The 144,179-nt window shown below is 34.6% G+C and overlaps 2 protein-coding genes and 1 long non-coding RNA gene across 10 annotated transcripts in view; 1 reads left to right on the forward strand and 2 right to left on the reverse strand.

Annotated features, from left to right (window-relative positions):
• Positions 1-21,202, reverse strand: part of GRIA2 (glutamate ionotropic receptor AMPA type subunit 2) — a 121,944-nt gene extending 100,742 nt beyond the window's left edge. For 6 of the 7 annotated variants that reach the window (XR_012498169.2, XM_019733150.3, XM_019733151.3 and 3 more), the window contains exons 1-2: positions 20,562-21,199; positions 19,885-20,025 (exon numbers count right to left, since the gene is read on the reverse strand). Coding sequence is in view for 6 of the 7 variants with exons in the window: in XM_019733150.3 (XP_019588709.1) it covers positions 19,885-20,025; positions 20,562-20,649 (229 nt within the window). In the remaining variant the exon portion in view is untranslated. Of the gene's footprint in view, positions 1-19,884; positions 20,026-20,561 lie in introns of all 7 variants that reach the window. The other variant, XM_019733153.3, reaches the window with a different exon arrangement.
• A 22,092-nt stretch (positions 21,203-43,294) lies between these two features.
• Positions 43,295-99,436, reverse strand: GLRB (glycine receptor beta). 2 transcript variants are annotated; one of them, XM_074338396.2, is made up of 10 exons: positions 99,177-99,436; positions 97,125-97,275; positions 78,945-79,051; positions 77,263-77,330; positions 61,101-61,330; positions 60,911-60,993; positions 59,151-59,291; positions 53,714-53,866; positions 51,560-51,852; positions 43,295-45,733 (listed from the first exon to the last, which is right to left on the reverse strand). In XM_074338396.2, exons 2-10 carry the CDS (start codon positions 97,244-97,246, stop codon positions 45,437-45,439), a joined length of 1,494 nt encoding a protein of 497 aa, XP_074194497.2. In that variant the 5' UTR covers positions 97,247-97,275; positions 99,177-99,436; the 3' UTR covers positions 43,295-45,436. The 2 variants fall into 2 exon arrangements, with proteins under 2 accessions (XP_074194497.2, XP_074194498.2); XM_074338397.2 differs by lacking the exon at positions 99,177-99,436 and adding an exon at positions 98,699-98,827 and having other exon boundaries at positions 45,330-45,733.
• A 44,349-nt stretch (positions 99,437-143,785) lies between these two features.
• Positions 143,786-144,179, forward strand: part of LOC148755284 (uncharacterized) — a 5,647-nt gene continuing 5,253 nt past the window's right edge. The window contains exon 1 of the long non-coding RNA XR_016019064.1: positions 143,786-143,933. This is a non-coding gene — a long non-coding RNA (uncharacterized LOC148755284). The remainder of the gene's footprint in view (positions 143,934-144,179) is intronic.

The raw sequence follows: 144,179 nt of genomic DNA on the forward strand, positions 1-144,179 counted from the left end.
ACATAGAAAATAAATAAATGGCTTATTTACTACCTTCAAATATATGAAGTCCCACCATGCTGAAGAAGCAGAGATCTTTGTGTCTTTTTCTTAGAGGGTTGATTCAGTTAGACATAATGCAGAACTTCATGACATGAAAAGTTATTTTGTCATTAAATATACTATCAACAGAGGTCTTAAAATCTTTCTCCCTAAAAAAGCATCCCCAAAGACATACAGCTTATTGCTTTTACTATTAGCATGACAACCATCTTGGAGTTCTGAGGTCCTGATAGTTCATTGTTGAATTTCTTTTCACTTACCATGTTTCTAAGTAATATATCAAAAGCTCCTAATCTTTCTATTTTACAAAGTGATTGGGTCTTTACAGTTTCCCCAAGGAAATCTCTGTTCTTAAGCCATTCAGAAAGCATAATAGCCTAAGGAGACATATAGAAGATTCAAGAGGCCTGTTCTTAGGTTGGACTCTTTCTTTGAATAATATGTAACTCTAAGTCTACTGTAAGTCAGATAAAGAGAAAGGGAGAACAGAATGTTCTTGTTTTTTTCCGGAAAGCAGAGTTCATGCCATAGATGTAGATTGAATCTAGCAGCATAAACAAACACTGAAGTATATAATACCACCTTAATTATTACTGGAAAATACAAATAATAGGTGACTTTGGGGATTACTTTGGGAATCACAGCTTCCATAAAGGGCCTGATGTACTCAAAGCAATAACATTACTCTGTTTGCCTGCTACCATTTAGTGTATGAAAATACTTCATTCACTGTATAGATGCCTGTTTTTGTCCATTAGACAAATGAATTGGGAAAACGTAAACTTTTAGAAAATGACAGTCCTAGTATTATGTGTTTTTAAGAAGCTATTTAAAAAAAATTACAGCCTTCTTATTCTTTTTTTTTCTTTTCTACTTTATTCCTTTTTTATTAAATTTATTGGGGTGACAATAGTTAGTAAAATTATATAGGTTTCAAGTGTACATTTCTATAATACATCACCTATATATCACATTGTGTGCTAACCACCCCAGAGTCCATGGTAGAAGAGCGGGTCAAATATATGGTAATGGAAGAAGCTATTTTTAACCAAAGTACATCATATTTTGGCCAAGGCAGTGAGGACAGATCAGAGAATGAGTAAATTAAAGTTCACATTTCTCTCCACACTGGCTTTCAGAGCAGAGACTATTCATATAGTCAGTGACACAACTTCAGGGAGGACCTGATTCATCCTCACAACCAGCAACTAACTGTACCTCAGTGGAGCTACAAAGGGAAATGGGGACCCTCAGGCCAGAGCATCCCAGTCCATGATCTCCTGTTTCTCAAAATGAATACGTTTGGAGGTCAAAGCTGACAGATGTATTATTCAGAAAACAGTTTCAGTACCAAGGAAAGGACAAATGTTGAAGATGCTGAAACATAATAGCTATAAAGTCGGTGACCTAGTATATATAGGGCAATTCACAATGCAACAAACTTAAGTCCCTGTAAGCTATTTGTTGCCTAAGATATTTCTAGGGAGCTATTGAACAGATGCCTCCCTTACAAAAAACAACAACAACAACAACAAAAAAAACGCAAATGTAAATCCAACCAAAGATAATTTTGTCATCCTAAAATGGTTCTGTGCATGTGGAAACAGTACTTGCTTCTTCCCAGTGGATATTTTTGCTGACATTTGCTCTGATGAAGCTAAGTACTTATAGGGTTAAGATATTTTATTGCTTTATTTTTTACCTTTCAGTCTGAGATATGTGTGAATTTTGAATATGTGTAAGTTAAAACACATGCTGCTTACAGTGGCTTTCAACAAATTATGTGTTTTGACTCCTGCTGTCCTCTCTGGCTTCTTTTGCTTACTCTCCTCTGTTCTGCTGCAACTACTCTGGCTTTCTTTCTGATGGTAATTACACCAAGATTTTTTTTCATTCAGGCCCTTTGTACTTCCTGTTTCCTCCACCAGGGAGGCCACTTTCCCAAATCTTCATCTGTCAGGCTGATCCTCATCGTGTAGTCTCTGCTCAGATCTGACCTCTTCCAGGAATATACCTAACATAGTGTCTTCGTCTAAGTTGTTCATCATATGTCCCTAGTGATTTCTTTTAAAGCACATATCCCAATTGTCTCTTTTGTTAATTTATCACACACCCCATTTTAATGTCAGCTCCGTGAGGACGTACACCTTTCCAGCCTTCCTCACTACTATCCCCAGTGCTTTAGAACAGGGGTGTCCAAACTTTTTTCAACGTTTTTCACCAAGGGCGATATGCGGTAAAATTTACAAACAGCCGGGCCACTCACTCGAGGTGAAGTACGTATTGCCTCACCTGGTTTATTTAACTAAACTAAATATATTTTTGGAATTTGCTGCGGGCCAATAAAAAATGGGTTGCGGACCGCAGTTGGCCTGCAGGCCGCAGTTTGGACACCCTGGGCTTAGAACAATCCTTCACAACAGACAGACTAATACCCAAATTCTGTTAAGCCCAGGTAAAGCCTATATCTATCCCAACACATAACCAAATGATACGTACATTATGCACAAATACACACAACAGCCATCCATACTTCTCTTTATTTTCTTGAACACTTTGGCCTTCCTAGTGAGCAGAATGGCAAAACACAAGTGGAACAACCTAGGACAACATTATTATTGACAAACACAAAAATTATTGTTTCCACACCTCAAAGGAGTATAATGCCCTTTGGTGCTTTAGACCCTTCTCATTTCAGGGACTTCCATTAAAGAAAAAAAAAAAAGAAAGAAATGCTTTTGTCTTTCAGCTATGCCATCATGAACTTGAATTTGTGGGAATAAGCATTATCTTTTCCCTTTATTCTTTCTGCAGAGTTTAAAGTAATGTCAGTTTTTTCCTTTCAAATCTAAGGTATTTTATCAGCATAGATAATTATAAACTTTTCAAAGCAAGGTAAAATCTTTTCGATTCTATCAGACTACTAAAATAAATGGAAAGCTATTTGAATTGCCAAAATTGGCTCAAATCAAACAAATGCAATCAATTCTCATTATTTGCAGATTTTTGTATTTACACATTTGTCTACTCACTAAAATTTATTTGTAACCCCTAAGTCAACACAGGGAACACTTTTGCATGCACTTATTTGCTAACATGCAGAGCAGTTACTCGACACACACATTGCCCAGCTGAAGTTGAACAAGGCAACACTGCTTTTTTTGTTTCACCCTCATCCGATAAACAAGTGTATTTTTTTTTCAGTTTATTTAGTACTATTTTTCTTTGCATTTTTGTTCTCTTTGCTGATTAGTTTGCTGTTTAAAAATAGCCCCAAGTATAGTGCTAAAATTCTGTTTATTGTCTTCCTACATTCAAGAGGGCTATAATGTGCTTTATAGAGAAAATACGTGTGTTAGATAGACATTGTTTAGGCATGAGTTACGGTGCTGGTGCTGTTGGCCATGAGTTCAATGTTAATGAATCAACAATGTATCTTAAATAAAGTGTCTGAAACAGAAACACACATTAAAATAAGGTTATGTATTGATCATTTGATGAAAATGTTGTGACCTGAGGCTTGCAGGAACCTAACTATATTCCCCCAAGAGTAATGCTTCAGTACTCACTAGTTCAGTGTTGACAGCGATTTTATAGGACATGACTACTGTGAATAATGAGAATCAACCACCTACACTTCTTAGGGAAGAAGTACGTAACTCTTCTGAAAAGTTGTTAGGAGACTAGCAATCTCTCCAGTACTTTTATCATCAGAAAGCATACAAATCAATCTTCCAGAATTTCATCAGGAAAAAAAAATTAGTGAGCTGCACTTTCTCCTAGCCAGCAATATATGATTTGTGTGGTCACCTCATCAGTGTGCTTTCATTTTCTGAGGCTAGAAATCATCTCCATTATCAACAGCAACAACAACAAAAGGGTAAGGAGAAGCTGATAATAAAACAATTAAAAGCCCTAAACCTCCAGCACTGTCTCTTCTAGCAAATATGCTTGATATTCTTTTCTACTGAGTACTCCTATTTGATCATTAGTAGTGTACTCTGTTAAAACAAATGGGAAGCCTTAACCTGGCTGATTTTTAGAGATAAGAACCTACAAATGAAGCTTATCGTGACTGTCCAATTTAAAATGTAGAAGCCATATACCTAAGATAAAATATCAAAAACATATAAAACATTCAATTATGTGGCCAACATAAAGACTCTCCCACAAGAATGGGATGGCAAAAAATGAAAGATGTGAATGTATACATTTTACAGAACTTTTGCAAAGACGAAAAAAATAACATAGTTAAATACAAAACAAAACAAAAAAAACGAAAAAAATTAACCAAGAATCAGGAAAGTACAATGTTCTAACTAAATATCTCTTGTTATATCATAGCTCATATTTTCCTACTCACTGGTTCCCTCATTCTAATATTCAATCTTTGCTTTTTGTATTGCTTTTATCATCACTTAGAAATATGTTTTTCTTATCCCAATGATCCTCTATGGTTTCCTAAAGTTCACAAAAGCCGTATTTTCATGTTGCCACTTACTGAGTAGGAAAGGGAAAAGCAAATATTTGGTTAAGCATTAAGTATAAGTTTTCAAGACAATCTCAGAATTAGTGTTCTGTAGAGTCAAATAAATGCTATGCAATTTTTTAGTTTCATTATATTAATTAAAATAATGTTTAAAAGTGTAGTATCATGAAGAAATTTGATAGATGCCTACTTTCAAATGTTAATGTTACATTAAATAAATTCTAAATGAGAAGGGCAAAAGTCAACTAAACAGCTATAAAAATAATAAAGAAAATAGAAGAGGAAATTCTAAGTAATAATGGCTAAGAATTTTTCAGATCTTAAAAGGAAATCTGTTTTCAAATTGAATGCTGAGTTGGATGGGGAAAAAATGCCCATGTAGGCACATTATTGTGAAACTTTAGGAGACTAAAGATAAAAAAGATCCTGAAAGATTCTAAAAAGGAACCAATAAATATATAAAGGGACACGATTTAGACTTTTAAGCAACATTTGATAATAGAAGACGAGTCTCTAATTCCTTCCAAGTTCTTAGGAAATGTGATTTTCATCCTAGAAATCAATATCCAGCAAGGCCTTATATATCTATGTCTATCTATCTGTCTGTCTGTCTGTCTGTCTATCTATCTATCTATCTGGCATCTGTCTGTCTATGTATCTGTCTATTGAGAGATGCAAGAAAAGAGCAAAAATGAATGGTTTTATTATTTTAAGAAAGTAAATTTTAAATAAGTTATTATAAGTGATAAAGAGAAGGGCATTTACAGCATATGAAGAAATGCTCCAAGAATTAGAAAGGAATGTGATTAACCAGAACAGTGTGCTCCTAGGATGTCGGTTGTACAGGAGGCTCAAGAGCAGTCAGTCTAGATTGCATAAGGAGGGTGGAAGGAAGTTTTTGGAAAGACTAGAATTCATGAACTAGTAAGAGCCTACAAATATATTAAAGCCACATAATGCAAGAAGAAATTTGGGAATTTCATACATCTAGGAAAGAAAAAAAAATTGTAAAAGGGGAAAGTAATCATAGCATGGTATTTGACTCTGCAATAAAAGTAGTCAAAAAGCTATATATAATTATTTAAATAATACTTCTTGATTTCCAGCTTTTACAACAAACCTATAGATAATGTAGGTAAGACTAATTATAAATACAGAGGAGACTATAAATGTTTTCTGTCTTGACTCAAAAATGTTATCAACCCATAATGTAGGCAGTTGAAAGATAACATCTATAACTATTGAAAAAAGAAATACGGTTTCAAGTATATTAATACAGATTATAATGAAAAACAGAGCAATGCAAAATAAATTATGTAATTATGTTATTAATATAGAGTTAACCACTAGAAGAATTATAGAAATGGTTAAGAAAGGTCATCTCCAGGGACAGAAACTAAAGATAGGTAAGGCTAGGCAGAGGCAAGATGTTTTCCATTATCTTTCTGTGTTAATAGAAGCATTAAATGTGTGCAGGTACATTGGAGGGGGAAAATTCTAGAAACGAGCATATTTGTAACTTTTAAAAAGTCCTATACAAAATTGAAAGAAAAAAATAAACCAAGGCAAAAATTAAATAGATTTTGATTGGCAAAGGGGTCATATCTGTTGAAGACATTACTAGGATGCAACAATATAAAGTTCTTCTATTCTGGACACAAGGATGAATATTCTCCACTCCCTTGACTTTGGACATGGCCATATGAATAGTTCTAGTCAATGAAATGAAAGCTGAGGTGGCCTGGTTTTGGTCCTGGCCAGAGCATTTAATTGTTGGATGTGCAACTCTGTAGGCCCACCTTCCCCAGCCACAGTCATCTTGGATAAATAACTCATACAATTCAACAGGGAAAACAACCAAGATGGCAATGAGAATTAGAAGATTGTAATCAAGACCTTGTGGAAGAGGAAACATAAGTATGTAATAAATATGGAAAACTTTTATATAACAAAAAATATTTTAGCTGTCAAAGATATACTGACTTTTAAAAATAATGACAGTGATGTTAAGGATCTGTTTGATTAGGCTTTTCATAGACCATTGACAGGATTATGAATTAGTATGAATTTCCTTAGTGTATATTAGAAATAATTAACTAAATGCTTTGTGGCTTTTGATCTGGTAATTACGCTTCAGTCATCAGAAATGAGGAAAAAATATATATGCAGAAGGATTGTCATTTACAGCAATATTTTATGATGGATAAAAGAAGGATTCAAACACAAAATCTGCAAAACACAAAATTTATGATTAATTAAATTACGGGGATGAATATCCTGAAGCTATGAAAATTAATTTGCGAATGGCTTTATTGTCATCCATAAATGTTTCAGGTATGACATTAAGTACAAAAGTGCTAGGAAAGAACACACATAAATATTAACAAGCGATTATTTCTCGAGTAAAATTAGTGATTTTTATTTTGTTTTGTGTTGTCCAAATTTTCTACCTTAATGTGTTACTTTTATAATTAGAAAAAAAATCTAATCAGAGCTTCAGTTTATGTTAAAACTAAATAAAGCAAAGTTTTTATATATTTTTGAAGGAATACTTAAATAAACATGTCCTGAATTAGATTCACCTAAGAAGCATTATGACATAAAAGAGTCTTAAAAACAAATTTACAAACAAAAATGAACAGAAACTGAGGTAAATATAATGAAGTAGTGCTTTGAAATCTAAACTTGCCAAAGAATATGAAAAGTAAATGGAAGTCTAATGTAAACTTTGAGGTGTGAAATCAGAACAAAAAATTCTTACCAGTATAGTAATAGCCATTTTGACACTAGTGAACGTAGAACAAAGGAAAGCAGAAGTAATCCTTTGAAAGAGAACAGGGTTTGTGTTCCATGAGTCTTTTTGAAAAATCTGCTTCCTTAGTCTACTTTTATCCTGCTCCATTATGATACCACAACTGCGTTATACACACCCTGTAATAGTACTTCAGATATCTTTAGTAGAGTGGGATCAAGTGGCTTTTTCTTACTTCCCTCCGCCTTTATGAGTGGGGGGAAGAAATGAGACTAAGCCAGTATTTGCAAAATATTTAATGTTTTTAAAAGTGTTAGCATAAAAAGTTATTAGCACTGCCGTTCCACTGACATTTTTTAAAATTTATTTTACACAGATAAAATGTTTTCTATTCACCAAAAGACATGTTAAAACATAAACAGATGACTAGAGTCTTTCCAAAATTTAATGAAACATTTTATAAAATTGTTGTCTTGAAAGTTAAAATCTTGAAATGTTCATGGAAAATGTATTAGAAAACACCCTTCAAGGCCATATAAAGTTCAGAGTTGCACAAAATGTCGTGGTTAAAGATTTATACATTTCCCTGAGGTTTGGCCAAAAATACACAGTACATATTATATACAGTAAGAGAAACTGAAAGTAGTTATTGATGCAAGTACCATTTTAATATTTTATTTAGTATTCCAGTTTAAAGTGAATTTATGCCCTAAATAGCCTGATATTTGGCTTAAGAGAGCACATAACTGCTTTTTAAGACAAATTGTGGATGAAACTATACATTAGATAATAAAAGCATGAGTATCTGAATTCCTTTACCTTTCTTTATTGCATGTGGATTGAAGTCTTTCATTTTAATATTCTATTTGTGAACACATATGGATTGTTACACTGAATTAACTTCAAAGTGATATTCAAAACCCAAGTCATAATCATAACCCATTACTTCAACCTTGATATAGATTAAGAAATATGCAAAACTAGTGGTACACTTAAGAGATGTTAGTGCTGTGATACAGCCAAGAAACATAAAACCCTTTATTTATCCCTCTGGGCTCAGTTAATGTTCAAATCTGACATCCTCTTTTATTGATCTGAGACCCCAGTGACACAAAAGCACAATTTATAAGAACAGCACTGCTCAGGAAACAAGTATCTTGCATAACTTTACATGCTCTTGCCTGTAATAGAGTTTTAATCCTGTTTATTTAATTTTCTGGGTAAATTCCCTGTTTGTTTTTAACTCCCCGAGGAACTATTTACTCAAGAAGAAAATCCGATGGCATTTCAAATCAATGAGAAGAGGTGGAGAGTTTTATATATGTTGTGACAATTGCCTAACCTTATGAAAGAAAAAAATAAAGCCGTATTCCTACTTTAGTATTTATACTACATAAATCCAGAGGAACTCAAAGATTCTTTTTGAATCATGAAATGAAAGTAGGATGGATAGTAAATAAAAGTATGGGCAGGTTATTATTATTTTTTTCCTTTAAATAACCTGGAAGGGGAAAAAAGTCTTTCTGAACAAGGCACACAATTCCTGGAGCAATAAATTAAACAATCCCTAAATTTAAGAATACACACATTTTTAAAAATTATGCTTTGGAATCATGATTTTAAAAAATATAAACAGGTTAAAAGAAAAACAAACATCTGGATAAAATAGCTGCAAAACATGACAAAGTATGTTACTGTAATGTAAGTTTTAGTAAGTCATAAATAGATCTACAACACAATAGAATACAGGGCAAAGCTATGAACAGGTGTTCACACACATACACACACACACACACACACACACAGAAGAAAGACCTGTGATTAATTTTTGATACATACAAACAACATACACATAAGTATTTTGAAGATACATATTTGACTTTTACCCAATGTATTCCACCTCAGGCCCAAATCCAAAGTAATCCACATAACTTTTTCTGGTAAATATGTGGATTTGCTTTAAAAGAATAATTTTGACCCAATTTTATTATCCTACATTAAAGAGTTCGCATGTTGCCATTAACTACAATATGAGGTAGCATCAGAATAATGAAAGTCAACACAAAATAAGGTGTGAATATTTAATACATGAAGAAAAACATTAGCTCATTCATGGGATTTCCTTATTTTAGTCATTATTAGTGATTACATCCCCTCAAAATGTGTCTCCATTCCTTAAAGAAAGTAATCTCCAGACAGGTAATTATTTCAAAATTTTTCAAACCTTTGAGACCTTTCCAACACAATAATAGAAACAGGCAAAGAGAGCCTCCCTATCCACGCTGAGGTAGGAGCTTGTGAAAATGGCAAAGGCCCAACAAACCAGCAGCAAGATGCAGACTGATTTAAAGGGGAAAAGTCACAATGTACCCTTCCCATGTTTAATGTCACCCTATCCATGGAAAATATCTACCATCGTTTTCATTTGTGCAAATGTATTATTGGTGGAAGTGGTAACTGAACAGTATCAGATAGTTACACTTAATGCTAACTGAAATCTACATTTCTTTAACTTATGCATGGCTTTCATGAACAGTTCTTACTGTTTATCTGTTGAATTTTGTGGAGGGGATTTGTGGATAAAGAATGCACTGAAATATTGTGAAATGTGTATATGTACCAGTTTCCCAAAAATGATAATAAAACGAAATCCTAGTCTCTAGTATTAGCTTGTGTGGTTGTATTGAAGAAGCTTATCCATTGGAAAATTTCACAGAGCTAAGACAGCTCTCCAGAGCTACCTTGTCTTCCAAGCATCTAAAAGCCTAGGACTCAGTATTTGTGACTAATGTGCACTTGGGGGAATTGGACTCATTGAAATTAGCAACATCAATCACTATATTATACTGGGCAACTATTGTCATTTATGTAGGACAATTACATTGTGAGGCCGGAATTATAATGACCCCCATTTTACACAGGAAGAAAAGGGATTAAAAAGTTTAACTGACATATACAAAGTCACTCAACTAGTAAATGTTGGAGCCATAATTCCAATCCATGTCTGCTCATTTTAATATACTACTAGCTGCATTGACACATGAGACTTGGAAAAGGCGGTAGTCTCGGAAGCAGTAGACTTGGCTTCCAGGTGAGAGCTCCTCCACACATTTACAGCAGCTTAGAAACAACTCACTTAAATTTCTGTTTTCTCATCTGGAAATGGGTATAGTAATAATTCCATTTCTCCCATAAACTTTAGAGAGCTGTAGTGAAGATTAAGCAGATTTGAAAGTGTTTTGAAAAGATAAAAACAATACATAAATTCAAAGCTGTATCAAATATATAAGCTCTCTGAAGGCAAGAATTTCCATTCGATGCTCCTCCGGTGCTCTGAGCTTGCTGTTTAGTTCCCAGTAAATGGCTGTGATACAGGGAAGAAGGGACTGTTTGGCTCATTTATAACAAATTAATCGAGGTATTTATTTTCTCATTTAAACTCTCAATTATGTTATCAAGCATGATGAGGAAATAGCTTCATTCTACAAAGAGGGGCAAAAAAGTTTTGTATCATAAAACTACTAATCATATTCATAAAACTATTATTTGTCTGATTCCAAATCTCATGTTCTCTTGACTTTTCATTTATAATTTAATTAATTAAGTGAAATAAAACATTAGGAATCTGTAAATGTACACAGTTAGACAAAGTGTTGAGATATCTTAATTATGTGTTTGAAAGATCTACCGGGGATAAAAGAGTTCCAAATTGTTCAACATCCTAAATGTAACTGATATGCAACAGAGGGGAAGATGCAGTACTACTCGAGTTTCAGTACCTCAGCTTTTAAAAATTATTCCCATGCTTTAGTTCACTAAACATAATATTAAGTGGCTTAGGTGGTTTATTTTGTTAGTCTCTTCTTTGTCACCAAACAGTGTATGTCCTGCCTTGGTATACAAACAATAGAAAAAGATTCCAACCGGAATATAGAAATGCATTTTTCATTGTCCTCTGCTTTTCATATCAAGTGCCCTTCAAAACCGTCCAAAGTTCCTAACACTTTGGATAGTAATAATAAAAGTTCACAAATATTTGTGTACTGAGATGGGCCACGCACAGTACTCAGTGTTCCATATCTATTGTGTGGCTTCAGAATATTCCTATAACGTATGATTCCCTTTTACGAAGGCAGAAACTGAAGACTTGGATTAAGTTCTTTGTCCAATGTCACACATTTAATAAATAGTAAGACTAGAATTCAGTTTCAAGTTCAGACTCTTCACCAGTGCTGTTCTATCTCCTGGGACATCAGGGCTATAAACAACCAAGAGTCAAGTTTTTGTTGTTGTTGATGTTATTTTCATAGACAAAACACTTGTGATGATAATCCTTGATTTGTCTGTGCTCTGAGATTAAAGGTGAGGATTCATGGTCCTTCCCTTTAAAAGAACAAAAACTATAAAGCTCCTCAACATACCTTCTAATTATTGCCTCTGTTTCTAAGATTCCCTCTCCAATTGTAAATTAGCAATAACACTGAAAACTAGTCAAAACTTTAAAAAACGATAAAACAAATAAAATTATAAATTATGAAAGTGCCTGGAAATTATAGAGCTCAGTATCTCTATTTCATACATAAACTAAAAACAAAATTGAAAATTTTCTATTCCTCACAAACAAAATATAGAACATGAATAAAGAAAAAATAATGACGAGTGGAAATGTATTTTTCAAGAAAAACTAGCAAAGCACACACTGTTTCTACCATCCCTACCACCCCAAAGAAAGTCACTTCCAGAATTTTCTTAGCCAAAGACTTGTAATGAGGAGAGATTTTTTTCTTTTTTTCTTTTTCTTTCTATTTTTTTTTAAAGAGGAGCCCTCCTCCCATTCTAGAATTTAGGAGCTATTTCTGTGGTAGCTGGACCACTAAAAACAGATAGTCTCTTTAAATATCTGTAATTCACAATAAATAGCTTATATGAAACTCTTGAGGAATATGTGAAAAATGTTCCAAATCAGACCCACTAAAATGTATATAACAGTATTTTCAAATATATTGACCAAACTGATCACCCTAAACCTCATAATCCTTATTCTTCAGATTGAAACTGAAGTTATTGTGTGCTGCATGTCAGTCTCAAGGTATCCTTCAATAATGAATGACAATCTAAATAATATAACTAGGAGGCTATATATGCCATTTATTTGAGAAATGTGAAGAGATATGAAAATTAAAACAATCTAAGAAACTATCTACTCATCAATTCCCTTCCAGTAATGCCCTCCATATCCCCCAATCCTGTTTGTTTTATTCAGTTGAAGACAATTATAATGGTCAAGATTTAATTTTAGAACTTGAGGTACAAATTAGTAGTCAGCATTTTGGATGATCTTTTTCAATAATGTTAATTAATATATGAAAATTAAACTCAATAATAGCAAGGGTTTTTTGGTTTGTTTGCTGAAGCAAGTAATCAATAGAATGAAAATAAGACAAAGCTAAGTTATTGGAAAACTAATACATAAGATGGACTACTGGCACAATAAAGAAAAAAAGAAAGGCATGCATATTAAAAAAAATCACACACATGCTAGTGCAGATATGAAAGCAATTGTTCTATGACAAGAAACTGTATCTCTAAACTTCTCATTAACAGATATCCTCTGAAAGAAAAATATATATATTTTTTTGTATTTTGATACCGTTTTTTGAAAATTTGCACTGAAATAATTAACATGGAAATATGTGGTACATAATATTCTGGGGGTGGAAGGGAGACAGAGACAATTTTGTGACTGTTCAAGAGTATATATAGTCACATTCTATGGAAAATCCAAAATTAAAATGGAAACTGAGCACAGCTATAAATGTTTGGGCCCTTATAAGGGAGTCTTGTATTCTAACCATATGGCTTTTGCATCATTCTACCAGCATTTATAAATCCTGTTATTATAAATGTATATTGTACATATTTTCAGCATATCCTTTTCACATATAGCAGTGTAGCTTTAGGGGTACAGATAATAATTTTGAATATATCTGGCTTGTAGATGAAAATGAAAAAATATATGACACCTGTCTCTGAATAGAATTTGAGGCAGACACCAAATAAATTGTTTCTTTTGAAATTCAATGTAGAACAAAAGCAAATTTGGACTTTCAAAAGTATAATTCTGTAATAAAATATATTTAATAATCTATAATATTTAATGTGTTTGATAGATAAATAATCATGGAGGGCCTCAATGTAGTAGGAACTGCGCTGTGGTTTGTGAAAGATACATAGACAGCCATGGCATGATCCTGCCTTCAAGCAGGTCACATTTTCATCCTCCAAATTAATTTTAAAATGTTTTCATTCTATAAATTAAAATGATCAAAAATGAAAAAATACTTTAAATGGAATAATACTGAAAATAGTAGATGTTAGACTCCTAACCAACACCACGGTGAGACCCACATTCATTTTTTACCCAAATTAGTAAAATCAGCTTTGAAAAACATTTTGATGTTTGAAAATTTTTAAATCGTGGGTAATTTTCAAATTTTCACTTTGAATTCAACAACTGATTTTCCTATTGTATTGAAGAGACATAGTCATATAACAGATGTGGCAATTAATTATTCCGATCATTAGAGAAAACCTAGAAATTTTGAATGATAATTGCCATAACAAAAAAAGCTATAATTTTAATCATATCTGGAGACTCTTTAGTAGGATCCGGTTAAAAAAGAAGTAAATATATTTAACCAGTTGCCATATATTAATAGTATATAGCCCAATAAAATGTTTAAATCTAAGAGTGTAGCTCTGTCTAATGTATCCACTGCTCACTTATAAAAAAGTAGTTTAGCATGTCAATTTAGATTTCATTTCCTATAATAGCATTTGCTGTGCAGATGAAGTACTTATGTCAACTTTTTTTTTTTTTTTTTTTTTAATGGGAGAAGGAAAAGGAGGAAGAAGTGGAGGGAAAAACACACACTCTTTAAAAATTCAATTATACAGCAAAACATGCTGGAATAACTAGAAAGCAACTGCTTTTTTTAAGCCTTTTAAAAAACTTTGGGCGGCTCTAGGAAATTTTAAAATTTGTGAAGTGTTATTGGAAGAGATTACGAGATCTGAGATCTAGGCATGAATCAGCATTGTATTGTCAAAATGCACAGTGCAAAGAGCTCGTCACTTTAAAGGCTTGATATGAAATGGAAATGCTCCATCCCTAGACTCAGCAGGTTGAAGCCTATAAGACCTCAATAAGGAGTAGCATAGGAATAAATTAGTATTAATATTAACCTTCTATAGTTTCATTTAGTAATTTTTATTTAGCTTCTCTTTTCCTAAAATATAAAATTTCAACCAACACCCTTTGATTCCTGTTTAGTATAATGTCTCATTTTCTTGAAAGTCTTGTGATAAGTGAAGTATGAAAGTTTACAAAATATCCGATGACAAATTAATTATTCTTACATACAAAGAGCTATTTCTTCCTTTGTAACAGCCACCTGAATATAACTGAATAGTTACACCACTGGGCTGGGTTCTACTGTGTGCTGTTCCATGTGTTCATGGCTTTCTTCACACCAGCATTGCTTAGTAGCATCCAAGTTGATTCTGGTTTTATGAAATTTTTGCATATCTTTAAGTCGATCATTCCAGGTTTCAGTAATTACCTCAACAAAAATAGCAAAACATGATAACCCAGCAAATCCATAACTACTTACAATCTATAATTTAACTGTACATACATATGTATACATATCACATACATACTTATATGTATACATATACATGAAGTTACATTTATGCAAAGTGTAATAAAGGTTTAGCAAACATTAATTAATTTGATGAACACAGATATGCAATCTCAATAATTCATGACTAAAATCCAATGAAGAGAGATACACCTTAAAATTTATATATGCAGAATCAAGGCTATAAAGCTGGGAAAAATATATAGTTTTAGAATTCTTTTTTCCAAGAGCATTTACAATCAGTGCTATTTCAGAACACCTTTATAAATCAAGTTTACAAAAATACTTAAGATAACCTATTTAAAAATTAAAATCGAAGGCACTCCATTTTTAAAAGAAATCGAGAGTTATCTTTCAAACAGCATTTTAAGTGAATTTTTTCAAAGTAAATGTCATTTATATTTTTTTCAATTTTTCTAAATACATTTACTTACAATGTTTCAAAAGGTATTCAGTGTGCGCAACAGTTTTATGAAAGAACAATATACTCTCCAATACCTCCATCTGCTGGCTTAGAGAAAAAGTAGATTTTTTTATCTGCTGTTTCTTTAAATTTAATATTTTTATAATTTATTTTTTATGCAATTGAAATATAAAATTAATTTATATTTTAAGTGGGTTAATATCTATTTGTGAAAGTCATTCACAAAAAGAAAGATTTGAACAGGAAATTTAATATTTAATATTGTTTATTCCAAAACCCTATGTGATCAAGTATTCAGGTTTTAAGTCCAATTAGTTTTATTTAAACAAGTTTTAGTAATAAGTACGGCATTAAAGTTTATTAAATTTCTTTAGAATGTAAAAGTATTTAGTATTTTCCTAAAATACTGATTTTGTTCAACTGTATGCAGTAGATTGTGTATGCCCATATACAATATTAAATTTATCATTTTCACAAAAATGTTGAATTTTTGCAATAAATTGCTTTTGTATAAGAACTACTAGATGAACTTCACATCCTCATACTGAAGTTCTTAGACAAGACCCCAGTGGCCAGTGAATGTTGAAGGCGTAAAGGCCAGTAAGGTTTTGACAACTATTTGAAAGTGCAAAGAGGGGAATGGTTGAAAAAAGGAATTAATATGAGAAAAGCATTCATACAGTCTCTAACAACTAGAAGGCACTCTATAAACTTGGAAGGGAGGGAGAGGGGAGAAAGAAATTCTTGAGACCCATCACTGGTTTCAACTGTTGAACAATCAGATGCTCAGATACTGGTCTTTTATTCTAGTTTTAAGGTTTGTATTTTCTTATAATGAAGGTTTATGTTTGAAAAGCTTTTCATGGGGTGGAGGGGGAACCTTAGTATTATCTGTAGCTAAAAAGGAAGGGAAAGAGGAACAGAAAGGAGGAGGGAGAGGGAAGAAAAGAGGGAGGGAGAAAGAAAGTGGAAATCTGTATTTCCTTCAGGTACCCATGGAAACAAGTGGGAACAAATAGGTACTTGCATTATCCCACTGTGACTGTGAAAGAGAAGGGTGTGGGAGTTCAGTGCCATGAACAATCATTTTACCCAGTTCAGAATATAATGACTTCATTTTATTTGCATAACCTTAACCCATTCAGTAGATCTTGCTGGATCCTTAAATCAGTGTCAACCTTGGCATTTCCAAATAAGTTCCTCCATCTTAGAAATTAAATTAAATTAAATTAGTAAACAAATATATTTGCTATTTTGAAATTATATTATCCATTCTCTCAACATATAAAATTAACCCTGTGGGATTTTTATGATTGAACTTTTAAGAGGGAAGACAAGATCCTTTATGAACATTGATTGATGACACATTTTAATAATGGAGTTAAAGAGCAGAATTCCTTAGATTTCTGGAAATAAGAGGAAGTCATTTTGGTTTTAGCTATCAACATATTTGATGCTGCTGCTTCCACTTCATACAGGAAAGAATCAGGGACTCACTCCCCTGACTGCAAAGGCAAGAAAACAAAGGCTAAGCATTGGAGAAAATCCCTGAGTAGGATTTAAATGATCAAGACTCAGCTTGACAAGTTTGATATTAGAGATTTCCATTCATTTCTCTTTCTGAAAAATTTTGTAACTATTTTTACATTTCCTACTGCCCTATGCAAAAAGAAAAAAAAAAGGAAAGAATAAAGATACAAACACTCTATTTCATTTTACAATCTCTAGATTGTGAAATTCCTAAAGGAATGAAGAAACTAAGCCTCACAGATGTTACATGATTTGCCCAGTCAATGAGTCCAGAAAATTCTATCCAGTGAGTCTCTCTTCTGTAACAGTGTCTCACTAGTTCTCTTTAGCAATCAATAAGATTACTTATAATATGGGAGTTGCAAATGCTGTGATTCTGAATTTCCATGTGGGAAACTTGAAAATGCATTTAGTTTCTCCCCACCATTTGTTTTAGTGTCCTAGAATAATAATCCATGGAGGAGTAATTTTGGGATCTGAAGACACATACATTTTTATTTCAGCTTCATTTTCTGAGGAAAAAAAATCTGTGCAAAGTGAAGATGTGATTTTCATTTCAGTTTCTCAGAACTGTGGGCAAACAAATTGTGTGTGTGTTTTAATGAATTTCATTTAAAGAAATGACATAGATGTACTCATTATGTGGAAATTCAGAGTTATATATATGTTTAATATCTGTACATTTTTGTTTGCATATCTATTTTCCATAAAATTTACATTAAAAATAAATCTATTTAAAAATATTGAGACTGAGGGCCCAGTCACGTAACCTGCACTAACCATAATCTTTAATCTTTACAAAGCCCCAACACAGTCATTTAGCATTTGTTGGACCCAAGGCATATTCATTTTGTTCAGTGGACATACCTATGATTTTCTCAGGACCTCTCATTATTTTCACCAATGAGTGAACTTCTCAGTCATTGACAATTTTGAAAAAGTACAGCTGTCAAGTACTTTCACCTCATTTTCAACATCTATATAGTTCCAATAATCAGTCTTGCCTTAGGTCCATTAATTTTCAAAGCATTTTCATACTAGTGTACAATTACATACGGTTAGATACTTAGCATGGTAAGCCACTCATAATTCAAGAAAATACCGAAAACTGATAGCAAATCAAATGAATAATCGAATCTAGAGGTAAATAGGTCAAGCATAAAAGCCTTCAAAAAGTAAACTATAGCAGTTTCTTTATATATGTGTGTATGTAATATATAATATATAATAACTATATAATATATAACTATATAGTAAAATTTTCCAAGATATTCTTATAGAGATTTTTTAAAGCTGCAAATCGATTTTAAGTCTCTTTCTCTTTCTCTCCCCCTCCCCCTTCCTTCCCTTCTCCACCCCACCCTACCCATTTCTTTCCTCACTTTATATCAGCATTTGAAGAAAACATACAGCACTGAAACTTCCTTAAATAGGTTCTTTATAAACAATTTAATGCTAGGCATCTAATCTAGTATGACCATCCTAATGACCCTGTTCTAGCAAAGAAAATTGTTTCATTTCTTCTTTCATCCCGGTGACAGTGGTTTCAAAATGAGTTGATGATGTTGCTGATATGATAACCTAGCTAACCCATCGAATATCTATATGATTAACGCTTAATATGGGGAAGTGGGATGGCAACCAGTTGTTTGTCTAATGTGGGAAGACAGCAGCTGGACTTTGTCTGTGGTAATTTTCCTCTAGCTCCTTTACACTGTAGCCAAAGTGGGAGGTGAGCCATCTGCAAAGCCCCCTCCAAATTGTTAACTATGAAATACAAACTGAGAACATCAAAGCAGGAAAGAATCGCCCCAACCCAGTAGGCAGGAAATGATGGCAGCTGCTGGGAAGAGGGCAGGAAGGTGCAGTGGCAGCGGCTGCACGGCCTACGCCGGCGCGGGGGTGGGAGCGCCGGAACAAAGACCGCCGAGCCTTTCCATTGAACCCTTTAGAGACTGGATTGCTTGGATTCTCATACTTTGTAGCCTTGACAGAGCTTCATCGCGTGTCCCGGAACACTGAGCGGACCGACAGGGCTAACATGGATAACTGCAAAGACTAAAATGGCTGATCAGCTACTTCTTCAGATTTTCAAACTCGGCCGGATCTAACTGCTGTCAGGTGCTCTTCCTCCCGCTGCTGTTGCGGGAGCCCCGCTCCCTGAGAACAAAGCGCACCCGGCCCGCGAGCTGACCCGACCCTCCGGGCAGAGTTGCCCCCTGCAACTGAAGGCTGAAGCTCAGCTGAGCGGCGAGAAATTGACGCGCGGCCCCTCCACCAGCACCCGGCGCGGCCAGCCTCCTGCCTGCGTCAGCCTCACTCCTCCAGGCGCCGTGCCCCTCCGGTGGGCGTTACGTAACAGCCCCGAGCCCAACTACGGAACCATTTTAACTACTTGTCCCGTCCGAGCGAAGGATATAAAGCTCGCGGAGTCTGTAGAGCGAACCCGAGTTGGCTTGCAGATCTAAACCCGGGGGGGAAGGCGAGGGCTACAGCTCCCTGGGCAGGCGGCGGGGCTCAGGCACTTCCCGGTGGGATCTATCCAACAACCCGACAGCGCGCCCTGGGGAGCAGCGTGTTCTCTTTGAGCAAGGTGCCACCAGGCGCGCCAGGTGGGGGTGAGGAGGCAGTGAGGGCTTCTCTTGAAGCACTCACCAGATGCCAGAACCCCCTGAACCTAAGGAAGACCCCCTCCTCCAACCCCCACCCCTCCTTTCTAGTGCGCACACTCTTCAGTGCTTTTGGCTCTCTCCTCACCTCCCCCACAGCCAGCGGGGGTCCCCGAGATTGCAGCCACTTTCTCCCTACGCTATTACACGCACGCGCGTGTGCAGTCACTCACACCCACACACTGACACACAAAAACACGCACACACCACCCCGCACTTATACTCGCTGGCTTTCCGCGTGCGGCACCAACAATGCATGAATATTCATTACTTACAAGCATTGGTGACTGCGAAGCTGTTTGCTACCTCCAAATTGTCGATGTGGGGTGTCAGTCTGAACTCCGAAGTGGAAAACTGAACCATCCCTACCCGAAATGCACTGTATTCCTGATCGGCGCCCCTGGGAAATAGCCCCCCTGCAAAGAACAAACACCAAGCAGAACAGTGTCAGTGCCCGGGGGAAAAGAGAGGAGCCCGCTAGCGCCCAAGAGCCCTAGAGTCTCTTATTAACGCTAATAGGCCGAATAAACACATCCAGGGACACGGGAAGCGGGGGGGGGGGGGGGGGGACGTCCAAATGGTAGCCAAAGGGTCAAGACACAGATGGGAGTCTGAGGGCAAGGTAGGTGGCCAGAAACGTTCGCCTTCCCTCGTCAGCACAAGCTTTGCATTCAGACCCCTAGAGAATCTCAGCAAAGGGGAAAATGTTAAAGAAGAATTAATAAAATCTGGGGGTCAAAAATGAGAAGACCTTTTACTCTATTGTATCAAAGCCATCGTCTTTTCCCTTTGCTTCATCCCAAGAAAAACATGTATATTCTAGGCTGTTTAAATCTGGAATGCAGTCAAGGTATGACATAAGTCTACATGACATGAATTAATTTGTCCACTGTGAACAAAGATTACCACCAAATTCTGCACAATTCAAAAACAGAGCACAAAGGGTACCTACCTATCTGTATGCTGTTAGAAGAGACACCAAAAATCAGTCCCCATAAAACAGGAGAAAGGAGGACAGATATATGCATAATCTTTTGCATTTCCAAGAAAAGTAGAGCATCCACAAAATATCCTTTTTCCCCCTTTTCCTCCTCTTCCTTCGTTGGCCGTTTTCCTCAGCAAATTAGATCCTCCGCATTTTGAAACAGCAATTTAGCACCAAGCTGCTAAAAACCTGAAGTGGAGGCAGAATTCCTATTTCCCAGGTCCTGTTGGTGGCTGCTGATGCCCTGCACCCTGTCCCTGCTCCCGAAGTCCGGAGGACTGGTTGGATGCAGTTTTCAGCGGAGCTGCCGCTATGGTCCCAGTGTCTTGGAATATTCAGCACCCTCCCATGCACTCACACACACTCACCCTCTCTCGAGCTCTCTTCTCCCTCTCTCCCCTCTCTCTCACACACGGGCGCGCGCGCACACACACACACACACCCACACCCACACATACACACATACACGCAAGTCACAGAGAGGGGAAGGCAGTCCCGGACGCGCGTGCGCGACTCGCGGCAGGCGGCTAGCGCGCGCGCCCACCTCTCCCCTGCCTGGCACCCCGCACCCCGCACTGCCCTAGCAGCGTCGCGTGCCCAGCGCTGGGAAAGCGCGCCGGGGCTCGGCAGCGGCTATCCCTCGGCGAGACCTCTGGTCTCGCGAGCTGTCGTGGCCCCCGCGCGCTTCTGCCTTTCAGCACCCGGGACAGCGCCCCGCTTCCAGCTTGGCGCTACCTTTGTGCCGCCGCTGCAGCGGCGGTGGAGATGTTCCAGCCTGGACCAAATGCAGCAAAGCTGATTTCTGGCTCCTGTGCAGGAGAAGCCGAATTGCTAATTGTTGGCCTTGAAGCGTTCTGTCACCAGGCCCTTTTGTTTCACGTTAAAAGTAATTTTAATTTGTATCTTCAATGGCCTGTGAAAACCCACCTAGCGATATAAAACGCTGCTATCCACCTCACCTGACTCAGCCAAAAAGCAAACAAGCAAAATACCCATCGAAGAAGTGTTCCTAAATTGTGAACTTCAGCTAAAGGTGCCGTAGCCATGGTCCAAGGAAAACCCCCGATTCTGTCTTTAGAGGCTAAAGTCGCATAGAAGATCAAGATTGAAACGTTGAACTACTTTGCATAGAAATCCCATTTTTTAGAGGGTGTTGCTCTGGGCTGTGATGCCAACTTGCCGAGCCAGCTCGGTGGGGACTCTCTGGCCGCCTTCACTGCACTCTCTCTCGTAGTGGAGACATGTAGACTTGGTTCCTTAGTAGAACCTTCTTTATACGAATCGAAAGCAGAAGACTCCGTTTTAACAGGGAAAGGCTTGTAGGAGAAAGGCTTTAGAAGATGAGAAGATGAAGCGTGTCTAGAAAGGTCGCTGAGCTGCAGACTCTTTTCCAAAGACTTAGTTGGAAACTGGATATCCCATCGCGGTTTGACCGTGAGTTTTGAAAAATCATTGCCCAAGGAAAGTAAGCTAGCGTCTCATCATTTTGAACCCGCGACCTCGAGCCCACTGAGAAAGAAAGATGAGGTTTGGGATTAAAAGTGTGTGGGATGGGAGTTAGTGTGGAGTACCGAAGACTGGACTCCCCCCGCCTATGGAATTTGTGCACTTCACGTGAAACTGGTTGCCATGCCAATGCCTGGGAACCTGCTTTGGCAATTCCCTCTGCTGCCTCAGAAATTTCTCACTAAATTTAATAGCTTTTGTGGTTTAAACAAATAAATAGAGGAAAATTGAATACAAGGGACCATTTCCAGGAGGCAGGAGATTGGAGTCCACAATACTAACGGAATAACCTGCTAATATCTCAGAATGCCAAGTGAGTTAGTCTATCATGCTGCCTTCCTGTGCAATTGTCACAGTAATGTCACCCCTGCAGCGTCCTGTTGACTGTATTATCTCTTACTTGCCCCTATATCACTCTAGGCCTCAATTTCCCTATTGTAAAAATGAGGAAGATAAACAAAGTGGCTTCTATGGCTCTCAAATCTTATAATTATATAATTCCAGGTTATGGTCTTCCCTGTTTTTGTTTTTTTAATACATATCCCTAAACCAGGAAGTTTGAAAATATCCACAATCTATTATTAAGGCTATGTACTGCAAGTAAAAATAGCTCCCAATTTTATCACTAAGAATTTATTTTAGTCTGTTAATAAACAATTCACTATATAAAAATAGATTCTGTGAATTAAAATGCAGTTAGCCTTTTAAAAATTAAATAAGAATAAAAACAGTAAGAGCATAAATAAATATATATCCAAATTTGCGATATAAAGAATAATTAAATAAATTTTACCCATTCAATCACTAATTGTAATGTAAGTCACAAAAATGATTTCAAGTAAGTGTTTGAAAATTTAAAATTATGTATAAAAGAGTGCATAACAAACAGCTCAGAGCAAAAAAAAAATAACTTTTCTCAGCCATTTTCTTTTTTTTCTCCATTCAATCTTTTTACAAGAAAAACTTCAGTTTTATACAAAGTAACTTGGAATGAAGTAAGAGTGAGAGCAAAATAGAGAAGCGTATGTGGAGAAATGGTGATGTTTAAAGTGTGCGTCAATGTAAATTATTTTTTTTAAATGTTGTTTCATCTTAATTTATTTCAAAGTCAAGGGCAAAGGTGCACTCAAAATTGACTGAATTACATTCTATGAAAACAAACGACATAAAATAAAATAAAGAATTTGCTGAATCATAGAGCATTTTCCCTAGTAAATCATATGCAAGAACTCAGGGCAAATATTACTGTTTACTGACCATTTATAATTCATATGTAAAATAGAAATAAAAATTTTAGTAGGTTTAACTTGTAATTCAGCTGCTCTTCTATTGTATCCTTCAGGAGGTAGTTATGTACGTATGTTTCACAATATAGCTGGATATATTTCCTGTAATATTATTATAATTATATTAATATTATCACTCATGGAACTTTTTCAAATTCACTACAATATTTATATAGCTTCTATTTTCAAATAAAATATTGTCAATATAAATGTAATACATTTAAATTGACTGAAGAGGTGGTCATTAAAATAAGTGAAAAATACTCGAATTTATTTTTAATGTTTGGAAACTTTTTATTTCAAGAATATATCTCAAATTGATCAGTAATAAAATCAGTTTTGAAAATTTTAAAACTACTGGTACAGTTGAACAGAATAGTGTGCTCAAGGAAAAAGTTTGCTATTTTCTGCCCTCTGCTGTTCAATTTTGGAAATTATCTAAAATACAAGTTGTTCCTGAAGCAAAGGATCAGTTATAGTTTAAAAAAAAAAAAAAAGGAAGAAATTAAAATATTATCCACCCTATCATTTGTTTGCTTGGCTTGATGCCACTGTTGTTGTTTTGTGTGTGTGTTTAAATATAAGTTTTAGCAATAAGACTAGAAATAAGTAAAATTTCAATTTCTGTTTTACCCAATCTTTGTTTCATTATAGGAAACAATAATTTCCTTTTAAAATCTACTTTAAAATATTTAAAGTTTTTATACACACTTACATATTCTACACAGTTTTAATTTGTGTTCCATAGTGAAAAAGCTCTGCATAAATGAAAATCCTTGTGTGTGAGGGGGCTGATAATTTTGAAATGACTGGTAGAACAATTTTTAGGTGACTTCATTATCAAAATTGGATTATAAATGTCAGTGCCACAGTTTGTAGTGATGGAGTCTCACCAAAGTGGAGAGCATTGTCTCCCTTCCTGTTGATCTTCTGGAAGTGTGAAAATGTAGGCCATCTGAAAGGCTTAGATGCAGCTCAGCATTAGAAAATAAAGAGAGTCCCTGCTAATTTCAGCAGAAAATAGCGAAGTTAGCAGTTCTTGCTGAAGGAACCAGGTTCCCAACATGAAATCCTATTGGCTGAGACAGAAAATTTTTAAAAAGTAGAAGAGAAAACATAATAATTTTAACCATACAGGGCTATAAATAAAAAGAAATACTCATTTTGGGGAGTTTCAATTCTTTAAATAAGATAAAGAATAATATCAATATAAATAGTTATTCACGTTGAGATAATATTATTTTTTTGTGCAGAAACATTTTAAATCACTGATTTAATAAGCTCAATTACACGACCCAAAACATATATCTGAAGTTAGGCTTTTGTACATTTTTTAATGAATTCAGAATGAAATTCTAAAATTGAAAGAGTAAGTAAAGTTTTTACTTCAGATTGTTCAGGGGCTTTGATTATATGTACTGGGGGTGTCAAAAAATGTATACACATTTTAAGAGATGTTATCTATGCTCAAGCATTAGTTCACCGTAATCAGAAGTGTTTGGACGCTGATGGTAACCACTTTGAACACCTCTTGTAATTGCAGAAGTCAAATGTGACTTACATTCATCCTTGTTATTGGTGCATATTGAATATTACAATTAATACAGTTTTATTCCTTTCTTAAAATGTGTATATGGTTTTTTTTGCACCCTCTGTGTTTTAATTAATTTTATCTGAATAGCAATCTTGTACGAGAAATAGCTATGAGAAAGTAATGTTTCAATTCATTAATTAATTCAACAAATTATAAGGGAGCACTGTATTCCAAATAATGGGCATGATAACAGTGGATAAGAAGATAAACATAACAGAAACCTCCCTTACGAAGATCCCAGACTGTATTCAAGTAGCAAATGGTTAAGACCACATGAGGAGGACAATAAGAAATGAAACGAACAGACTTATAATTAAAAAAATATGAGCAAAGAGAACCTATTATGCACATTATAACCTGGCGCTCAGGCAGGAGGGGAGTCACTAAAGACTGACACCTGAACTTAGTCAACTACAGGATATCTATGTGAAGGTTTGGATGTAGCTATGGAGCACACTTCTTTTTTTTTTTTAAATTTTAGTTTTCAGCTTTATTGAAGTATAATTTACAAATAAAGCAGTAAGATATTTAAAGTGTACAACATCATGATTTAATATATGAATACATGTGAACTGAACTAATGCATCCGTCACCTCACATATTTACCCTTGTTTTTTGTTTGTGAGAATATTTAATTTCTACTCTCTTAGCAAATTTTAATTATACAGTAGTGTTATCAAGTGTTATACATTAGTCACCATGTTATACATTAGACCCTCAGAGTTTTATCTTAGAAATGAAAGTTTGTACCTCTATATCAACCTCTCCCTATTTTCCCCACCGCTCCACCCCCAGCCTCAGACAACCAGTTTTCTACTCTGTTTCTGTGAGTTTGACTTATTTATTTATTTATTTATTTTAGATTCCACATGTAAGTGATGCTATGCAGTGTCTTTCTCTGTCTGATTTATTTCACTGAATGCCCTAGTTTCATCCATATTGAGGCTCAATACAATATTTCATTGTATGTACAAGTACATATACCACATTTTCCTGTTCCGTTCGTGCATTGACACTTAGGTTGTTTCTATACAACCTGATATACAGCACAGCAGGTTGGCTATTGTGAATAATACTGCAATGAACACAGGAGTACAGATAATCTCTTTAAGATAACGGTTTCATTTCCTTTGGATACACACCCAGAGACAGGATTGATGGATCATGTGGTAGTTCTATTTTTAACTTCTTGAGAAACCTCTATAGTATTTTCTATAGTGGCTGTACCAGTTTACATTCCCATTGACAGTGTATAATGGTTCTTTTTTTTTCTACATCCTTACCAGCTTCTATATCTTGTCTTTTTAATAAAAGCCACCCAAAAGGTGAGAGGGGTTATCTCAGTGTGGCTTTGATTGGCGTTTCCCTGATGATTCCTGGTATTGAGCACCTTTTCATGTAGCAGTTGGCCATTCGTATGTCTTCTTTGGAAAAATGTCTATTTAGGTCCTTTGCCCATTCATTAGGTTATTGTTAAAAATTTTATTGTTATTTTTACTATTGTTATTTTTACTATTGTGATGAATGAGTTTCTTTTATATTTTCGATGTTAGCCCCTTATCAAATATACAATTTGCAAACATTTTCTCCCATACATAGGTTGGGTTTTTGATTTCTTGATGGTTTCCTTTGTGTGCAGAAGCTTTTTATTAGGTTGGTGCAAAAGTATTTGCGGTTTAAAAGGTTAAAAATATTTGCAAACACCGTAATTACTTTTGCACCAACCTAATAGTTTGATGTAGGCCTAAATGTTTATTTTTGCTTTTGGTGTCAAATACAAAAATAATCATTGACAAAACTGATGTGAAGAAGTTTGCCCCCTACGTTTTCTTCCATGAGTTTTAAGGTTTCATATCTTATGTTCAAGTTTTTAATCAATTTGAGTTGATTTTTGTATATGGTGTAAGATTGAGATCCACTGTCATTTTTTTTGCATGTGGCAATCCAATTTTCCCAAAACAATTTATTGAGGAAACTATCCTTTGTGCAATTATATGTTGTTGGCCCATTTGTCAAAAATTAATCATATACACATTGGTTTATGTATGGGCTCTCTATTCTGTCCCATGGATCTATGTGTCAATTTTTAATGCCAGTACCATACTATTTTCATTACTATAGCTTTGCAATATAGTTTGGCCTCCTATGTTGCCATCTTGGTTGATCCTAAGAACAATTCATTTAAATGCAGTGACATCAGGAAAGGCATGTGTGTGGCTCGGGAATTGCAAGCAGTGCAGTGTTTCTAGAATGGAAAGGGTGAGTCAGGAGTAAAAGGAATAAACCAGACTATGGTAGGAAATATTTGGTTTATCCTGTAGGAAAAGGGAAATATTGTGAGAGTTTTAAGTAGAGAGGTTTTAAGGTTTCCATTTTAGATAGAACGTACTGGAAGCTATCTGGATAATGTATATATATGGGGACATATATTGAATATAAGGAGACCAGGTAGAAGGCTGTATTCCCAGTAGGGGTGATGCAAACTTGGATTAAAGGAGTAATAGTATAGATAGGATGAAAAAGTTGGTTTCAGAAAACATTTAGGATGGAAACTTAGCAGAACTTGTTAGTGAACCTGTATGCGATGGAGGTAAAGGATGTGGAGAAACAAAGCCAACTCCCAGGGTACAAGGCTGAATGCCCAGGAAAATGTTGTTTAATGTCAGAATGAGATGTACAGAACACCAGAAAGCAGATATGTATGCAAGGTTGGTTTTATGTTCACTTTCCAACATGTGGAGTTTGCAGGGTCTGTGGGCCACATCCACTCAAGCTATAGTGTTAGCGCTCGTCACTGATTCTGCTACGCAAGGAAGAGGCCTCATCGGGACATTAATTTTGAGAATCATCGGCCTATCGTGTTTCATGATAGTTATTATTTCTTGAAAAAGTCAGTTAAAGCAAAAAATTGAGAAAAGAGAAGATGCAGGCATCTCTTAAAAATCCTGTGTTCACTTAATCCTGAAAAATGTATAATACAATCATCATCCACTCATTCGAAGTAGGATCAGGCCATTGCACTATACATGAATCTCCTGAATATTTTCCCACTTCAATCCCTTTAAAGTAAAACAAGAACTTCTGAATGTTTGTAAAAAATCCAAACACTAAATCATTTTTCAATATTTAGGAATTTTCTAATATTTTATAATTGTGTTGATCACTCTTAAACAGAATACATTTTTTGCCTACTTGCATCTGATCCTTTCCAGCACATTCAAAATACTTTTCAACAATTCTCTTTTCACATGTTATCAATTTACAAAGTATTTTAACTAAATTATATAATAATTATATCAAACTCAACTGTCATGAAATGTTTTCTTTCTTGCTTTTTTTTTTTTTTTTTTTTTTTTTTTAAATACACTGGACTCCCATTCAATGAGTAACAACAGAAATTAGAAGGGCAAGCTGCTATTCAAAGATATTCAGCAGGCCTCCGCTGTTGTTTGTCATATAACATAAGAAGGGACAAAAGGGAGAAGAAAAGAAACAAATAGCATAAAACATAGCTACACAATGTTCAAATCTGTAGATAGTTACGAGACTAAAATAGGTCATCACAACCACTTTCTTCAAATATCCCTTCTGCATCCATATTGCTTTTGTCAGCACTTCAGCTGGACAGAATTCTTACCTTGGTGTGTGACCTTCAAACTTTCATTCCTGCAGGAGGTGAGTCCTTGATGTTCTTGTCATTTGGGTTTTTGTAGTTTTCTTTTGACTTATTACTGGACAGGAAAAACTAAGAGGCACTCACTGTATTGAATAGTGAACCTCCTCATCTCCTCCATGGCTTCTGCACATTTCCCCTCCCCCTATCCAGTATATACCATTTCTAGTTTATAATGAATGTGGCTGTGCATGTACAACTTTTTGATTTAATGGATAAGATAATGGCATTTCTTCAGGCTGGGAAGATCAGGATGTTGAATCATGCGGTATCCTCTGGACAGGAACTTAGTATATATTAGGTCCCAGCGACAAGTCAGAGCGAATTTTGGAATGGAAGAGTTGCCAGGAGAGGGGAGCATGATCTTATTTCAAACCCTAGACATCTGTGTTGTAATTCCCTTAATGGAGCTTGCCAGAGTCTCCATATTAGCATCTCTGTCTACCCCAGGCACTTCAAACAGCCTTGGGTCTACTGGGTCTTTAGACTCAAGTGTCAGCTCTTCTACTTTATTTCCTTGGGCCCAACTAACTGCCTTACAGGTTAATACTAGTAAATGTGTGAGAACAGCATGTCCAAAAGTGGTACATTGCCTGAAAAATCCAAACAGATCTTCCAAGCGTCACTTCTTTGTTATTACATCATAGCAAAACAGACAAAATTTTGTTTTTGTTATTCAGTTGTTTTTTTGTTTGCTTGATTCCTCTGACCCCAACATTAAAACAGCAGCGTCCAACTGGTCCATACTACCAATGACAGATTTTTGCAGCTCTAAATCAGGTATGGATGAATGCATTAAAGGTGCAACCAAAAATGTTTTTCAGATGGTGACATTAAAGCAAAAATTCTATTTAAGTTACATTGTATTACAGCACATTCACCTAAGGATCAAAGTTACTTACTGAAATAAGAAAAAGAAACCTCAAATAAATCTCACCAACCACCTGAAGTTTTGAAAGCTAATTATATATTTGCACAATCTTACAATTAATCATTAATTTTAGAAAAATACTTCTGTCAGATTATACACAAAAGTCTAATTCAGATGTGCCACTAGCATTCCTTTCCTTTGAAGTACATTATAGAGCGTATCTTAATGTCAAGCTGTCCTGGTACCATTAGTGGCAAGAGAATTTATAGAGATAAATAATTTATGTTTTGTTCTCCCTGTTATAGAAGAATCTTAAAGAATGAGAACTATTTTCTTTCTTGTGCTAACCCCTTTTGAAATGTTTTGCTGGGCTCTGAGTCCTAGAGACAGAAGGATGTCCTTACCCCACGGTCAGATATAATGGGTTTTGGATTAAATTGTCATAAATTGAAGGGTGTGGTTCTGAAGTTAGTAGAAAATTAAAGCTGAAAGGGCTGAAACCTCTAGACAATTTCTCTAAGGTAAAGGATAGAGATGGGTGTTTTGTTTACTTTAGTTTTGAATATTTTTCATTAGAGTTGTGGAGTATGGAGTTCTTCACGCAACATGCAAAAATATGAAAGGATTTAAGAGCTGATGGAAGCCAAAACAGGATTGCATGTACAGACAGAGAGATGGAGAGCCCTAAGAACCACAGCCTTGGTGTTTGGACAAAGGATTCTGTGCTCTTGCTTGCGTGGAAGAATAGAGTTGCTCTCCTTACATATGAGGATCACATGGTTCAGAAAATGACTTGTTGCACTGGAGACTATATGTAGTTCTTTCTCGCATATTCTAAGCATTACTGAGTTCTCCAGTTTGTCTGAAGAAAGGGAAGTGTCCCTCGACATATGACAAAACTAAATTTGTCACCACCCTGCTGAAGGGAGGACACAGAGTCAGGCCTAATTTAATTTAGCAATATAAGGGCACTGTGGACCTTCCTGGCACCTTCCCTACAATCCTGAGTGGAAATCATAGCCTCTATTTGTTAGTATACCTTTAGTTTGTACTACATGTCATCAGAATTCTCTTTCGGTTTCCAGAGTTCTAAATATGAAAATAATTTCCATCTTAGAATTCTAAATAGGAGACAGAAAAATAATTATTTAATGAAAATGCTTCTGTAAGCATTAAAAGACCCCCTCTCATGTGGAAACAAAATGAGGTGAAAACAGAATTTATTATATTAGGATAAAACAATCACAGACTCAGGAAAGGGCTACCTTTAGCACACTGGGCTTTCAAGCAGCTTTTAGAGTTAATGAGAGTGCAAATAAGTAGGAACAAAGTAACCATAGCACAGAAATATCTGACCTTATCAAATAACTTACACAGAAATCAGTGACACTATGTACTTGCTTTCCAGTTATGATAAAGACGAGGTACTGGGAGAGGGCTAGGTTTATCTAGAATTAAATTCAGACAGCTCGAGTTTCTCCACAGAATAGCAAGAAAATTTGGATCTAAAGGAGCCACACGTATCTACGAAATTCTTTAAATGGTCTTTTGTATTTACAATGTGGTATATTTGGTGTATAAATTTCAAAGCAGCTTTTATGTTCCTAAAATTGTTTATCTGAACAATAAAATCTTTGGTTCTAAAATGAGATGTAAAAGACTGGAGATGATCCAGCCCATCATTCCACTAGACAGGTTCAAGACTAATAATCAAGATTTGTTGTTCATATACCTTTGGCAACTTACAAAATAAATTTAAAACATTGCTGGATTTTAAATGCTGCTGTGTATAATTGTATTATATATAGGAGTAATACTAATTTACTCCAGTTATCCTCCTAATATATAAAAAGGAAAACATTGTAGGCAGAAAGTTCTGAAATAGCTGTCTTTATTGAATACTTACTATGTGCCAGGTACTAGATGTTTAAATATTTTACCTCATTTTATCTTCACTGTAACCCTATTAGGCATAATGTTGTTTTAAAGAGGAACAAAATGGGCCCTGAAATTTAAGTAACCCTCAACTAGTGATAGATCAAGGATGTAAACAATATTGTGCCAGACACCTAAAACCATATATGATCCACTGTTCTGTAATGTAAATAAAATCGTAGTAGGGAGGAATAGGATGTGATTCTCAATTTTAGAATTACGGCTGCAAACTACCACACAGACCAGCCCTCACACATGCCTCTTCCTCCTGTTTAATTCATCACTAACTTGTTCACTAATTACTTGTTGAATTTTTCCTCTGTGCCAGGTAGTGGACTTTTGGAAATACAATGGTAAACAAGTCGGATGTGGTCCCTGTTCTTACAAAATTTTTATTTCATATTTTCCAACAATAACAAGGTGAAACATGAGCTTACAAAATAGTTACAATTTGTGATATGTAACAAGAAGTACTAAACTGAGACACTATGATAAAGAAAGGAAAACTGTCTTTTAAAGAACAATCAATAGAGAAGCCAGTTTGAAACACATCTTTGAACACACTTATTTACAAATTCTGTTTAAGTGGTAATGTAATTTAAAAGAGTGAGAGGCCCATTCCTAGTAAATGGATGATTGTTCCAAGATATTCTAATGATCAGCCATGCAACACAATTACCTGCTCTTTCACTCTGACCACATGGCTGCAGAATCCCTTTTAACAGTGTACACTTACTTGTAAGTAGAATAGGCAACAAAGGGTAGAGCATAGATTTTAATCTGATTTATACGTAAGATCCTCTAGATAGTGGGGGTGGGAGATTGAGTGTTTAAAAGGACAGGTTTGCTGTTATTTATCATCGCTGTTTTATAATGAGGTTAAAATGTTAAAATATTGGAGGATTATCTGTGGTTTCTGAATCACGCTGCAGAGAGTTCTGAGGCCACATCTGAGTTCAGCAAGAAAGGTGCTGTGAAATGCATAATGGAAGTAATCAGTAACAGCAGCGGAAGTCAGAGGAGAGCCTGGTGGCAAAATACAGCGCATTTGCCATACCTCCTCTAAGACATAAAGGTTACCCAGAAGGACGACAAGAATTGGATATTATTAGTTACGTATCTTAAGTCAGATTTACTAGAAACAAAACTTGAACCAAAGATTCAAAAGCAAGTGATTTATGAAGTGTCTCCAGGAGAAATTAGTAAGGGCATGAAGGAAGCCAGAGAGGGAAAGGGAACAACACCAACCAGGTGCAACTTCAGGTAAAGTCCCAGGTTCAGTCTGATCTCTTTATCCAATTGTCTGTTGATGGGTATTTTGGTTGAATAAGATCAGATTTGTTCCCTTTCCCTCTCTGGCTTCCTTCATGCCCTTACTAATTTCTTCTGGAGACACTTCATAAATCACTTGCTTTTGAATCTTTGGTTCAAGTTCTGTTTCTAGTAAATCTGACTTAAGATATGTAACTAATAATACCCAATGCTTGTCATCCTTCTGGGTAACGTTTATGTCTTAGAGGAGATTACTCAGCCATAAAAAAAAAATGAAATTTTATCATTTGCAACAACATGGATGGACCTTGAGAATATTATGCTAAGTGAAATAAGTCAGACTGAGAAAGATAAATACCATACGATCTCACTTATATGGGGAATCTAAAGAACAGAATAAATGAGCAAACTAAGCAGAAATAGGCACAGAGATATAGGAAAAAATAAAACCTGTTGGTTGCTAGATGGAGGGGAGGGGATGGGGAGAAGGTGAAGGGATTAGAAAGAGCAAATTAGTAAACACAATCTAGTCATAGGGATTTGAAAAACAGAATGGGGAATATAATCATCAGTGTTGTAAAGATTATGTAGGGTGTCAGATGGGCACTGGACTTATCAGGGGACCATGTCATAGACTGTGTAGATGCCTGACCAATGCACTGTACACCTGAAGCTGAAATAGAATAATATTGAATGTCAACTATAAGGCAATATATATATATATATATATATATATATATATATATATATATATATATATATATTCATGTGATGTGGAGTACAGAATAAGGAAAATAGTGGAATTGTAACAGTTATACAAGATGTCAGAGGGGTAGTAGCTTGGGGGAGGGGAGTTATTTTGCAAGGGATATAAATGTCTAACTACACCTGAAACCAATTAAAAGAAACAAACAAACAACAACAAAAACCATGTCTAAAACCAGACCAAAAAAAATGTGATCTCTTGGGAAGCTCAAGAAAATAAATTCTACCTGAATGAGGGATCTGGACTTCTCTTCACCCTTCTTAATCATTTTTATGTATATCAGTGATGTTAAATACATTCATAACACTGTGCAACTATCATCATCATCCATCTCCATAACTCTTTTCATCTTGTAAAACCGAAACTTTATCCCCACTAAACAGTAACCTCCTGCTTCTCCCTCCTCCCAGACCCTGGTTACCGCTATTCCACTGTTCTGCTTTCTGTGTCTGTGATTTCGACTACTTTAAGTATCTCATGTACGTGGAATCACACAGCATTTGTCCTTTGTGACCTGATTATTTCAGGTAGTATAATGTCCTCAATGTTATCTCTGTTGTAGCATACATCTGAATTTCCTTCCAGAAAAGTATACTGTTGGCGATCTTGAACCTCTGCCTCTCCATATATTGTCATTACATGTATCATTGGTAGTATCAGTAATGCTAGGTAATTTTAAAAGTGAAGAGATTAAGAGGATTACAGGAGTTTTGGAAAGAAAGTAAGAAAATGATGGTGATGCTGTAATTTAATAGATAATAAAATTTTTCCCCAAACTAAGAAAGGCAGATCCCTCAATTTAGAAATCCACTAACTATTGAGGAGGACTAAGAAAAAAAAAGTATCTAGTCAACATTTAGACTATCAAGGAAAAGTTATACCCTAAACTCTATTAACCTATTTGTAAGAAAAGGTAGATTACCTAAATAAACAAAACAAAACAAAAAAACAGAAAGAAAAAAACAAGACCTAGACTGGTATCAGACATTTCATCAGAAACATTAGTGGGAAAACAACTTTAGATTTAAAGTACTATACACAGCTAAAGAGTCATTTAAGAATAAGGGAGAAATGTAGACATTTTCAGGTGTACATGAACTCATAGTTTACCACAGTACATTGTACCTGAATGAAAAACTTCTAAATAATTATTACAATAAGAAGAAAGAATTATAGGGGCATGATGAAAGGATAAGCAAGTAAGTCAATAAAATATATTGACAAATCTAAAGTACTGAATTCAATAATAAGCATCTGTGGTTCTCATAGAATTCTAGAATGAAAATTTTAGGCAACTATAACATAGGACTTGAGGGAGTAATGATGAAAGAAGAAAACACTTGTTAATATTCTTATCTTGTTCAGAGAATGAATACAGATATTACATACATTTAGATGTAAGAGAAAAAATTTTACGTACATGTTAAAAATTTTACACATACAGTATATATATGTATATATATACATATATATGTATATACACACATATACATATATACATATTTCTATCTGACAGTGAAATAAATAGAATCAAAATAAAGGCAACAGAGAACAGGAGAGAAAGATGGGGAGAGAGAAAAAAAGGGAGAGAAAGAATGGGAAGAACATATTACATAAAATGGCAGAAGTAAGCCCATAGATATTACTAAAAACAGTAAGTATAAATGAGTTAAACATGTCTAGGAACAGAGAAACTCAAATTATATTATACATTTAAAAAAATACGCTCAGAATCACAAATGTCTCGCAATCTACTCTCAAATAGCACAAGGCTAGGTCTGTTTTATTGGAATTTTAGAAAAGTCAAAGAACCATTACTTTCAGACTTTTTAAAGTTATTCCAGAGTTTAGAAATAAACAAGAAAATACTCCACTCATTTTATGAGACCAGTGTAAACTTGATAAACATAATATGGGTGATGTTAGAAAATTTTACTATTAACCAATCTCGTTTATAAATAGTTATTTTACATAGCTCTTAAAAGGTCATATTATGAGGTCTGATGATTAAGTTTACAAACTTGTTACAACGATGTTGCTAACCTTTTTTGATACAAAATTCATTATGAATTTGTACCAACTGGACAAACAGTTAACCAAGTTTACTATTTGGAAGTACTGAAAAGGCTGCGTGAGAAAGTAGACAACCTGAAATTTTTGCCAATAATTCATGGCTCTTGCATCACAACAACGCACCAACTCACATGGCACTGTCTGTGAGGGAGTTTTTAGCCAGTCAGCAAATAAGTGTATTGGAACACCCTCCCTACTCACCTGATCTGGCCCCCAATGACTTCATTTTTTACCCGAAAATAAAAGAAATATTGAAAAGAAGACTTTTGATGACATTCAGGACATCAAATGTAATATGATAACAGCTCTGATGACCATTCCAGAGAGTTCCAAATTTGCTTTGAAGGGTAGACTAGGCGCTGGCATCGGTGCATAGCTTCCCAAGGGGAGTACTTCGAAGGTGACCATAGTGATATTCAGCAGTGAGGCATGTAGCACTTTTTCTAGGATGAGTTCTTGAACTTCATTGCCAGAAATAGAAAAAAATATGTTCAACATAATACCAAACAGTTTATCCCAGGAATACAGGTATTATTTCAAATTAGAAAATCTTTTAACACAGTCACTACATAATAGCTTACAGGAGAAAAATAATATAATAATTTTAATAGTTGCAAATTGAGGCAATGAGTATATTCAACTTTTTAACTTGGGAAAATTTCTAAATGTTAAATTCTGACTATACCACTTGTTTAATGGAAGATGGGAAATAGGTTCTTTCATACAATCTTGGGCCAGATTGTAAATTGATATAATTATTCTATGGAAAATTTTTGCATTATAAATTAATTTTTTAAATTGTACAGTGGTTCTACTTATAGTTATCTGCTATACAGAATCATTCTCGCATTAATGCTAGGATATATACACATAGATATTTATTTCACCATTGTCTAAAATAGTGAAAATTTTGAAGCAACATATTCTTAAATGTCATACGTGCAAATAAGCGAATAATTTGGATATATATATATATATATATATATATATATATATATGTGAATAGCTCTCAAAACACCTATTGTGAGTGAGACATACAGTTAGATCTCATTTATGTAAATTTGAAAACAGTAATGTTTGTAAATTTTTCTTTAAAATGTTATAAAAACTAGGGGAAAAATACAAACTGATAATCATGGTTGTGTCTAGGTATAACCGCAGAGAATCAAGATAAATAACTGAATGTAATGATTATTTTAAATTTATCTTTAAAGTTTCAATTCAAGAAAATAAGCAAAGTATTCATATAGTACTTATTGATAAAAATAAACCATAATTCAAATGTAATGTGCCAGAATGTTAAGGTGATTTAATTCTCAGTGTTGGAGTATAGGTAATTATTATATTTCCTTTACCATTTTTCTGATTTTTTTTCTATCCCTACTTATATAGTATATTTCTCTTTCTCTCAAATCTCTAACATAGGTACACACACACACACACACACACACACACACACACACCAATAGTTTAAGCTTCAAAAGAAAGGGGTTTTCCACAGTGTGATGGTAAGAATTTTAGTGTCTCCCAAAATTCGTATGTCAAAACGCTAATTCCAATATGATATTTGGAGGCTGGACCTTTGGGGGGTAATTAGGTCACAGGGGTGTAGCTGTCATGAATGGGATTTGTGCTCTTATAAGAGAAGGCCAGAGAACTAACTAACTCTTTTCCTTCCATGTGAGGATACCACAAGAAGATGGCCCTCTGTAAACCAGGAAGCTCATCAAGAACTGACCAGGCTAGCACCCTGACCTCAGACTACCAGCCTCCACAACTGAGACATAAAGGGTTAATGTTTAAAACATACAGTTATGGTGATTTATTATAGCAGCTCAAACTAAGACACATTGAAAAATGATCTAAGAGAATTACTGGGGAACAAGAAAAATGCTAATTCGAGTTCCATACCCCATATATGGTGAGGGAAAATAACCACGAGTCACTTGAAATAGATACTTTCATATCTATTTCACAGTTTGATATCTAACTTAAACAGTTAGCGGGAGAGTTCTGATTGAGTACATGCAAGGCAGGGGAAGGAGTGAAATACATAAAGCTTAAGAATGTGAAAGTTTTATTTATAATGGCAAGGAGATTCCAGAGGGCACAGGGGAAACAGATGGAAAGGAGGGATAAAAAGGAGAGTTGCATCATAGAGTGGAAAAATGAAAAGACAAGAAGAGCTGGGATTTGGGCTGTAATCAGAGATGACGGCTCATGAATAGATACTAAGATAGGATATTCTGTAGGTGCCAAACCCCCTGGAGAACAGGAGTGACGTGACCTATGTGGAAGAAGTTAGATTCAGCCTGAATTATGCGTAAATTCAAAAGAAGTTAAGACTAAGTGTGTAGGGAGGCAACTAGGTGTGTTTCCTTCCAGAACCATTTGGCATGTAGAAAACAGGAGTTGTTCTTAATGTATAGAATGATGGGGTGAGGGAGACTGTAGCTCATTTTATGAGGTGGGGCAGAATAAACCTGGGGTATATACAAGAATGAGAGTGTTTTTCAATGAATAGCATGCAAATAAATAAATGGAACAATCTGTTGAGACTAAATTTTTCTCTGCGGGCCATCTGGTTCGTATCAATTAGCACACACTTATTTTATTTGATCCTTAAATAGGCATTCTCTCAAAGAGTTCCTAATGTGACCTTAATGTAAAACTGTTCCATATATACATAAAATAGGTACCCTAAAAGACTTGCAAAAGTGCAAAAAAATAGTATGTCTTAATTGCACATAAAATAACAATTAACTTTATTATACTATATGTATGTGTATATATACATGTACATATGCCCATATATACGTATATGTGTGTGTATATATATATATATACATATATACATATATATATGTGTATATATATATATATATATTCACCTACAGCTATTCATACACATTTATTCTAGTACCTTCCCAGCATTGTACTTGTCATGTGTGAAGTGTTCAACAAATATTTCTTCAACACATTGATGTTATGCTATAATATAAAATATAGCGCCTTAAGAAGAGTTAAATATGATTGCATTACTTAGAGGTTGGCCTTATACATTTTTAATATGAGTTAAGAATGCAGCACATTATTATTTATACAGAATTGAGTTAACTGGATATTTTAATTTGTTGAGAATAACCATTATGTTCTGTAGTTAGATTACCAATCTTCAAAGAATTACACTATAATAAAATATGTTAACACTACAATTTTACTGGACATAAATTATCATTTTCTCTGTGTTTTAGAAAGAACTGCAGAATCATGCAGTTTTCCAGGATAATTATAATGAGCATTAATTAACTTTTATTACTACCATGCATGCTTGAGTTATAAGAGATTGAGGTCAATTTGTACAACATGTTTCACATATCAAGGAAATTCTTCTTCTCCTTATTCTTTTTTAAAAAATTCTGAAATATTCTCATTTATTCAGCTTTCCTTTTATAGGCTAAATGTAAAATATGACCGTTAAATATGTGGATTCTGAATTTTTAGCATTATTACATTGCATTACACACAACCTACTTTTAAATTGTGGACCACCATGTAAATATTCCAAAGACTTCTTTACTCACTAGAAGAATATTTCAATATGCAACTTATAGTTCCTGCCGATGCTCCTATCCTTAAATTATTGTATGTTCTAAATTTATCTCAATGATTATAGATGCAAAAATACCTAAAGGGCAGAAGTAATATGCATCTGTTGTCAAAATGTCACTGTATATTTTAGCCTAACACCCAAAATTCATAAAGAAATTTTGAAAAACTGAAAAATGATTAGAAGTCGTTTTAGTGTAGTAGTGATAGTAATGAGATAAAAAAGAGATGATAATTATAATTTATTGCACACTTACTATGTGCTGGAAACTCTGCTGAGCACTTTACATGTATAATATATTAAATCTTCAAAGTAATGTTGTGAGGTTGTCATTATTACCCATGTAATAATGGGAAAATTGAAGATCACAGATGTAAAATAATTCACCAAGATTTACACTAGTAAGTGGAACTCTAGCCTAGACTATACTTCGGAGTTTTTGCTTATAACCACTGTGAAAGACAGACTTACACGTTGTAATTGGTAATTTTTACATTCTTTTTAGTCCTTCTTTAAAATTAGGGTAACTGAGAAAAAGATTTTTTGACAAAGTTTTCAAGTTTTAAATGACAAACCCCAAACTATAACCCAGGTACTATTATTCCAGCCCAAGTATCTTTCTTCTACCCTCTCCTTCCTCCTTATATGTTTACATACAACACTGGCTTTTGGCTTACTTTAGACCCTTAGATTATTTTTTATTTGATGCACGTCCCACATAATTGCTTAAGGCATTTCACGTTTTTATTCAGACATTTCGATGAATTCTTCTAGAAATTTGAAAGCTTCTAAGATGCCAGTGGACTGATTGGAAACTTGAGTGATTTTTTTTTTTTTTTTAATGAAAGGGCTTTTGAGTATCCAAATGAATGAACCAGAAACATGCAGCTGTGTTCAGAAAGAGGCTTTATAATAGTCCAAGGCAGAATTTATTAGGTATTTCCTCTTAATGAGTTCCATATAATATTCTCTCAGCTAATAAGTTAAAGATCATCTTTATAGCTGACAAGTCTGTAGAATCCAACATAGATTTATAAAAACAAATGCTTATGTTTGTTAGTAAAGCATGCAGATACGTGAACGATGCTGCATTGTGTGCCAAATTCTTGTCCTAAAGAGGAGAGTCCTAAAAGCTAGGTGGCATGAGATTGCAGTCCTCAAAGAGAAGCGGACGGGTGCTTGCTATTGGTAAATGCCATTTTCCCTCGTTACATTTCCAACTCTAGTAAACACTTAAAAGACCATCCCATGGGAATATACAATAAACTGAGCTGAGCTTTTCAAAGCTAAAATTATTTGCCTCTTCATCTTGTTTACCATCTCACAAAATGGGATTTCTGTTATGTGTCAATGATGACATAGGGCAAGATAATGCTAATTGACTAATAAAATCCCCATTTGGTGAGGTAATTGGGAAAGGACCTGTAGTTTGTGATTCTTGCTAAACCACATAGGGCCCTGCCTCCTTTTGGCTGCCTCACTGTGAATGATATTAATTGACCTGCAATTGCCTCAGGCTGCAAATTGGGATTTACTGAAAATTGTTTCAAGTTACAGGATTAAGATCAGATGGGAGTTTTAGTTAAGAAATAAACATTAGGTAAACTGCATTACATCATCAGCTAAGGCAAATTTGCTTTACTGTTCATTATTTCCTCAGCAATATTAATTACAAAATAAAATTCAAATAACACTTGAATATCTTCCATTGAGATATGTGTGCACTTTGAAATTCATTATTTTTCTTTTAGTTAACATCTAGCTTCAAAATCATATGATCTATAGTAAAAAGGCCTTTATTTAGCCATATTAAAGTATTTGTTATTTTTCTTTAAGACAAGTCTTTTTCTCTTAGACAAATGATTGATTTTGTTTGTTTCTTATGCTTTTCAATATGCATTATATTCTGATTTATATTATAGTGATTTGTATATTTAGCATATCGTTTCTTCTCACTCTGTTGACTATTATTTAAGAGTGCCACTCATGTTTTATTCATCTTTACAATTTTTGGTTAACACAAAAACCTTTAACATATGAAATACACAATAAGCATTTACTGATTTATAATTTTTTTTGTTTAGTATTCTACTCTGAGAGGGCTTAGAAGGAACTGTTTTGGATCCACTTGTATAGTAATAGTCTATCAAAAAAGCCTTGGTTAAAGGTTATAAAAATGATTTCAAACTATTTCTCATCTGAAGCTTGCTGCTTTAAAATTTTATTTCCACCTATTTATGTAAACTGAAATTTTCATCATCAATATAAATGATGATAAATTGAGTTGTTTTTAGGGCAACTTAATTTGAAGACTGCATATGTAACGGGAAATATTTTAATTTCATTATTCAATAGCGATAAAAACCATATGACTAAAAAACAGGGAAGGTTGAATGCAAACATATTAGTTAAAATGAATGTTTGAAGACATGATATATAAATTGGCCCACTTAAGAGAAATAATGAAACATAAAATTAACCACTTACCTAAAAGGAAAAGGACAACTCAATGCTCCAGTCACTACTAAACACATTTACATACAGGTCAAAATCAGTTTAGTTGGAGTTTAAGATGTGAACAGAGGTATGTGATAAACAGCTGGAAAGGTAAAGTAAATATTTAGTAAGAAATAATTTTATGTCAATAGAGGATTTTTTACTTGGTTCATTGAGCAATACAAGGTACTAAAGATGTTTGAGCAGAATGCAATGATCACAGATTTATTTGAAAGAAATTAATGTCATAACAATTAAGTAATATATGTGAGACTGGTTGGATTCTGAACAAAATAAAACATAACTGTATATATATATATATATATATATATATATATATATATATATATATATATATATATATATATATAGGCAATTGGCAAATTGGAATAGGTCTCTAGATTATAGTGTTTTACCAATGTTAATTTCTTGATATGGATACCTGGTACGACTGTGGTTATGAAAGAATGTCCTTGTTTAGGAAACATACACTAAAGTGTATAGACATAAGGAGACATCATATTTGCAACTTTATTTTAAAGTTGCAGAAAAAAAATGTCTAATGTACAACACACACAGTAGGTAGGGCAAAATAAAGCAAGAGTGATAAAACATTAACATTTGGAGAATCTGGGTGAAGGGAACAGAGGGATTCTTTGTGATATTTTTGTAACTTTTTAAAACATCTGAAACAATATCAAAAAAGTTTTTAGAAAGAACTATAATATGTCAACAACATAAAATAGGTTAAGAGATGACTAAGCTGTGAAAATGGTGAAAATCTACGTTAGCAGCCTTCTGGAGGGAAATTTGGGAGAACCTATCAGAATTTAAAATGTATACATCTGGCATCTGCCTTATAGAAATTATATACACACACACACACACACACACACACACACAGATAATCATTGCAGTACTCTTTGTATTAGAAGAGGAAAACAATCAAAATTTCTGCTTAATTTCAGGCACATTCATGCTATAGAATAATAGGAGGCAGAAGATAAGATTTATGAACATCCAGTGTGTCCTCAAATAGAAAAGTCTGTGAGACATATTAAATGAGAAATAAATTGCAACACTATACATATGGTAAAAATCCCCTTTACGCTAAATCCCATTATGTTAAATTATCTTCTTTATTTACAAATTAGATAGAGGATATAAATGCCTATAGTAAGGTCCGGTGGATACAAGACAGTGGTGACCTCTGGGAAAAGAGGAGAGAAGGCTATGACAGTAACTTTTAAGTGGTTACTCTAAATACATGTTTTTTGTTGTTGTTGTTGTTTGTTTTGTTTTTGTTTTTTTAATAAAACAACAAGGTAGTCATGTATCACTTGGACAATTAGAAAATGAAAATCACAATGTCAGTTCAAAAATAAATTGAATTATAGTGGAGTGAGTGTGTGACTGCTGAAGTAGTCTGATTAAGAATGGGAAACTGAACTAGGGTGGTGTCAGCAGAAATAGAGAGGAGGTGGGAGGTGTAAGAGGGAGAATTCATAGTCCTTGGTACTCGGAAGGATTGACAATGTAAAAAAGGAAGGGAGATTTAATACGGGTGACTGGAATAGTGATGGCTTTCACATAAATAGAAAACACAAGAACCTACTGATTTATGAGAAGATAATTTTTATTTTGGAGACACTGAATTTGACATACTGATATCCAGGTAGATATATTGCAAGACTCTCAAAAAGACAATGTTTAAAGTACACAGATCAGAACTACCCTGGGACTAAGTGACTAAATCCTGGAGATAACAATTACACGGCAACAGTTAGTGGACACTGATTGTACTTCTTTGTTATGTTCATTGTCTAATGTTCCATTTGTAGTTATATATACACATTTAATCATGGGGCAGCTATTTATATATATTTCAGTATTAAAATTGATCTTAAGAGGCTACAGTATTATATTACAGAAAAGAATTCATTCATGTTATTTTCAAGAAATAAATTCTTATAGAATGAGACCTGTCTTCCATTTCGTACAGTTCCCACTGAAAACCATCTAAATCAAACTCCCTAATATGAATAAAATTTGCAGGTATTAAGAAGATTATAAGCAAATATAATTATTCTAAGTATATTTTTAAAAATGGTTTAAGTTCTATTCCAGACGTTTTTTTCCTGACCACAGTTCCATTAAGATGTTATTGCCCAGGTCCTAGCAGGGTCTGGAAGTCCATCAGTAGGGTTACTTGTAGCATTTTAAAACTACTCAGATGGCGAAACTTTTATAACTACCGGGTGATGAACGACTACGGAGGATTAGATTGCATCTCATTAAAAAAAAAATTAGTAATCAGTGAGAATCTTTTAAAAATTAAAGTCTTCAATAAAATAGCCTTGAATCACATGTAGCAATTTGCATAAACAATATTTAAGCACATTTTATCACTGAATTGATCATACAAATGCTGAGGTGCAACAAAACTCTCTACATAATATAAATATATTTATTTGGTCTTATGTTTATGTAATGTGAATTACTGAAAGTTCTAATTTCAGCTATGGAAAAACAAAAAAGTTATATTGACTGTGATATTACTAGGAATAAGAAGAGTTTTATAGACCACAAAGTGCTGACATTTAGGTTGGAACAAGATCAAATCTAGTCTAAACTTTTAGCAAGAAAGAAAATACATAAAGATAGTATTTACTTAATCTTTACATGTTTCGTAACAAATCCAAAAATACTCAAAAAATACAGAAAAACGAAATGAATTCAGAAAAAAATTAATTTTACTTAAAATATGTAAGCATTTTAATAAAATTAAGAAGTTAGAATACTCAAATAATCATGTTCTTTTTCATTTCCCCCAACTCAAATTACTTCTAGTAATAGGTTATTTTCCTCTGGGTTTATTAAAAATGATGTGAAATCACATATCCATGACTATATTCCAATTTAAAATATATATCTCTTTTTAAGGCACAATGATTTTGTATACTCTGTATCAATAAAATGAAATCCATGAAAATATATTTAGGATTTAAGGTGGGTTAAATAGAATTTCTTTTATCAGAAATATTTGATCAATGTATCTATCCTTTATTTTTATTTTATCAGAAGCCAGAATTGAGTATGAATTTACATAAACAGATTTCCTTTTTTTTTTCAAAAATGCTTACTGTGTTTTATTATCTGGCATTTTGACAACACAGACACACTTTAAAATGAGCTAATTTTACAAATTAGTAACTTTTTGGACCTTATTTCTCCACAGAGCCCACATAATGATAGCTGATATATTTCTACTTACAAAGTTTAAACAATATGTAATATAATTTTGCTTAATCTGTGATAATGCCATCTGAAATTATACAAGAATAAGATGGCGCTCTCTCTGAAAGTTACAAGGAAGAAAATTTGCAATACTACATACATTAAAATGGTGATCATAACAGGAGTCAGCGTGCGCATTGTTTTATTACCAGAATTATCAGAAGTATTTGTCATTTACACTAATTGAGGAGAATTTTTGGATTTGATTTTATGTAGTATGCTTATTCTTCATTTATTCCTAAAGCAGTGTTTGCTATACATATATACATCATTATTAGAGCACAGATATAACAAGACCATGCTGCCATTCAAAATTAAAGTGCCACATTTTTCTTACAATCCAATGGCATCCAAAAAGCAATATATTGCTATGAAAATGCAAACTTTTTCACAGATTGGCATTTATGAGTGAGGTTAGTCACAATGAAGTGGTATTTTATTTTATACAAATGGAAAAGGTTTATCATAAATATACAGACCAATATATAACATTGAAGAACAAGAAGCAGAAAGGAAACAATGCTCTTGCATAAAGATCAATTCTCTTTGCTGCTGTTGGAATAACAGGTTTAGCAGGAGGCGGCTTCTTGTTGTTCTTTGCCTGAGATTTCCCAAGTCCATTGTTGACTTCAATAGGTTTGCCATAGCAGTCATAATTGGATAATTCAAAATCTCTTGGTAAGCTTCCAACAATGCTGAAGTCATTAGATCTCAGGTCAGACTTAGAAGTGCAAACTTTTTTGCATCTGGTCTCACCAACCTGAGAATAAAAGTTAACACACAGTGTATTTAGAATTTTCTATTTATAAAACACATCTCTCCAAAAGGGTATTTTAAAAATCTGGTATCATAGTCAACTGATTCAACCATCAGATTGCCTGAACATTTAACTCTAAAATGTTGCCTATAGTGCAAGGCTTATGTCATGAAATGAACTTTTGATAGGTTATTTTATATTAAGGGATCAAAGCATAAATAAACATTTATCTTATGTTCTCCCAGGCTTGTGAGTCCTCAACTGAAAGACCGATAAATAGAAGTCCAATATTTAACCATAACACACACCATATTACTACAATATATGGATTACAGAAATCTTCCAGTACTTCTAACATTTGACTTCACTGTGGACCTTATTTTCAAATAGGGTGGTTTATAAATGACTAAGGTATTTATCATTCCAGTGAGATAGATTGTGTCTCTAAACCACACTCATTAATAAGAATTAAAAGATGGTCACAATTATCATGAACGAGATTTACTAGTAGTGAAAGGCATTCCTAACTTGTTGGCTGAAGTTGAATTAGCCAACCACGCTCAGAGAAGCTAAAGAAACTGTGTATATTTCAGCCAGATCACATGCTACGCATATTATTCCACTGATAATCTCTGAGTTATTAAATATAATTAATTCTGAAACATACAAAATCATTATTTCACACTGAACTCTCTCTAGCAATCTGAAACGCTCTTGGAAAAAATAGAGGTGTAGGCTAATCCCAATGGTTTACGATAGGCTGATATGAAAGGCTACAGAAGAGTGAGTTCTTTACTGCTTCCTTATCCGCTGTCTTACCTCTGAGTTCTGTCATTCATCTTTCGAATATGCACAATTGACATTTACTGTTTTTATGGAAAAAGGGAAATATGTAATTATATACTGTTAATAGACTATAGCTACTCTATTTTTGCCTCATTAGTATAGTACACTGACTATGATTCTATTTGCATGGACTAGAATACCGTTCGATAAAATTTATGCTAAATGTAAGAAGTAAAACAAATTATTCCCAGAAATCCTTCACACATGTGACTTTGGGATATCATTCATAGATAGATAGATAGATAGATAGATAGATAGATAGATAGATAGATAGATGATAGATAGATAGATAGATAGATAGATAGATAGATAGATATAAATGATAGATACATAGTTATTTCTGGACCTTCCATTTAAGTTCCTCATTTTCAAATTTTAAAACGCCATTTTCAGCAGGCAGTCTACTATCTAAGCTCCATCACCATGCACACACACACACACACACACACACACACACACACAGATTCACACATTCATACTCAACACACCTTCCTTTTCAGTGTTTCAGACAGAAAATAACGTTTAAAGATCTAGTTTTCAAAGAAAAAAAAAAAGATCTAGTTTTCAAAGAAAAAAAAAAGATCTAGTTTTCCAGGGTTGTTTGAAGAATATGTAAGGCTCAGCATGCATCAGTGGAGTTTTGTAAAGAGTACATCACTACCTTGATTGGAATACAAGTTGAGAACAGGCTCTATATAGCAAACTTTGCATTATTCTCAGAATATCAGAGCAATCTTCAAAAAGTGGGACACAGGAGGTATGCCAACTTTTTCTCCCTTTAGAATTCTCCACTCCCAAAGCTTTAGATGCACTAACTTTGCTTTACAATCCACTTATCAAAACAAAGGAGTACTCTGCAACTGTCAATAGACTTAAAAAGCATGACCTTTTATCAGGTATTTTTACTTTTTCACAAAGAAGGCCAAATGTATTTACTGTAAAAATGCATTTACTATAAATCACATTTTATATGTAGCTTTAGGTGTTGTTTTAGTATCTGTAAAATAACCAAACAAAAAGCCAAATTTACATGATATTATAACTTAAGTCACATAAATACTTCACATTTTCTAATGTTTTATTTACATAGACATATTCTTAGATTCTGCCAGCAATGATGTTAGAATTTAATCTATCTAGTTTATTCAAATGTAGACATGGAATGTTATGTTTATTCAGAGAGATTATTTAAATATAATAAACATGTCAGTAAGAGAAGAATATTTCTTCAATGTTAAAATAACATGGAAAAGCACACCAAAAAGCTTCGCTTTGGTTATATTAAACTATAACCTTTTTTTTTTGTTAAATTAAAACCTTGTCCAGAGATGCATTTGAAGATTCTTATATTTGAAGTCAGCAGAGGTGTGTGTGTTTGTGTGTGTGTGTGTTGGTGGAGAACATTTCTACAGAAGTAATTTTTAATGATGTGACACAAATGAATAAGATGCAAGATTAAGTTCCTTATTGAGAAGTCCTCAGGTTCCTTAAATGGCTCAGGGTTTATTAACTAATTGGCTAGTCTCATCTTGCCCCAGTCACCAGAAATTTTACACAAACTTTCTTTTTTAGTTACTCTCTATACATAAGTATCATAACCTATATGTACAGGAAAGTACAAAAGTTTACAATATAAATACTATTTTAAACAATTGTAATATCACATAAAGAGAGATTAAATTAACTGCTTATAAATAAAATAGTAACCCTATCTAACATGTTCTTTAAAATTATCTTGGTTATATTAATCTCTAATTTATAACTTATTCTTTTTTCCTCATATGAATATGTGTCTCACTTTCATATAAACTTGTCACTTCTGAAAATTACTGGTAGCATCAATGAGATAGTGTGATAATGAAACTGTCAAGAAAATAAAAGATGCGGATAAAAATTTCCTATGGCGTCAAATTTTAGCCTCCAAATTTTAGCCTTTCCTTCTGGTTCTTTTCAGTTTGTGTCTGCACACATTTAAAAACAAATCACCTTAAGCAATATTTCTTGACCAGAAGACTTAGACATGATTTCATGGTGATAATAGTATCTTCTACAGATGATAAAAATGTTTGGAAAGGAATAAACTGTGTATATTGTACCAAATTTAAATCAATCCTCGATTTAAAAAAAAAACACATATCATTACCATAAAGAAACAACTATCTCATTCCTGTGTGAACAGCACAGTTTATTTATTAATTTAATAAAATCCACAGGCATGGATAGTATTTTGTCTTTTATTCACACCTTTATTGTAAATAGCACATGGCACATACTATGTCTTGGGAATAGGATGATATTAACAACAGTAGGTTCTCAACTGTATTTATTGAATAGAAAAGAAGTAAATGAGCAAATAAACAAATTAGTAACCTAAATATTGGAATGGCTGAGGAAGAACCAAACTTGGGGGCGTGGGGGAGAAACCTAGGCAAGTATAAATATATAATGGCATATTTTTGTATATAGGCAAAATTATAAAAACATCTTCCTAAAAGTTAGATTAAATTATCATTGATCTTTCTTACTTTTTTTAAAATCATACCTTTTTTTAACAAGTACATTTTCTAAAAAGCATCAGAAATGTTCTACAATGCAAATTTCATGATTTCCAATAGTTAATATTGTTATTCTGTCTAAAAATAAATGACATATAATGTAATTGAAATTGCTCAGCAAAAGATTGTGTTATGAAAAGCAAAATACACTGGAGCAAATACATTTGAAACTAAAACTATAATTATATTTGTCATAGCAAAACCAGTAAATTAGAAAGGCAAAAAATTTAAATTTCATTTTTTGTTTTCTTTGCGTGTAAGTATGTAACAATCTTATAAATTTATTAAGCTTACACACTTGCTGTAAGTTTGATGTGTATGTTAAAGATAACTTATTTTTGAATTCATATTCCCACTTTAAAACCTGTTTCAGGATACAAATATTACATAGGTACAAGTTTCATTTTGGAAATTGCATTTTGGCCTATAAGATATGAGTGATTACATTTATTTCTGGATATTAAAATTTCTGGTCAACTTTTAAAGTCTCTAAGTATCACCCTATGACTTTTGTAGCAAACTGTCATAGCAGTTTCAGAATCCAGACACGTCTTTCTATTAGCAAATAAAAACATAGAGAATTAAAATAAGGAAGTTCTTAAATATGTGGAATCTTTATTCATCAGGTAATTATTTTAATGCTTGAAAGCTAATTTTAAAATAATGTAATTCAGTTTAATATTCTGGATCTTATTTATCCTTTATAATTATAAATAATCTTGATATGTTCTACAATACTCCAAAAATCTGGTTCTAGTGTGTCTCTTCCCATCAATATCCCACTTTACGGAATATATTAAGTATCCCAGATCCTGTGCACATTGGTGTTCTCTGTTACTAGAGAATTTCTGCAGTTATTGAGGCCCCATAACACACCAGATAATGGAGCTGACAGTGGCATCCCTGGAAAGCAAGCACCTGCTCTATAGAACATTTTTGCTTTCTGTCTCCAGACCTCTTAACCAGGGTCCAAGTTAGAGGGTGGGAGCATTAGTAGGTTGGAAACATGAAGAACTGGTAAAGGTGGGAGATATAAACAGAGGGGTTAGATATGTCAAAGACTACAGTTTCGTGGTTACCAGAGTGTAAGGGGATGGTGGTAGAAGAGGATAAAAGGGAGTCAAATATATTTCGATGGAAGGATAATTAACTTTGGGTGGTGAACACACAATGCAATATACAAATGATGTACTCTAGAAATGTACATTTGAAACCTATGTAGTTTTACTATACAATGTCATCACAATAAATTTAATAAAAACAAGACATGACTTCTTTAAGGTCATGATAGCTCTGCACTCATGAAAATTTTATACTTACTCTTCATGAAGAGGATTAGGATATGAAAGAGTGTAAAGTCTATGGAACCTTATGCAACGTAGCAACTAATCACATGTAGAAGTCTTGGCTGTAGGCTCAGGAAATGAGTTTAATGACTTAACAACAACAAAAGAGCTACAGACAACACCACATGAGAACAGTTCACTAGCTTTCATATCTAAAGATACTTATGTTACATACTTGTGTAACATTCCAGCTAAAGCGAGTGATGATGGTTAGCAAACTGATGTAGTGTGGGGCCAGAATATACAGAACAGACAAAAAGTTCAAGATTCTAGGATGGTATGGACCTATAACCATATTCTCTTGTGGAATTTCCCATGCTAAGCTCAGTGGAAATGGTCTCCCAATATACCGACCAGAAGGCATCCATCAGGGTCACTTTGAGGTACGTGGACAGCTATGCCTAATCCAGGAAGCAGCCTTTTGCTCTAGGATTTATCAGTACCCGAATCTAGAAACATTGCCCACTATTCTTAGACCTATGATTGAGTACAAAACAATGTGAAGGGGTTAAATCTGTCCAGTTCCTCTCCAGCTACTCACCGCTGGGCTGGACAGATCCTAAACTACGGACATAGTTTCCCTATAGGCCAGACATCCAATAAGTAAGTAGCCTGCCTGCCATGTTCTATGTGAAGCTCTCTAACTTGATGGGGAATGGGTTGAGAATTTAATCAAAAGCATGACTCCTCTAAGCCTTCAGTACTGGTAAGAGGCCACTGCTTCCCCCAACAGGCCTCTGGCCTTTCACTAAAGCGTATCAAATGACAAACAATACAGAGGCCATTAGTTCTGACAAGACTGCCATATTGGATAGTAACCATCAAATCAGAGGGGTATCATTGAACGCAGTGGAAAGTCTTCAAGAAATTTGATAAGACTTTTTTTCTTAATTATATGTGACCTAAGAGTTTTCCACAAAGTATGTTGTGCTTAGTCCCTGTTCGTCTATGAAAAGAAGGAAAAAAAAAAGAATGAATACCAAGTCTATCAAACATTTACACCCACAGAAAAGTATCTCACTCCTGACACTGCAGGGAGCCATGATGGGGAAAGTCACTTTGTGGGATAATTTCATTCTTACCTGCAAAGTGCTAATGTGAACCGGAGTCCCTGTACCATTGACAGTATTCTTTTTAGCCGCATTTCCACCTTTCCCATCTGCTTGTTCAGCTTTGGCAATTCTGGCTTTTTCTGCTTCAACTCGCTTGGGGTTATTCAGCATCACCTGGACTACAGCGTACTCCACCAAGGATGCAAACCCAAAGAGCAGACAAGCAATGAGCCATACGTCAAGAGCCTTCACGTAGGATACTTTGGGCAGCTCAGCAGCAAGCGTTGTGCACTCAGAGGCCAAGCTGAGTACTGAAAAGATACCTATGGAAACAAAAGTAGGAATTAAACTTGCTATGTTCCCCTGTGAAAAGTCCTGCACACATTACTCTGACTAAATCCCTCTTAAGTAACTTCCAATTGCTTCTTTCCTGATTTCCTACTCTTTAAAATCCATATTTCATCTAATTCATCCTGAGCAATTCATTAGGAGCATTTGAAACTCAAAGAGGAGAAGGAATAACATATACATACTTTTCATGGAAGCATTATTGCATGTGGTTGGGGATGTTTATAAATACTCAACATTTAAAACAAAGACATAAAATTTAAACCACGGTATAAAAACACAATTTGGATCTGGTTTAAATATGAAAGCTATCTAAAACTATTCTATACTATCTCTGAGGAAGACACAAAGCTTATTTCATTTTTCAGCATTGTTTTAGACAGTTATAGAGCTGAATTTTATCCCAGGGAAAACTAAATCAAAACAAGAATAGAATGTATAAAGCAATTTTTTGATAAGGGTCATGATTTTTAAAAATATAATAGAAAAGGAGAGAACATTCCTGGATATTTCAGGGAAAATGAATGATTCCAGCTTTTCAAAGGAAGAATAAAATTCTGCTATATGTAATATTAACAGCATATGGAAAGCAACTCGAAAGTACCTTTGGAAGACTGACTTTTCAATTTATATCACTGCATGCAAGCTATTTATAATAAACAAAAAAACAACTATTGACTATTTTGGGAAAATGCATAATATTTTTGACAAGTCTAAAAATTTACATCTAGTTTTGGGGCTTTCATTCCCGAAACATTATACAATATATTAATTCTCATCCCCTAAAATAATCTGTTACTTGTCATACAGAGACATGGCTCTTACAATGAAATTTTCCACATTTTTAGTTATTAAGATATAGATTTAGTCTTTGTGATTTTTATTAGATGTAAACCACCAAATTTATTATTCAGATAAAGTTGTCATTATAATTGCTTTTTTCCTGGTTTCCTACTCTTTAAAATCCGTATTTCATTAATCCGTCCAGTAAGTCAGGAGGGAGATTTTCACAAGGCCTTTCTGATAGAAGAAAAAATAAAATGCTACAACTAATCAGTCAACCATAAGTCAGATATATCACATCCTTATCTATATAAGTTCCAGGTGATATTCAGAAAACACACACACACACACACACACAGTATTGAAAAATTTTAAAACACTCCAAACAATCCAAATTTGTTTTTACAATGTCCTTATTTTGAAGTTTATTCACTTTACCCATAAATAGGGCTCTTGATTTTTTTCCCGAAGCACAGACTTTTCAACCCATATACAGACACAGTTTTCAAGTCTGGCTAATGGTGGTTCTATGTCACAGAACACGAAAAATAACAAATTGTAGACTATGGCTATCCAGGCCTCACTCTCTCTAGCCACTGCTGATTATATAGCACAGAATAACTGATATTTAGGAAATGATGCTAAGTTATTTTTAAGATAAATTAGATTTCATGTTCCTTTATTAAGAGTATGAAAGAGTATATAATATTACATAGAAAGATTTCTATAGAAATCGTTAATTGTTTTTAAGTTTGGCATTATTGGGGATTTTAGACTAGTTATCTGGGAATATCACTTACTAAAAATATTTTAGGAGAATTAAAGTAGGATAAATTGATTTTGAAATACCACAAGAACACGAAAAGATAAACTTAGTGTAATTATAGAGTGTGTAAACATGGAGAAAATGTAGTTAAATGTCAAGGTTTGAAGGAAGTCTTAAAAATAAATAAATAAAAGGTGCCATCAATTCTCAAGCTCATTGTTTCAAAATAGTTGCTTCTATCGTTAGTTTTACAAAGACGTAAGACAGAGAAGCATGGAACACTTTACCCAGGGGCACTCTGGCAGCACTCGCATCCGGGTTGATCCAGAAGGAAAGCCAGGAGAGAACCACAATCAGCAGGGTCGGGGCATAGACACCCATCATATAAAACCCAACCTGTCTCCTTAGTGTGAAGATGACTTCCACACACGTGTAGTACCCTTTCAGAAACAAACACATTAAAAGTATGAGGTTCTCGCTCACATACAATTGCAAAAATCAGTACTGTACCTATAAGTTATGTCACTTCTATTTGAGGCAATTTCACAAAGTAAACTGCACACACCCACAAAAAGTTTTCTTTGTTTTTTTTTTCCTGTGCGTATGAGTATACATAATTGATGTGATCCAAAAGGATGATGTTATGGGACCGGTTTCATCTGACCTTTTGCAACTTCATTATGACATTGAGAAATAGATACCACATGCAGCTCCACTGGGTCACTGTCTCGGCTTTGAAGCCTTTGTTCAGAGAATTTGTGATGTACTTAAAGTTTTCATTACCCACGGGCACTCTCAGAGCAGATGATGTAAAGGAGTCATACAGGGAGCCGTAAATCAAAGTAGAACAAGTCTAAAGGGAAACACTCTGAGACGACCCATTGTCAGTATAATTTTTCAGCCATGTGTACCGCTTCTTATCTGGAATGGATGGCAGTCTACAACAACTCATATGCATATTTCAGCCTTAATATTTAAGAAAATATTGGAAGTGAACATTAGCAAGGATAAGTGTTTTCAGTCTGTATAGAGAAAACATTATGAAGTGCAAGCGTTTGACATTCCTCTCAAGTCTCTCTCTCTTCTCCCACCCCAGGTCCTAAACATACTCTAACTGAGGTGAAAGGGCTTCATTTTCAGAAGCTGAAACACATGCAGACATCGCTTTACAACATAGTTCTAGAGCTGCCATGACATCAACTAGTCCCCAAAATTAATCACATATTATAAGCAGCCTCATACTAGCCTTTGCTGAGTTGAGAAAGTAAGTGACACACATATTCTCCTAGCACTGGAATATTTCCAGATGTTTTAGTTTAATTTTTATATGTTTTAGTCCTTTCCATTAGCAATTTAAATACAATGTTTAATGCTTAAAGCACTTAACTTCAATAAAAATGTCATTTACCATTCAATGTAAGGTTATGTACAAACACCAAGAAGTTAAAATATCTTCCATTGTGTTCAGTTTAAACTGTACATAATTATTTATAAATGTTGAAACAAATAAATGAATGGAAAATAAATAAACCAATTATAGGGAAAGGACAATATTTTTACTGTTTTATATTTTAACAGCAATATTTATCTATTTTTCCTTATAGGGAAGAATATATATACTTCTGATGCTAGAGCAATCTTTATATTTATTCATTAATGGTTACCTACAGCAGGTATTACACAAATTGGGGTCTTGACAAATGTTAAACGAAAGGTTTCATATCTTGTCAAATTAACACGTTAGAAATCTATCCTTTTTATAATGTGAATTATAATCATTGCTATTTCTGAGAGATTAAAAATATATTAGGGCTAACATGTAAGAAAAATTAGTTGATTTGAACTGAAGTAAATTCTAATTATGCCAGATATTTCCTTTCCATATTATCTCAAAAAACAAGAAATGCAGGGTGCTCGTCTTTTTAAAAAAAATTTAATTTCCTTGAAACTAGACAATTCATTTAAATTGTGCACAGGTTTTAAAAAGATACAAAGGCAAAACAATGAAAAACTGTTCCCCCCTTTTCTGTTCTCCATGCTCATCTTAATTTCCTGCCTGGACAAACAAGAACATATGTTTCTAAGTAACAATCATGTGCAAAATTTCCAAACTAGAATCTTTCATAAATCCAATTTGCTGCAATTAAGAGTTTCACAGAAGTGGTTCTGAAGTACCTGACTTTGTAATGGCATTACTTACAGAAGTTGATTTTGTATTCATCTAGTGCATATGAAATAGAGATTGACACACGTGAGTTTATTATGTATTTTTAGGTAGCCTGAGTGGTCATAAGTATTATAAAAATTTGCTACAGAGTTGTTCACTTTAAAATGAATCTTTACATTCCATCTCATCATGTTTAAATGACAGGCTAAATAACATGAGTCCTATATTCTGAAGCAAGTTGCCCCACGTCCCTTTATGAAGGCACCCACTAGGGGAGCCTCCAATGATTGGATGCACTGAGCAGTAAAATACATGCTTGGATATTATCGTGATTTGCTTCATAAACTTTTATGAGAAACATTTCTTGATCTTTTTTGATCTTTTCCTGGCACTGTTACATTTATGAGAGGCAGGTGGGCAGCTAATTGATATAAATGTTCATTGGCAAATTCAATTTAGTTTCTATGTCTTGTGGGGTTTCATTTCATTATTATTCACTCAGACTTCCAATTTAAGTTTTTTGTATACTTGTTTTTCCATGTATTTCTCCACCTTTGCGATGTCTACAATTATAAAAACATAATTTTTAAGAAAGTTAAAACCAAATCATTATTTGACTATTTCTGTACATATTAAAGAAAAGAATATTGTCCATCATTGTATATATGTTGCTCTCTTATATGTTTCACTGTCCTACATTATGCATTCCATATATTTTGAATGTTCTATTTTTCTAAACACATTTCTAAATGTTATCCAAAGATTAAAATGTTTTACTTATATTCATATGATGATTCATGTAAATGCTGATAAACCATGTTTACTGAAACATAGTAAGTGCCAGTTATTTTTATGTTAGCCACAAATTTTTTTATTTTATTTTCTTTCTTTTTTTAATGAAAGTTTATTGGGGTGACAATTCTTAGTAAAGTTATATAGATTTCAGGTGTACAATTTTTTGTTATTTTCTGTAGCTAATGAGATCTCAGTGACTTACTTACAAGAACTCAAAAAATAGTACAAAATCCTTTACTTATCATAAATTTTGAGTAATTCCCCAAATACTCTCTACCACAGCACGCCTTCTCATTTCCTTCTTAGCACTAAGATGCATCATACTTACTTCATTTACTTGTTTATCACATTAGAGTATGGATCTACAAATGAGCACAGATCTGTCTTTTAGTCACTGTTGAGTCTCCAACTAGAGACTGAAACGTAGAACTTAAAGGTGAAAAAAATAATACCCCCAAGGTTTTCAATGTTATTACATAATTTTATGCTGTTACTTAAAATTGCTATTTTCATTTTCATCTCTAGATGAATTTTAAAACTTCAGTCGGGTCTATTTCAAAATTTTCAAAATAATATAGAGACTTTATTTTGAAATGTTCAGCATATAATCTGGATTTAACTATTTTCAAAGTATAATAGGACTGATTCCACGGGTCATGTAGCAATGTCAGACTCTATTCCAGTGCATCACTTTGTAACAGAAGACCTCGGGCAAGTGTCTTTGCTTTATTCTCCTAATGTTTAAAACAGGGTTAATAAAAATACTGAACTCATAGGATTGTGTTAAGAAGTTACTGAATTCCTGCAAAGCGCTTAAAACAATGCCTAACATAGAGCAAGAACTCAAACGGCCATCTACTAAATAGGTGTTCCTACATAATAATCCTAAATGACTCTTCTTGGCTTTCAAACTTATGTTTTTTCATTACTGAGTTATAAAAGTCCCTAAAATTGTATCTGTCTCCTTAATTTGAATGAGGAGTATGGGGAGGAGCAGGAATACTATGCCTAGTGCTATGGCTGACTCGGATTAGACTGGTGACATTCCATAAGTCATTCAGTCACCCTGCACCTCATTTATTTTATGTCAGTACTAATAGGATCACTTCCATATTTAACAATCTATGTATCTATGATTTCTTCATTGAGTAGCTTCATGGTTAGTTCTTTTTGTTGTTGTTTTTAAGAGTTCAGCTTTTCCTTTAAAAAAACTTGATAATTTTTTCTATTATTATTGAAGTACAGTTGACATACAATATTGTATTAGTTTCAGGTGTACAACATAATACTTCAACATTCATATACCTTACAAAGTGATCACCATATTAAGTCTAGTAACCATCTGTCACTATACAAAGTTATTATGATATTGACTGTATTCCCTACATTATACATTACATCCTTGTGACCTATTGAATTTATTACTAGGAGATTGTACTTCTTATTCCCCTTTACCTTTTTCACTCATCCTGCCACCTCTCTGTCCTCTGGCAGTATTATAATAAATGTAACACTAGGCAACTTGGAGATAAAGTTAGTTTAAGCATCTATGTTGTTGACTTTCAAATAAATTAACAGGTTAAGTAACATTTATATGTAAGTAGATTATATAACACTGATATGTAAACAGTCCCTAAGGACTATCTGTTAATTTATTTGAAGACTAACAACAGATGCTTAAACTAACTTTATCTCCAAGTTGCCTAGTGCTGCATTTATTGTAACACTCTAAAGGTGCAAATACTCACTCTACCTTTTATTTTAATGTCTATAGAAATGTTTTAAATTATATTTTGTCCTTGATGATGTCATGATGGCAGCATTTTAGATCAAACATCTGCTCTCTAAATTCTACATATTACAACATATATTTTTATTTTTGCAAAGTCAACATAAATGTTGCAATAAACATGAACTTTGTATCTATTCCTGATTATCTTTGTTTTGATTTACTCCCTGATACATAATTAGAATTGCGCAGTATTTATATGTTGAACTGATTTTTAGTATCAATGTGATGATTAAAATTCAATCACCTTTTTTGTTTATATTGCTAAGTGAAATAACACTATATTTAATATATAAAACTCAATAACCTACAACTATCAGTAGAGACTCAAAGGTTGAATGCTAACCCTATTATAAATGTATTGAGTAGTGACTACTGTATTTTCATTTCTGCAAAGACTTGATGTAATTTAATGAATGAAATTAATTGATCGTGCTTTTCATAATTGACTGTTCCATAACCTAGGCTAAGCATATTTTACAAGAATACTTACTGATGTCCAATTATTTCACACACTTATTGATTGATGCTTTTTAAAATTAAGAATATGGGTCAACCACTATCTAAAAACTTCCCAGAAGATAATAGAGAAGTATATATGGATTACATTGTTCATATGCATAATATTTGGCCCCATTTGAATCTTGCTAAAAGTAGAATTCCTTGCCAACATCTAAGAAAACCACTGGCTGGCAAAGTTCATACTACTAAAATAAAAAATTAAAAACCTCTTCCCACCCAGAATTACATAAAGCAAAACAAAATTCTCTAGTAATAAAAATTTTAAAAAAACTTTGGTGAATGTATTTTTATGAAAGATTTAAATATATGAATGTAAATATAAACTACTTATAAATACTGAACTTATTGTTAACCAGTTTTCTGCTATTCTGCTCTTAGTATTTATTATTAATATTAAAATAAATCTTTGGAATAAGCCTTAGCTTTGTTTAATTTAAAGAACATTACTTACCAGTGCCTTTATAGTACTTTGTACAGTTACCATATTCAATATCCTCCTTTTTAATGTCAAATTGAGGCAAGGCAATTTTTTCTAACTGAACAGGATCCCCTGACTGCCAGATAAATCGTAAATCATCAGTGGTATAACCAACTATAAACAAAAATAAATAAAAATATTAGTTTGACATATAATTAGTAATTCTTAATATTCTAATAATCCAAATATTAAACATCAAAATGGTAAAAAAAAAAAATGGGGACTTCTTATATGAGTTTTTTGTTAAAAATGTGAAGAGGTGAAATCTATGGTCACTGATGAAAATGTTAAAAAAGTTACAAATAGTCAGCTTAGAAAAAGAACAATTTAAAATTATCAGCATATTCCAAGTAGTAAAAATCCTAGAGGGTCATATACAGTAAGTAGTGCATTACTCTATGTCACAATTATGAAATGTCATCAATAAAAAACATAATAAATAAGTAACACTAGCTTTCTGAATGTATACGTTTACAATCATGCAGTATGCTACCTGGAAATTTTTTAAGACATATAAGCACCAAAACGTTTTTTTTGTTGTTGTTTTGTTTTGTTTTGTTTTGTTTTGTTTTGTTTTTAATGAAGTAACTACAAACTTCCCTAGGGGAGTTGCATTGCCACAGGAGAGAGCAATAAAACAATCCCTCAAATGAACATCACTATAGCATTCGGAAGCACACATTTTGGGCTTAGGTAATGTGGCTACGATTCAAGGATCATATGGGATTTTACAGCACATAGTAACCTATAGTTCAACTCTAAAGTGCATATAGTATTTGTTAAAGCAATACTTTAGTTCTTCTGGTAATAGAATTGAATATAAATAACACAGTTGGGATTTTTATACAAATGCACATTGACACACAGGCACACATATATACAACACACACATCAACATAGACATCCATACCCTTACACCTGGAAAATCTCATAGTTAGAATGTATTGGGTTGTTCCAATTTGTGATCTAGATTAGGTAATGTTTTTCAAAAACAGCAAACAATCACTGAAGAACTTTATAGCATATCAACTAGGAATCACATTGCAAGATATTTTACCAGGTTATTGCTGTTTACTCTAATAAGGTCATGGTATATCGGTATTCAGGCTAAAGATTCCTTACATTAGTATTAATTTTTCAAGTTTGATTTCCTACTTTTATTTTCAAAAGATAAGTATCATAGCAAATTAATTAATATGTTTTGGACATAAATAATCATTTCAATTAATACACCTAGTTTATATTTTATACACTGAAAAAATATTTATATGATTATAGAAACACAGAAAATCCAATTTTTTAAAAAAATATTTTTTTATACATCCATAGAAAGTGAATCCGTGGTAGGATTCAGGGAACACTGTTGAATGTTTTCCAAATTTTCTGCTCTTAAAAACTGTGCTTTTTAACATCAGAAATGTTAGGAGTACATCATTTTCTCCTTTATCTTACCTATGTTACCAATTCAAATGATGATAGCAATTGGAATAAGGTGGAAGGGTACACCTACATCAATTTAACTGAAATCAAACACTAGTACCAAAAGGATTTGTCTTAGTATAAATCAATATAACAAAAGATTAACAATAATTTCCCTACATAAACTATTCTATTATTTGTAGTCAAAAGTATTAGTTTTACCAGTTATCTAAGATATTAGTATTAATAGAACGCATTGCCTAGAAATTTTAAACATTTTTATTCCCATAGTCATCTAGGGTTCATTTACATACAGCTCTCAAGTTGCATCTTGCATCGTTGTGTATCCATAGGAAACAAGGTCAAGTCCAATGGGCATGAAAGAGTAATAGATAACCTGCAAGTAGAAACAGAGGTTTTACAAGTCATGTAATATATTTCTCTGTAATATACTGATTTTAAAAGGAAAACATAAACGTACAAACACTAAAGATAAAAGAGTACCTCATGCTGACAAGGACATCTCCATCCCGAAAAATAAAGAGGAGGATATTTTCCTGTGTTACATCATGAAAATTGGCACTTTTTTCATTTGCAAAAAATAAATCAGGTTTCCACAGACACTTGAACATTGTGGGATCCACTGTCAGTGCATCCGAGCCCCGAAAATCACTAGGGAGCTTCAGCCTGGGATCATTCCATTTTTGTCGCAGGAAGATGTTAACTCTATAGTCCTGTGGGCGGGGGGAGGGGGAGGCGGGGGGGTGGAGATACATGTGCAGGTGTGTGTTTATTGCTGTTTTAAAAAATGCATCCATTGACAGAATAGAAAAGGTTTTAGTTATTAGCAGCAGAAATATGTTTTCTCTTCCAACATTAACCAGGATCAAAATAGCTGTCACTAAGTATAAAGAGCTCCATCAGCAGTATAAAAAGACCATTGTGTCTTTCTAATTATTCTCTACAGACATTTTCCGGAGCACTTGCTGGCTCAAACATCAGAATATAACTTTAGCCACAATTGCTTTACCTTTATACAAACACCAGTTATACTCGTTGGTTTGGTGGTGTTATCATAAAAACATGAGAACTGCTAAACATTACCATTATTCTTCCCAAAAAAGTGGAATACATTTTAGTTAAAAATAGATAAGTCAAGGGAAAATATTTCTACTTGTCTTTTACTAAGTAGCAAACTACAAACATTATATATAATGTAATATACCGAGGGTGCCAAAAAATGTATACAAGTGGACACTTTGGTCAACGTTGCTCAAGCAGTAGTTCACTGTAATCAGAAGTGTCTGGAAGCTGTATTAAAATTGTAATAATAAATACCGATAACAAAAGATGAATACAAGTCACATTTGACTTTTGCAATTACAAGAGGTGCTCAAAATGGTATACATATTTTTTTGTCACCCTCTGTATATTCCTGAGACTATTCTTGACTACGAATACATGTAAATGATTATAAAAAGAATTTGAGATAATCTAATGAGATTTGGATTATGCAAAACAGATGAGAGCATATGCAAAATTCGTAAATGTTATGTTATATTCAAATGTAGTAGAAAAAATGTTTTGAAATCTACTAAATAGCTAGATATTTTACTTCAGTTTTCTTCCTATCTCCAAAACTTTTAATTTTAAAACTGTGTAAAAATTGAATTATATACCAAGACATATAGATTTTAAGGATATGTGAAGCTAGAAACATGTTTTATATTTGCCAGGGAAATGGGGTTCTGTCACAAATTGGGTTGTTAGTATAAACAGTGCAACTCAGTATTGAGGCATGAAGCTCAGGTCTTTAAATTTTATATACCAGAATATGCACACACAAAAAATTCAAGGTATAAATTATATTGGGCTTCATCTTTCTTAATTTCAATCATTCAAAATTCACAAAACACTATCCATAGCCTTTGACATGATTAAAATGAATGAGATCATAAACTTCAAATCAAAATCTAAATAATTAAATAGAAAGAGATGGTAGATCATCTTTTATTAAATAATAAGCCCTAATACGTACCCATGAACTATAAAAACACACACTTTCTATATGTATAAAATATAAAATGAAGCATAAACCATGATCAGTGACTCTAGAAAAGCTTGGGAAATTTAGTTTTTCTCTCATGATTTTCAGACCATCTGTAGTAATGAGAAGGTAAGGCACATAATAAAAATACACATTTACTGAACTACAGACAGTGAAGTAAGATTTAATCTACCTACGTCTTACAGCTGCTCTAAAACTGATGTTCATAAACACTTCAAAATTATATGTAGATGATTTTGGAATGCCAAAGTCAAATAAATTAAGGATTATGTAAACTAACATTGAACATATCTGCACCTCAGAAAAAAGAAAAACAAACAAACAACAACAAAAAACATTTTCCCAATCAAATGAACATGGAATCAAGGAGAGAGTAAGATGAGAACCCTAGAAAAGGAAGATCTGCATTACACACCTATATGAACTTTTGGTCAAAATATATGCATATGCAAATTCATAATTGGACTTAAGTGATTGCTTCATAGCTGTGATTGTGACACCATAAAAATTAACTCAAACATGTCCAAGACAAAGGATTATCTACCTCATGTGGCGAGTCTTCCAGTAGACACAATGGTGCTTCCTGACAAAAAGTTTTATCCATTCCACGGAAACATGCATGGCCTACCACTTGCAAAGGAATACTCATTAGGTCAATCATTTGCTAGTAAAATACCAATTATGCTACCTTAATTAAAGCACATGGTTGACACCTACTTGGCATTAATCTGAGCACTCCAACAGTTGTCAATTTCAAATCATTTGCTAAAAAGCATCCTTGTAATGATCTGCTAAAATTATCTGTATTCTAAAAATATGTACACTAAAATCTATTTTTATCACCTTCTCTAAGTGCTGTGTCTTATTAAGGTAAATTATAAAAATTACATCTTTAAACTGCAATATTTATAATACACATTCACAATATTATGATAAAATACTATGTCCTTAACTTGCTTTCAAGGATCAGTATAAAAAATAACCAGATGGGGTTGACCATGTATCTTCAATAAGCTTGTAATTAAATCCATGGCCCCTTATTTTGGTCAATGACCATGATATGAAAATACTCAAGATGAATTCTTCTTTCTTTCCCTACTTAATTGTTCATTTATTTATGTGTATATTACTGTAATATCATTACATAGGTGTTTACTATGTGCCCGGCATATTTGGTCTTAAGAGCATTACAAAATCACAGTGATTCCTCCTGATTTTCTTACACCTTTCCTATTACTGGAAAGTAAGACTTAAGTATCTCATCATGTTTTACTGTCTGTCTGGCAGCTATGGAACTTAAAGCTAAATCCTATAGCCACCTAAATGAATTCATCTCTCAGATCCTAGTATGACCATTGTTATATGGCTCTTGCACATTTAGTACTATTTCAATTATTTAATTGTACTTTTGTTATTATTTTATACACCTCAAATATTTTCCAGAAATAGGGATAAACGAAAAATAAATAAATGAATAGGTGAGAGACTGTCACATACTTGACAAGAATCAGTATTATTTGGGTACATCTCCCAAACAACTTTGCCATCGTGACTTCTAGACTCAGGATGCTTTATTTTAGCCCAATATTAAGTTTTCTTATTTTAATAGAATGTTAAATATATGTATAGAGATATAAATATTAAGACCTCATTGGTATTCTTTATCTAGATCAAAACAATTGAATTCCCCTTAAAATCTCCACACATCAGCACATTTTTTTGGGAGCACTATTTTATGTTCCATCTATTTCCCAAACAGTATGATTAATTCATCTAAAATTACATAGCAAAATCATTTTTCTTTTTCAATTTTTATAGCAATTTTAATACTGTTTCTCCATATGAAGTTCATTTTTCTAAATCCTTCTTGAAGTCTAATCAATGTTTCCACACAATCCAAGAGCATATCTGTAACATTTATTAGTTATTAAGTTCAAAGCATTTTAATCATCAGAAAGCTGATTAAAGCCCCAAATAGCCCTACATAATATCAGAGGCTTTGACAAAACAAAACCTATATGTGGGAAAAATTACAAATGATATACGAATGTTTGAATTTAGAGTCAACCGCCGTTTTATTCCATATGCCATCATAAATAACTTTTTAAAAATTATATTTGTCAAATTATAAAGCCTAGCATAATGGAGTCAGCATGGTTTTAGAAATATAATGGTTGTGATTCAAAGCTCAGCTCTAAATCTTAGAAGCTTTCACCTTGAGCAAGTTTCCTAACCTCACTGAGCTCAGTTTGTTAATTAAAAAAAAAAAGGAATACTGATATCTTAATGTGATAATTAAATAAAATACTCAGTGTAAAAGATATTAATATAGTACCTGATGTAGAAACAAGTTAGTTTTCTTTCCATTATATATCGTTAAGAATCCAGCCACAGAGTACATTATATACTTTCAGAAAACATCTACATTTCTCCAAAATCCCTAAGTGGCTAGTTGGCTCATTCAATTCAAAAATTGTTTTTTTAATCATATATTCCTTTTCATGCTCTGACTAATCAGGGTACAGTTGGGAGTACTCCCAGAATTCACAGAAATAACTGTAAGAGATATTGACAATCAGTCAAATATAAAACAATTTGGAAAAAGCTATGTAAAGGGAAACAGTTTGCAATGAGCCATCTAATCTGGACTCAGGATTAGTTAAAAGTAACAAGGTGAACTGATAACTACACCGAGACCTGATGGGCCATGGACATTAGACTTCTGGGTCTGAATTCCATCTTGCTGTGTGGCCTAAGGCAAGTTATTTAACCTCCCGGGGCCACAAATTCCTTGTCAATAAAAACAGTCCCAGTTTTTCAAAAGAATTACATGAGATGCAATACTGAAAGCATGAAACCTGGCACAAAGAGAGTACTCCAAAAAGTTACCTAATTGAGTGTAAGTTTTATTAACATTATTATCATCATACCTATTATCACCACTTTGAAAAGATCAACTATTATTGACACCATTCCTATTCTATTGCTGTGAAGATGTTACTTGAAAGTTTACTTAATTACTAAACATCAAAACTAACATTAATTTTATAAATTTTTCAAATATTTAAAAAAAACATTTTTTTGTGTCCTAGCTGTCAAGCACTATGGTAGTTGCTAGCCAACACAGAGCTCAATACAATACAATAGAATACTAGAAAACAAAGAAACAAACAAACACACAACCACAACAAAACTGGACTTTAATTCACATTGCACTCACTTAAAACATTTTGATTCACAATGGCAACCTTGTTCTATGGACTACCAACATAAAACATCTATCTGTAATTATGTTCCAGACTAAATTTAATGTTTATGAAAGAGACTCAGTTAGCAAGCAGCTTCGCTGTGCTTGGTTAAACATTCTTTCCTTCCTTCATTTAGTCATTCATTCAATAGTTATGCATTAAGGCCTTCCTATGTTCGAAGTTTTAAGCTGCAAGTCTGAGAAAGATAAAAACCTGAGGTCCATACCCTCGGGAAATAATAATTAAACAAGTAAGGGAATACTTGTTAGGGACACTAAGGGAGATGATACTTGATGAGAGAATAAGTGATTGCACCAGAAACCAGGGATCAGAGAAGTCTGGAGAAGGTGAGTCTCAGGAGATTATTAGAGAGTGGGCAGAATTTTGACAGTGGTGAAATCAAGGAAGGGCAAGTCTAAAGACAGAAGCAAAAAGTCACTGTTTCTTAAGCACTTCATCAACAACACAAAAGAATCGTTAAATATCAAGCTACAGAAAATGGCAGAAATAATCAAGATCATCACTAAAAGAGGACAGAGCAAGAGATAGAGGTTTTGGAGTGATCAGTGGAAAGGTAGGAGTTAAAATTAAGACCGAAAAATAAACAAAGAACTCTTAAAATGCAAGAACAACCTGATTAAAAAAAAAAAATGGGCAAAATATCTTAACAGACACGTCACCAAAGAAGTTATACAGATGGCAACTAAGAATATGAAAAGATGTTCCACATCACATGTCATTAGGAATTGCAAATTAAAACAATGAGATACCACTACATTCCTATTAGAATGGTCAAAATCCAGACACTGACACCACCAAATACTTAGGATGTGGAGCAAAAGGAACTCTCATTCATTGCTAGTGGGGCTAGAAAACAGTACAGCCACTTTGGAAGACAGTCTGGCAGTTTAGTACAAAACTAAACACACTCTTACCATATTACACTACTTGGTATTTACCCAAAGGAGATGAAAACTTAAGTCCGTACAAAACCTTATATATAGATGTTTATAGTAGCTCTATTCATAATTGCCAAAAGTTGGAAGCAACTTTGATGTCCTTCAGTAGATGAATGAATCTGGACTCAGGATTAGATAAACTGTCGTACATGCAGACAATGGAATGTTATTCATCACTAAAAAGAAATGAGCTATCACACCATGAAAAGACATGGAGGTAATAAATATATATCACTAAGTGAAAGAAGCCAGTCTGATTGATTCCAACTACACACATTCTGGAAAAGACAGAACTATGGAGACAGTGAAAAGATCAGTGGTTGCCAGTGGATAGGGGGGAAAGAGAGATAAATTGGCGTAGCATAAAGGATTTTTCGGTCAGTGAAATTCTTCTGTATGAAACTATAATGGTGGATACATATAATCACACATTTGACAAAATGCATAAAATGTACACACCAAGAGCAAACCCTAATGTAAATTATGGACTTTAGGTGATGATGATGTGTCAGGGTAGGCTCATCAATTGTAACAAATGTACCACGTTTGGGGATGTTGGTGGGAGGACGGTGCATGTGTGGGGAGCAGGGCGTAAATGAGAACTCTGTACTTTCTGCTTAATTGTGCTGTAAACCTCAAACTGCTCTACAAATAAAGTCAACAGTTAAAAAGCGAATGCAAAACAAACTGTAAACAAAATGAAAGGGAATAAATGCAAAGTTAAAAAATTATCCAAATTTTGGAGAGAAGGTAAAAGGAACATTATTTGCCTTTTCAATATCATACTCAAATATTGTCTAACAACCCCACCTAAGGGTTGTATTCTCCAGGAAAATGTAATTTTGATGGACGTGCCATTTTCTATTGATTAGGGCCTAGACTCGGTAAAAGTAGATAAATTATAGAAGATTAATAAATTACAAATGATTTTTATCGGTAGAGATGCCAATGATTTTTGTCAGGTAGAAAAGATATTCCCCAAAATTATGCCTTTATTGCCTCATGGAACATTAACAAGTCTGCATCTAATTTAGCAATCTAATTTCAGCATTCTTTCTTTTGCTTCAGTCTCCGGAATCCTCCACTGAATCAGCTTTATGATCCTGCTGGTTCCCTCATTAATGAGTTAAATAACTCACTGACATGATCTTACTATATGTATATTTTTAACTTTCAGAAATTTTACTCTGTCCTCTAAAAAGTTAAACATAGAATTACCATATGATCCAGCAGTTCCGCTCCAAGTTATATACCCCAAAAAATTTGAAAGAGGGGACTCCAACAGATACTTTTACACCTATGTTCATAACAGCATTATTCACAACAGCAAAAAGGTGGAAACCACCCAAGTTTCCATCAACTGATAAAGGGATAACCAAAATGTAGTATATACACATACAGACAATGAAAGATTATTCAGCCATAAAAAGGAATGAAATTCTGATTCATGTTACAATATGAACCTTGAAAACATTACCGGGAAAAAAAAAATCTAGACTAAGGGAGAGTTTTTCCAATATTACTACTTAGAATGGGAATGGGAAAAGAAAAAATTGGAATGGGAAAAGAAAAAAACATAACCCTAGGGTGATCAAACTTTAAAGGGCAATCTAGAGGACTGAGAAAAAGAAGAAAACCCTGGGAATGTGAAGAAAAATGGGAATGGAAAAAGAAAAAAAAAATAACCCTAGGGTGATCAAACTTTAAAGGGCAATCTAGAGGACTGAGAAAAAGAAGAAAACCCTGGGAATGTGATTTCCACATTCCCACAGCAAATGGGCAAAAGCTTTGAGATGGTCAACAGCAACAAGTGCCATAGAGGGTCAAGTACAATCAAACTGAACACTCTCAGCAAATAAGGAAGCCATTGAAGATTTTAGCAAAAACATTTTTGGTAGAATAACATATAAAAAGTAAGATTACAGAGGATTAAGATTATAATTATTCTTAACAGCAATCTGCTCCTAGCTCACAAATCTTGAGAGCGCTAAAATACGGTTTTTGAGCCTATCCTGAATTCTTCTTTCTTTCAGTGCACTACTGTCAGCTAAAAACTTACACATAACCTGAGTCTCTACTGTAATCCTTTTTTTTTTTAATTGTATTTTTTAGTCGAACTCCGGAGTTATGTTACAATGAGCATCACTGAAAAACTGAAAATTGCTTTTTTTGCATCGTTTTTGATCATTATGTGTTACTATTTCATTATGAAAGTGCCTTACAGATGCTTTTCTGTTAGCTATGTAGCTATATACTATTAGGATTCAATGCAGGTTGCAGCAAGCTTATATATCTTTTAAGAAGGTTTTAAAATTTTACAACTTAAATTAATAGTTTGCATTCAACATTCATTAAAAGATAAAAGCTCATTAGTTAGTATGCTTTGGTTAATGTTTTATGAACACTTCTAAATGATTGCTAGTTATTGGCATTTCAAATGCTCTATATTAAGATAACTATCTTTGAAACCTTTTTATTTTCATTTTCAATTACTCAATCACAATAATTATAGCTCTATCGTTTATTTTGCAATGAACAAATTTCCAGCCAAAACAGACTTCTTTTATCAATGGGAAATTACTTAATTGTTTTTAGACAACTTGGTGACAAATACTACTCATTGTTCATTCCAAATAGCACACTGTTACTCATTATTTGGAAAGTGGATGGTCTCCAAAATTTTCAGTACCAATTAACACCCAAATTAAACTATTTCTTCAAGGCAATAAAACATTTCATAACAAGACATTGAAAATGATTAAGTTTCATTAATGATATTTTAATATTAAGAACAGTTTATAGTTCGTATTGCTGTTAGGATAGCTCTTCTGGAAACCTGTCACATATGCAACCCTTATCTCATTTGGTTTCTTTAAATTATGATAAAAATTAGCATTGAAGAAAATAAAGGAGAGCAGCTCTCATAGCATCTGGCAGCATTATAATTAAAGTTCTGTCAACAGAACTGTTATGCGCCTGCTTTGAAAATAATTTAAATGTAGTCGTTTGTGAGGTTAAAAGTTTCATCTAAGAATTTCAAGATAACAAAATGCCAGTAAAAGTTCCTAGGTTATAGTTCAGCAGTTTTTTTCATATGTCATTTAAAAAAAAAACATTTTTCATTAAATATTATTTAATAACACCTTATGAATATTTACCTTTTCTAGATCTAGGCCAATATTCCATTTTTATTAGGAGTGCCTGCTAGGTGGTGCAATAGTGCCATACTAAACTATACACTCCATAAGAGTAGCAGTCTGCTGAATTGAAAGTGCCCAACACACTTCTATTATAAATGCAAGGGTAAAGAAATGACCTCTGTGACATTTTGACAGGTTAGGATATTTGCTTAGCATTATGCACACCGTTAATTTAATTTTCCTATAGCAAGCAATAACAGTGACAAATTACTGGATGGAGAAAAATAAAACTTGGGCATTCTCATCCTTCCTTATTGCCTAATACAATATTCTCCCTCATGATGTTTAATCACCAATGTTTCTGAAATAATAAAGCTAGGAGAAAAAAGGTAAAGAGGAAAGTATGAATGACAAATTATATTGTTCTTCATTTTAAGGCAGAAACACAAAAGAAGTCACTTTGACAAAGAAAAGAGACAGATACAGTATATATTTTAACTACCAGGAACAGATTCTCTTTTAAATTACCTTTATTGTGATTAATGAGTGAGAGAGTTCAGTGATCACTGAATAAGAAAACCACTGGTTATTTTGGCATTTCCATACATTGAAAAAATTATATATATATATATATCTGAATATCTATCTCTATCTATCTCTAACTCTATGTATCTATCTATCTATCTATCTATCTATCTATCTATCTATCTATCTATCTATCCATCCATCCAATCAGAAAACCTTCCAGCAGCATTTCGGAGTTAAAAATCAACAAGTGTTCATCAGCATGTGTATTAGTTTCCTATTGCTGCTGTAACAAAATTATCAAAAACTTAGTGGCTAAAAACATGACAAATTAGTATCTTACAGTTCTGGAGTTCAGAACATCAAAATCAGAGCCACTATGCTCAAACCATCGCATCCTCAGGGTTGGTTCCTTCTGGAGGCTTTAGGAGGGAGTCCATTCCCTTGCTTTTTTTCAGCTTCTAGAGGCCACCTACATTCCTTGACTTGTGACTTCTAGCTTGTATCAGACAAGCTCATACTGTCTTCATTGCTTCTTTTACTACTACTTACTCTGATCCTCCTGCCTCCCTCTTAAAATACCCTTGTGATTATACTAGGCCCACTTGGATAACAAGGATAGTCTCCCCCATCTCAAGTTCCTTAATTATATCACACACACAATGTCTGTGTAAAATAACATCACAGGTTCTGAATAATGGAACTGGGACATTGTGGGGGAAGCATTACTTAGCCTACCACAGGGTATAAACCCTAAAGATAAATAATATGAGAAAAAAGCAAACATAAAACCATTTTAAGGTTTGTGTATCTGAGATGTAAAATAGAAAAAAATGGGACAATTATGTCTAAGATTATTCTATAATAAGTGAAATCATACTGGAAAGTTAGTAACAAAAGCAACAAAATACAAAGTATAATAAACTATGACAAATTTTAAAGACAGCAGTTTAAATCTCTATACAAGGAAATGTGGAAAACAAAATTGTACTTAAAACAACAAAAAGGAGTAATTGGCAAGAACTAGCAATAAGCTCTTTTAGCTGATCCCAAATATGACTTTTCTTTCTTGACAGGCACTACTATGTTGCTCAAAAAGAGTTGAAGTCTATTATTAAAACAAACAAAAAAGTAATGCAGCAGAAAGACACAGAAAGTCTGACAGGATCATGAATTGCACTGCAATAATAATTTAATATAATTACAAAGCATGCCTAAACCAAAGAAAGAAATGGATTATATAAACAGTCTTTTATTTCCATGAAAGAGCTCTTATGTATTTCTGATGAGGTAAAGTGCCTGTGTATAGATTATTATAATGAACTGTAATACCCAATTTTTACCCCATGATTGCAATAGTTCATATTTTCAATGTGGAAAATCCTACTGATTTAAGCTAAAGGTAAGACTTGAATGGAAAAAAAATCAGCAAATATTATAAGCATAACTATAGAGCTGATGCCGCATAGTGTCTAACAAACCATCCTTCTCACTGTTTTAAATGCTCTTATTTCAGTTGTCACAACTAGTACCATATAAATTGATAAAATTAGGATGATTACATTTATTTGACAATTTTGGTGATGCTACTATTAATGTCAATAAATACCACTTACAATATTAATAATGATACCTTACAAAAATGTAAGATAGCAGAATGTAAATCAATACAGAGATATGAGAAATAGGAACAATAAAGCTATAAAATGAGATCATAAAACAAGCTGAAGGAACATATAACCACAGAGGTATGAAAGAGCTTAAGGGACATAAACATGGCTGCCAGTTTTCCTCCACTACCCAATTATAGTTTGTGAATAAATGTGAGGTTAGTTTCAGTTTAGCCAGCAATTTACAGCATCAGAACTGAAAAAAAACAAACAACAACAACAACAAAAAAAAAAAAAAAAGGAAAAAGAAAAGCAGGAGGGAACGTTTTTCAATTAGAATTGATTAACATTTCCTGACAGCAGTGCTAATGCCTATGACCTTGATTGCTTCTTTATTTGATAATTAGTTTTGTACACTAGAGGACTAGGTTGCCTTGTCCCTTCAGAAGCTGCCCTACTTCTGTCAGCCACCTGACTTGCAGCTATTCATATTACATTCACCCCCAAGCTCTGAGTTCTACATTATGTTTTCCACAATAAGCAACTTCCAGTTGAAGTAATTAGGTTTGAACTAAAGAGGAAAGTGTTCACCACCCAGAGTCAGTTTACCTTCCATCACCATATATTTGACCCCTCTTTTCCCTCTTCTACTGCAATATATAGATAATATTGTAGAAATATATACTTGAAACCTATATAATTTTACTAAACAATGTCACCACAATAAATTTAATACTTTTTTTTAAAAAAAGTGACAATGTAGCAATATCTTGCCCATCTTGGGAACAGGATCATTAATAAAACTCAAAATCTAAAAATAAATAAAATAAAATAGGGAAAGTGTTGGGTAATATTGAGACTTCCCAAATTTTAGGACTTCCTTTACTTCAGCAGATCTTTGTATGGTAAAGTTCTAGGGAATTATTAATAAATAAACCCACAAATGTATTATAGGGCTACTAACACACTTATAAATGGTTCATTTTCTTTAAGATGAGATTTTATCGTGAAATATTACATTAATTTGCAAATGCATGAAAACCGAAGTGACCATTCACTGAGAGTTACTGTGCCAGGCAAAATATTTTATTGGATTTATTTGCTTTATTTTTGTAATTTTTTTTCACTCTTTTTAGGGTACAGCAAATCAAGTATAAAGTAGATACAAGAATAAGCCTGTGTGATATTGTAACTCACACACTGTCCACCATATTGTCTCCACAAACATATATTCTGTATTTGGTCAAATCCATTGCTCTCTGTTTTCCCAACCTCTTGTTTTGGGGGGGGCTTTATGTTTGTTTTGTTTTCTTAAAAAAATATGCTCTCTGGCTATTATTGAAAAGACAAGATATAACAAAAACTGGCAAAGATGTAGAGAAAAGGGAACTATTGCACACTATTGGTGGAAATTAAAACTGGTACAATCACTATGGAAAATGGTATGGAGGTTCCTCAAGAAATTAAAAATAGAACTACCACGCGACCAAACAATCCACTTCTGGTTATATATCTAGCTCCAAAAGAAACAAAACTATTATCCAGAAAAGATATCTGTATTCCATGTTCATTGAAGCATTATTAACAATATCCAAAGTATGAAAACAACCTAAGTGTCCATCAACAGATGAATGAATCAAGAATATGTGGTGTATATATACAATGGAATATTATCTGGGCTTAAAAAAAGAAGGAAATTCTATAACTTGCAACAACATGAGTGAACCTGGAGGATATTTTGCTAAATAAAATAAGCCAGACAGAGAAAGACAAATACCTCATGGTACCACCTATATGTGGAATCGTAAAAAAAAGTAAAAGTCAAATTCATAGAAATAGAGTGTAGGAAAGTGGTTGTCAGGGACTTAGGAGTGTGGGAAATAGGGAGAGCTTGATAAAGGTACCAAATTTTGGTTATAAGATGAATTCGATCTGAGGATCTAATGTATAACAAACAAGGTGACTATAGTTGATAATACTATCGTATAATTGAAATGTGCTAAAACAGAACTTAAATGGTCTCACAAAAATAAAATTAAAGATAAATATGTGAGGTGATGGATGTGTTAACTCATTTGGGGGAATCATTTCACAATGTACATGTATATCAAATCATCACATACACTTTAAATATCTTACAATTTTATTTGTCAATTATACTTCAATAAATCTGGGAAAAATAAAGCCCAGGTTATTGAAAGAAAAAAAGAGAGAGAAACATCCTCTCATAATATAACTCTTATCCATACATATATACCCTTTTAGTTACCCTCCTGAGACATTACTACTGACCAGTATTTGTACCAGGTAATGAACAACAAGTTTTATCTTAGATCCATTTTTTCCTTAGAAGACATCTTAATGTTATCTATATATCTATAACAACTTGTGCCTGTCGTGACTATTATGCAACAAGTTATCAGGCCATTTATTTTTGACAAGATTAAGCAAATATATAAAATATGACAGCCTCAAAAGACATGTCTATAAAACTCTGTTTTGCAGGGATGTATGAAATAAACATTGCTGAAAGCAAAAAGATAATAATTATATTAAAGTAGAATATTTAAGTCTACTTGATGAGTGTGACTCCAATTCTGAACCTTTAGACTGTGTCTGCACAACACAAAGTGAAAGGAAAATTGGGTTTCATTCAGATTATTTCAGAAACAAAACAAAACAAAACAACAAATACAAATAATTTGGCTCCTCTGGATAAAAGTCTGTAGAATTTCAAAAATTAAGACTCTACAATAACAACATTATTCAGTCTGCTATTTAACCAAATAAATGTTCTCATGAATCTATTCTTTAAACATTTTTTGCCAACTGTTTTATGGTTACTTTGACTCACTTTGTGCTAGGTAAATAGAAGAATGTGTTTGTTCATTCATTCAATCAATATCAGTTAATATAAGAAATTATTTATTTATATGTTCACTATTGAGTGCCTATGGTCTTGTGTATTTTATGGAAAATGAAGAAGTAGAATACATTATCCTTGACTTTAAGAGATTTATAGTCCATTAGAGAATAAAAAGAATACACACAAAAATATTTTAATTACTGTAGAGGCTATCAGATTTAATTAACAAATAAATGATAGAGATGAAAGACCTGGATTGTAAAGAGAACAGGAAATGAGTCAGAGTAACCATACAAAGGTTCTGATTAGAAGATAAGAGATCAAGATGAGGGATAAATATAGGAGCATAGACTCCAGAGGTTGAATCTGGTCCCAGCAATAAATACTCTAGGCTAGCTACTGTGATGAATCTGTGCAGGGGAATAATAAAAGATTTGTTAAGAATTATGAAATATTTTATTATAATCCTCAAGTAATCCATAAAAAAGTTCTCCCTTTTCTAGCATCCCTTTCTCCCAGGTGTTTTCAACTTGATACAATCAAGTAACTACTGATGGGACCTAGAGAAGATGAGGTATCTGATGTTTGAAAGGCATTCAATATTTATTAAAGAACAGGCATATTAATGATATGTACTGAGCTATGACACATAGGTAGCCTTTATGCAAATGAGAAAAAATATCCTTGCATTGGTTGTCCTAAAATGCAAAATAGAGTTGGGGATGTTTTCAACAGACTGTAACATCTTGATAGTGGTTTCGGATTAGTGTAGTGGTGCCATGAAAGATAAAACAGGGTATAGAGAAAAGTGTAGAGACCGAATAACTCCTCTTAAATTTTCACCTTGAGAAAATGACATCTCAACTCTTCCAAAGTGAAGTGCTTTGATAGACTAATCATACTTTCAATTAATGAGTGCTATACTTGTCTCCTGAGTAATATATATTGTATTTGGCAATATATATCATATTTTAGAGCTGTCTTCTACTGATCTGTACTGTATATCTATGTCATTTAGGTGAACTAAAGAAGGCACTGGAAGTGAATTTTGGACTTAATTACAAAATTTTCTTTTAAATTATTATCTAAAAAATGTTTAAATATTGTCTAAGAAAATCAATTATTCAGGAGCTAAATACATGCTTCTATAAAAAAATCAGATAACATTTTCATTATAATTAGATAAAAAAAATAGGCATCATAATTTAAACGCAATGTACAATTGCTTTTGTGACACACTATTTTGATACTAGGAATAAAGGAAAAAATAGTTTCAATCATTCTTTCTCTAGTCTGGGATATCCCCTTAATAACTATACTGTGTTCTAACCATTATTACTAGGTTTTCAATCCAAACCTTGTATTATTACTTAAGAAGAATTTAAGTATCTCAAAAAAACAAAAACAAAAATCAAGAACAACAAAAAAACATGGGCCTTCTTTCTCCCACTGAACTATCATTTCAGCATGTGGTTTTTTAAAAAGGGCACACATCTATATTCTAAAACATCAAAAAGAAAGTGGACTTGATTGAATGTCTTTTGAGAAGCTAAGGGATAATTACATCACACATCACTCAGGAAATTTAATCATACTTTATAGCTGTTTTTGTCCCGAAAGTCCAACTCATCATGAATGGCAGCTGCTCCCCGAATCCTTTCTTTTCTGTTCCTTCCAGACAGGACCCTGCCTGTCACTCCTTGCCACTCTTCCTTTGTTTTTCCTTGCTCTTTCTCTGGGTTACACAATCAGAGAGCTCTATGGCCATATTTTATGAAAATCAATTTTGTTTTTTACAATTCTCTGCTCCATACATCATAAAATTAGCACAACAGAAAAAACAAAGATTCTCCTCAGGAAATTGAAAGAAAACAAACAAACAAACAGTGAACACTTAATAGTTTTGAATGCTCATACAAATAATTACATTATAGTAAAAAAAAAAATGTTGCTCCATGTATTCATTGCATAAATCCATTTCCTAGGTGGTATCCAGTTAACTGTTCAGAGTGAATACAGTAATTCTTCCAAGATTGTACCTTTTAATGCAGTATTAAGGCTAAATTTAAATTACATAGGCCCTGAAATCACTGATTTACCAAAATCTTGGAATTGCATTATTTAATATTAGGGGAGAGCATGCATTTTTTTCCTTAGAGTTACTCAGTATTTTCCAGTTTTAATATTACATTCATTATGCTCTAGTTTAAATTTTGATAATTAAAAATATTAAATTAATTGCACTATTACCATTGTTGTCTCTTGAATGGATCCAAAACTGTTGATAAAAATGTTGACAACTACATCAACAGGAATGCCTGTGAATAAAAATAAAAATAGAGTCTATAATTAGGAGATATGAAAACTTGATCAGAATTTTCATATTTCATGGTTTACGCATTTGATTTTATATTTTTTTCCCAATCCACGAGATGTAAAATTATAAATCAGTTCGCAATTGCTATTAACTTCTTTTTCTAAATAGGTATAATAACACAAATAAAAAATGAGTTAAATTGTAATTTATGATATTTTCATTCAGATATATTTATTTCTTAAATTGTAAAGACTGGGAAAATACATTTGCCTTTCAAAAATTTTCAAATCAGGCTAATGCATTTACTTTAAGAAAATATAAATTATTTTTTTAAAAAGTCATTCTTAAAATACAGTTTAATTTTTTGCATTTTTACAATTATCCCAAATTCTTACTTTACTTGGTAAAGAAGTATTCAATACACTGTACTTAAAATTACTATATTTCTATTTTTAATTCATGAAAATGGAAAGTTAATCAGAAATATAACTGAGTCATTATAAAGATTTTTGCCTGACCTTTCGGAAAATAATTTGAAAGTTCATGGAGTGAGAACGAAGGTATAATGTTGCAAACTTTTTTTTTTAATTCATTGTGGGCTGCTGGTTGGGCTAACAAAGGGTAAATGTGAATTTAGCCTTTCAGCCACATAACCACTGACTGATGAAAAACAGGTGGTGAATCAATATATGGTAGACATGTGACAATCCAGACCATGGCTGTTGTTGAAAGTAACTGAATAGGTTCTGGTAATGAACAAAAACCCTGTTTTTACAACATAGTTGTATAACTTCAGTTGACTAGAAGCAGCTGCAGACTTTTTTTTTTTTTTTTCTGTAAAGGAAAAAAAAATCAAGCTTTATAATGTTAATCTGATCTACATTAATACCTGTCCGTAGGATTACAGTTTTCCAGAGGAAATCTGTTCATATAGCTTTTCCTAACTCATCAAGAGGACAAAGAAAGAAAAGGAAGTTTGCACAATTGTACAATCTTCTTGTGACTTTTATTGCAAGAATGGATTTTGTTCTTGAAAGGTGTGATAAATAGTAATATTTTGTTCAAGTAAAAACAATCTATGTTGTAGAAAACATAGTCACTTTTATTCACACAGTTAGCATGGTTTTAAAACCATATGGCCATCTTTTTTTCAGCAAGAGTAGAGGGAATATTTAATCAATATGAAAAATAATTTTTTTTGATTTTTAATCTAAATACACATCAGAATTGTTCTCTATCCCTAAATCAGTTTATGGCCACTTTCCTACAAACTATAACCTTGGTGTCTGTGAATGAAAGCCAGCTCTGTATCCAGAACCTAAATTTAAATCACTGAGGTTAAGAATACTAAGTACTCAGAAAATCCATTGCAGACGTTAGCTCATTAATTCACAATATACATTAAAAAAAGGAACCACATAAAACTATTAAAATTAATATTTTGCTTATCTTTGAACATTTTTGGCATTAAATTGCTCTGAAACTAAGTATATTACAGGACAGTTACATGTCAATTTAAAATCATTGTTTTGTATGTCACAAGTAAATTATTTTATACAGGTAAAATTAATTTTTAAAATGCAAAGAATGAAGGTATTTGGGGAAAAAAACAAACCTTTAAAATTTGGTCTTATCCTGGGATCATAACTAACCAATAGCCTATTCAAGATATTGCTGGTGGAGTTGGCAGGGACTCGGGCAAGGTCTTCCGCTGACTGCTGGCTGTAAGAGAAAAAAACAAAACAAAATCTTGGTGAGTGTTTAGAAATAGCAAGCAACGAGAATGCGTAATTTTCACTGGAAAAAAGACTTTGCTTTTTGAGAGAAATCTATAAATTATAGCATGATGTTTCCAAGTAGAAGTAAATAAAAAGTAGTAGACATTGTCAGAAGCCCAAAAGATATTTGTTAGAAAAGCAAACAAAAAACCTATTTTAGCACTTAATTTTACCATATGCATCAAACACTGTCCTAAATACTCCAAGTTACTTTATTTTAAGTAAAATTAGACAGACATCTTACTTGTCCTGAAGTAACCTGCAACTGAAATCTAGACAAGCACAAAGGGTGTACAGGCAATGTGATAACAGCAAAGGAAAAAAAAAAAAAAAAAAAAGGTTTGAAGACTGTATAATAACATTAACCTTCTGCCTAAGCAAAGGAGTATGTGAATACCGTAGGATGGTATGGCAAGAGACATTTATAAAATTAAACTGCCCAAGAAATACACAATGAATGTTCTCATTGAGTACAATATGTCCAAAGGGGTGTGAAAATACATAAATACACTTATTAAAGGAAACCTCATTTAAAATGGAGTCGGGAAGCCCTGTAGGGGGTGCTCTCACGCAAGTACCCCTTCTTGGCAGCCTACAATAACAGGAAGAAGGAATATTAAGAATTATTTCAACAAAGGACAACCCTTTTCACACAGGAATTTTATCTCCTGCGTTTAAGAAAAGGAAGGAGGATCGCTCCTGCCGCAGCAACAATACACTAACCACCGCTTTTGCAAGCTATGATAAAGCAGCACAACCTCAAACTCTTGTTCTTCAATGAACGACCCTCCCCAATTTCCTCCTAAAACCTAGTAAAAGCTAACCTTCACTTTGTCTCTTTGTACTTGCCTATGGTTCACCATAACTTGCTTGTCCTAAATTGCAGTTCTTTACTATTACCAAATAAACTCAGTTTCCACAGTTTTTTTGTTTGTTTGTTTGTTTGTTTTTTGTTTTGTTTTTGTTTTTTTTGTTTTGAGGTTGACTAGGGAAATTGGTAAAAGAAGTTTCTCTATTATCAGATAAATTAAACAAGTATATCTCTATACTCTATAGAGCTATAAGATATTACGATCTCTTTCTTTATATATATAGATATATAGTATATATATATATATCTGTATATAGCATACATATAGTATATGTCCGTGCACGCGTGTATTTGGTGTCAACTATCAGAAACGGTAAAACTGCCCTGTTTTTCTATTTCAATTAACTTTGGACAATGGATCTGGACTATTGGTACTTGCTTGAGAGCACTTAAAAAAGACACAAACCACACCTTCTCAGAAACCAAATGGAAAATGTTTAGTTGTTTATTATTTGTTTGTTTTATCACCCATGAAATCTTATCATATAATCATTTTCTCAAAACAAACAAAAAAAGAATCCATGAGAATCACAAGGAAGATTAAAACTACTTGGAGCATCTACCACTGTCCACTCTGTATTGATATGGTAAAGTGTCATTTTTATAAATGATATTAATTTATATGAAGCAAATTTAGATGTATTGGGCATGGCTGTTTTGAAATTCCAGCTCTTACCTATCAGGCAATTCTGTTCTGAGTTAATTGTCATACAATCTGCTCTTAAGATACAACCACTAGATGTGAGATATGACTGATGTTAAGAAATTTGGAAAAAAAATCTAAAAATACTATGAATTGATACAAACTTTTCAAGTAGATATCAGACAAAGTCCAAAACATTAAAGAAAAAAACATGAAAATCAATTAGTTAAACCTCCCAAAGTTGCAGGGGATTATATAGATTTTTAAAATTGCTTCTCATGGTTTTCTCAGCTCCAATACCATATCTGCAGAGAGTTGGGGACTGGTAATAAGATTTTCCATTTCATTGTAGGTTAAACTGTAACCTCCTTAGAGCCAACTGTTTCCTTATCAAAGATAGAAAACTCTAAAGAGAATGAGGGTATGTGGGAAAATTGGATATTAGGAAGCAAATTAGTGTTCAAACTCATCTACAAGGTTTCTCATTCAAAGGATGAAAATAGAATTGATTAATAGCAAAACATGCTTGTATTGGTTCAATTAAGGATTGCTATTATTGTGCCTCTTGATATAAAATCCTTCACAGGTACATTCCTTGAATGAAAGGACAAGACAACATAATGACAATTAACAGTAGTTTGTAGTAGGGAACTTTCCAGCCTAGTACTTTTCTTCCAGCTGTGAAGGGTGGAAGAATATGCCACCCTAATATATGTCTCTTCGGCATAAGGATCATTTTGAGCTAAAGGCACTTGAAAATCAGCAAATGCAGTGAGAGTCTTTCTTTCAACTGTCCTTATCTGCCTAAAAACAGATCCTCCAAAAGGCACTCCATTGTCAGAGATCCTCTCCCCAGGAATTTCATCAAATAGGAAACACTTTCATAGCAGGATAAGAGACTAGAAGTGGACACGACACCCAGACAAACTTTGTCATAAACTATCATATAACTGATCTATTTTTCTAAGGGCCCATTCACCTTTCCTAAAAATTGTTTATTCTCCCTTAAGTGGCTTATATCCCTCCTCCCCTCCCCCTATTAAGATGATATATAAGCTCTCAAATCTCAGGACTTATTTTGGGTTTTCACTTTTTTTTTTTTTTTTTTGCTGTGATGTCCCTATACATGTAATATTAAAAATTAATAAATTTGCATACCTTTTCTCCTATTAATCTGCCTACTTATTTCCAGTTTACGTAATAGACCCAGTTATACTCCATAAGCTGTGTCAATCAAACTTGTTTTCTAGCCATTCTAACTCAAAAAAATTTCTACCAAATTTTATCCTAACTCCCACTCACTCGCTCAGAATAAACCCCCCTTCCTGGAATATTGTAACTTCCACTCCTCATTCTATTAATCTAAACCAAACCTGTCCTTTAACATTGATTTTCTAAAATCTTGCCTCAATGATCCCACCTTATTCTAATGAATACAAACTGATAAATATATGTTGGCAATTATTTTGTGCTTTCTTTTCCTATCCACGTGTGTATTACCAACAAGGTAGGATACAGACTGTATGATTCTTGAGGGAATCATGGCCTCTATATTTTTGTAATTCCCTGAATTGCTTCTATAGTATTAAATACACATTGGCTCAAGCACTTTCCATCTGCCTGCTTTTCTAAGTAGACTTCAGCCTCAGAATACCTGTGTATGCTATAGCGGTAGCAGTTCCACACATCATTTCTAGATGAAGAGCATTTCTTCCTGAGGTGTCCTCTTAGGAGAAAGGACTCCCCCCGCCCCCTCAGAAGCTTCCCAGATCTGGACATTGCTGAACCAATCACTGGCCAGGGGGAAGAAACAATCACACTTGACTCAGACAATAGTCTAGTATGAAATAGATATTGGAGAACCAACCATTGTGTCCATTACATTCTTTCATTTGATAATCACCGACACTCACTTGCTTAAATGATATTAGCCACCCAGAGACCTGCTTTTTAGCGGAGTGAAAGAGAAAGGCCAGGCTGGTAGAAGAGTGAGCAGTAGGTGAGTAAATGGAACAATAGAGTACATAGGATATGCAGAAATGATGACACAGCAAGGTTAAGAGATTTATTTAAGGTAAAAGAATGAAAAATGAAAACTGGTAATACTGATTTCTAGTTAACATTTTACAAAAAGCCTGCCATAATGGAAGTGAAATATTCTCTATCTTCTTATTACCATCCATCCATATATTGTTTTACATTGCTTTAGGACATTAATATATATTACATCTTACGTTCTATTAGTCTTACTAATTTTTTAAATCACTAGTCCTGGAAAATCCGAATTTGTCCTTTTTGCAACTTATCAGTGTCACTCTTCCCTTGAGACGTCTCCAAATGCTTGTATTTCTCTCCACAGTAAAAATAAATAAATAAATTAAATAAAATAAAATAAATCCTAATTTGTTACCAATAACTCAATGTTGGTTGACAAAAAAAAAAAAATCTCTTGACATTAAAATAAAGGAATATATGAAATATTCTATGCCCCCCTTTTTTTTATTCTTAATTTGTATCAATATACATTTTCATGTCTCTGATGCAGGCAACCTGACATAAACAGTTCACCCTTCTTATATTAGAATTTTAGAGACATTTTAAAAGTTAGGTAAAATCCAATGTAGTTTATGTTCACACACATGGATTTAGAGATTTTTCCTACCTTAAGAAATAGATAAATCATACTTTTTTAGCTGATCAATACTAAATAACATTAAAGTCACCTTTACACATTAAAAAGTCATTTTAAAAGCCTAGATACCTATGCCACTTTCTTCCAAAAAGCTAAACCAATGTGCATTTAGTATATTTTCCTATATCAGCACTTTACTACACATAACCTTATAATTTGGAAAGGGACTAGTATTATTTATATAAAATACGCAGGGATAAGGACAGTTAAATGATTTTAACCAGGTCACCCACACTTAATGCTTGTTTCATTATTAGAATCTTGATATTCTGAATGTCCAGTGTTTCATTCGACTGTGCCATTTTGTTTTATTTCAAGAAATCTATCAACAATTATGATATTATTACAAAACAGGTTTTATTTCATGGAAATATGATATTAATTTAAGAAAACAACTTACTCTACTCAGGCAATGTGATCAAATGACTAGAGAAAATAATATTTTATATCAAAAGCCTTTTACAATCTCTTTTGTTCACTTGCCTAAACTTGAACCGATGTCATTACTAATATGTAAAGTTATGGCAGGAATTTATCAGGCTATATAGCTGTATGATGTAATGTTTTCCAGCTCTAAAGGAAAAATCCAGAAATTTCTTTCCAAAGGGGGAAGCTCAGTTTTCCATTAACTGTAGAGCGTTCATATTTTACATGACCCTTTAGTGACCATGCTGCACAGTTCCATTTCAAAACTGATGTGTCTGAGTATATTGTCTTAATCTCCTCCCTCTAACCAGGAATCTGAGCCCAAAAGGATTGTTTTGCTTTTGCATAAAGTTGTAAATGCCACAGCAATGGTCAAAGTTCTCAGACCCGAATGTGGTATGGCTTATGTCAACATCAGTAATCTGGGAGTGGGAGCTACGAAGTTTTCAGATGGACATGAACTGAAGCAAGTACAAAACAGCAAGGAAAGAGCAAAATATATAATATGTGTGGGTTGTAGTATACCTCCTCTTTTCTCTAGGGCAGTGATTCTTTACCTCTTTTCTAAGTTATAGACACCACTGAGAGTCTGATAAAAGCTGTGTTCTTCCCTGAGAAATGCACACAAACTTTGCAATGCTGAGGGTTCCTGGATCTGTGGACCACAGGTTAAGAAACAACTCCTCGATGTAAATAAATGCTGGTATCCTCATCCAAAGTGAGAGGAAAGGAAAAGAAAAAAAATCAGGTATCTTGTAGACAGAAAATAAGCTCAAAACAAACAAACAAACAAAAAAGGATGATGAGAATATGGCAAAGAGACACAGAAACCAATTGAAAGAGCTCCCAATGGCCAAATCTGGAACAATTTGAGCAATAAAATAAAGTAGTATTGGGTTATATTCTGAACCATAAAATAAAATCCATGAGTCCATATAGATATATGCCTTCCTCCCCAAAACACATAACCCCAGTATAATCATGAGGAAAAAACATAAGTCAAATCCTAATAGCGCAACATTTTACAAAATATCTGACTAGTAGACCTCAAAATTGTCGTGCAATACACAGATGATGTATTATAGAATTGTACACTTAAATCCTATATAATTTTACTAACCAATGTCATCCCAATACATTTAATAACAATTAATTAAAAAAAAAACCGTAATGCTCATTAAATAGAAGGATAATCTGAGAACCTGTCACAGCCAAGAGGAGCCTAAGGAGGCATGGCGACTAGATGTAATGTAATGTCTGGAATGGGGTTCTGGGACAGAAAAAGGAGATTAGGTAAAAACTAAGGGAATGTGAAGAAAGTATGGACTTTAGTTAATAACAATGTATCAATATTGGTTCTTCAATTGTAAAAAAAGTACCATAGTAATGTAAGACGGTAATAACAGGTGAAACTACATGCAGTGTTTGTGAACTCTGCACTATTTGAGCAACTTTTCTATAAATCTAAAACACTTCTAAAATAAATTTAAAAAGTGTATTTAAAAAAAAAGAAAAGAGGGCCGGTCCGGTGGCTCAGGCGATTACAGCTCCATGCTCCTAACTCCGAAGGTGGCCAGTTCGATTCCCACATGGGCCAGTGGGCTCTCAACCACAAGGTTACCAGTTCAACTCCTCGAGTCCCACAAGGGATGGTGGGCTCTGCCCCCTGCAACTAAGATTGAACACGGCACCTTGAGCTGAGCTGCCACTGAGCTCCCAGATGGCTCAGTTAGTTGGAGCGCATCCTCTCAACCACTAGGTTGCTGGTTCGACTCCCGCAAGCGATGGTGGGCTGTGCCCCCTGCAACTAGCAACGGCAACTGGACCTGGAGCTGAGCTGTGCCCTCCACAACTAAGACTGAAAGAACAACAACTTGAAGCTGAACAGCACCCTCCACAACTGAGATTGAAAGGACAACAACTTGACTTGGAAAAAAAGGCCTGAAAGTACACAGTGTTCCCCAATAAAGTCCTGTAAAAAAAAAAAGAAAAGAAAAGAGCAGAAGGCCAAAGACACATCACCAAAGAAGACATACAGATGGCAAATGAGCATATGAAAAGATGTTCCACATCATATGGCATCAGAGAAATGAAAATCAAAACAACAATGCGATACCACTACATACCTATTAGTATGACCAAAATCCAGAACACTGCCAACAGCAAACTCAAATGAGAATGTGGAACAATGGGAATTCTCATCCATTGCTAGTGAGAATGCAGAATGGTACAGCCACTTTGAAAGACCGTTTGGTGATTTCTTATAAAACTAAACATACTCTTACTATAAGATCTAGAAATCTTGCTCCTTGGTATTTATCCAAAGGAAATGAAAACAATGTTCACACAGAAACCCTGCACACAAATATTTGTATTAGTTTTATTCATAATTGTCAAGACCTGGAAGTACCCAAGATGTCCTTCAGTAGGTGAATGGATAAATAAGCTGTGGCACATCCAGGCAATGGAACATTATTCAACGTGAAAAAGGAATGAGCTATCAAGCCATGGAAAGATATGGAGAAATGTCTGATTCCAACTATATTACATCGTGGACAAAGCTAAACTACAGAGACAGTAAAAAGATCAGTAGTTGCCAGGGGTTGAGGGGAAAGGATAAATGAATAGGTAATAGACAGAGGATTTCCGGGGCAGTGGTGATACTCTTCTAGATCATCAGACAAACATGCATACAAAGACAAACACTTTATATACTCAAGTAAGAAACTAAGTCGGTATCTATTTATGAATCCAGATAATTGAGGGGCTACTATAGAGTATATTTATTTGTTTTGCATTTTCCTAATTATAATTTATTATTATCTCTCTTGACAGCTTCTGTATTTATTTTCCATTCTGTTTTCACAGATTAAACTGTGAACAGAAGGTCTATGAATACAGGCAGTGAAATCTTTTACATGATTAGTTGAGTTTAATTAGTTTATATTTATTGAAAATAATGTGTTTATGGGTACATGTGTATGTGTGTGGCAAAGTCTGTCATGTTATTACAGGCCAAGAATCATAATTAAGAACAGTGTTCCACAAGATTCATTTTATTTATTCCCCTCAGTTGGGCTTAAGGAACTTTTGGATCCTGTAGAAACATTTTCAAATCTTGTCTAACTTCAATTATGCAATTACATCATCCATGGCTCAAAGAAAAATGTTTTTCACAAAGTAGAAACATCTATTTGGAGAGATGCTGGGTTTTAGATACTAGCAATTTCCAAATCTCATCAAAGGCTATGATCTTTTTGAACTTCATATCACATGTGAGATCATTTGTCCTTTGAGTACTATAAGTATCTTCTATCTGTATGGTATGTTTCTCAAACAGTGTAAAACACTATACATTCTCACTATTTCTCATTAGTTTTCTAATTTGATACAAACCTTATGACATAAGGAATTAAACCTCAATCCAAACAAAATGTTTACTGTGTAATTACTTACCATAGTATGCAGAAATAGTAATACATTCTGGCCCAGCAAATAAAAATCTACAGTAATAACCTTAATCTGCTATTAACTGTAGCTGGAACAGTACTTACCTTTTGTCAATTTTCCATGCATAGCATAAATATAAAATGTTTCTCTTCTGGTCCAATAGAAATGGCAATAAGATAAACCCACAGTCACACACATAATAAAGTTAAGTGTGGGTATAATTGAAGAAACACTTGTCTGAGTCAAACGACTGGCCTTCTAGCCCCAGACAGATTCCTACATAATATTGCACAAATTACTTACCCTCTCTGAGCCTCAGTATACTCACCTTTAAATCAAAGGTTTAAATGACGTGATCTCTAAAATCCCATTCAGGTGATGATCCAGCTCTACCAGTAGTGGAGGCCGTGGTGCTGCATTCTACCCATTCTCTCACCCCTGCTCGCCCCCTCAAAACGGAGGCTGCTGCCAGGAATGTGCCTGCTTAAGGGTCTGAGATGGGTCTCTTCTGGAACAGCCTTCAGCTGAAGGGAGGTGTCTTACTCTGCAGGCAACCCACACCAAAAAACTTGTGGGGACACAAAGGAAGGGATCTGAGTCCCTTCCTACTAATGGAGACAACTCTGGAAGGACATCCCAGCTTCAGAGCTCCCAGTGGCATCAACCGATGCACTCTCTGCATGTAAATTTTCATCTCAGAGTCTGTCTCTGAGAAGATTCAGGCTACAAGACCAACTAAATAATAAGATTCCTTAAAGAACAGAAACATAACTATCATGCAATTATTACACTGCACTTCTCTTTTACTTTAGTCATCTCTGAATTCATTTAACAAAGTCCTTGAGCATTTCCTTTATGCGGTGCATGATGCTGGTTATGCACTTAAGAATCAAACGTAAGTTGATTATTCTCATATAAAAGTATCCTCACCTTTAAATCAATTTAAAACTGTGGGTTCAGATGAAGTTGTCTAGTTATTCTCAGTATTGGCTGCACATCGAATTCATCTAAAAAGTTCTGCAACTACTGATACCTAGGCCCACTCCCCACCTCCAGATTTAATCAGCTTGGGATGAGGCCCAGGCATCAGGATTTTAAAAGCTCCTTAGATGATTCTAGTGGTCAGATGAGTCACTTGTTAGAAAAGAGTGAGTAAACTTGTTATTTACAGTGAGAAGAAGACATGGAATTGAAACATGAGGAACTCCAACTCATCATGGCCAGATGGAAGAAAACAAGCCAACAGTTAAGACAAACAAGAAACTGCCTAAGAGGAAGGAGGGAATACAGAAGTGTGTGATGTCAACAGAACTCAAGGAAAAATAATATTTTATGGAAGCATTGGTTAACAGGACCAAATGGAACAGAGAGGTCGAGATGAGGACTGGAAACTCTCGTGGGATTTAGCCAAAGGGAGAGCTGCTCTTTTAGCTGCGAAAGAGACAGAAACCAGATTGGAGCGGAGACTAGTGAGTAGTAGGGAAGGAAGTGGAATAAGGGAGTACATCTTTGAAAAGTTTGACTAGCAGTGACTTCAGCAAGATGAAATTGGAAGCTCTGCACCTTCCCTTCCCCAATGGACCAACAAACTCAATAGCAACGCAGGAATCAATTCCCTTTGTCTGAAATCCAGAAACTAGTTGAGAGGCTTCTCCATCCAACTATATGCAGTGAAATCAGTAGGGAAAGTGTAGATAACCTCTCACCATAATCCTCAGCCCCAGATATAATTCAGAGGGAACCCTCAGCTTGCAGCTTCTCCCTGACCAGGAAAAGAGTCTGACCTCACATCTAATATCTCAGCTTTTCTAGATGCTATCTTAGGGACTGGCTTCTATCTCACCTGCTTTGGAACAATGACTGGGTCCAGTATACGTCAGTTCCCTGTGGACTACAGAGGACCAAGCAGCGGTTGGCACAAGTGGAGCTCATCATAGCTCCATCCCAGCCCCTTCAGTTCACAGCAATTGGGCTCTAATCCCCAGCTCCTCCCTGTATCTGTGCCCTCATGACCCTTGCGTTCACAATAGCCACGCACATGTGGAAACAATCTAAATGGATACTGACAGATGAATGGCTTTTTTTTTCTAATGTGGTATATGCATATACAATGGAACAGTATCACCCTTAAAAAAGGAAATCCTGCCATATGTGACAACATGAATGAACCTTGAGGGCATTATGATAAGTGAAATAAGTCAGTCACAAAAGCACAGATATCATATGATTCTACTTATATGAGGTTTCTAAAATAGTCAAACTCATAGAAGCAAAGAATACAGTGGTGGTTGGCTAGAGTAAGGGGAAATGGGGAGTTGCTAATCAACAGGTAAAATTCCAGTCATGTAAGATGAATAAGTTCTAGAGACATCGGTGTACATCAGTGTATGACATTGTCCTATAGTTAAAAATACTGTACTGTACACTGAAAAATCTGTTAAGAGGGTAGATCTCATGTTAAGTGTCCATGCCACAATAATTTTTATTTTAATTTAAAAACAACTTCCAGTGAACCTCCCCAAAACCATACTGTGTGTATACATACAGTAAATTTTAACTAACATTATTGCTCAATTTAACTTAGACAAAAAATACATAAATTATTATTATTATTTTTTTTTTTGGCTGAACAAAATGGCTGATTCCTTGAACTATTTACATAGCTATTGTTTGGAAACAAAGTTTCATTTCTTGGCTCTCTTCTAAGGAGAATCTGGCACTCAGGGAGATAAAAAGTAAACAAAGTAAACGCCAGCAGGATGACATGTCATTGGATACAGCTCGTAAATACTTCAACTTTGAAAATTAATAAAACAATTCTACTTTTTTAAAAATCCCTCCTCCCAGAAAAAGAAAAGTTTGACTGTTTGGATGCTAGAAAAGAAGAAAGCGTGACTATAGATGTGGGTTTTGGAGACATGTTGCACTTTTCTTTACATTAGTCTGTGTTGTAAAACCTGAGTGGATTTTAAAAGATCCAGTTGAGTGGGAAAACTTGAAAAAGTTAATCCGAATTTCAGATTTCCTTCTCACTCCCACCCACCCACCCCCAAAAAACTAGAAGTCAATGAGATCTAAATGATGGGGGCACGAGTTGGCTTTAGATGGGAGGAGAGCTCCTACGCTGTAAGGAGGGAAGGGAATAGAAGGAGATGGGAACATAGGTAGAACCACACACCTCGTAGTGGAAAATTGAGTCAGACGGATTTAGTGTCACCCTTAACAGTTTCAAGCTAACAATCCAGAACAATTTTCTTGTGTATCTGCCAAAATGTAAAAGTTCTTACATGAGCATCTAGAAGATAAAATACAAAATATACTGCACCATTTTATGAAACAATTTAGAACCTTAAAGGTAACCAAAAATACGTTCATGTGATAGACTTTGAAATTTATTTTTAAAGGTAATGATATCGTATCCAGTACTGTTACCAAGTGATTAATGACAGGATTAATATCATCACCTGTATTTTATTAACATTGTTCTGGCGGAGGGGGAAAATGTTCCTTGAATGTAAATTTTCAAGAGTTGAAACTATTTCTCCCCCACAAAACTCATACTAAAATAGAATTACACATTCTACATATACTACACAGGTAGTAGTCAACAAATATTTAGTGACTGTCTACCATAACCAGTCATTTCCTTGGCCCTGGGAAAATACTAGCAAACAAAATATACAAAAATACCTGCCCCATGGAGCTCAACCCCTGATTCATGGAGTAATTGGCAACAGGACAGGAATCAAAAAGTCCCCCATCCCTATTCCTTAAAGAATACTATACCATTCTGTGGTTTGTACTTGATATGGTTTCAAATAACCATTATCCCAGATCTAGCCACATTTATGAAAAGGTGGTTATTCCAATGTCCTGGTAAATATCTTTATTCCTACTTTGTTTGTGTTGCTTTTCTTCCCATGTGTGTTTTTTTTTCCTTGTTGACTTTTTAATTCAATTTTTGAATACAAATTAAAAACAAAATTGAATCTATACTATGAAAAGTTGACATCAGTGGAGCCATTTTAAAATAGAGCCACAGCAGCCATTCCAAAGGAACAGCTTACAAGTCTTGCCCCTTGAACCTTTGGAATGTTTAAACTGGGCAACATAACCTTTGGACTGGGCCAAGCCAACATCATATTATAAACAGTTATTTGTAAAACTAACAGGAAAGCAGACATCCTGACCACAAGAACTGTTGATTATTATGGACATTCCTTGTGAACATAGAATCAGTAACCAGCCATGTATAGCAAAAAGTAACTCAGTTTGTTAACATGTAGGGAAATTCCTTTCTTCTATTCACATAATCATAAGAAAAACATAAATTCATAAAAAAAAAAAAAAAAAAAAAAAAAAAACCAGAAGAAAAGCCCTTCCCTTCACTCTGTAATCAGGAACCAATTTGGGTTTCTGACTGAATCTGTGCCCTCGAATTACAATTCTGTGATCTCAAATAAACGGTGGTGCCTCACACTTTGGCTGTTTGGTTTTGGGTTAACGATACTATGTCAATGAAATTCTCAGCATTCGGTGTCATGTGTACGAAAAAGGAGGAGAAGCTGATTCTAAAATTCGTGCAGAAACACAAAGGACCTGAAGAAGAACAAAGCTAGAGGACAGGCATCCCGCTACAGTAATAAGATAATCTGTAGTGGCATGGTGTTAGTGGTAGCAGATGAGTGGTACAACCGCAATTTAGTAAAGTATGGCCTTTTCAATAAATGCGCTGTATTAATTCTATGTGCCTGTTTTAAAGATGAGTCTGGACCCTATCGCATAACATACATACAAAATAAATGGAAGTGAATTACAGAAATGTGAAATATAAAACAATACAGCTTCTAGAACAAAACCTGAAAGAGTACTTTCATGATGTTGGAGTAGAGATAGATTTCTGAAATAAAACACAAAAGCATTTAAAAAGATTAATAAATCAGACTTCATTAAAAATGAGTACTTTAGTTCATCAGAAGACACTGTTAAGAAAGTAAAAAATCCATCATAAAGATTGGAGAAGAGATTTGTAGTACATCTGTGTGACAAAGAATTTTATCTAGACTATATAAATAACTTCTATGTATTGATTGTAAGAAAATCAACACAATTTTTTTTTTTTTTTTGATGGCTAACACTTGAAAAGGCACTTTACGAGAAAGGATAACTAAAAGTCCAATATACATATGTAAAGCGGCTCAGCAACATTAATCATCAAGAAAAAGCAAATGAAAATAACAATTTGATATTTTATACCCACATCACATGGCTAAAATTAAAGTGACTGCTGACAATAATCAAGTTTTGACAAGGATGTGAAGCAACTGGAACTCTCATGCATGAATGATGGGAGAATTGAAAAACTGCCCATACCTTCGGAAATCCAATATACTTATATTCTATGAAGATAGAATATATATATATATATATATATATATATATATATATATATATATATATATATATAATCCTGTTTGGATGAGTGTTTCCTAATGTATATTTTATTTTAGTCTTTGATAAAATACTGAGAATGATAAAGCCGAAATTTCACCAGGAAACATCATCCAGTTTGAAGATGTTCTACTAATTAAACAGCTATGAACTCATCTAGTTTTAATATTGAGACCATATTTATAAATTTTGTCCATAGAGATCATATAAGTTATTTTCAAGGACTTTAACCAATCCAGACATAATAACTTATAAAAGCCAAAGATCTTTAGGCTTTTACTCACTCTTTAAACAAATTAGTATGAGTGTGTGTGTGTGTGTGTGTGTGTGTGTGTGTACTGTGTGTGTGTGTGTGTGTGTATGAGAGATTGAGAGGGAGAGAGAGGGCATGCAAGAGGCACTATGTTGATCTCTTATGATGAAGTCAGTAAGACAGTGCTCTCAAGGAGCTTACAATCTAGTGGGGAAAGCAGACAATTAAAACTGATGATTACCACACAGTATGATAAACATGACAGGCAATTAGGGTACTATGAAGACACAGAGTGGGTCTATCTAAATCAGACCATCAGGATTAGGAAAAGTTTCCCAAAGGAAATAATTGGGTTTGACTGAGTTTGTGGTCATTAAGGGGCAGTCAGATTAAAATGTTGGACACATGGGTGTGATGCTCTTCAGAATGGTCTGGGCCAGACATACAGATTTAGGAGTCAATGGTGAATAAATGGTATTTACAACCATAGATTTGGACAAGACCACTGAGTCAGGAGTTGACTAAAGATAGAAGGAGAACACTGGCATTTTCAGCAAAGCAAAGAACACTTTCATAGGTGTGAGAGAGCAAGTGTGTATGAGACTTGCCTCATATGTGGGTTGGGCTGGGATAAGAGCTGGGATGAAAGATAGTGCTGGTGGTGTAGAGGCCAGTTCAGTAAGAGCTTTGGGTACAGCCAAGAAATCAGGACCTTATTCAGAAATCTATGGAGTCCCTAAAAAGACTCTAAGCATTAGAATGACTTGACTATATTGAAGATTTAGAAAATACATGCTAGCATCTGCATAGAATATGAATTGATGGAGGACGACAAGAAGGAGGAAGACAGTTTCCCCAATAAGGGTGGGAAAGAGTAATAAAGTATGGGAATGAAACTCAAGGACATGTTCCAGAGATGGTGAAGTCTGTGGACTGAGAAGTCTTGGTGGCTACTGAATTTGAGAAGCTAACATAAAGTAGAAAGAGAAAGTCTAAAGTGATCCTCAGGATTTTTATTTGGAAGGGAAAGGAGGTGGTGCTATGATTTACTCTGAAATGAAACACTATGTTGGGAGGGATGGGGAGGATTTCTGAACTCAAGTTTTACCATTTTAAGTTGAGTTTGAGGTCAAAATGGGGTAGCCAGGTAGAAATGCTGGCTGTACACTATGGCATTTTTCAGCGATGTCTGGTCTGGACATAGCGACTTAGGAGTTAACAGCAACTAAATGGTAGTTACAGCCGTGGATTTGGACAAAATCACTCAGGCAGAATGTATAGAAAATCAGAGGAAAGGCCAATAGATTAAGGTCAATGTCAATTCAAGCTGTAAAATAAAAGCTGTGTCCAAGGACTTAATCTAAAATATTTTTATTCTAATTTACATTTTATTTCTTATTTATTCATATATAGTAAATTTAAAAATTGAAAACAAATTTATGAGGTAATTTGTCAGTGTTGTATTGATTTTTCATTTATACATCAAAAAAACTAGTACTAATAGCATATATTTATGATTTTAGAGCATCTCAAAACAATGTATTTAAAAATATATATAGTAAAGACCGGGAAAAGTTTATGATATGATTCGAGCTCAACATCAAAATTATACTCTAGAGTATTAAGGACCCCAAATCTTTTATTTCTTCCACATCTTAAAACATTTTTCCTTGCTGTACAGTCTTTGGGGGGAAATATTGTTATCACAGTAAAATGGGATGTGTTTTGTTCATGTTTGCTACACTTATACAACGCATTAATACATATGTCTACACAACACCACTGTTTGATCGACTACTTTAAAAAAAGCTTAAATAAATCGAAACGTCACTGGGCAAGAATTTCACTATATTGAGGAGTATTAGCATAGTCCGTACCTAATTTCTGAGTTTTGTAATCTTAAATATGCCTCATGGTCAAGATGTTTTATACTTAATCAACCTACACAAAATGGGCAAACTGTTTAATCCTCTAAAATGCAAATACTTTGCATATCCTTTCACAGCACATTATTAGAGCTGAGATTCTTAATCTGGATGCTCAAAGAAATTTAATATAATGGACCCAATCATAGCCAGAGAAAATTCTAGTCTTCTGAAGTTCACAATTCAGTGGTAATAAAATCAAAAGTCTTAACATGATGTTCAAACAAACAAACAAAAAATACAAATCTAATTCTCCAAGGTACAGCTACTTTTTAGTAAGTCAGATTTGGGACAGCATCACCATGGCAACTATTAGTAAAGCTTTATCTAGTGTCATGATTATAAATAAAATGCATTTTAAACTATAGTAGAAAATTTCAAAGATAAAATTTCAATTACTTACTCAACACATCTAAAACAATGTGATAAGGCTTACCAGGTATATGTTGGGCCTTTCACTTGAAGATTTCCAAATTCACCAAAAGAGAACTTTTATTATTTCACTCTTTCTCTACTAGAGATACACCAAAAGAGAACTTTTATTATTTCTCTCTTTCTCTACTAGATTCAGCTCTAAAAATCTGTCTTAAATAACTATAAGCATATACAGTCAGTTTATATGTAAGACAATTTTAATAGTTTAGTTCTGAAAAGGGATAAAGTGTCCTCTAAAAGACTTGTAAGATACATGGTGGTTATTAGGCTTGCTGATGCCATCTTCAAAACTCTTGATTCCTATTATTTAATGGAGTAGGGGGAAGAAGATATGAGCCCTATGAGCTTCCTCATATAAAGAAACCAGACTGATCAAAGGTGTCTTGACCCCACATATAGAATTACCATGACTATAATACATATATAAGTTTGTATCAACATGTCAACATTCATCATATAAAAAAAGTTAATATAGAGAATATCTAAAACATAAGAAGGTGTCCTTTCACTTGGGAAGGGAAAGGAAAGATTTAAGTCTGACCATCTCTATTTCCCTAAAATGCTAATCTCTTGGTTGTGGCACAAAAGCTCTGAGAGTGAAGAGTAGTTAGTGATGGTTGCAAACGCTAGTTATTCCTGAACCTTCCCCCATCACACACTTCATACCCAATTGGGTGTTGCTCAGGAGGGAACTATGGCTAAGCCTCCTTAGATGGCTAAGGAGGGACATGTGAATATAACTGAGGGTCATCTCATGACATACCCAGAAATCTGGCCCAGACTTCAGACCGTGTAGCACTGGAGTAAAAAGGACTATTAAAGCTGAAAACCAGGAGGTATTTCTTAATACGGACCCTTGTTTAATGCTAGTCTCACATAGTCATACAAATATCTATTCCAAAATACCAAGTATAATATCCTTTCTTTACAAAATATACTTCCCAAAATGTACCTTAATATCTTTAACAGAATATCTATAAAAGTCTAATAATCTACATTTTAATAATGGTGATGCTGGAATAATATTACCTGTGATCAACATGGCAGTTAAGAAATCTTAATTGAAAAATGATCTGTAACAGCAAATTAATTTTTACTCCAGATCACTACATACGTTAATTACCTAAAAGCATATTATATTTTGTGAAAGTTATTTATGTATATACTGTTCAATTGCTCTACTGGATATTATTTGCTGTTATTCAGTAGTAATATTAACCTTTCCTATTAAACAAACAAAAAGAGAGTACGAACCAAAAAACTTTGTTGGTTTTTAGGGGGGTGGGGGTGGTTCAGATTTAGATTTTGTTTTTACATGTAACTTCAAATTTAATGACATATTTTTGGAGAAATATCCTAATTTCCTAATATCAGTCCTTTACCAAAAATATTGAAATAGAAAACTGATCGACCACCATGTGAATTTTCTTGTGCCATGCATCAATATAAACTAATAGACTTAACATTATAGTTTACACTCTGATCTTTTAATGAATGTCCACTTTTAGGAGATTTTTTTTTGTAAATCAACTTTTGTACTTACATTTGATAAAAACACGGAATTTCAATATCCAGTTAGAGTTGCACATTTAAGTAAGAAAAAAATATTAACTTTTTTCCCACTTTTATAAAGGATGTGTAAAATTTTATAAGCCCGGGCCATAAACGAAGCTTTATAAAACTTTACCTTTAATACTGGGAATTAGCTTTCACATTTTAACCGCTCTTCAGCCTGTCATTTTCTACCTATGAAACAAATGGGTGCATATTCGTATGAAAAGCTCTGCTACTGTGTTTCATTAAACCACCTTACTTTGATAAAAAGGCAATAACATTTCTGCATATAATAATATAAGACGTGAAGAACATACGATGGGCATAGATACTGCTTCTTTTTCCCCTTCCCCTTCTTTGAAGACTTCTCTTTAGAATAGGCTTCTTCAACACACAAGGAAATTAAAATAAAAAAGGAAATCGCCAATACAAACTTCATCTTGAAAAGTTAAATTTCAGGAGGTGGATCTACAAAAAAGAACAAGAAAACATTTACAGGTATGAAGCAAAGGATTAACTATTATGTTTTCCCAAAAATAAGACCTAGCTGGACAATGAGCTCTAATGCGTCTTTTGGAACAAAAATTAATGTATGACCCAGTATTATATTATGTTACGTTACATTACATTACATTACATTACACCTGGTCTTATAGTAAAGTAAAACTGGGTCTTGTATTAATTTTTGCTCCAAAAGATGCATTAGAGCTGATTGTCCAGCTAGGTCTTATTTTCGGGGAAACATGGTATATAACTCTTTAGGGAGTATGATAATTACCACCCAAGGGACATTTGTACATCAGATCCTCACTGCTCAATCCTATGTGGTTATACTTCCCTATATATTATGTGATGATTTAACAGCAAAAGGTAGTTTAAATAATGGCAGGAAATAAAACCCCAATGAGATATAAAAGATACCATGCAATATTTCTGATCTTATAATTATATAAAATTACAAATTGATACTGAATTGCACAGTATATCAATCTATGTTTAGAAAGATGTCTGGAAGGATGTTTAACACAGTGTTAAAATGGTTATCCATGCTAATACATTTGAGTTAAATTTTTGCCTTCTTTTTTAATTTCTATATTATTTGAATTTTTCATGTATATTTTTCGTAAGCAATACACAATTTTAAAAGGAAAACAATTCTAAGTATTAAAGAACTGACAGATAAAAGAAAAACATTAGTATCAAAGAGTTTCACACTCTAAATTCATTGTTTTTTATTTACAAACACTAAAGTTGCAAGCTACCTTTTACCAACAAACAGGCGCATATTAATTTAAATTAGCTTTATAGCTTTCATACTTGCATGACACTAATGTTTATTCTCAAAAGATGATCTCTGACTCAAGAAATTCTAGGTAACCTTATATAAAGTAATATAGCAAGTATGGTCAGACTCTTCCAAATAATCTTCTTAGCCATTTTTAATAACATTTTCCATGATCAAATGAGAATTATATTCTTGCCAGAGTCTGATGCATTACAAACAAACAAAAAACAACTTTAAGCTTCTACTAACACTGGGATATTTAAACCTCTTCTGCATACTTCATTTCCAAGCCATAAATTGTTTCTCCTTCATTGTTTTCTGCAGAGGGACAGACCTGTCATATACCTCAACATTAACTCAACCCCCATCTCACACTTACAAACTTGCCTCTCCTATGTTATGTTTTTCATCTCCCTTTTTCCCAGAAATGATTTTTTCACATGTATGCTTTACACCCCCTAGAGCAAGCCAGGTCCTTCATAATGAAGACAGAGAGGGTGCTTATCAGGCCAACAGCCAACGACAGAGGGCTCTTCTCTGTCAATTTACAGCATTGGACGGTCCGGTCCCTTCCCCCATCCTACGGTGGCATCAGCTTCCAGATACCTTTGCTCACAGCAGCAGGTAGTTCTCCCACCTTCACATCCTTTATCAAGAAAACAGAAGGGTCGTCCTAACGGTTTCAAGGGGCGAGCAATAAATTGATCACTATGCTCTCTTTCACCTCCAACCTTTCCAAGGGGACAGCTGCAATGACTGAAGGATCTTCACAAACAAACAATGCCAGGAGCCCTCCCCTCTCGCGTTCTCTAATCATCCCCGGCCCTCTGCATTTCTCCATCCCCAGGGTGTCCGCGGACGCCACAGCATCCGTGACCCGGCTGCAGCTACTTTGCGCCCCCGTCCCCGCGCACGGGAGCGCTCGCCTCCACCCCCTGTACGCCGCAGTGCTCCGCGTGCCTCCGCCACCCCGGGCTTGGACGCGGTCTTTCCGCAGAGGCATTTGTACCGTCCCCAGACTACCGCCACTGCCCACCTTGTCCTCCCCAGCCCTTCCCTCCGCAGTGGAGCCCCGCACACGTACCCCAGGCGCTGCCACCCGCAGCCGCCAGGCCAGGACGAGGAGGCGCGGGGCCCAGACGGCGGTAGCTGCCGGGGGGGTGCGGCGGGCGCAGAGCGGGGGCAGGTGCGTCCCCGCTGCCCGCGCCACCGCGGAGCTCGGCTGACGCGCCTGCTCCGGTCGCGGAGCCTGCGCCGTGGCGCGCCGCTGCCGGGCGTCTGCAGCCGCAGACGCGGTCGGGGCCGCTGCGGGGACCGCGGGCCGCGTCGCGGGGAATCGGGGACGGGGACAGCGGCACGGGGGCGGGAAGAGGTATCCCGACCCAGCGTGGAAGGACGTCAACACCTGCCTCTCCAGGCATTGCAGAGGTATCAGATCAGAAGGAACGCAGTCCCCTTAAGGGGGACTAAAGACTATGGGAGCGGAGGACGGGGTGAGGTAAGGTCAGTGTTGGTACAGAAAAAAAAAAAAAAAAAAAAAAACCAAAAAAACAAACAAACGAAAAAAACCTTTGCAGAAGCTGCAATCACTTATGGTCACCTTTTGACCACTAATGACAAAAAGCAATAGAACAATAAATGACCTTCTTGGACCAAACCCGACAACTAACAGTCTATATTATCATTGCCTAGACTCCAGCATCTAACCTAATCTCTGAGTCTTGTTTCCAGTTTCCCAAAGCCTGACCTTTCTAAGCATCCTCACACTGGGCAAAATGACTAAGACCATATAATCATGCAGGTAATGCTGTTTTAACATTTGTTACATAATGGACATGTGTACAGAACTTTATAGCTTCAAAACCCTTTCACTGCATTATCTCATTTGGCCCTCACAACAGTCATTCCTGGGCAAGTGTTGTGTTTTCATTCCCATTTTGCAGATGAAGAAAATGAAACTAAGATATATTAAGGGATTTACTTGGTGTTACATAGCTTGAATGGAATTTACCAGAGACTCAAAGTCTAATTGTTACACTTCTGGGTCAGATATGATATCAGCTTTCTCTAGCAGAGTGTTCATTGTCCTTGTTTAGGAAGTGGCCTTTCATTTGGCTGTCGAGCTCTTGGATAACAGACAAAGCTTTCCTATTATCTCTTGACTGTCTGCCCAACTGATTTTTTTATTAAGAAAGCACTGGTTCAGGTGAGCATCACTTAGTGTTATACTGTGGACCCACAGACTTATCCAGTAATACATGTGTCAACCTATATCATTTGGGGAGAAGGGAGCATCCCCTACATACAGTAATTGCCTGCCTCTTCTCACTAGAAGCAGGAGACACAGATGGGTGCTTTGTAGACATGATGGAATGTGGAAATACAAAGTACACACATACAAACACACACACACACACACACAAACACACACACACACAAGGCTGGCAACACGGTACACTCACCATAGAGTATTGGTTGTTTACCCTCATGATTGCGCATCTGACTGGGAATCGCAGCTCGTGGCCACTGCCCAGCCTCACGGGAGTATGGTAAAGCATATGACTAGCGCAGAAAAGATAAAAATTCAAAGTACAGTTGCTACTGAATGAGTATTGCTTTTGCATAATTTTAAAGTAAAAAAAAAATCATAGGTAGAACCATCATAAATTGAGGACTCTCTTTAAACCATGTTCTATAAACTTTACAAGATATTCTGCTGCCTAAAATTAGCATTTAGTCATTACTTTATTTAAAGGGCTGTCCTTTTTAGAGACTCCAAATTGGATCACGATATGACTTTGGATTTGAAAGGTATACAAAGGAGAACCGTATTGATCATGTAAGTTTTATAAAATATATGTTTTGGAGAATAGGTCATATAAGGAAGGATAAAATAATGTTTCATCCAACCAAGGTGTTGAAAAGTTGAGGAAAACCTTAAACTTACTTTTCATATAATTGAGGAATTATTAAGAGTTTGGAAAAATAGGATGCTCAGATTCGTATGGTGAAAGAGACTTACCTTTTATTTACAAAATCTTCGGGACACTTTTAGAAGAATTTCTATGCTGAAAATATCTAAAGTTGACTTGTTCACCTTCCCTAGTATTATCTCTACATATGCCACTTATGGAATCTCTATTGGAGAATTAGGTTAATCATAAGAAAAGGCATGTTCAACTGTCTGGATGGGTTTGGGTTTTGTTTTGTTGTTTACCCAAAGATTAGAAAATACAGTTAATGACCTAAAATGACCTCTTCCAGGCCTGTGGAGCTGTGAAGTTCAGAATTTTGAATGTTTTCTATGAAGGTAATCTGCTCACCTATATTTATATAGTTGTCTCATATATTATCAAAGGGGAAGCTTCCAAATGTTATGAAATAATTTATTCTCCCCAATCCAGTCAAGTGTTGATCCACGTTCTCTGTTTTTTTCTTTATCTCTATTCACTCCCTTAGTAATTTCATCCAGTGATATGGCTTTAAATACCACGTTGATGACTCCCACATTCATTTCTCCAGACTAGACCTCTCTCCAGAACTCTAGACTCATATATACAACTGCCTTCTCAACATCTCAACTTGCATGCTTAATAAACATTTCAAACTCAACATATCCAAAACGGAACAATTGTTCTTCCCACATATTCTGCTCCACACTCAGCCTTCTTCTCAGTTGATGGGAACCTCGATGGGAACCTCTTCCTTCTTGTTGCTCAGGCCAAAACTCTAGAATTTGTTCTTGATTTCTCCCTCTTTTCTTGATTTCTGTCTTTTTCTCTCTCCCCACATCCAATCTGTGAGGAAACCTCATTCATTCTCAACTTACATCCAGAATCCCACTACTTCTCACTATCGTTGCCACAACCAACCTGGACAGAGCCACCATCATCTCTAAATTGGGTTATTGCAACAGCTTCCTGGGTGTTCTCTTTGCCTCTACCATTACCCTTCTCCTTCCCCAGTATTCTTAACGTGGCAGGTAGCAGCGGATGTCATATGTCATATTATGTCACCCTCAGCCCAGCACCCAGCATGACTGCTCATTTCACTCAGATTCTAAATCAATTGAAGTGCTCACAAGGGTCTACAAGGGCCCCGTTGTTACGCACCCCTCCCAATAACCGCCCTTTTCTCCCCATCACTCTCCCCCTTGCTCCCTCTGTTCCAGCCACATGGATCTTGCTGCTTCTCCAACATGCCTGTGTCAAGTAGGGGCCCACTTTATGTTATTGGTTGCAGATGTTCCCTCTGCCTAAAATGCTCTTCCCCCAGGGAGCCAAGCCTCATGTGTACCCCCCTCATTGCAAGGTTTTTCCTCACATGTGACTCCCTCAAGGAGATTTATCGAATATGATTTAAAAGTGCAAATTGTCCCCTGCCAAAGATTTCTGATCCCCTTTTACCTGCTTTTCCTTTCTTTTGCATGATACTTATTACCTTCAAATATATTATACAACTTATTAACACACGTGTTGCCTATCACTCTTTGTTCAAATGTAAGCTCAATGAAGGCAGAGATTTTTGTCTGTCTGTTTTTGTCCATTGATGTCACCCAGGAACCTGGAGTAGTGTTAAATAAATGAGTAAAGCTTGCCCTCATTAGTTAGCTTCCTTAAATGTTATGTTTTTATATCAGTGATATGAAAATGACAATACATAATTTGCTGGATAATTCTAAGAACTGAATGGGTTAATTTGTTAAATATCTGGTACATAGAAGAGGGGCCATAAATAATTAGTTTCCCTCTTTTTATTTTTATTTTTTTCTATCTAATAATGGAATGATAGATTTTTAATTAATGGGAACCTGTTGTACATTTCATTTGGCTTTTTTGTTCCTTTATTTACATTTTTCCAGAAACATTCTATAGGTCCACCTCAAAACACTCAGTAGGAGCCCTATTTCCTATGCACCCCAGCTTCACATGATCTATAATATATTAAATTTATTTGACTTGTTCAGGAAACTTAAATATTGTCCTAAATATCTTGTGTTAGATTAAGATAGCAAACAGTAGAAGTGAGATTATTCTTATTAAATCATTTGTTTATAACATATAAGCACTTACCACTTTTGCTACTGGCTAAACAGCTGTAAAATATTAGTCTTGAATATATAAATTTATTTCTTTTCTATTTTCTCTATATATGCATCGTATTTATTCTTTAATGATAGCCTGAATTGTAGTAGTCATTCATGATATTTTTTCATTATAATTTCAGTCCATATGCCATTTATAACCATCAGAGCTTTACAGAAAAAAAGCATGTCCAGTTGTTTTAGATGTGTTTTCCCCCAAATCATCCTCTTTAAAAATTTCTCGAAATTAAATAATTGCAATATAAACAAAGAGAAGATTAAAACAGAGGATGATTAGAATTATGGGTCTATAATTTGACATCTGTTAAGTACTATTCATGAATTTAAAAAGCTAGCATGACTTGTATTGGGAAATGTTAACGATTAGCCAGTCTTAATGTGTTAGAATAATGAAAAAAATATTTGCTAACCCAAGATCACTTCTATATGTTCTTCAGACACAGCATATTATCCTTCAAATATTCTCCATTCTCCTAATTATTTTAAAACTAACTTTTAAACAATAATAGACACCTTTCATTGATTACTTACTTGGTAATTGCAAAAGAAAAAATAGTCATTTATGTTCACTTTAAAAACTTCAAGATAGCTTTGCGAGTTATTTAATACCCACATTTTTGGTGACAAGCCAGAGGCTCAGAAAGGGAAGTTAACTTATCCAGAAAACACAGAATTGGAACAGGAAGAGATAGGATTGTTTCACTTTTAATGTCCTATCACAACATTAAGACTCTGATTGTGGTTGCACATGGGAGAGTGAAAGCAGGTTAGATTTTAGACAGAGACATGGCTTGTAGAGAATTCTGGCTGCACATTTAGGAAATTAGAATCAAATAGGCTGTCTGAGAACTAGATCCAGGCTCTTGCTTTCAACTTTAAATTGGTCCACAAGATTAATATGTGAATCATTTTTCACTTAATTTTTTTAATGTTCAACATAGATATAATAGCAATAATAATAATTATCATCATTATTGATTGAGGGTATATTATTTTCCAGATAATACACAATGCACATTCGATGTATTATCTCTATATTTTCCTTCCCTCTGTTTCTCTTTACCTCTTTTCCTCCCAGTTCCATTTCTCTCTCTCTCTCTCTCTCTCTCTCTCTCTCTCTCTCTCTCTCTCTCTCTCTCTCTCTCATATCTCATTATTTCTCCTCTCAAGCCTTATCTCTCTGGTTCTCTTTTGATCTCTGCTTTCCCTTTCTCTCCCCTTTTCTTCCGTCCCTTCTTCTCTCCCTCCTCCTGATGGCTACTCTTGTCCCCGTGCCCCCCACACCCCTAAGTTCACATGTATGTGCACACACATGTGCACACACACACACCCACTCACACACACACTATCTTTTATATAGTATTTTGGTTGTACCTTTTCTATGTTTAGATATGTTTAGGTATACAAATACCTAAATAATTACCTACAGTATTCAGCACAGTAAAATGCTGTACAGGTTTGTAGCCTAGGAGCAGTAGGCTCTACCATATAGCCTAGGTGTGTAGTCAGCTATATCATCCAGGTTTCTGTACGTGAACTCTAGTGATGTTCACACAATGATGAAATCACCTAATGATGCATTTCTCAGAGTGTATCCCTTTGTTAAGCAGCACATGACTGTATGTGGGTGTTTCCCCCTACTCCCTGCATTCAGAGATTTTCTGCCTACTCATTCAGCAGCCAGCATAGATTATGGTAGCTTGAGGCTGGAAGCCAGTGCTGAACATGGTGGGGGGGGGGGGGATGGGGGCAGGAAGACAGAAGGATCCAGGGTTCTGGATCACATCCTGGAGCCACCCGACCTACTTTAGACACTTCATATCTGTACTTACTTTGAGAGAATTAAACCAAACGTGTTTAAGCCACTGTTATTTTGCATAGTCTATTCTATGCTATCCCACAGAATTCTTAACTGGTAAACAGGTACCATTATTATCTGAACTTTATCGATGAACAATCTTGCAGCTTAACCATGTTAGGTAATTTTTATAGTATTTGGATTCAAATTGAGGTCTGTCTGACTCTAGAACCCAGCACTTTACTACTAGATTCATACTAATAGAGTAATTTTATTGTGGATATTCAAGTCATGCAGCATTAAACATAATTCCTTTCAAAGCAGCAATAGTAATTCACACAGGGTTAGATATCATAGCTAGTCAAGCCAAGGTCATGAATACCTTACCCCAAGAAGTCAGATTTATTTCAATAGCCATAATCTGTGGGTGCCTCTGGCTGTTCCTCAGCTCCTGCCACAGACTGTCCAGTAAGCACACAGAAAGCTAGATTAAAGTGTGCACAGCTGCCCACCACCAGGGAGAAACAACATGAGAGCACTGCCCATAAGGCAGTGGGTATGTGTGTGTGTGTGCGCGCGTGTGTGTCTACACGAAAACATTTGTACTCTAGATATGCCAATCAGTTCACCTGCTACAACCCACTTTTCCTTCTTGCATATCCTTCCAGACCGCAACCACAGCCATTTACTTCATGACCCTCCCTGCTTCACTCCTTCTCCAGAGATGGACTGAACCAGTGGCAGCACTTAATATTAGCCAAACCCTAACCCTCCACAGAACAGGCTAAGTCAATCAAATTCTCCATTGTAACAACAGAGTTCATAATTGCCTGTAACGGCCTAATGGTTGTGTCATTTCCAGGTTTTAACTCATGTAATTTTGGGTCGGTGCAAAGCACAAATAGGCAAAAGAAACTGCACAGGCAGAAGAATAAAGAAGACACATCAAAAGAAGGGGTTTAGACATGCAACTGTACTAATTTTAAGTTCATAGTACCACGTGGCTGGTTACCGTCTGTTTATTCTTAAGATTTCAACCTCAACTTCACATTTGAGAATCCTTTACTATCCTGTCAAAATTAGATGGACTCTGCATCTAATATTTCTGTACTTTTTTTTTTTTTTTACAATTTTACCATTTTAAACTATTTTAAACAATTGGTTAATGTCTGTGGTCCCCACTAAACCTTCAGTGCCAGAGGGCAGAGAAATTTTCTTATTTCTGCTGCTTAGGGCATGGCACACAGTTACTCAGTATACGTGTGTGTTAGATACTATGATCTGAGAAAAAGAGATAGTCATCTTAACCTTTTACTTTCTTGTCATGGTCCCGATTAGATATAATGGTCCTTCGGTTTCTATTTCTTGGTGTCCAATAAATTACCATATTTAGAATTATAATAGCCCCATCTTTTCTTTCTTGATTTGGCTTAATATATTTCTGTTCCTTAAAAACAAAGGACATACAATTAAAGAGAATGTATGTAAAATACATGGTTAGGTGAACAGAGAAATGCCTAAAATTTAGGAAATCTTGTGAAATCATAGCAGGTGTTCAGTCCATTCATTGCTACATGTTTAAAATGAGTGTTATGATTCTCATGATAGCATTGTAACAAGCTTCTGTTTTGACCAGCAGTTATAAGAATATCCTTTGAATCAACACTATTTTTAATAAATGGTGAAGTTTAAATTGAAAAAAAAAATGATCTCTTCAAGAACTTTATGGGATCAATACTATTCTTATTACAGTTTATAGATAAAGATCCAGAGGAATCATATAACATTTCAAAGTCACTTTGATAACACATGACTGAGAAAGCTATGCACCTACATATTTATGATTGTGGGAACTGGGACCCTAAAACGTTTTTTTGCATGACTGTAAATTTTTCATTGAATAATATATCTCATGACACCCAAAATAATATTAATATGCAACCAAAATTGTGATAATATAGTGAGAAGATAAAAGAAGAAACATAAGTAAGATCTTCCTGTTTATGAATCAGAGCATTGTACTGTTTCATCTAATTGAGGAAACAGCTCAGAACAATCAAAGGCCCAGTATCACATCTCCCAATCCACCATCAGCCTTTACACCCACGGGGAGGACTCATGGGAGTAATTTGAGGTGTGTGGATTCAAAACAGATATCAAGATGTCAGTGTGTTATTCAGAGAATTTACTGCAAAAACACCTGCAAGATATGATATAGCATTTAGATAAATTACGCATATGTCCTAAGTCTTTAGCAAAAAAAAAGAGAAAAATATTATCTTTATGCAAATTACACAAGGCTAATCCAATATCCATTATATCAAAATAACTAATTTTAGTCCAAACTCTTCATATCCAGATAGCTATTACGAAGCAACTATCATCCACAATCTGTTTGTATGAGTTATTTATTCTTTTATTTTACAGTCAGCATGTGACCATCAGCTTATTCAGGACTGCTCAAAGCCAACCATTCCTGGGAAGCAATAATAACAGTTATTGTGGCAGAAGCAGAAGACTAGTAACTCAGGGCCACAGATCTTCCAGTCAAATGGAATCTCTTTCAAAAGTATTTGCAGTTTTTACGAAGTCTGAGCAAAGTTATAGTCCTCCTTTGACAACCTTTGAATCTGCCCATTGGCTTTGTTACTGATATAGGAAGAAGGTATATTATCCTCCAGCAGCCAGGATTTCAAGTATTAATATTAAATGTTCATGACAACGTGTTCTCTTCCGCTGGTGTTCAAAGCAGATATGCAATGTCAGTTTAAAAAGCATTCGAAAACCCTTTCTTTTAGAAACTTGTGGACAATGCCAGTGGTGACTTTGTGTTGTTGTTATCTCTTTTAAGATCTAGGCAAACTATTGATATTGGAGAAGTATTATCTATGGACAATATTAAGAATGTAATCCTCTAGGTTTTCTAATATCAAGCTAGATCAACTGAAAGTTCCAAATATACAGATTATGAATTGTAAATGCCTGTCTTTGTGGGAAATATTTCACATTTATCATACCAATGAACTCCATTTATAATTTATGTATCCGGGATGAGAAATAATGAATAAGGACCAGCATTCTTCTTTAGCACTTTTCAGAATAAGAAAACGAATGGATAATGATCCTAAACATACTAAAACTAAGTTATAGAAAGAAAACTGTGGTATTGATCAAAATATTATGGTTTTAATATAAGACTAAAATCAGGCCCACTGAGCAAATTAAGGTAATCATCATCATTAAGTAACTTCTGAAGCTTGCTGTGGATTTTAAAGATTATATCTCTCTAACCTAATTTATAAAACTTACTTTCACAATAAAATTTATGTATACTGGTACAGGGGAAGAACATTGTTCAAGGGCGGTAGCATCAGCAGAGGAAGTGAGGGATGACAGGTAAAGATCCAATTCTGAGGCTGGCTTTGCTGGAAAAGAAAAGCCAAGGGGAAGTCGATAAAGCACTGGGTTGGGTTAGGGACAAAAAAAAAGGACCAGAATAAAATGTTTTGATAAAATTCCCTAGGCTAGCATTTCCTAAAGCACGTTGTAGGCAACATTAGCCCTCAATATGCTTCATGGGGAAAGAAGAAAATGTCAATATCTGAACTTGGAAAATTTTGTCTATCATATCTTCCAAGATTTATAAAGTATTTTAGTATAATATATTCAATGTTTTGTTCTGTCATGAATAAAAAAACATTTCAACATATTTAACCCAGTATCTCTAAACCATGCTTGACCAGGAATTTTTTTCAGTTGTATCTATAAATATTCCATAGACCTAGGGTTCCAAGAAATATAATTCAGAAAATGCCGCTCTGTGCAAAAACAGAATGAGAATAGGCTCCTGGTAGATTAGAGGGATGGTGAAAACAATGTATTTTTGTGTTTTATTGAAGAACAGAATATGAGCTAATATAAGAGACAAGTGTCACAGAGCCTGGGTAGGAAGATTTTACAGTAATCAGGGCATAAGGTAAAGGACTAGATTAAATGAAGGTCATAGGAGTGAATAGAAATGATCAAATCTTAGAGACAGTCTGGAGAGGTCATTGACAACTCTTCAATCATAAATGATTTATGCAGATAGAAACTATAAAACACTGTAACTTCCCTTAAGGAGCTTGATGTTCTGATGGAGCGATAGCAAATGGCAGATATGAAAAACTGCAAACAACATGAGAGGGTTCAACATTTAATATTAAATCTTGAGAGTACTTATGGTAAATTGAGTAGGTAATCAATAAAAATTAGCAAGAAAACCTTCGATCAGGTTACAATATGTTTGTGCATTAAATAACTTGCCAGGAACAAGAATAGAGGGCAGTGTTTCTAGCAAAAAAGAAAAAATGAGAACTTAGTGAGAGATAGAAGGGAAGAACAATTCTACAAAGATTCCAAGACCTGAGCCTTAAAAAAAAAAAAAAAAAAAAAAAAAAAAGACAGAAAGAGAGAGAGAGAGAGAGAGAGAGAGAGAGAGAGAGAGAGAGAGAGAGAGAGAGGAAGAAAGAATTAGTGTTTTCACTAATAATGAGCAAGAAGGGAAGCTCGTCTACAAGGACCATACCAATGAATGTCATAACCATCTACTAATCCTAAAGTGAGTCAAATACAATACTATCCCTACTTTTAGGTATATGGCTCCCTAGTAGAGTAACACCAGAGGATTTTCATTACAACAAAAGACTCATGCGCAGAGTAGTCATGGCTTCCTGAGGAGTGAGTTATTAATTGGCTTGGAGCAGGGGTGTGGGAAGGATTGCCATTTCTCATTGAGGTAATGCTTGTGTTGGGTTTTATAAAATCAGTATGCCAGATTAACCAAAGGGAAAAAGGAATTCCTAAAAAGTGGAAAACCTATTTTTCAACATAGGTATAGAATACATGGTATGTTCCTATTTCTGTAGAGTTTTATTTTGCTGGTACACAAAGAATTAGTGATATGAGGAAAAGATAGAGTGACAGAAAATAAAGCTGGAAGAGTCAGTGTTGACCAATTTATGTAGGACGTCATTTCCAGTGACGTATACTCATATTTTATAGGCTGTATGTAATGTGGCAGTGAAGAAAAGAGAATTACAGGATCAGAATGTTTTGTAGAATGATTGCTTGAACAGCCATTCATGGACAATGATGGGAGAGACAAAACAAGGAACAATAAGAGCATTGAGGAAGTTGGACAAGTCCACAAAAAATAATATGGATCTGAACATAGACAGAGTCTTGGGAAATAAAAAAAGAGAATATAAGGGATATCAGGGCAGCAAAATTCACAGGATTTGCAATGATTGGATGTTGAGCAATGCATAGTGGAACATGACAGATGAGGATGGCAGAAACAAGTATGTGGACGGCCAAAAACATATGAACAATAAGGTAGTTATATTTGGCTTGTGTATTTCATTTGTTTTATTTCACTTTAATGGCTGAAAATGGGATATGAATTCTGGTTAGGTGGTCTCAAGGAATAACTTTCTTATCAATATCCTGAACTACACTGCCTCATTGTCCTTTTGTTACAGTCCGTTGAAAAACTCCAGTCCTAGGGAAAGCCAACAACCTGCCTTCTCCAAAACTGAGTGAACAGATAAATTACTTAACAGAAGAGCTTAAATGACATCTGTAATAGATGAGCCCTTTATATGCTCAGCAGTCTTATGCTTGCTCTTATTTGCCATGGTTATTTTATACATTCTTCACTCTCCTCCAAACCCCATACATCCCACTTCCTACTCATTGTCAACAGACGAGAAAACGCAAGCCATCAGAATAGAAATTCCTCAAGGTTCATTCAACAAATCTACTTATGATAAGGACTTTTCTCTTCCCATTCACTTGAAATAAAACCTTGTCCAAGGTTGATTCCTTTACCTGTGCTTTGAATCTAATCACCTCTCACACATTCAAGAACTAGAATACATCAATCCTCTCCCTTTCCGTTACCTTTCTTTTTACCCTGACTCCATCCTTTTTATCCTGACTCCATCACTAAACATACCATGGCTTCCCAACATTTAAAAATGAAAACCTACTGAAAGGCTAAGTAATCTACAGTGAACTTTAACGTTAGAGAAAGATAAAGTAATGGGTAAAAAGCATTCTGACTCTGAAACTCTACATCCATCTTTCTGCTTGCTCCTTTTGTTAGTACTTTCTTTCTCTCCCCTTACATGATCAACTTTATTATGTATAGGAGGGACAATGTTAGGATGCCTATGGATTGGAAAGTACTTGACTCTAGTTCAGTATTGTATCAGTTTGCCAGAGCTGCTGTAACAAAATACCACAGACTGGGCGCTTAAACAGCAGAAATTAATTTTTCTCACAATTCTGGAAGCTGGAAGTCCAAGATCAAGATGCCAGCAGGGATGGTTTCCTCTGAGCCCTCCCTCCTTGTCTTGCAGATGGCCTCCCTCTTGCTGCCTCTGCACATGGTCGTCCCTGTGTATGTGTGTGTGAATCTCCCTGCTGTCCCTTTCTTTTTTTTATAAGGACACCAGTCATATTGGATTAGAGCTTCTTCTTAAGAACCTCATTTCAACTTAATCACCTCTTTAACGACCTTATCTCCAAGTATGGTTACATTCTGGGTACCGGTTGTTGGGGCTTCAACATATACATTTTAGGGGGGCTAATTCAGGCCGTGACAAGTACTATAAGCAGATATCAAAGAGGAGCACAGTGAAGACTCTTAAAACTTTATGACTACGTAGACATTATTTCTTAATTTATTCTCTTATTCTGAAGGTAGAGGGGGATGTTTCAGACCTACTATAAAATCTGGAATTTGGATATAGTAGCTGGAATGGATAAGAGAGAGAGAGAGGTATGACAAGACTTTGAAAAAGCAGGTGAAATAGGGATGAGAATGTATGTTAGGAAGATCTAAAAAGAAGAATCAATGCTACTTACAAACTGGTTGAATGTGGAGGATTAGTGAAAAATACTCAGACAAGTCACAGTTTTTAAACTTGGATAAGTAGGTAGTTAATGGGATATTTATAGAAATATGGAACGAAAGAAGAAGTGCAATTGTGGGAAGAAAGATGAAACATTCCATTTCACGTGCTTTGAAATTGAGGCACTAAGTGATGTGTAGCAGGCTGTAAGAAATAAAAATTCTATACTTAGGAGAAAGTCAGGGATATAGATGCAATGTAAGGTACAATACCAACTGATACACTAAGGAAAATACAAGAAAAGAAGTCCATCTGTATCTTTGGAGATGCTTACACTTAGAGAAAGAAAGATGGAAGAATTGTTACAATAAATAAGAAAAAAAATTCATGGAAGTGAAGAAAAAAGAGAGTTTCAAAAAAAGAATAATTGACAGAGCCCAAGGTTGCAGTCTCTCGTCTTCAGTGAGTAAGATGGGGTTGACAGAAAAATGAGTTGGAGATGAGATAAAGGACCAAAAACATGTATACGATGTAAATGATGTAAATTATCTGTATAGAATTTTCAAGGAAACATATGGAAAGTCAAAGCACAGTACTGAGGAAAAACACAATTGGTAAAAATAAATAGATATCCTCTAAAAACCTAAATAGAAAACATTCAACATCATATGTAGGTCATCAGTCACCAATAAGAGGAGACTTTCATAGCATTTATGGAGTTCATCATTAATCAAAATTGATAGTCCCAAGTAAAAAGTTTTTATCCCAACACATAATATTTGCACTTTTGATAAAGAGCCATCTCTTATTCTTGTGTACAATTTTTTTAAGTTTATTACTTCCAATCAATTCAGCTCAGTTTCCTATTTCCTATACCTTCTTTGTAAATTAAGAAAACCTAGGGTCTGGTAATTGAAAGTTTATGAAGGTGGAAATGAAAGAGGGCTAGAACAATAAATTCGACAGTATTTTCTTTTAAGTAAGAAAATTATTCATTAAGGCTGAAGGTATATAGCATAGCTCATTTTTATTTTATTTTATTTTATTTTTTTAATAACAACATGTTTTGGATATCTACTATGGGTCAAACATTGTGTAGGCAACTGAACTATAAAAATAAATAAGAAATGGTACCTCAACTAAAGTGATCCACAGATTTACAAAACAATGTCGTTAAGAGTTGTCACATAGATAAGTACAGAGCACTCTGGGAGCACATAGCCCTGGCTGGGGGAACATGAAGTTCTCTAAAGGAGATGACTGGGATAAATCTTGTAAAATAATTCGGAGTTAGCTGAATGAAAGTCCTCTGGTACAGAGACTTTTTCTAAACAGAAGGGGATGTATATGGGCATTTGGATTGAATGTGAGCCAAACAGGTATTCAGAACCATAGTATGGCAGGAACACTGTAGGAAAATGGATGAAGATAAAATCAAAGAGGTAAATAAGGTCAGGTAATGAAAAACATTGAGTACCATGCCAGAGAATTTATTATTACTTTATTCCGAAGACTCTGAGAGCAACTGAAGAATTTTAAGGAGGAGATAAAACATGACCAGATTTACATTTAAGAAGTGTGATTAGCAAAAGAACATGTTGATTTTTAGTTTTTCCACAAATTAAAGAATTTCATTAAAATAGATTAAGCAAACAATGTAATGAATTTGCCCTGAGAGTAAATCTCTTTCAAAGTAACATATTATGATTCCCAAATAACACACCTGTGTTATTTCAGTTTGGTGCTATATTAATTCTGTTTTGGTATTTGTATCAAATAATTATAAAACTGATTTAAAGGGTTACTTATGGAATAAAAAAAAATTAATCTCCCCATTAATGAATTCTATGCAATACTTGAGTGTCAGTCAATCCTTATACTCACTTGATAACTGGCCCTATCTAAGTGTTGTTGGTTAATCAATTTTGTACCTAATAAATTAAAATTAAAATGGTACTGGCAAGAATAGCTGCTCTAACACAAATCAATGCTATTCAAGGAACTTGCACCTCTACTACTGTGACAGTATCCTGGAATAGCTGAGCCCCTGGAAGCTTGATACCAGAACAATGGGAGGCAGGTGTACAAAAGACAGGAGTTTACGTATTTGCATGCCACTGACAGACATGTATTGGGAATATTTAAACAGGAGGAAAAGAGTCAGTCATTTCTGTCTCAGGCTTGCGATTTGGAGCATCCCTAAGGAATCTTTACAACTAGAATTACAAGTTCAAGATTTCATCTACCTAATTTTCAAAGAAATCTGTAACAAAATAAAATCAGAATTCCTAGCTATTTAATATAAATATCTGTCCATGGATTCTGGAAAATGTCCAGATATATCACATATTTGAATTTCATAAGGATAAAATATTTATGATGTTTTTCCTAATATACAGTATAATGATACATATTTAGGAAAACAAACGTGTAAAAAGAAGTAAATATGATACTTGAGTCTGTGACTCTCAGAAAATTATGTTTTTTTTTGTTTTTAATTATGTTTGTGTTTTAGTGGGCTGTCAAAAGAAGTATAGGAATTTCCAGAAATAATTCTTTATCACCATCCCATTTTGTTTAGTATAATTCCTAGGGAAACTATATGCAATTGATAGAATTAATTGTTTCCATTTGAAAACCAAAGCAGAAGATGTCTCAACCAGATGCCAAATCAGGTACAGGGTTATTGATGGAATAGCTAAAAGCAACAGAGGTTTTATTAGGTTAGTGAAAGAATACATTTTAAATTTACAATAGATGGCACTTAGTGCAGTTCCACTGATTTCATTATGAACACTTTAATGCTGCTTTTAGCAAATCTGTAGATCCAAATGGGAATTGATCTGGAAGAAAATGAAAAAAAGCCAAGTAGGAGGAAGTATGCCAAAGTTTAAGAAGGTCAAAAGAAACTGGAATGTTAACATGTGAATAAAGCTCAGTAAATTTAATATTATTTCCATTGTTTTTGAAACAATGTATTTTATTATCTCCACATCGACAAGTAGACAAAAATACAGTTCAAGAAATAGGCCTCTTAATTTTCACACTATATGAGTATAATATTATTTTGTGAATAAATAGGGCATTATTGATTTAAGGGCTTTAACTTGGCCATGTACAAAATAATAATAGAATAGTTTTTCTAGTACTACATATATATATATTTCTTTACTTTAGCTAATTTAAATGTGATGATCTCTTTTACTTATAAAGGACAAAATATAAAAATTCTTCAGTCTTTTCCAGGCATAAATTCCTATATTTAAACAGACTTCTATATAAAAGAGTTGCTTTGTGCAAATTTGGTTATTTAAGAAGATGGGAAAAGTTAATAACTAACAGGAAATTCTGTTAAAATGGCTTTTTGTGTTACTCATGAATCCTCTTTTTGAAAAATTACCTTTTAATAATTTCTGTGTGTGGTGTGTGTGGTGTGTGTGTGTGTGGTGTGTGTGGTGTGTGTGTGTGTGTGTGGTGTGTGTGTGTATGTTTTGAGAACTTTGGTTGAGGTGTTGTGGCTAAGGAGTACGGCTTAGGGAGAAGAAGGAGATTGTGCAATCTTGTAAAAGATTGTCTTTGATAAGGGGTTCTGCAAGGAACAGCTTTTATCAAACAAGACCATGCATTCTGAAAGGAAAACTAGCTTGAGAAAATTGGGGTGATGACATCCCATTCTGTATCCCACTCCATGGCTTTCATGGAGGAACTGTACTTATCTGCTTTGTAAACGTAACACAGGGAAAAACATAATGCACTTATCTATCCTGTCCCCGTCAAGTAAGGACAGTGCCAGGGGAATGGGAAGCTGGAAAAAGAAAGCATCTTACTGCTCACCCCGTAAGAGCTTACCAACCTGTGGGTCACAGCTTGCCAGTGCATTGGCTCCTGGCCAACTGTTGACAGAATTCATGTTTAGACTCTCACCACCTGGGTAAGACATTCCCCAGACATGAGTAAGGAAATAAAAATGAATTCTTAAGATGATACAAGAAGACATTTTAAAGAAATTAGCAGAGAACCAAAAAGAGGTTTAACAATTTTTCAAAATAATCATAGGTATGATTTTTGTATATAAAACAAAGTAAATGGAGAAAATTTTAAAATAGATTACTAAAAAAAATCATCAATTACAAAAATGAAATGTCAGAATCATCACAAATTTTCATGCATTACATGTTAGAACCAAGACATGTAAAACAAAAATTTATGGTCATGAAAAGAGAAGAATACAATTCTACTCTCAGGTGGGAGATTTTTAACTTGTCTCTTTTAAAAACTGTCAGATCAAATAGACTAAAAAAAGTGAAAGACATAGAATTAGTTTGCTTGTTTATTTTTTCCTCCTTTTTTTTTTCTTTTATGAACAAAATATATGCTTCTCTTTGAACCTGGATAGGTTTGTGGTAACTGAAATATAGAGTAACTAAAACCACCCTCAATTTTGTCTCCCTGCTCTCTCTTCTCCCTTCCCCTTTCCCATCTCTGTTTGCTTTGGGAGTACATGGTGCTGAGGATAGAATTTGAATGACACAATTAATATGACTGATCTAATACAGAGGTAATTTTATAATTAATAAAAGAAAAATTAAATCCACATATGATCTTATCCAAAACCCAAATTCTTTGCTCCTGCAGTAATAGATAATGGCTATTTATAAGGCCACAATTAATAATTCAACTAATTCCAGGAAAATGAATCTACGGAGGCTTCATTTTCAAGCTTCAATGCAATAAACTAGAAATTAGCTTTGAATGACTGGAAACATACACACAAATAAGGGCAATGCCATGTTCTATGGCATACCCAAGGGGGACAGATCTTTTTGGACGATATCATGTCACAGAGTAAGATTTAACTGAGCCCTAGGGCAAAACTCTAAATGCCTATAAACGTCATATTTATTCCAAGTAAATCTGACTGCTTATGATCCTCTTTTCTGATAAGAATGGAAAAGAACACATTTATTAAATCAGTGGCCATATACCCTCCACCTGTTATTCTACTCTAGAAAAATAATCACATCTGGCCCAGCAGCTGCAACTTGAACTACTGCTTGGTTGAGTTTGCAGTAGTCCACTGTCATCCTCCTGTCAGGCAGGTGGTCCAGCTCTGAAACTGCATATTAGCATCTGCTTTTTTGAACATTCTTGGCACTAACTGCTGCAATTTGGCTTCCCTATGAAGCCGACTCTAAGTTAAAGATCAGCTTGCCAGACATTTGTGAAGGAATGCTCTTGGGAGCTAGCATCTGTAGATGAGATGGAAAGGAAACAGGATTGGACAGAGAGAAGCTGCGCTGTAATGCTGTCCCAACAGAAGCCTTTGTGGACTCCATGGAGAGGTCTGGAGCTGGGAAGGCCTTTCAGCATTGTCCTGAATTAGGGGGAGGGCCTAGGTCTTACTGCCCCTGTGCTGATCAATCATTGGATACAGGCTAACCCCAGAAATAGGTATGCCCTTGAGTGAGCCAGTTTTCTTCAGCCAAGGCAATTTCTACAAAAGACTGGCACTTGAGAACCATTCCCAGCAGCTGAGAGAATAAGTCCTGCATTTATTAAAGGAAATAGGAGCTGCACTTCAGAGCATCCACCACAATCAAATGGCAGTATATCAGGGCCATTTCTGGGCTTTCTATTCTGTGCCGTTACTCAACTTCTCTACCCTTGCACAAATATCACATTGTTTTCATCACTGTAGCTTTAGAATAGGTCTTGATATTTGGTAGTGCCTAGCACTTTTTTCCTTCAATATTACTATGTTGGTCCTTTCTGTATACATGTTAGAATAAGCCTATCAATTTTCATAAAAAAAGCAAACAAACCCAAAAAAAACAAACCTGCTTGGATTTCGGTTGTGATTGCATTGAATCTATACATACTTCGGGGAAAATTGATATCTTTATAATGCTGTGCCTTCTAACACTGTACCCTCCAATGAACATAAATGATCTTTCCATTTATTTAGTCTACTTTAATCTTACTAAGAATTTTAGTTTTTAGTGTAGAGGCTTTGACCATCTTTTGATAAATTTATTCCTAGACATATTATGTTTGTTGATGCCATTGTAATGGTATTATTGTTTTCTGTTTCATTTTTCGTTGTTTTGTTGCTGGAATGCAAACAATTTTAATGAATTGGACACATCCAATAACCTTGTTAAATTCACTTATTAATTCTAATTATTTGTCATGTTTTTCTATTTTCTAGGCACATAATTATTATGTCTCTGAATAATGATCATTTTATTTTTTTCTTTTCCAATTAGTATGCACATTTTTTCTTGCCCTATTTACTGGCTAAATTTCCAGTACTATGTTAAATGAAATATTGATAGTGAACATCCTTGTTGCATTCCTAATTTCAAGGGAAATCTTTTCAATATTTCACCACTGTGTAAAATGTTTGCACTAGTTTTTATTATTATTATTATTAGTAGTAGTAGTAGTATTATAGAATACTTATAGATTCCCACCTATTGCTAGTATTTTCAGAGTTGTTATCATGGGTAAGTGGTAAATTTTGTCCAATGACTTTTATAAATCTACGTAATGGGTTTTTTTCTCCCCTTCCCCACTTAGCATTTTTAGTGTGGTAAATTACACTGATTGTTGTTTTAAAATATTAAACTAAGTTTAAATATGGAAAAGCCCCACCTGGTATTGGTGTATATGTCTGTATCTATATATCTATATAATCTATATAGAGAGATATACATAGATACTGAATTCTAATTGCTAATATTTTATTAAAAATCTTTGCGTCAGTGTTCACAATTGGTGTGAAATGATCCTTTCTTGTAATGTCCTTGCCAGGATTTTGAATCAAGGGTCGAATGCTATTTTTATAAAAAGACTTAGAGACAATTCCCTTCTTTTTATTTCCTGAAATATATATATATATATATATATATATATATATATATATATATGATAGCGTTATTTCTTATTTACATTTTGTCTTTAAATGTTTGGAAAGATACACCAGTGAGACTTTCTTCGCCTGAGGTTTTTACTGTGAGAAGGGTTTTTGTAATCATGTATTCAGCTTTAACTTTTTAGACTATTAAGGCATGATATTCAGTCCCTATTTATGGAGTATATGTCATCTACCAAGTTATGTGTCAAATGTATGCTATGTAAGATTGTAATGGAGGTTGACAATACAGTGCGGACCCACTGTGATCCTAAAGGTGAGATGGGTGCATCTCCTCTTGTGGAATGTATATTCTAGAGGGGGAAACACACTTTTGCCAATAATATAACAATAAATATAAAATTTCAATTTTGATGACTTCTAAGTAGAGGTTCATGGAGACGTGAGAGTTCATTATGGGAAGATTTGATCTCATCTAAGCATGTTAGAAACAACTCTCAGGAGTAAATCATATTTGTAAATAATTAAATGTTTTCAAGTTATCTTTATTTGTACCTTTTTAATTATTCCTTTCATTTTTTTAAATATTATCTTAATATACCCGCTCCTCTACATCGCTACTTCTCCAAAATGGGGTATAAATTCAGTTATATCACTACTACTGTCTGAAATATCAATATTTCAGAATGAAAGCCCAATTCTCTTTAATGGGGTTCCATCTCTCTCAACTTAATTGGGAAAGCTGGGTTTCTCCTTATTCTCTTACTGCCATTGCTTTTTCCTGCCACATGGTGTCTCTGTTGACAACTGGTCTTCCACAATCAGTAGGTAATGGAGTCCATGAGTCTCCAAAGAAGGATTCTACTTTCTGAGAATTGTATGGATCAAGGATCCCCACTGCTTTGATTAGCATAATCCAGCCACTTGTGCTCACCTTTCTCAGCCATATTCATCCATTACCCAGTCTCCAGGAGTCCTGTTTCAAATATTTTCAGTAACAGTCTTTGCCCAGAGCCTTCCCTTTATAACTCTAAACTCAAAGGTCCCACTTCTTTCCAGTTCTGTAATTGGTCTGTAATGTTCCCACCCACCATCCTAAGGATTGTCAGACTAAATGTCCTGGGCCAACAACATCGAAAATACAAAAGATGCCTATATAGCCCCTTTCTTAGACTTAGGCAGTTATTCTGTTTGCTCAGAAAGAAAGAAGGATCTATTTTCAGATCTCAAAAGAAATTTATCTTGCTAAGGATTACTGAGGTAACTTCTAGCACTTCTCTCACTAGATCAAAGAAATGGAAAAATAAACACAAGTTTAATTTGGGGGATTATATATATAATGAAATGCTCTTTAATTACATACTTTTGTTTTAACTAACATTAGTGTGGAGAAAGAAATGATAATTAATTATAATTCTTGTGAAAATAGCTCAAGTATCTAATTACAACAATCAGACTGCCCTGTGGGCTTTTCTTCTGTATTATAAGCAACAGAATTCTTTAAATCTTTCCTCAGATTACTATTTTTTATTCCTTTATTCATTTTCCTCCTTCTTCTATGATCTCTTCCAATTTGTCCACATCTTTTAAAAAGTGTAGTGACCAAAAGTAGCCACAGTATCCTAATAAGGAGCTCATGAATGCATAATAGAGCAGAAAGATTGCTTCCAAATGTCCCATGAATTATTCCTGTTTAATAAATTCCAGAATCATAATGCCTTGGGTTCAGCGTCAAGACTCCAGATTTTTCTTTTATATTTTTGTCTAGTCAGTCCTTTAGTTTTCACTAAAATTTATCCTGCTTTGGAAACCAGTATTTTTGTTAATGTCACTTTGTTCTCATTTTAACATTTCAGAAAAATGGCAAGATTTCCAAATTCTGTTATTCCACATCTCAACCCCTTTATCTATGCTTGATTGAGTATTCCATATTTTCTACTTATTGACTTATATAAAATAACTACTTCGTATTACTCTCAGTATCATAACATTTATGGAGAAAAACACAATTTAGACCATAACGCACAATGTCTTTCTGATTCTGGGCAAATATGATTGCATTTTCTCCAACTTTAGCAATGATGTAACAATTTTATACACAACAAAGACCCGTATCTATTGCACTTCTTTCGACAAAATGCTATTTCTAAAGAGAAGCTTTTCTTGTAGTTTTGTATGCCCAGGCAGTGAATGTATCTGGAAACAGGTAGGTCAAACAATTTCTTCATAATCTTAATAGTACTTTGTTGTATGTAAAATCACATGTGTAAATTCTAGAGCATATCATCACACTGTCCAGAAAACAACAGAATTTATCGTATTATTCTTGTATAATTCATTGAATCACATACTTTCCAATCCAATAAATGGCAATCTTAAAATGTCATTAGAAATCATCAAATAATACCCCACAATGAGGAATCTGAGGGTCAGGCAACTTAAGAGATCTATCTAAAATCAATTAGTTAGTGATTGAAACTGGATTAAAATCCAGTTTTTCTGATGCAAAATCTAAGATACGTTCCTCTTCTGAAATTGCTACTTCAATAACTTTTAATGAAATGTAGAGTTAATGAATATGAATGATATATAGAAATTTTCAGTCTATGAATTTGAGTCTAATTTAAGTACCAAAGAGTTTACAGGAGGAAAAAAAAAGTATTTTATTAGCATTGGTTAGTTTGTTGTAAATATTATTTGTAATTAGAGCTAAATAAACTCTAATAGGTATATATTCAAAGAATATAATACATAAACATTGTCAATTATTGCTTGACAGTTGGGCTGTTTTTTGATCTCAGTTCCAAATCTATCCTTCTGTAGTGCACTCTGAAGATTACACTTCACAGACTTCTTTACTAGCAACTTCCCATTAGTTTCCTCCCATTAGGAGGGGGAGGGAAATTAGGAGATGGGAGGTGGGGAGGAGGGACTTCTTTATTACTGTTCCCTCACTCTGCCTGTCACCATCACTCCAGCAGTAGCAGCTGCTTTCAGCATTCAGCCTTTTCTCCTTCTCTGTGTTTTCTTAGAGATATCAGCCGCCACCAGGCAGTGCCCTCTCCTCAGACATCTGCCTAATCTCTTCGCTTTGCTCCTCAGCTCTGCTAGGCTGGAAGCTACTTCCTGTTGTTACGCAGTTGGCTTTAATGTTTCCCTTTGCTCCTAAACCCTCCAACCTGGATAGCAAATTTTTTATATTAAATCCCCCCTATTTAAAAGCTTCTGACCACTGACAGGGCTACCCACATCAAGAGGAAGACTTGACATTTGTTTTTCTTAATTATTCAGTATTTTATACTTTTAAATTCAGAATTCTCTAACGAGAGAGAGAAAGAGAGAGAGAGAGAGAGAGACAGAGAGAGAGAGAGAGAGAGAGAGAGAGAGAGAGAGAGAGAGAGAGATGATTGGAAGACATAATGTCTAAATTTCTAATTTCCTTGGGATAAACCTCGCTACAAATAATTAGTCATAAGAAATAACATGTTTTATGAGGTCTAATCAAATTATCCTTGAAAAATCTCTTAATAATTTATTAGTATATTAAATGTAGTTTTGTGTAAAGTACTGCATTTAAAATATTTATTACAAATGTGTATAAAATGTACAGTATATTTGAATAGTACCCACGCACAATATAATTTAAATATTTTTTATTGTTTTTGAACATTAAAGTATTTATAGAATTGTAAGAGGATGTAAAAATTAAAATGTTATTATGTTCCCTAGGATATAGTTTTGGAATCCAAGAAGCATAATGTCAGCTAGCCAACTTTTAGTTGTCTATAATGTGACCCTTTGAAAATGCTTATATAAGCATATAAGTTCTTGTGCTAATTAGAAATGACTTAATGTACTTCCTACAGTGTACATGTGTTTTGTAAGAATTCTCAGGAGGATTTAATAACTAGAGTGAATAAAATAAATGCTTATAATTTTCTGTTAATTTACACAGTATACAATATTCTGGAAATACTTATAAAAACCCTTCTATTTTTCAAAGCTGTGGTTATTAACTTTTTTGCAAAAGGTAGTTCTCATTACCTTGGTGCATTATAACAAAGATACAGAAAGGGAGTTGGATTTTTTTTAAAAGCACGATTTTATAGACAAGAATCTTTCTATATAGTCTTAAGTATGATTAGTTTTTATAAATATATAGTTAAATTTTATCCCGTTGAATTTTTGTGATTTCTGCAAATGTCATTTTATTAATAATTTTTATAGACTATTTTCTTATATAACTATCAGTTCTGTTTTCCATATGTTTATCTGATCATGTTATTCTCTATGCATTTATTTATGCATATTATTCTCTAAGAACTTAGAAAAACTATTTTCCAAAACTCTTATAACAGATTAAACAATTATGGCAAATGGTTAACTTGTTTATTTATACAAAACAACTTGGAAAATTATAAATGTATCATAACAGCATAAACTTAAAATTTTCAATTACTAAAATATATTTATTTCCTTGATTTAATTTTCTTATTAAAGTAGTTTTCTGTGATAATGTCACTGGTGAGACAACAGTAACTCTTTTATTATATCCCAGAAGTATGTGAATTATGACCCAGCTACTGTCCTGGGCCATGAGTTTTGTGACAGTGAAGTGGATATTTGAAAGAATTATCAGCAGATAATTCAGACCAAAAATTACTTTCTCACAAGTATCCAACATAGGGTTACTTGAATTATCTTTATTGGTATATAAAAAGTCTTCGTTGCTTTGTGTAGTTTACTTGGCACAGCCTTTGAATTAAAACTTCATGTATGTAATTAATGAGCTTAGTTCTTAAATTTCACTAAGACTTTAAATACATGGTCCCTGATTACATTAGGAAACTCTAGTGTAATTAATGATCTCCCAATATTATAATACCAGGTAAAATGAGGCATAGATAACATTGGAGCCTGTTCCCTGACCTTCGCTCACTCTTACCTTGCTCTCCACCTGAGCACAAGGCAGCTCAGACTGTCCTCTTAGTCCCCTGGCCAAGCCTATCACCCATAGGCAGTGCGCTGGGCTCTAGCATTATCCTCTGTCCCATTTATTCCCAGTCACCTTCCTTAAAACTCAGGCAGAGTGGGAGAGGTAGAAAAAGGTAAATGGGGTCCAATATATGGTGATGGAAGGAGATTTGACTTTGGGTGGTGAACACACAATGCAATCTACAGATGGTGTATTATACAACTATACACTTGAAACCCATATAATTTTATTAAACAATGTCACTGCAATACATTTAACAATGACAATAAAAAACTCAAGCAGCCTGTCACATCTGGAGGTAAGCAATGTGATAAAAGAATTCATACAGTAGAATGTAAATGAAAATGACCCCAGGACTTTGCAACATGAACAACTGATGTTTGGAGATGATATGATTTGGCATAAAGTAATAAATTCCTAATGGTGTAATTTTAGTTAGTGCAGCATGCCAGTTGGGAACCAACTGATGAGACAGAAGGGGGAAGCTGAGTTTTTGTCATATACACATATGCTTTTTTAATACTCTGCCTTTCAGCTTTGAAAAGTAGTATCAGATATAGCAAGAATGAGGGGAAAGATCTCTGAGAGTGAGTGAGAGGGAAGATTTTTGTGAGGGTCTCTGAGCTTAGAGTCTGAAATTTTTTATTTTCCTTGAACAATTTCTTCAATAATTCAGGTATACAAATTGTCATCTTTGAACAGAGGAAGCTGAGCCAGAATAAAAATAAATTTAATCTAGCTTCAAAGAACAACACGGCCCATCGTCTTCACCATAAAATAATGTGATTATTTTTGTTTGGCCACCACAAACTGTATTGTATTTTTAACCAGTTAAAGATGGAATTTTGGCATGGTTTTATACAACTTGAGCCAGATTAACTTATTTTATTTGGATCCCAGGTTATCTCAAGAGCTGGAATTCAGGGCCAGCCCATTTGTGAAACTTTGTAATTCTCTTCAGAGCCTGAACTAAGCCCTATATATCTTTATGAGAACTGCTTATCTCAGAGTCTTGGCTTTTTGTAAAGAAATGAATATTCATCTTCAAGAACAAATACATAGCACAGAATTATATTCAGTGATCAACTTAGAAGAAGACTCACAGTAATAATTCTGATATTACATGTTAATAACTTTCATTATCATAAAATAATTTACACTTAATCTGAAAATTGATGAACCATATCATACAATATTTACGAAGCAAGATTTTCTCAGTTTCAAAGGAGGCCACAGTGACTGACTCTGCCACTTTGAGAACTGTATTGTTTTGTTTTGTTTTGTTTTACTTTATAAAAGTATTAAAAACCTTCAGGTTGATATATGTAATGGTAGATAATGAATAATTATTGTGTTTGTTTTTAAATTCAGTTTAACCTCTTTATATGTTGCTGTTACACGTGTGGATATCTAGCTCCACTCCCAGAGAAGCTGCCTTTGTTATGTGTCGGCCCCTTCATGTTGACCAACATGTTGTCATGATTCAAAAAAGTGGCCCATTGTGATAAGCAGCACTTTGCCTGTGATTTCCTTTTGCTGCATTTTTAATTTTTTTTCTGAGTGTCCCAGTCATATAAGCACGGTTTCAGAGTTTAAAAGATGTGTGTGTTCAAACAATTACAGCATATGATTAACTTGGTACATTAAGCAAGAAAACTTGGAAACTTATAAACATATTATAATTATGCTTATCCTTAAAATAAACTTATAATGACCTAATTGTTGTTCTGGCATTAAATGAAAAGGAAAAGCTCCGATAGAGTGCTGACCTCTACATCTTACAAGTTATGTACGTTTTGTTAATAGGGTGTATTTGCAAGAACGTTAATATTGAAAGGCAGATTCAAAAATGACCTCTTTGCAGCCCTGAGGTGTCCTCATATGAAACCCCAGGTATCTTTTGAAAAAGGCAAATTATGACTCAGTAGCTCTGGGGTGGAGCCCAAGAATCTGCTTTTCTAATAAACTCCTATAGGAGGCTGACATGGTTGGTCTATGGAACACACTTTGAATAGAAGGCTCTAGAATAGTGTTACCAATAGAACTTTCTGCGATGATGAAAATGCTTTATATCTGTGAATCCCAATAAGATAGACAGACACAAGGCATAGGTGGCAAGTAACACTTGAAATGTGGCATGTGAGACTGACTTTCTAATTTTAGTTCATTTAAATTAATTTAAATACAAATTGTCATATATGTGTAGGAACTATCTTATTGAACACTGCTGCTCGAGACTGCCGAAGAGTTAATACAATAGCCCTAAACTTCTAACTTAGTTTCTGTAAACTGAAAGAAGCTAATTCAACAAATACATGTGATAAATGTCTCTGTGCAATCAGCTTTCTCTAAGATGAGGCATGTCTTCTAAATTAGGGAAACAAATTGATGTTTAGAGATAAACTCTCAGGATGAAGAATGTCCATGTGCATTCTCAACAGGGACGGTCCTGCCTTCAGTAGCATGGAAGTCAGTGTTTGAAAGGGTGAGGCCAGCATTTCTACATGACAAAAGGTGTGTGACCCCCAAAGCTCACAAAATCGTATTCCTTAATATTTAATTTTTCTTTTTAGGAAGAATTTATATTTTATTTAATTTTTCTCTTTAAAGGGACAATATGTAAGGAAGATCAAGAAACAAGTCTAAAGTATCATGGCAAACTGTACCTAAATTTGAATCAATTAATTTATTTAATAGGTCCCCAGACCACTCACCAAATAATATAATTTTACTCTCTAACTATTAGAAAGTGTCATAAATGTGACACTTTTAGGGGGCTACTTTCTCTAAGTGGGACTTGATTACTTGAATAAAACTTGCAGAGAGTTTCTACTCTGCCTTTGAAGAAACAAAGGATAAGGGGGACAGGAAGAATATCCCATTAGTGTGGAGTTATCAAAAATATCACAAGCTATATTAGCAATAAAATTCAGTCAGTTGTAATTTTTTTGACACTTAAATGTACTTGAGAAACATTAAGGTGAGTACTAAACTGTCAAGATGCTCATGTCCTTGCTTGAGACTTGGACTTTTTGCAAATGTGTAAAAAAGCCCACATGCTCTGTCTGTGCAAGCTACAGCACAATTCAGATTCCCATGCGGCAGAAACCTAAACTTGAAGCGTCAGTGAACTAGAATTTGATGTCAGTGCAGTGCTGTGGCAAAGAGCAAAAGCGCTCATGCATGATGAAAAGGGACATTGAAATCTCCATTCCCTCAAGGTAATTGGATAGCCTGTTGAATTATATTTTCCTAAGTGTGGCCTTATGGAATAATAATTTCTGGAATGGATGAGGATGTGACTTATTCTATGCAGATCATTGTCATCATGTTCTTATGCACATCTGATAGAAGGGGTGACCTACAGCTAGTGGTGTGTTAGTAAATGTTTAACAACCAACTCTCCAAGGGGGAAATAGTCCCCATTTGTTGCATTTGCTAATTGACATAAAAATAGTCCCACGATATGTCTGACATGAAATTCTTGATTATAGAATTGGGAAGAGATGTATGATATCACCAAATGCTACTATATTATCACCATACAGATACAACAGACATAAATCACCTCAAAAGAATAGATAACAGGGCTATGCAGTAAAATAATTAGTGGTGAGTTTTAATAGTTTATTGAATTTTATTTGAATGTAATATATTTCATTTTAAGTTTATATAAATTAGTTGTTGCTAATGGCTTTGTTTAACTGGCTCCCAGAATATCTGGCAATATTTAACAATTGACTCTCACGAGCAGGAAGCCTGAGCTTCAGGACACCACTGCCTAGGACGACAATGAGAGGCAATGAGTTGAGGGTAGATTTGTACTGTGACATCTGCAGGAGCTACGTGTCTTCAGGACTTTGTTTTTCTCATGGAAAAGGCCATATGTGACATTCATAGATTAGTGATTTTACCAATCAATAAATCGATTAGGTTGGCTTTATAAACAGGTCCCTTCATATTTTGTTTATTCCAGCAGAAGAAAAATGTCCTGTTACAGTCTACTTGTCTATCATATCCCTTAGCTTATTTATATTCTGTATTTCTTTCTTTTGTCCTCGAAATTTTTTATAGAAAAGTAACTCCAATTTTCTCTGTAGCCTCAAATCTGCTATTAGAAATAGTGATATCCCAAGTAGAAGATTTGGTTTGCATAGCACATAGAAAGAAGGTATAAAATCATAATACGACATGATTTTATATCACCTTTGATGATTTATAAAGTGTGTAGCTCACTGGTATACTACAGATATTTCATTCATATAAATTTTAATTGAAACAGAAATCTTATGTCCAGTGTTTTTGTCTAATAGTATGAAATTCATTTCACTGTATATTTATTCCACATTTATCATGTGTCAAGAAATATGTCACATTAAATTTAAAAAGGAGGAACACTAATTACTTTGTCATTTCACACTGGTAGGAAAAAAAGAAACATGTTTCAATTTAGCCTATTTTCAAAAGCCTTGAGAGCTAGTAATGTTAGGCCAGGAAGTTTTTACTTATATATTGAGACAAAAAAAAGAAAATATAGTCTGTCTTTCTGCTCCCCCCACACCAACCACCACTACAATTATTGTCCAATAATGAGGATTTTTATTTATACCTTCTGATAACTAGAAGTAATGGTAGTGACCTAAAAGGAAAAAAAAAAAAAGTCTAGGAAGGATTACTTAGAACCAGTATAGAAAACAAGAGAAAGGTTTAAAAGATTGGAAGGGAGTGTTGAGGGTCTCTGGAGAGATAGAAGAAACATAAAGATTTGAATAAAATAAGGAAATTTCTATAGGTCTTAAGTATTTTTCAGTAAAACTTCTTCTTACTCTGCATTTTTATTTTTACAATTAGATATAGTTTTCTTTGCATGTGTTACCTCCCATTCATAATTTGATGGAGAAGCCAGGAAAAGCGCATAGCTACAGTATGAGCGTGTTACCTCTGTCCTCTCTGATTTTCTAGCATTCATATCCGTCAAACTGTAGAATTGACTCTCTATTTGGATATTTGAAATCTGTGGGAAAAAAGTAATTTAAGTCATTATCATTAAAATGGATAAGAACTTTATTACTTTGAGTTATAAAATAAAATACCTTAAGATCATTTCCTTCTTACGAAACTTGCACTCTTAATATTTTTTTTAAATCTTTAAATAGCCCAATCCTCTGACCTCCCTCCTTTTATTCTCCATATAGCACTGGATTCCGTGTCAGCTGGGAAAATAGTGGCTAAGCTGCTGACTGAGTCACATTGCACTTTAAAGCGCACTTCAGCAGTTTTACTTTGTCTTTTGACCTAGACATCTCTTTATAACTTTCCTGTTCTGATAATCTATTCCAAATTTCCTGCCTACCTGCGAGAGATTTCTGCAACATATTTTGCAGCCTTTTCCATTCATGTGTTGAGTTCACAAAATCCCTGCTTAAAATATGACATTGGTGAAAGCTATGAAGAAAACAGCTATTGTTCAGACTGGAAATGTCTGCAGCCAAGAATAGCAATGATTTTTCTGGTGCCATTTCTATCATCAGTATTCTTATTCCTGGCAATTCAACATCAGCATTTGGGGATTTTATTGAACAAAGGAAAATTGAATTAATGAGCCAACAAAAATGATCAACCTCAAAGACTGGATGCAGTTGGAAAAAATAAGCAAGAGAACGAATGTGTTCAATGCTGTTAGAGCATTGCATGGCTATCCTAACGGATGTCACCTATCAGCATTTTGAATAAACAAAACATAGGTTAAGAGTTGGTACTACAATCCCCTCTTCCGAGGAGAGATTTGGACATGATCCCAGTGAATATATTACCAAGCCAGAATGGAGGATTTCCCCTAATCTCTTAACACTTTAAACCCAAAGCCTTTGTATTGAATCTTCAGAACCTTCTAATACCTATTTAACTAATTCATTTATACTAGTTGTGATTCTGCTTGCCCAGGATACAATAGTTCTACAGAGAATTAGCCAAAAGGAAAATGTTAGAAAGTGTATATTATAAGTGTACATTGGTCTATGTGATTTGGACTGTAAATCTAATGCTGATTATGCTCTGTAGTGAGTTAAGGAGTGGAAGATGTAGGTATTTCTCAGTAAGATAAAGTAGGACTCAACAAACAGTTCAGGTAAAAGAGACCTGTGAGAAAGTTCTGACTGACTTATGTATATGCACGACCTATCAAAAACAGGTATAATACAGTACGCCTTTGCGCATTTAGCACAGTTGCGTTCAGTTGAGATACTCCAAAATGTGGTTCTGGGTGACTGTTCAGATCCCGTATAAATTTTATAGCTGGGTTCATTGTCATGGTCAAAGTAAACAGAGCATTGAGACACTTTGGGGTTATGCAGTAAACTGGTCTCATAAATACTTGCCCCAATTCTGTGGCTCACTGTGGAAGCTTGACATAACGGTGTTGCAGCAAAAAGGAGTTGAAATAGCATGGAATTAAACAGTGCACACAGCTAGAATTTTAGGAGTATTGTATTCTAGTCCTAATCGTGGGGCTCCTCCTATGTGAAAGCATCTGAAACACTTTACATTTGCCATGGAGTTTTTTCTCTGATGGATGAGGACAATGTTGTCACCCTAAACTTAGCCTATGAAATGATACATTAAAAAAGTAACAATTGCAACCTGAAATTTTGAATGTGTCAGAAGTGATGAAAAGCATTTGAAGGTATTATTAACCACTGTATTTTCATTTTAAGAGTTAAGTTTTCCATGAGAAGGGATTTACACTTGACCCTCAACATTTCACTAGTGTGCTGTAGAATCATCTGGAGAGTGAATATTAAAAATGGAAATCTCTGAGCTCCGCTCCCTAATGATTCTGATTTAGTAGATCTGAGATGTGCACCCTGGGTGGTTCAGTTGTAAAATGGTGCACAGAGCCCTCTGCAAATACCGAACACTGACCGGCCTTGTTCCAGAAGGCCTGTGACTTATTTTCAACAACACCGCTGCTTTCACTAATGTAAGGGGTTACTTTCTAATGAGTGTTTGTGTTAAAGGAAACACATTGGGGGTTTAATTAATCTAGTTTTACATTTGATAAGTATATGAATCATTATGAAAAACAATTTTGCTTATTGGCCTCACCATTGAAATAATTCAATTTATTCCCAGTATCAAGTTCCAGTCCCTAGCACACAAAGAGAAAAATGAAGTAAGTTTGAGGAATGGTGAAATATTTTGCATTTATATCTTTCTACTCAAGACATTTTCTCTTGTCTTTTGGAAAATACTAGAAAAATATATAAAGACTAGGTATTTTAAAATCAACATCTGATAATGTGTTCCCCCCTATTGTCAGGTGTGTGTGTGTGTGTGTGTGTGTGTGTGTGTGTGTGTGTGTGTGTTAGATAGAGAGAGATAGAGATAGACATACAGTTAGATATAGATGGGGGTGGGGAGACAGAGAGAGAAAGACAGAGAGAGAGAGAGAGAGAGAGAGAGAGAGAGAGAGAGAGAGAGACAGAGAATATTCTTGGTTGCAAAAACCGAATACACAGAGAATCATGCTTGAAGGCAATGCAGATAGAAACTTCTCACATTTTACGGTGGGACCACATCTCAGAATAAAGGAAGCCCATCAGTAACGCTGGGTGCCACAAAGTATAGGAAATGTTTACTACACCACAAATCGCTGTGGATCAATTAGTAGTTAGTCCACCACTTAAAGACCTCTCGTAAGTAAGTTTTTTCAGATAGGCACTGATATTATAATACATACAATATTACAATATTCAGTGTCTAAAGATGGTGCCATGGATATGGAAGAAGAGGTGTTAACAATGTAATGTGGGGGAGAAGAACCCTATAATTATTAAAACTCCCTAGCATTTGTATGTGGTTCACCTTTGGGCTGGGTGGAATTGTTCCATTCCATTTATTCAAATTTAGCTAGCTGTATCAAGACTCCAGATTTTTTTCCTGGAATTAAAAAAAAAAAGATAGGAACTGATAATTAGACAATATCCTCCTCTTCAATGGCTAATTCCTAAATGTTGCTTTTAAGAGCTAATTGTACACTATTAATTTTATAAAACTTCTAAGAACATATACCTGAAGAATGTACAACACTTTATCTATTGAATATTGTGGATCTTATATAAGTATCTGAATTAGCTCGTGTTCAATATATGCTACTTTCCTTTTAGAATTTTAGAAACCAAGGGTCATAATGGTAGTCTCTGCTATCACTGCCTTTACTACTCTACAAAGTTTGTATCAGATACATATAAGGATGTCATCCGAAATAAGCACTTAAAAAATACAAATGCATAGACACAAGAAGACTCTGCCTGCAGGCTTTCCGGAAAATGACCGAGAAATCATTCCTGTAAACTTCCCCCCACCACTGTTACTCTTCCACTTACATACGTCCATACACCACGCGGTACATAAAATGCCTGCTTCGGTCTTGCATAGTTTCCCTTCCTCGTGTCTTCTTTTCATTGTCCTCTCTCAGCGTGATGATAAAAATCAGTCTTATTTTCATTATATATTTATTAGCTGATAAATGTGAATTACTCTTTTTTAAGTTAAAAATATTTGAGGATGGTTATCAGCTTTACAATTAGATCTTTTAAGACACATTTAAGTGACATATATACAGTTTTAGAAGTCAGTTGGTATTTTATAAAGTTAGATGTGCTAATTTGGTAGCTTCCGGAGGAAAATATTTTAATTCATTAATTATTTAAGCTACTGGCAGAAAACTCCTATTTTGTACTAGAAACTGTCTCTCCCTCTCTCTCTCTAAGATAGGAATTTCAATTAAGATTGCACTTTAATTTTGAAAGTCTATTTTTCACTGAGTCGTTCAAAAAGAATATTGAACTCCTTTGAATTCTAACAAATTTAAATATCTTAAATATTTTATAAGTAAACAGTCAATTTTCTAGTAAACTGGGAAGATTTTGATCTATATAATTTAAATAGAATTTAAATTTAAAAGTATAAATAAATACACAAGAGGGGAACAAAACTCTGCAATAATAAATGACAGTCAGTAAAAAATGGAGAAATATTTAATTTTTCACACATGTGCAGGGAAAAAAACTGGTTAAACTAGTGTATGTAAGCCAAGGAATTTTATAATAAAATTCATGAATAACAATGAAAAGGGAAGCTGAAGTATATGTTGAAAAGATACAGTTTAAGCTCATAGTCTTGTAAACAATATTTTTTCCATTATTTTAAATTTAAAAGACAGGTTTTGTGTATTTTACTATATCTGCTCATTTCTAATAGATTGTTCTCTTCTGGATCGAATTCTAAAGAATACTTTCGATTTTAATGTCTTCAGTCTCTTGCATAAGACTACAGTTAGAATGTAGCATCAAACTAAAATATATAATTGATACAAAGGGAAGGGGTTTCTAAAGTCAACCAAGGCTTTAGTTTATAAAGCTTAAGTTCTTTCTGCTCATTCTGTAGCTGCTTCTGTCATGGTGACAGGGGCCGCAGGAGGAAAAGCTCCCTTAGTCTTGTTACAAATTACAAGACTCAAGTTTCATTTGGTTTGCATGAATATGCAGACATAGTATTGCAAAACTCAGAAGAATACGCCAATATACTCACAAACCAAGTAAACTTGGGGGGGGAAAGTCCTAAAGTCTCACTAACACTAATCACAATACTTTTCTCAAGAATTCTTTTCTTTTTAACACTTTATCTAATTATTTATTTTGACATTCAATATTATTTTATATTAATTTCAGGTGTACAACATAGTGGTTAGACATTTCTATAATTTAAGAAGTGATCCCCCTGACTAATCTAGCACCCATCTTACACTATGAATACTTATGATCATATTACTGACTATATTCCCTATGCTTTGGTGATCCATGACTATTTTATAAGTACCAATTTGTGCATCTTAATCCCCTCTTTATCCATTCTTCCATCAATGGACACGCAGGCTGCCTCCACATCTTGGCCATTATAAGCAATGCTGCAATGAATATATGACTGCATTCATCCCCTGGAAGTAGCATTTTAGGTTTCTTTGGACAAATACCCAGAAGTGGGATTACTGGGTCCTTCTTTGTCTCTTGTAATAGTCTTTCTTTTAAAGTCTATTTTGTCTGGTGTAAATATTGCTACCCTAGCTTTTTATTTTTCTGAATTTCCATTTTCATGAAATTTTTTTCTATCCATTTACTTTCAGTCTGTGTGTGTCTTTTGATCTGAAGTGAATCTTGTCGGCAGTATATATAGGTGTCTTCTTTCTTTTTATCTCTTCAGCCACCCTATCTTTTGATTGGATCACTTAATCCATTTACATTTAAAAGTAATTGTTGATAGATGTGTAGTTATTGCCATTTTGTCTTTCATATTTTTGATTTTTTTTTTCCTTTTCATCTTAAAGTAGTCCCTCTAAGATTACTTGTAATTCTGGTTTGGTAGTGATGAACTCTTTCAGCTTTTATTGTCCAGGAGGCTCTTTATCTGTCCTTTGATTCTAAATGATAGCTTTGCTGGGTAGAGTACCCTTGGTTGTAGGCCTTACTTTTCATCACTTTGAATATTTCTTGCCAATCCCTTCTGGCCTGCAAAGTTTCTGTTTAGGAATCAGCTGACGGTTTTATGGGAGCTCCCTTGTAGGCAACTAACTGTTTTCCTCTTGCTACTTTTAAGATTCTTTCTTTGTCTTTAACCTTTGGAATTTTAATTATGATGTGTCTTGCTGTGGGCCTCTTTGGGTTCATCTTGTTTGGGACTTTCCGTGTTTCCTGGGTTGGTATATTTAGTTCCTTCACCAGGTTAGAGATGCTTTCAGTCATTATTTCTTCAGATAGGCTTTCAAGTCCTTGCTCTCTCTCTTCTCCTTCTGGTACCCCTATCATGCGAATGTTGGTAAGCTTGATGTTTTCCCAGAGGTCCCTTACACTCTCCTTGTTTCCTTGGGTTATTTTTTTTTTATTTTTGCTGTATTGATTGGGTGTTTTCTGCTACCTTATCTTCTAAATCTCTGATTGATCCTCTGCTTTATCTAATCTACTATTGGTTACCTCTAATTTTTCTTCATTTCAGTTATTATATTCTTTATTTCTGACTATCTTCATTTTTATGTTTCCTATCTTCACTTTTTTATGTTTTCTATCTTCATTTTTATGTTTCCTATCTCTCTGTTGATGTTCTCTCTGAGATCATTGAGTATCTTTGTATCCAGTGTTTGAAACTCTGTGTCTGGTAGACTGCTTGTCTCCATTTGGTTTGCTTCTTTTTCTGGAGCTTTGTTGTGTTATTTTACTTGGGACATGTTTCTTTGTCTTCCCATTTTGGCTGTTTCCCTGTGTTTGTTTCTATGTGTTAGGTAGGGTTGCTATGCCTCCCAGTCTTAGTAGAGTGGCCTTATGTAGTAAGTATCCTATGGGACATAGTGGTGCAGTCTCCCTGGTCACCAGAGACAGGTGTTCCAGGTGTGCCACTTGTGTCGGTTGTGTGTGCGATTTTGTTGTAGTTGAGCCTTGGTTGCTGTTTGCACAGCAGTGGGAGTGACTGACCCTCAGGCTGATTGGTTATGAGGAATAGTCATGACTACAGTGGAGGAGCTGTGGTGCAAGGGCTGACCCTACACAGCAGAATTCTCTTTAGCAGGGCTCTGGTGCATATCCAGTGCTCCCTTCAGCAGTGTCATCCTTGGAGGCAGCTAGATGATGCCCCAGCTTGGACCGAAGTTGGCCACCAGGTGTGCCAGCCCTGGGGCCTCCTGGGAGGGAACCTGCTGCAGGCCAAGTTTAGCTGCAGCCTGTGCCCTACCTGGGGCTAGCTGGTATGAGCCACAAAGCAATCTGCACTGGACTTGGAGGTGTCTTGAGAGGCCAATCGGCAAACTGAGACCTGCTGCTGCTAGTTCTGGGTTTAGGGCTACTCAGCCAAAGTTACGGGACATGCTGAAGCCAGATGCAGCTTGTTTGGGTTTTGTGAACCTTTGAGATATTTTATGAAAGCCTGCAGCATGAGCTAAGGCAAGTTGTATGAACAGAAAAGCTGTTGGAAGTGGCTTGGGTGGGTGTGGGGACAGAGTCCCAGAGAGCAGTTTCCAGGCTCTCGGCTTCACGTGGAAAGGTACTGGCTTGGTTATTAGATGGCCATCAGCTGTAATCAGATGGCCATCTGCTGTGGCTGGGTGGCCATCAGCTGTTACTTGTTAGCCATTAGCCCACTAATATAACTGCCATGGCTATGCTAGGGGGTTGGTTGGTTGGCAGAGAAGCACACGACAGATTAAGATCACGTGGCTCCTGCTTCCTGTGTTTCCAACCCAGGCTCTAGCAAGAATAGTGATATATCTCCCTTATCTATGGCTCCATTGGTGTTCCTTTTTGGCCTCACCATATGCTGCATTCTTGTGCAGGGGTCAGGAGCTGAGTCCCTGCATGACAGTGGGCCTACAAGTTGGGTAGGGCAGGGCCTGAGGCAATCACTAGGGTAGGGCAGATGAAAGGTGTTAACCAGTTTGTTGGAGACTTTGATATGGCATCTGCCTGCGTCTGCACACAGGAAGGAGAAGGGCTCAACAAAGAATGGTTTCTGTCAGCAACTCCATCGGGAAGAAAGCTGCCCCTCCAGCCCTCACCCGGAGGCTAGTCAATTCAGCTCTTACCGTATGTCCCTGATGCCTTTCGAGCTGCTGCCCCAGCGCTGGAGCTCAGAGCAAGCGAGTCCGTCAGCGAGTAAGTCTGTGTGCACATTCTTTAAGGGGAGTGCCTGGGAGTGCAGCTGCCTTCCGTCTTGCTCAGCCACAACCTCTGCTGGGTTTTACAGCCAGAGGTTATGGTGATTTCTTTCCCTGGCACTGGAACCCTGGGATGGGGAGGGGCTGGGACCTCTCACTCCTTCAGGGGGATGTCCACAGCTAAGATGTCCCTTCTGATTTTTAATGGTCACATGTTAGTGTGGGACCAGCTCATTCCATGTCTCTGCCCCTCCTACAAGTCTCAAGGTGGCTTCTTCTGTACGCATGTAGTTGTGGGCCCTTGGTTCAGCTAGGCTTCAGGTGATTCTCAATGATGGTTGTTCTGTATTTTAGTTGTAATTGATGTGGTCCCGAGATTAGGTGAGCACAGTGTTTACCTATTCTGCCATCTTGACCGGAAAATCTCTCAAGAAATCTTAAGAGAGCTCCTTTACTTCTTCTGTACTTCTGGCTGTGATATATATATTAAGTTGGTGCAAAAGTAATTAAGTTTAAAAGGTTAAAAATAATTGTAAAAACTGCAATTACTTTTGCACCAACCTCTCTATATATATATTGCACAACCAATATATATATATTGCCTTAACCTTAAGGCATTTTTCCTAAATATTGAAATGTTTAGTATTTCTTACCCTTTGTCAGAATCACTATTGGCTCAGACTAACATGTATTTTCACCAAAAGAGTATATTTATTACTTTTTATATTTATATGAATATATTCATATGAAAACTGAAAGATAACCCCTGGGGTTTCCAAGTATTTTATTCACTATATCTCAATTGAAAGTATTTTACCCACATTAAAAAAAAAATTACTTTTATATTTGAATTTTACATTAATTTGGTAAGTTTTGAAGTATGATCTCTTTATATATAGGGAGGATATATATATATATATATATATATATATATATATATATATATATATCCTTTATTCAAAAATAAATTTATTGAGCAACTAAAATCTAGGCACTGTTGAAGACCTTGGGAAAAATTCAAAGATATAATGTGTCATTTGTTAATTTATTCAGCAGTTATTACTGAGTGTACACAGTGGGCTAAATCTCAGAAATAGGCACTAGTACAGATATCTAAGTTAGTTAAGTCAGAGCTGGTGCTTGCAAGAATTTTAAAGTGTAAGTAAATTTTAATGTGGGTGTTAATTGATGTGGGTGAGTGAAAGCATGTGTTGTAGAGGAGAGGGGTATGATAGATTAAAAATGGCTGCAAATGCAAATTCTTTTTACTTTCCATTTGAGAAGCAGCCCATACCACTGATTACACATCCCTTTAGAGTTGTACCATTAGTAATACAACTCTTTCAGTAACTTTGCTGATTTATGTTTTGATTCTAGGGCTGTAGCCATGTGAAAATTGCTTTTGAGCCATGTCTCTCTCCCTAGACTTAGTTACAAGTACTTTATGCTTACCAGCCCTCCCTGGGACTAAGTTCTGTGTCACTGTTCCTCTGCCAATTTTATCCAACTGAAGAGATTATTGGAGGTCACAGGAATCCAATCAGAAATCTTAAAGAAATTTGTGATTGTCTCAACCTTGATTTGTTTTTGCCCTAAGGCTGTGTCATGAGTATTAATCAGCATTTGTAGCTCAAGGGATTTCTGGGTTTTGTCTTTGACTAACTAGAAATGAGAAACTGTTGCATTTTCCAATCCTCCAGGTTTCCTTGGATTCTCTCTGTCCCCTTGCAAACAGTATAGATCTTTTCTGAGCTTATTCTTTCTTTAATTAGCTTTACAAATATATCAAATAACAACCAATTTTAAATACCAAATATGTTAAGTACATTCTCAACCTCCCAAGTATTTTCATTGAAAAGTTCAGCCAAATATTTCTTTATTGCAACATGGGTTGCCATTTTCTGGACTCCTATAAGTTTCCTTGCCACACCCAAGACAATGCCAGAACTATCCATTTCTTTGTTATTATTGTGAAAAACACCTCACTTCTTTGTATAAATATCTTCATTCATCAGCTTTAAGTATATTATGCTTCATTACAAAAAAGAAAAAAGAAAAGAAACTGAAATAAAAAAAAATACCACAGTTACTGAACTTTGTTGGCCTTACTAAGATGTGAATCAACGAAAGGAAAGGATGATGTATAGGCATCCATTCTATGTAACTAAAGACTAGATGCTAAAATATCATGTTTCTGGTATTTACAGAATAGTTTTAACATACTAGTTATTATTTTGAAGTCAAGCTGAAACATATTTACTCCTTGCTCTCACCATAAATGTCTTTATTACTTTATTAAAACAGTGTACTAACTTTCCTACTGTACACATACTGAAGTAAATGAGCCTGCGTAATGCCATTTAAATCTGGTACTGCATAAGTTATGTGTAATTCATAATATAAACATCAATGAGAAGTGACAGTGCTTTCTTGATCTATAATATCAAAACCTGCAAAAGAGAATTTATCACCCTTTTGGACAAATTTCAATGTCATTAAATCACCAGAGTGCTGCACTGAAGTATATTTAACAAATAAGGTGGCTTTTAGTATCACCATGATACTGTCAGTCTGCCTGTCAACCAGGTTTACCCTGGGTTTCCATTTGAAAACTAAGAAAAATAAGTTTTTGTATACCATGACCAGGCATAAAGTAAAACTTCTTCCACTACTCACCCTCCATCCTCTCTTCCCAGCATCGGTAGTGGGGAGTTTGGAATTCTTTTGAATTATATAAATCTTTAGCCTCTATCTTTCAAATAATATTTACATACAAGGGTCAAACTTAGAACAGTCATCCTGAGGCTTTACTGCCAAAAAGGAAGTGTGAATCGCAGCCGAATGTGCTTCTCTGACGAGAGGAATTTAGCTTATCCATTCTCAGCACCTTTAAAAATCTCACTCAGCACCTGATAGTCATTTCAGAATGTTAACAGATCTCTGGCACTCTACAATAAGCAACTGTATCTGTGCCATTAGCCTTGTACATGTGTCCTAATATTCAGCCATTCTCTAACCATTATGTTATCCATCTGTCAGATCTCATAACTGCAGGGATAAGAGTAAAAGTTTCAGTGCTTCTAAAGGAATTTTATACCAACTGCTGATGTCAGTTTTCCACCTGTTCGTTTTATAACGAGCTCAAATTTATAAGGAGAGGTCTGTGTAACTACTTTCAAGGCAAATTGTGGGTCCATTAGTTCCAGAGTTAGGACTGTCACCTCAGTTTTTCAGGGTAGTGTCATTTCCTTCACTCACCACAGCGGTTTGACCTACACTTGGATATAAGCCAGAAAATACTGGAGTGAGGGAAGAATGAAGTAGATTGAACAGAATTTTAATTTTTTAGAGGCATCTTCTTCACCTGAAATCTCCTCTTGTTCATAAATCAAAGTTGAGTATAAGACCCAAAAGTGACCTAAGACCCAAATAACTTAAGCCTGGATTGTCAGATATAACCCCCAGTTCTCTATTGTTTTCTTCCACTTTTCATGTGTAATCAGGGCAGCTTGTGTCTGAAAACAAATGACAGAATTAAATACCATGAAATCAAAATTTAAGAACCATCGCTTACCTATTAGAATGGCTAAAATCCAAAGCACTGACACCACCAAATGTTGACAAAGATGTAGAATAACAGAACTCTCATTCATTACTGGTGGGAATGTAAAATAATACAGTCATTTTGGAGGATGGTTTGGCAGTTTCTTACAAAACTAAATTCAAACCATATGATCCAGCAATCTTGCTCGGTGGTATTTACCTAAATGAGTTGATAACGTATGTATACACAAAAATCTGCACGTGAACATTTAAAACAGCTAAATGGATAAATAAACTGTGGTGTATACCGTCAATGGAATATTGTTCAGCAATAAAAAGAAATCAGTTATGAAACCATGACATGAAAGAACATTAAATGTATATTGCTAAGTGAAAGAAACCAATCTGAAAAGACTGCATACTGTATAATTCCAACTATATCACAAACTGGAAAAGCAAAACTATGGAGACAGTAAAAAAGATCAGTGGTTTCCAGGGCTTCAGAAGGAAGGAAGGAAGGAAGAAAAAACGGAGGGAGGGAGAACAGGAGGGATACACTTTTAGGTCAGTGAAATTATTCTGTGTAAAACTGTAATGACGGATTCATGCCATAATCCATTTACAACACATCACCTGGAGTGAACCCTAATATACAACACAAACAGTGAACCCAGATATAAACTACGGAGTTTAGTAAGTCGTAATATATCAATATTGGTCCATCAATTATAGCAAATGATTATACACTTCTTGCATGCTATAACATCTTGCATACTAATGTAAGATGTTAATAATGGGAGAAACAGTGAGGAAGCGGGAGGTATGTGAAAACCCTGTACTTTATGATTAACTTTTCTGTAAACTTAAAACTCAAAAAATTAAATTCTCTTAATTTAAGAAAAAGAATTTAAGAAGATTGAGGTGTGCAAAGAATTAATTAGGTTACAACATATGGCATTATGCATTAAAATTAATTGAACTGATTCTATATTATACATGACCTAATTATAGTAGACATTACTTTTTATTTCTTATCAATCCCAGATATATTCAGAAAATGTTTAAAAGTGTGAGTACTGACCCAGTATTTGCTATGTGTTTATAAGCTATATATTTTTAAAACAGCTTGTTCTGTAAAGAAGCATATATTTTTTAAAAGTAAATATTCTATTTTTAAATAATTGAAATTAGAGGTACTGTAGTTACTCATATTGCATTCTGCCACTTCCATAGTTAAAGGTACATATTATCTGTTGCCTTCCTAGAATACTCATTCACTTATTTTCTCAACATATGAGGTCTGACAATTAAGTTCATGAACTTGTTGCAACAATGTCGCTAACGTTTTTTGTTATCAGAGGGATTATTCATTATGAATTTGTACCAACTGAACAAACAGTTAAGCAAGTTTACTATTTGGAAGTGCTGAAAAGGCTGCATGAAAAAGATGAAAACGACCTGAACTTTTCGCCAACAATTAATGGCTGTTGCATCACAACATTGCACCAGCTCACACAGCACTATCTGTGAGGGAGTTTTTAGCCAGTAAACAAATAGCTGTGTTGGAACACCCTCCCTATTCACCTGATCTGGCCCTCAATGTCTACTTTCTTTACCCAAAGGTAAAGGAAGACATTTTGATGACATTCAGGAAATCAATGGTAATACAACGATAGCTCTGATGGCCATTCCAGAAAAAGAGTTCCAAAATTGTTTTGAAGGGTGGACTAGGCACTGGTGTCAGTGCATAGCTTCCAAAGGGGAGTACTTCGAAGGTGACCATAGTGGTACATAGCAATGAAGTGTGTAGCACTTTTTCTAGTATGAGTTCGCGAACTTGATTGTCTGACCTTGTATATTGAGTACTTACTACCATGTTTCCCTGGAAATAAGACTTAGCCGTACCATCAGCATCAATGCATCTTTTTGGAGCACAAATTGGTATAAGACCCAGTCTTATTGTAATATAATATAAGACCCGGTCTTATATAGTATAATATAAGACCGGGTCTTATATTAATTTTTGCTCCAAAAGATGCATTAGAGCTGATGGTCCGGCTAGTTCTTATTTTGGGGGAAACACAGCATATGCTAGACATTGTCATAGATACTTCAATAGAGTAAGAGATAGAAATAAATGAAGTAAGATCTCTGAGCTCAGAGAGCACACACAATCTAATGACATAGAGACGGTTTAATTCTGTAATAAACAATGTTGAAATTTCAGCAGCTGAACACAACGAAGTTTAATTGCCAGTTTATATCGCAGCCTAATATGGATTGATGTGTGTGTGTGGTAGGTGGTAGAAGTTCTTGAAGAGGGCGGTGCTCCATACAGTGACTCAGAAATACAGGTTCTGTCTACCTAGTGGCTCCATCAGCTTCAATATGTGGTCTTAAAAGCTGCCCTAGAAAGAAAAAAGGAGGATAGAATGTGAAAGACTAAGTAGGAGTTCTTATAGCCATGTCTACTAGTGATGTACATCGTATGGTCTCAATCTAAGTATAAAAGAGGGTGGGAAATAGAATCTTTCTATTTGGCGAGGAAGAGATGAAATGGGTTAACAGAGAACACAGTGTTTTCTCTGTCATACGGACTCATAAGAAAATATTTATAATACAATTGTGATAGTTGATATAGCAGAGATATGTGTGAGCAGTCATATTTTATTCAATGGCGGGGAGGAGGTTTCCAAAGACTTTGAATTAAAACTCACATCATCAACTAATTTTCCCATTAAAATAAATGTAAGTCAGAGGAGGTATGTTCTTGGATATTATAACTCTCCCACTATTTTAGTACCCTTTTGCTTGACACTTCCCTTTCATTTTCTCAACCTAGGCCCAATATTTTAAAGTTTCTCCTTTTAAATGAATTAGCAAAAATCATCTTGCTGCGTTTAACCTTCTTGGCATTTCTTTACATTTAACTTCCATTCCAAAATTTGCAGCCACGTTATTTATTCAGCAAATGCAGTAATGCCACCACTACAAATGACCTCCAGATGACACTGTTATAGGATACAAACATATCCTACATAATAATCTTATATAATAAAATGTAACCCATATCCCCAAATCATCCATAGGCAGTCTGAGGCTCATAAAAAAGATACTGACTAAATATGGATGGCAGACATGTCTGTTTGTCAGCCAAATTGGTGCCATAATGTGGCAATAATGTTAGTATAGTTTACAATCTCCTCTGCTTAATAGCTTTAAAGTGCATGATCTTGATAAACATTTTGAATTTTTTTCAGATTTTCAACATCACAAAAACGTGACATTATTAATATTTTAACTGTTTAGAATCACATAAGGAACTTTGCATAAAATGTGACCAATTTTATAAATCATTTTTCAATAGCCTCAGAAGCAACAGACCAATCTGTGGCAACTTTTCATCCTTAGGCATTTCCAACTCCTTCCCCATGTTAGCCCCAGAAAATTATAAATGAGAAGCAGAGATTTCATCATGTTCTTCCATTAAGTAAAAGTCTTTATTCAGTACTACTAGCTTCACTATCTAGAAGACAAAGACCAACCCCTAAAGATTTTAAATACAAAATTACAATGAAAATCTACCAGATGCCAAGTATTTGAGAGAAACAAAACACAAAAAGTGTTCACAACCTTTGTGAAAGTTACTTTTCCATCTGTATTTTCTACCACTGTCTATTTTGGGCTCCAACAAAGCTAGCAGCCAGTCACTCCCTGACCACAAGATGTTTTTCCCCCTATCTCTTTGCTTAGAACATGCTGTATCAGCCAGAGTTTAGTGTAGTAAACAGATATTTTAAGCAGAAAGGGATTTGACACAGGAAATTAAATGCTTACAAAATGATGGAAGGGCTGGAGGAGCAGGAGTCTGGGGGTTGCTACTGGACCGATGAGTTCAAAGACACACTTGATGCTGATAACTGGACCCAGGTATGCTGATCTGGCTCCTACAGTTACTCTGACTGCCTTTAGATCCACTAGACACTAAAATATTAAGTCTGACTGTTACAACTATCTATGCACTCTAACATCTCTGTGGCTTTATTTCCTAGTTAGCCTAGCAGCAAGAAAATGGCTTTTTCTGCACAGCCACATTCCAAATTTCACATGAATGTATCCCAAAGATAAGGCGGCAGGAGGTCATCGGTTACCTCCTGTACTTGCAGTGGGGAAGTC

This window comes from Rhinolophus sinicus, chromosome 15, assembly GCF_057876585.1.
Source record: "Rhinolophus sinicus isolate RSI-liver-muscle chromosome 15, RSI-T2T, whole genome shotgun sequence".
Lineage (NCBI taxonomy): Eukaryota > Metazoa > Chordata > Mammalia > Chiroptera > Rhinolophidae > Rhinolophus > Rhinolophus sinicus.

What these genes read in the sequence shown, in the direction of transcription:
- GLRB (XM_074338396.2), bottom strand. Translation starts at nt 97,246, where the DNA reads ATGAAGTTTGTATTGGCGATTTCCTTTTTTATTTTAATTTCCTTGTGT. An exon ending in AAGCAGTATCTATGCCCATC is followed by an intron (nt 79,052 to 97,124) that starts GTATGTTCTTCA and finishes TTTCTCTTACAG; the next exon opens with CCAGCAGTCAGCGGAAGACC. An exon ending in CAAGATGCAACTTGAGAGCT is followed by an intron (nt 59,292 to 60,910) that starts GTATGTAAATGA and finishes TTTTGTTTATAG; the next exon opens with TTGGTTATACCACTGATGAT.